This window comes from Neofelis nebulosa, chromosome 5 (genome assembly GCF_028018385.1).
Source record: "Neofelis nebulosa isolate mNeoNeb1 chromosome 5, mNeoNeb1.pri, whole genome shotgun sequence".
Lineage (NCBI taxonomy): Eukaryota > Metazoa > Chordata > Mammalia > Carnivora > Felidae > Neofelis > Neofelis nebulosa.
Window position 1 is genome coordinate 62,924,865 of NC_080786.1, and position 142,494 is coordinate 63,067,358.

The following is a 142,494-nucleotide window of genomic DNA, read 5'->3' on the forward strand; positions in this document are numbered from 1 at the left end:
ACATATTTCCTTCTTTTCCGTTTGTCGCCACTTAATGCTTTGCAACCACCGGCAGAGGCAAAGAAAATTAACAAGCTGGCACCATTAAAGGAACAATATTCACTGTTTTGAGAACACACTAGTTCTGGTTAACAAATACTTACGAAATGTTTAACAATCCCATCGAGGGGACTGGCTGCGTGATCTACTTTCCAGATCTACTTTCGTAAAGGCAAAACCTCAACAAAACCCCCAGATCAGCTAATACATGAGGTACAAATGGGCAACAAAACCAGAGGCAGGGGATTAGGACAAAAACCCTACAAAAGAATGGCTCGCTGACTGCTTGGCTCACTGCCCACTCATCTGGGCCAATTTCATAAATGTTCTCCACGCATCCTTCTGCCAATCTGCACGCACCCTAGTCCAATCCGCGGGTATCGCGACCCCACAGGCCCACCACTGATGGCGAAGGGAGACCGACGCGCACAAAAGGAGTTCCCCCCCCCGCCCCCACCCCTTCCCTTGGGAAAGCCGACTGCGCGCCTCCAACAGCACCTCAGCAGGCGGCATGTGTCTGAGCCCAGTCCCGGGTGCGAGTCCCACAGCTCAGGGAAGCGCACCGCGCGCGGGGACCTGCTCCCGTTTCTCTCCCTGCGGTCAGAGCCTCGCCCTTGGCCCCCTAAGGGACCCGCGGCTGACAGAGCCCAACTCTTCGCGACGGCAATGGGTGCCTCCGGAGAAGCCCCGGGCCGACCGCGGCCTCTAGGCGGGACGCGGGGGCTAAGGAGGCGAGCCACCGCAGGGTCCTGGGAGGGGCGAGCAAGTCAGCAGCTGACATTTTTTGTTTGTTCCAAACTGTACGGTGGACGGCGGTAGGCCGAGGCTTTTCCGCCCGCTGAAAGTCAGCGAAAAAAACAGCGTGCGGGAAACAAAAGCGCGGCGCCTACGCCCTTCTCAGTTAGGGTTAGACAAAAACTGACCGCTTCCCCTCCCAGGCCCACCCTCCACAACCCGAGGTGCACAACGCCGCGGCTCCCTATAAAGACAGCGGCCGCCGAACGCGCCGATTGGCTAAAGCCCTCCCATCGCGGTTCTCGCGAGATCCGTCCTCACCCACCCACCCCCACCCTTTTTTTTTGGAATGCTCTATTTCCGGCCGTGAGGACAGTTGCGCCCCTCCCCCCACATTTCCTGGGAAAAGCGTTAGGTATTTTCCGACGTACTTGGAAAGTAAAAACGAGCTTGTCCTACTGCACGGCTCCGTTTTCCATGCCTTAAGGACCGGGTGCACCTGCCTTAAGGACAGGCCTCGGGGCGCTTGACCACCTTAAGAAAATGAAGTTCACAGAAAAATTTTAGGGCCTGGGAAATATGACAGTGATTCTCAACTCTAGTCACATTTGTTAGAGATCTTTAAGAAAATAGATTCCCGGATAGCCTTGGCTAAACCAGAAGGTTGGCTGGACTCGTTGGATTGCCTTGGAGTTCCTGCCCTGCTCCCTTCTCCTTAGAAGGCCTCTTTGCAACGTCTTCTTGAACATAGGATGGGTTTTATTAAGTATAACTACTTCATTCTTAATCTTAACATTCAAGATTTGAATTTACCTTTTATTAGGAAATGAAAGCTTTTCAGTCATTGACTTTGCTTTAATGTTGTGTCATGATTAGGTTAAAAATCCACCGTAAATTGTACCAAGTTTCTGTAATGGTATAATTGAAAGGGCGGGCCTACTCCCTCCGACTCCATCTTGTTCTGTGTCCTTCACCTTGACCACACCTCCTCCCCCTCTCACCTGCCTAACAGGACTGGGACCCTTCCCCAGGACCCTTCCCCAGCCAATCGGCTGAGGCCATAGCCATTACCTCACCAACTGCCCCTAGGCCCCAATAAAACCTTTGTCCTTTTGAAACTCGCTCTCTCTCTCTGGTATCTCACCGCTGCGTCGGTGCAGGTAGGGGATTGAGCTCGAGCTAGCTCGAATAAAGGCTCTTTTGCTTTTACATCGGACTCGGCTCCCTGGCGGTATTTGGGGATCACGAATTCTGGGCATAACAATAATATTGTTTTACATATAACTGGCTGATCCTAATTGTAGAATTCATGTTCAGTTGGGTGAATTCTGTGGAGTTGTCGCTATTGACACCTCAGTCTGAAAGAAAGATAAAATATTAGAGGGGTTGGTTTCCAATGATTTTAAGGGCAGGGAAAATATAAACGTGATTTTCCATTTTATTCCCTATCCCTAGATTACTTGAAAAGGATCATCTATGAGCCCATGTTAGAGGCTGGAGTCAGTACAGAATATTCCAGGTAGGTTGTTGAGTTAACTACCTGAGACCATGGTTCAGAATTGTTTGCCTGACTAATGTAGCAAGCAATTTACTTTGGGATCGCTTTAAACTTAAATCTCTTAACCTGTTTAAATATCAATTTTTTTAATTTGTAAAATGGGAATAATGCTTGTCTTGCTCATCTCTCTGGGATGTTGAAGTTTTGCTTTGTGTTTTAAGTTTACTTCTGAGAGAGAGGCAGAGAGAGCAAGAGGAGGAGGGGCAGAGAGGGAGAGACAGAATCCGAAGCAGACTCTACACTGTCAGCATGGAGCCCAATCCTGGGCTTGAACCTATCAACCACGAGCTGATGACCTGAGCTGAAGGCAAGAATCTGATGCTTAACCCACTGAGCCACCCAGGCCCCCCTGAGATGTTGGAAGTTTAAATTAGATAAATGTGTAGATAGCCCTATTTTCTTTTAGAAAACAGTTTCAGAATTCTGAAGAATAAGTTCATGCTCTCTACAGTGCTTGTGAATCTGGTGAGTGCAGCATCAACTGTTCACAGTGCTCTCAGATAATCATTTTTTACACGGTATCCAATCTAGTTTTCCTTATAATCACTGACGTGGGAGAGAAGTACCTAGGAATGAAATGCACCTCTTCACAAATGCTTGACTCAGGCCCACTTCTCCTTGTACAATGTGCCCATCATTATTACACCTTGGAATCTTTGCCCTAATGTTACCTCTGCCCAGAATTTTCTTTTGGTCAATTCTCCATATCTACATACCTACTGGGAGTGCACCAGAGAGAGCATCAGGGAAGGGGATAGAGATGAAAAGGGAAATCCCACAATCCCTTCCTTCTAAGAATATATCTATTGCGGGAGAAAGACAAGCAAACTAAAAGATCAGGCTGCATAAATTAAGTGGTCAATAGGAGAACAAATAATGCGTTGGAGGACACAATGAATTTTGACTGCATGGAGGAAGTAGCATCTAATTCTACAACAGAAGATAACAGATTTCATTGTATTCTAAAAGTATCTAGGGGCGCCTGGATGGCTCAGTCAGTTGGGTTGGGCGTCCGACTTTGGCTCAGGTCATGATCTCCCAGTTCGTGTGTTCGAGCTGCATCAGTCTCTGTGCTGACAGCTTGGAGCCTGATTCTAATTCTGTGTCTCCCTCTGCCCCTCTCCCACTCGCACTCTGTCTCTCTCTCTCTCTCTCTTTTCTTTATATTTTAGTACATAGTTTTATGTACTAAACAAAAAAGAATAAGATTAAAAGGTACCTTTACAGAGTTTATCCTATTTGAAATTTACAACGACCCTGTGAGAAAGACAGGGATTAGCAGCCCCACTTTATGGATAAGAAAAATTTATCTTCAAAATGTTCGTGCAGCTGGTAGGTGGTAGAGCCTAGACCTAAATCCACATGTGCTGCCCCTGAATTCTGAGGAAAGGGCATTACATTAGGTTTAAATTTCAGCTGTCTTTCAAATCTAGCCCCAGAGCCAAATCTACCACCAGAAAGTCTTCCACGAGACCTCAAGGTATTTTCCTCCTTATGAACCCCCAGACCGTTTTATGCTTCTCTTAGGACACCAAATCACTTTCTACCTAGTATTATTATAGTTAAGGCATAAATCTCACCTCTTATACTAGACTGCTGGCTTCTTAAGGACAGGATCTCACTCCTGCTTTAGCAGTCATTGTGCTTAACATAGTGCTTTGCACAGAGCAGATATGAAATACTTTGAGTTACATGAATACTGCCATCATTGTCAAGAACCCAGGTCATTTCAGACTCTTCCCCCATCATATCTAACTAGATACCAAGACTTGTCAGGTTTTTTTGTAGTTACTTCTTCTGAATTCCTATTGTCTATAATCTTGAGTCTTATGACTTGACTACTTTATATCTAGAATAACAACTGGCTAACCGATCACCAGATCTCCAGGGCCTTCCCAGCCCAATTTATTCTCCAAACCACTGCCACATTCATCTTAATTGCCTAGGTTTCCTGCTTTTCATTCTTTAATTGTTCTCCTTTGCCTATAGGACGAGTAACACCAAGCCTCCCTTTCCAGTCCTTGGCCTTCATTTACTTTCCTAGTCATTGCTCTTAGTCTGCTCAATGTGAGCTCTTTATTTCAATAAAACCAGTCTATTAAGCATGCCTTGAATATGCTTTGTTCATTATGTAAACCTCAACAAACTTAAATCTGTCTCACCCAGTTGGCACACATGTTGCACTACAAATTTTCCCAAGGGAAAGATGAGAACTTCAAGGTCAAGAATAATGTTTCCTCTAGCATTTAATTTGGTTCTACTCCAGAAACAGGTTGTTTGCTTCACCCATCACAGAAATGGAAGAGACATGGACATTCCAACAACTGAAATACTTTCTGTTCTCTCAGACACATATAATATCCAAAGTTTTCTGTCACATATACTCAAAGCATTTTTTTCTAACCATTTTATCTGTATTCAGAAGCATCTTTGATGTACTATGTTGGGTCCAACTTCTTTAAATTCTGCCTTAGTGATCCACATGTCCTGGAAAGCAGACAGGGATGCAAGAATAGAGCCTCCCATCCACACTGATAGTTTCCTTTCTGGGGGAACTGTAACTTGCACAGGTGTATTGGCAGGTACCATATTTGCTACACCTTTAACTAGCCGCTTGTCTAAACCGGGGAAAGAGGTTGATCCCCCAGCAAGGATAATATTGGAGAAAAACGAATTCCTCAGATCTGTATCACATTTCATTATGCTGTTGAAACACAACTTATCGATGCCAGGGGTCTGAAGGTTCCTAAGACGTGGAGAGAAGAGGGCCTCTGGACAATGAAAGAGTTGGTCATAGAGCTTGATCATCGTCCCATCAGGTAGCTGGTAAACTTTCTCTATAGAATCACGTTTCTTGGCCATTTCCTCTTCGTAGTCCATTACCACATAACAAGAAGTTTCCTTAATGTCTGCGACAATCTTTCTGTCTGCAGCACTAAGCAGCATGATGCCCTGCTCCTTCAACAGTGTCATGAGGTAGTTGGTGAGGTCAAGGCCTCCCAGATTTAGCTGCTGGACACCATGAGGCAGACAGTAACCCTCAAAGATGGGCACACACTGGGTAACCCCAGCACCTGAGTTCAGCACAAAACCAGTTGTGAAGCCAGCAGCAAAGAGAGCCAGCACCCCCTGAATGGACATATAAAAGGCAGGCACCTCCAGATGCTCAAAAAACACTTCAGTGATTTGTTGCCGGTTGGCCAGTGGGTTCAGTGCTGGCTCCGTAATCAAGACTGGGCCATCACAGGCCTTTAGTTTCAGGTTATGATCATAGATATGCTTCCACATGACCTCCATGTCCCCCCAGGAAGTAATGAGACCACGTTCCACTGGGTAGCTGTAGGAAAAGCGGTAAGATAAGTGACAGCTTTTTTTTTTTTTTTTTAGTGGCAGCTTTTAATTTTTTCAGCATCTACTCTCTTCAAACCTGGGTTAATCCCCATACTTATTACCAGTACCCTTTGTTGGCAGTGACTGTCACAGCCAGTTAGAGAAGGTAACTGCCAGCAAAAGTCTGCATAGCTGACTTCCTCTGCAATTTTTGTTGCTTTCCATTTGTCCCCGCGTTGGAAGACAATCTTTTAAAAAAAAAAAAAAAAAAATTGGGAAGTCTTTGGAGCACCCGGCTGGCTTAAGTCAGTTAAGCATCTGACTCTTGATCTTTGCTCAGGTCAGGAATTCCCAGTCGGTGGGATCAAGTCCCAAACTCTAGGCAGAGCCTGCTTGGGATTCCCTTTCTCCCTCTCTTTCTGCCCCTCCCCAGCTCCCTCTCTCTCAAAATAAATAAACGAAGTTTAAAAATTGGGAAATCTTTACATAATAGTACAGTTTTAATATCAATTAATTGAAAAAAATAACCCACAGGGAGAAAGTGACATCCTTAAATAAACTTGTACATTATGAACGGTGACTTTATTTATACATTTGAACAGATCTGTTTACATACAAAGAGCAAGTAATGCTAACCCTTTAGATGTCTGGTACCCTCAGATTTGTGGCCTGCACCAGCGGGTTGAAACTTCCTGTTCCTGTCTTCCTTGTCCTCTCACCCTTATGCCCCTCATCTAGACCCTCCCTCTTTCCCCTCCACTAGGGTCCTGCCCGCTGTGAGAAGACGGTACCTGATGGACAACGAGTTTCTCCGCTCCTGCGCTTGGTCACCTACACGCGTTTCCAGCGCGCCCTCCGCTACCCAGCCCTGTCCTTTGGCCCGGCCGATAATGTTGGGGTAGACGAACTGGGGCTCCCGCGACCCAGCCAGGCCCGCCTTAATCACTCCTGAGCCGTTGTCGATCACCACTGGTAGCTGGTAGTAGTAGCTCATGCCGCCTCCGCCTCCTAGCCTCCTATCGCCTAGCTGCTCCGGCTGCCCTGGCTGCGGGCTGCGCTAGGGAGCGAAAGTGCCCTTGGGCAGCGCCAGAAGGCCTACGGCCTGGAACGTCGCGTCACAGAAGCGCTGGCCTGACCACGGGGCCTGGGCCTGGCAAGCGTGCCCTGGAGAGCCCAGGCCCATTGACCCTCCAAACTACTGCCGCCCCCCCCCCGCATCTCACAGGGGCTGGGTAACTTGCCACCCCCTGGAATCCCGGGATACCAATATCAGGAAAACCCAACTTTCTTCCCTAATGATATAAATCTAACCCTTCACAAGGGGCCTTCCCCAATACCTCGATGAGTCATAAAAAGTTTTCTTTTCCAAAGCCTTTGAATTCTGGTTAATAAGTGTCTGTCCATGGGCATGTTGAAAGTTCTAGAATGTGGCCTTGAACCTAGGAAAAGGTGGGGAGATTTGACTAGAGAAAGTTGTCACAGAAGACGCCTGGTTTGTGCTTCTGGAAACCCTTGTCAACTTTTGAAAACACAAAGGAAACAATGCTAGGATTTAAAGTTGGCTTTATATACTTTTATTATTGTTTCTATACACCAGGCAAATACTTTGTTGAGCTTCTTTCCTGCAGTTTCTAAGCAAAATGTAGTCAAAACCAAAATGGTAGAAGCTCACTTTTTTGGATTGATTGATTTTTAGCAATCTCATCTGGTTATCCCCCATGTAATATGAAGGTCATTCCTATTTCCTAAAAAATACAGGTAATTGTCTCACGGTTTCCTGAGTTGGAGCCCCGCATCTGGCTCTGCACTGACTGTGCAGTCTACTTGGGATTCTCTCTCTCTCTCTCTCTCTCTCTCCTCTCTCTGCCTCTTGCCTCTCCGCCACTCTGCTGTCTCTCTCTCAAAATACATAAAAACTTAAAAAAAAAAAAAGATTTGATTTTTAGGCATAAGGACGTGTCTGCCTCTTTGCAAGAAAAGTGATATTCCTTAGGTCCTATGAAGTTTAGGTTTAGAAAAATTTAAGTACATTGTGTGCCAAAAAGTGCATCTTTGGTGTCTGATTTTTTACCCCCTCAATTTTACACACTATGTAGAGGATTTAAAAACACCTCAGCAAGTTCGAACCTCTGTTTGGTCTCTGAAAGCAGGGGAGGAAATTCAAAAGCTATTTACTTGTCTCTCCACCAGAGGTTGAAAGGGTCACCTAAGTAACAGCGGTGGCACTTGGTGCTGCAAGCCTCTGCAAGAGGAGGGAGGCCACTGAAGCCCCGCACTACACCCTGCCTTCTGAGCAATGTCTCTCCAGGAAAGGATACGAAATAAAACATTTCTTTCCCACAGAAGTGTTACCCAAAGGAAGGGCAAGGAGTGAGTGCCTGGTTTCTGCAGCGGTACCTAAGAGTCTGAAAAAAAGTGCATGCAAATTCCAACTTTCAGAATAGTTTCAGCACTATACAATTAAACATTTTGTTATTTTCCTTTTCTGATTGTTTTGTTTTATTTTTCCTGTTAAAAGCTATCTCAATATTATGTGCCTGTGAACGCCAAATTACTACTTCCATATGAAGGACTTTCTGAACCACAACACCTAGCTGAGTTTCCGTAGTGTAGTGGTTATCACGTTCGCCTAACACGCGAAAGGTCCCCGGTTCGAAACCGGGCGGAAACAGCTTTTTTTTTTTTTTTTTTTTTTTTCTTTACAGCGTTCCCCCGAAACGGAGCCATGTGGTTCTCGCCAATTATTCCAGACTTTTAAAACGCATTCTTAATAGCAACTTACTGAACAGTGAGAATTTAAACTTTCACCCTGGTTATGTTATTCAGCAAATGTTTTTATTGACGGCTTGCCATGTGGAAGTGCTTCAAAAAAAAAAAAATTCAAATCACAACCTACTAAAAAATAATGTAACATACAGCCTAGAGAGGAGCTCAAACACAGCGGTAAAACTGTTAGCCTTGTTGCTTCCTAAGCACCTTTTGTGTTACAAGTCATGTGGTTTTCCATTAGTTTTCCCCTTCAGACTGCAAATTCCTCATTGCCGGGAGACCATGTTTTAGTCTTATTTTATACATACTTAGTGTCGTGCTTAACACCTGGTAGAGACTCCTATTTCTGAATGAACTACCGAAAAGGGTTTCAACAAAATATAAAAGTGGAATCAGAAAGGTGTAATCTAGAGCCAGCCTCAACTTTTCCCCTTATAAACTTTATGGTAGTGGCTTTATTCACAAATATGTTTCTTACCGCCTAGAGAAAAGAAGTTAAAGAGCAAACGGTGTCCTTGAAAAAAATCTCAGAAGAAATGGGTAAATTCCAGTTGAGACTGTCTTTTAAAATGAAGTCATGAGTAAATAGTCTATGGTCCTGACACATCTTTAACAAGAATAAATGTTCTGGCTTTCTTAGAACTATGATATCCGTAAGTACTAGGGGAAAATTCACCCTAAAATATCAACACGACTTATCCTACTGTTTCTATGCCTCTTGTATGTTACACAGATAACTGGCATCCTTTTCCTTCACTGTACAAAATCTGAATTCGATGTAAATTATTGCGTTAAAATATTCCTGGCCCAGACGCAGAACCTTTTGCGGTATAAAGCCCACCTTCCTGCAATGTTGCGTGTGCCCAGGTACCCTACTGCTTTGCCCCGTTTTCTTGCATCTCAGACTTTTAACACCAGGTAAGGATATCCTGAAGCCTAAGCTACAGTTGGCTGATGCAAACACAATTCAGGGTTCTCAAGAGCTTTCGGGTACATAAACTGAAAATGAGTGACCAGTCTCAGTTCAAAAATCCTCTATGGCCAGGAGCCTAAGTACACAAAGCAGCTGTTCCCACTCTCGGGGGTCCCGAGGAAGGAGAGGATGATGGGAGAAACCAAGAAACTACAAGCCCCAGCATGCAGTGTGCAATCTGGCTCCCGGAAAGAGGACTTTCGGGCGGTGCTGCCCGACCTCGGCCCTGAACGCGAGATGCTGACTATCGGCAGACCAGAATGTTTAGAATGAGGAAGACAAGCGGGTCGCTGTGAATGAACCCTTAAGTCCCGTATCCATGACGTTCGCAGTTTCGCTGGAGACCCTGGTATGCAGGAGAGCGAAATCTCTGCGGGCTAGCCCGGTCCGTCCTCGCCGGTACCAGACCTCCACGTTCCCAGAGCCTCCAGCGTTTCCTCTGGACGCCCGGGCCGGATATGATGTCTCCGTAGAGGAAGAAGGAAGAGGCGGAGCGGGGAGCGGTGACGTCCTTCCAAGATGGCGGAGAGAGCGTGAAGAAACTGTTGCCCCTTGATTTGCTCTAGGTGAGTCTTTCTTCACGTCCCAGCTTGTCAATCCTGCTTTCTCCGGACGCGGCGTCAGGAGTGAGCAGGCTTCATGGAGTTTGAATTCAGGCCGAGGCGAAGATATTAACATGGAAAGCTTGGGCGAGGCAGCCCCGGTGTTGGCTTTGGCCACAACCTCTGCTGTGGGAACCCGAGGTAGTCGTGGGAGCTGGCCGAAGGGCAGTGCGGCAGAAGCCGGGAGAGACTGGCTATGGTTGTCACTCTCCGTTGCCGTCGGGAGGGGGATGAGAGGGGGTGTGGCCTCCTCCGGGCGAGTGACGGAACCTTGACAACTCTGGCTCTCTGCTCCTTCTCCGCCTCCTGGGCACCCGCCCCGCGTTTTGAAGCAACTGTGTGCACCACGGAAAACTAACAGGTTGTGGGGATTTGAGAGCGGTTTTAAAGAACTCATACTGTGTTTTTTCCCTCATCTGTCCAAAGGAGTCATTTCTTAGTGGTTTGTTAATTTTTTCCCCAACACATGCATGCGTACTGAGCTTGGAAGTCTGGAGGTTCAACTGCTGCAAAGCGTGAAATCTTGCGGTGCTTTTTTTTCAGCTCGTGGAAGTGTTTTCACGCATCGCCGTATATGGATGTGTCCAAACGATTGTGTTAGTTGGCCAAAGATAGGCACTTAACCTTCAGCATTTTTAACTAATCTGTTTGATAAGAATTTTCTGTGGGGGCAAATGAGGACTGACTTTATTCTTGTTCATGTTCTGTGTCCCTTCTCCCCTTACCAATTGCTTGGGTGAAACGTTTGATGAAAACTTAGGGTTACTGACTTACTGTCTCTTTTTGTCTTTTAGAACAAGGGTAAAATTCCATTCTGATCTCAAAATGCAGTATTCGCACCACTGTGAGCACCTTTTAGAGAGACTGAACAAACAGCGGGAAGCAGGTTTTCTTTGTGACTGCACCGTAGTGATTGGGGAATTCCAGTTTAAAGCTCATAGAAATGTCCTTGCCTCATTTAGTGAGTATTTTGGTGCGATCTACAGAAGCACTTCTGAGAACAATGTCTTCCTTGATCAGAGTCAAGTGAAGGCTGATGGATTTCAGAAACTGTTGGAGTTTATATACACAGGAACTTTAAATCTTGACAGGTAAAGTACACATTTCGTTTTCATTTCTAAAAGCTAGTCAACGGTCTTTAGAGCTAAAGTATATTTGTAGCTTTTCCATTCAGTCCCTTAACTTCATATATTGCTGTGCACAATGCTATTGTTGTTTTTAATAAAGATGTCAGTATTACTGATTTGGGATGAACAGACTACATTTCTTAAGCGCAAAAAGCACAGATGCTAATTAGATTAAAGCCTTTTTTCTGACACATTTGATTTACGTGCTGAAGCAAAACCTGCAATTTCAGTTATGGAAACTTGAAGATCATACATAATGAATTCTAAGTGAATTCCAGTTTCCTTGGTCTTTATATTCCTCTGATCTTCTCTCTTCCTCACTCTGTCCCCTACCTCTTAACGTGCTTGAGGTAGTAGCGGGGTGTGGATGAAGAAGGATGATCCTCTGTGTTCATTTCATGTATTCCCATTTCTAACCATAGATAGCAATGTGCAGGACCTCTTCCTGATCTTGATTCAAGAAAATAATTTCCTTGGAGTGTAAATGGCAGTGACTCCTGTTACCTCTGTAAAGCTATTAGTACTAATGCTTACACCAGATCCAAGGTGCTAGAATGCTTCTCTGAAATGCTTAATGCATTTCACTCCACTAACGGGAAGTAGGTTCTGAGGAACTTAATAATGCAGTCACTTGTGTCTCCCATGCATAGTGGACTGTATAATTAATTTAATCCTGATGAATTTACTAGTGGAGGGAAACGTAGAGAGGATAAAAGGAAAGAGAAACCAATCAAATTACTCCTGTCTTCTTTCCTCCATCTCTTATGGAAGTCATAATCTGACATAAACAGGTATGCTCTTTAGAATTAGATCTAGCCTGTCAGTCACTGTATGTCTTTGAGCAAGATGCAACCTCTGAGGGCCTCAGTTTCCCCATCTGTAAAAATGAGATTGCAGTAACTCCCTTGGTATTAGTGTGAAGATCAAGGATTTACTTGAAGGCCCGCTTCCCATTGAACATTAGTTTCATTTATTTTCTCTCTCCTACTCTCCTCTCTCCCTTTAACTCCACAATTTTTGGAGAAAAATCGGAAAGAAACAAAAAGGAAACACCTGAAATTTTGCCATCCACTGATAATCACTATTAACACTTTGATAAAAATCTTTCATTTTCCAGATGATCTCTATATATACACATAGATATTAAGCAGAATCCTTCTCTCTGTTTCACATTGCAACTTATTGTGGAAATATACTTCTTTAAAAAGCTAGAATCAAAATGTTCCTTAATTCTTTTGAAAAGGAGACACACTATTTTTGAATTATTTTTAAATTTTAACCTAATGAGATCTTCAAGTCAGTTCTCTGTGGGTTGATTAAAGGAACACACGAGTGTCAGATTAATCTACATGACAAATTATTTAAATTTACTGACTGGTTGACTCTACAGGTGCCTCATCTAAATATTTAGAGCACATTATGTAAAATAACCACAAAACCAGTGAATTTTGCTTGATCTTCAATTTAATAGTTTCCCTTTCTCAATTAACTTTTCCAAATAATCTTGAATTGATTTGAACACACTGAAGAGCAGCTTACTTTGAGCCTTCATGCAAAGCACCAGTGTGAAAAAGAGCCAGATTTTTGTTCAGTCTTTTTTGATACATACCTTTCCTGGGAACTAGTTGTTTGAGCCCCACCACAAACGTGAGAAGACTTACATCAAAAGTAGAAAGTGTATAATTTAGTGATTACACTTAGTGAAGAAAGCAAAATAATAGAGAATTAAGTGGACTCAGGAGCCAGATTACCTTGGTCAAATCTTACTCTAACCTCTGTGATCTTGGATGAATTACTTAATGTCTTTGTACATCTGAGCCTTCATTTGTACGTAAAATGGGATTATTACAGATTGCAGAGACCGGTCTTGAGGATTAAATAAACTATTCATGTAAAGCATTTAGCCACATACCTTGTAGCATGTAATTAAATGACTTTCAGTGACTGTTCAAAAGATGAAAGCAGATTTGCAAGCACTGTAACTTCATGCTTGTAAACAAAAGCAGATTAGTCATTGGTGTAAGCAACTGCTGATTGGTTCTCTTAACTGTAACTGAGATTATAGTTTGTTTATGAAATAGATGAATAATTGGTATGAAATACTGTGTCAGTACCGAACAATTAGTGTGCATCTCAGTGCTAGTTTATATTGGTCTTAAAGGCTACCAGACCTTGTTATATGTTTGGTAGTTCACTGTATGGATCACTAAGCACAATTATAATTTGAGACCTAAGTATAATGAGTGATAAATTTGGTTTCATTCTAGTGCTGTCTCTCATTTATTGTAATAATAATAGACTATGTAACAAAATTAATAAAAATGCTTAAGGACAAAGGTAACGTTTTTAGAAAGTGACAGTGTTACCGTATGCATGCTAAAAATATTTTGTATAAAAGATGAACAAGATTGTGTTTATATTTGGGCTATTTGTGTTATATCTTTGCAAATATAGAATTAACTTCATTACAAAGATCATCCGTTATGTATTCCAAAATTATAGCTAAGGGACATAAGAAATCTTTAATATTTTCTTATCTAGGGGAAAGACTCCATTTGCAAATAGATTATATTCTTAGAGTTTATTTATACTATATTTAGGAACTTTAGGTATATTTTCCTAGAGAATAAAATGTTCCCTAAACTTGTGATTAGGTTTCCAAACGGGCCTATAAGTCTGTTTATAATGAGCTGAGAAAATAACTCTGTGTATAATAAAAGGCAATTTTTTAAAAGCCAATGGAAAACTAAATTTAAAAAGAGGAAACATACAGGTGCCACTTGAGGTAAAGAAGTTTTCATCAGTTGATGAGAAAATGGATAGAGATCTGTAAATACTGTAGTATACCTTCAAAGACCTGAGTGGTTCATGAGCTAGTTAATGTTTAATTTCATTTCAAATTTTACTCTTCTTAAAAAAAAGTAAAGATATATTAATAACACTATAATTGTATTATCAGCTATGACTAAAACTTTTTTCTGGCTCATATAATCATGTGGGAAAAAGGAAAAGATTTTTTAAAATTTTTTCTGAAGAGTTAAATAATATTTGGGGAAAAGAGCAGGAAGATTACTTGAAGGGTGTGTGTGTGTGTGTGTGTGTGTGTGTGTGCATCCATCCATCCTCCCTCAGATAATTATAAAAGGGTCCTATTTTCATGTTAATACCAACTCAACTCTCAGATTTTATAGCTAAGAAAAGCAGAGTGCCAACAGGTGCTGACTTACCCTAATTAGCTCACCTAGTAATGCCAGAGCCAGTGCTAGAGTAATCAAACAATTTTTCACCACATTGTAAACTTTTGGAGTGCAGGGACTATTTCTTATTTCTTAATACCCCTCTTAGTGTACCACACATGGTATATGCTCAGTAAATACTGACTAGAATGTTGAACAGGGTAAACTTAAGTCTTTCTATATAGTTCTAATAATGACAGACTCTCCAACTAACATGGGTTGAGTATCACACACAGGTGGGAGGGTTGTTAGAGCTTTCTGAAACCTTGTTCCATTGAAGTGTAATCAGTAAACCAGCAGCACTGGCATCACCAGCAACTGTGTTAGAAATGCAGACACTTGGGTCCCGTCACAGATCTACTGAACCTGAATCCTCATTTAACAAGATACCTGGGTGACTCACATGCACGGGAAAGTTTGAGAAGCACCGTTAAAGTCCCTCACAGGGGAGCAGAGGAAGGTAGGAAACAATTTTTTAGACTCTTGCTGTTGCCAATCCCAGAAAAGGTAGTTGCTATCTTAATAGGCCTCAGAATGAATGGGAGGAGGCAATAAGTTGCCAACAGCTACTTTTGTGTTCCAAGTGTTTTTTAAAACACACAGAAATTTTAACATTTTCTTATAGTGGTACATTTGTAGTTATGAGTAACCATTATTTTTCATCTTTTGAAGTTCTGTAAAACTGGAGATTTTTGCCTAAAGATTATTCTGAATGAGTGAATGAATTTTTGTAAATTTACTCTTTTAGTTATGCCTTTTTCATCATTCTGCTTCGTTAGGTCTTTAAAAGACATTGAAATATATGTGCAGCTCTGTTTCACAAATAGTTTTTATTTGTTCAGAATATTGTCATTTAGCCTTGTTTCCTTACAGTTGGAATGTTAAAGAAATTCATCAGGCTGCTGACTATCTCAAAGTGGAAGAGGTGGTCACTAAATGTAAAATAAAGATGGAAGATTTTGCTTTTATTGCTAATCCCTCTTCTACAGAGATATCTAGTATTACTGGAAACATTGAATTGAATCAACAGACTTGTCTCCTTACTCTACGGGATTATAACAGTCGGGAAAAATCAGAAGTGTCTACAGATTTAGTTCAGGCAAATCCTAAACAAGGGGCTTTAGCAAAGAAGTCATCTCAAACGAAAAAGAAGAAGAAGGCCTTCAACTCCCAGAAAACAGGACAGAATAAAACAGTGCAATATCCCAGTGACATTTTAGAGAATGCATCTGTTGAATTATTCTTAGATGCAAATAAATTGTCCAGTCCTGTAATAGAACAAGTTGCACAAAGAAATGATAATTCAGAACTCGAGTTGACATCAGTTGTGGAAAATACTTTTCCAGCACAAGATATTGTGCAAACTGTTACAGTGAAACGGAAACGTGGAAAATCACAGCCAAACTGTGCTCTGAAAGAACATTCTATGTCTAATATAGCCAGTGTCAAGAATTCTTATGAGCTGGAGAGCTCTGGGGAAGAGCTGGATCAGAGGTATTCCAAGGCCAAGCCAATGTGTAACACATGTGGGAAAGTGTTTTCAGAAGCCAGCAGCTTGAGAAGGCACATGAGAATACATAAAGGAGTTAAACCTTATGTCTGCCACTTGTGTGGAAAGGCATTTACGCAATGTAACCAGCTGAAAACGCATGTAAGAACTCATACAGGTAAGACTGGTTTGTGGGAGATATAATTGCTTTTATACTGTGACTGAAGTAATATTTTTGTACAGTACATATTAATATACAGTGTTGACTGTGACCAACATTTGGTATATACTTGTATTCACAAAAATATTTGTTTAGCATGTTAAGACTGTTGAAAATTTCTTTGTAATTGTGACCAAGTATTTAATGGCTATTTTGTTTTATTGCAGCTGATACTCTGAAGTCCTAATGTATGACCTGTGTATACCATTTTCCGTCATAGTTAAAATGAACATATACTTGATTCTAGCTTGCTAAGTATTTAACAGAGACAGAGATTAAGAGAACTGATAAAGGGGAAAAGTAATTACAACTCAGTACAGTTCTCAGATTTTGCCAATACATCTCACCTCCTGCTTCCTAATCTTTGTCAACTTCTGAACACATTTCTTAGCATTACATACACATTTCATTCTTCAGCCTCTGCATTTACTTTCGTTTGGTACACTTAGATATGTACCTTTTAAGATGCAGTATGTATTTCTTTCATTGACCACCTTTTCACTATTATGAATTGAGAAACATTGATTTCTTTTAATTCTATCAAGGTTTTGATAGCTGATCTGGAAGAAAGGTTCTGTTTGCTTTATTACTTCTAGCAGTTAACAATTTCCAAATACTGAAAATAGTACTGTTGATGAACTCTTTTGAAAGCCTATGTGGCTTAAGCAACTAAAACAATATCTCCTTTTAAATATAAATTTTATTTGCTTGTTCTTTTAGGTGAGAAGCCATACAAATGTGAATTGTGTGATAAAGGATTTGCTCAGAAATGCCAGCTAGTCTTCCATAGTCGTATGCATCATGGTGAGGAAAAACCCTATAAATGTGATGTATGCAATTTACAATTTGCAACTTCTAGCAATCTCAAGATTCATGCAAGGTAAAAAAAAAAAAAAGTTGTTTGATCTTTGAGTCTGGCATTCACCTTAGTCTTATGAATAGACTACTGTGTTAGTATTCAAGACAGTAGAGTTCTAATTGTGGTTCTACCATTAAATTTTCTTAGCATAGTGAAGGAACTAGAGGAAGCCATGGTGGCTGGAGGGGAGTAAGTGAAGGAGAGAAATAAGATCAGAATGAGAAATAGGTGATATGATCTTGCTTGCATTTTTTTTTTTTTAATCTTGCTTACATTTTAAGGGGTGGCTCTGGCTGCTATATTGGAAAACAATTGTAACATTGCAAGAATGGAAGCAGAATTAACAGGAAGCTATAGATAAAATCCAAGTGAGAGTGATGATGATTTAGGCCACAGTGATGGCAATGGAAGAGATAAGTAGTGGTCAGATTCTGGACATATTTTTAAAGACTTTGCCGCAGATTGGATGTGGGGTATGATAGAAAAGAGGGTAGAATCAAAGATTCTGAGATTTATAGGCTGAGCACATGAAAAGATGGAATTACCATGAACTGAAATGGAAGAGAGTTGTGGATAGAGCAGTTTAAGAGGGCGTGTAGGCATTTTGAGCAGAGATCTGAATATGTTAAATTTGAGCAATTAGATTTCTGAATGGAGATGTACCAATAGACAGTTGGTTATGTAAGTCTGTAATTCAGGGGGCTGGTTTGAGCTGAAGATACAAATTTGGGAGTCTTCAGCATATAGATAATATTTAAAGCTATAATACTGAATGAGGTCACCAAGAAAATGAATGTGGATAGAGAAGCAATCAAAAGGACTGAATCATGAGGCACTCTAATCTTAAAAAATTCTGGGAGATAGTCAAGAACCAGCAGAGGTGACTAGCCAATATATAGGAGGAAAACCAACAGTAGACTGCCCTGGAATCCAAGTGAAGGAAATTATTCCAGAAGAGAACAATCAGTTTTGTCAAATTTGGTGATAGAGAGGTGAAGATTGAGACTTAACTGTTGGATTTACCAAAGTGAGAGGTCAGCAGTGCTCTCAACAAAAGCAATGTTAGTTGTGACTAGTAGAGAAAAATTAAAGTAGAACAATTGGAGACTCAAATTTTTGATAAAGAGGAGCCAAGAAATGGAGGAGCAAGAGAGGTCAAGGTTTTTTTGTTTTGTTTTGTTTTTATGTTTATTTTTGAGAGAGAGAGAGAGAGCGCCAGAGAGAGAGCCAGAGTGTGAGCAGGGGAGGGGCAGGGAGAGAGGGAGACACAGAATCAAAAGCTGGCCCCAGGCTCTGAGCTGTCAGCACAGAGCCCGACGCAGGGCTTGAACCCGCTAACCACTAGATCATGACCTGAGCCAAAGTCCGATGCTTGACTGACTGAGCCACTTAGGTGCCCCAAAGGGTCTTTTTTTAAAGATCAGAGACAGCAGTATATTTGTGTGGGAAAAAGGATCTGTGGAGGAAATTATAGGAGTGTTACCAATGAGTAGGAAAGAGATAATATCTTAAGTATGCAAATGGGAGTGTTTGGATTCAGATGAATTGTCACCCTCATGTTAGAGTTAATGAGAAGAATAACAGATACATAGGTACAGATGCCTATAGGTGGAAGGTTGGGATGGTAGAAATTTTCTTCTGATTGCTTAAATTTTTCTCAGTAAAACAGGAAGCAAGGACATCAGCTAAAGATAAGGATGGATGAGGAGTTGCTGGAGGTTTAAGGAAAGAGTTTTAAAGAGTGAGTGAATGGACAAGTGAAAATAATTGCCTGCGGTATTAGGGACACACTTGACAACCATATAAAGATGATGGCAAAATTTTTTTAACTTACCTTAGAACTAATGTTTTGATAACATTATGCCAAAACATTTATTTTTGATTTGTATACATTGAAACTGTTGATTTTAAATATATATTCTTGGTCTGTTAATATGAAATAAAATACTACATGAAAAATTGTGTAAAAAATGCTTATTATATAGATTGGATCCAAATTGTTTTACTTACCACTATATAACTCTATTTATTTACTAATAGGAAGCATAGTGGAGAGAAGCCATATGTCTGTGATAGGTGTGGACAGAGATTTGCTCAAGCCAGCACATTGACCTATCATGTTCGTAGGCATACTGGAGAAAAGCCGTATGTGTGTGATACTTGTGGGAAGGCATTTGCTGTCTCTAGTTCTCTTATCACTCATTCTCGAAAACATACAGGTAAGAATTTGACAGAGATGTTTAAAATAAGGAAAGTTGTAAAAAGAAAGGGAAATTGAGCCCTTACAGAAAGTAGATTATAGATTTTGTTGTATATCTGTTGTGTGTGTGCTTCTTGAAGCCTTTTGTGTTTGTGGTTTTCACATAAATATTAGCTATAAAAGCAGACTTATTTTCTAAGATAGTACACAGTGGATGGAATTTTTTAATTATGTAACTATATACATTAAAAATCAGGTAATTTTGATGGTATATAAACTTGAGTTGAAATGTATTTTATGACCTTAGAAAAACCCCCTTAGCCTCTTGTTTCACTTCCCTTGGATAAAACAGTAGAGTGAAATTAAGGGGTGAAGGTGGGTTTAGGTAGAACATTGATTTTTATGACTTTTTAGGACTTTTCCTATGCAGACATTCTGAGATTCACAAATTAAACAGCTACTTCAAGTGCAAAATACCAGTTTTGAAGCACGTTGTACTCAAAGATTTTCAGTTTTGATAGAGTACCTCTTAAAATAGATCTTTCCTAAATAATTTCATTCCTCTTAATAATATAGTAGATAGCAAGAACTAAAGTCCTGGATTGATGAATTTTTAATCACGTTTGTAATCATAAAAATTGAACTTCTTGCCCAACTCTAGTCTACTAGAAGGATGTTTGCAGAAAGTTTTATTATATGAAAAGCATCAGGTTACATGAACAGTGTAATTACTAATCTTCTAAGTTGGATCACACTGAAGATACCTCTAAAATACAATATAAAGAGGTTTTAATTCAGTATTTTAGAACAGGTTACTTTAGATTATTGTAATTGATAAAATATTATATTGGTATAGTACACCACTTCGCTATCTTTTATTTTCCATCTAGGTGAAAAACCATACATATGTGGTATTTGTGGGAAAAGTTTTATTTCCTCAGGAGAGCTCAACAAACACTTTCGATCCCATACAGGTCTGTGTTTAGGGAGAACGTATTATTTTTTGTTCTCTCTAATTTCTTTTTATGTAAACCTTGACTTTTAAACCATTATGGACTATATGGTTTCTAGTCGTACTCTACCTATAGCAATATTTTAATGTATAACTATCAACTTTCTATTTGCTTTGTTTCTTTAGTTATTTGGAGTAGTGTTAATTAAGTTGGGTCTAGAATTGTATAGATTTTCTAAAAAATATGCCAGATAATAATAGTTTTTAGATGACTTAGATTAAATTGCAAAGATGTACCAAGAAATGAAAAGGAATATATAATACCAAGATAATACTAGATTTTCTTATCAAGTAGTGTTCAGTAAGCAAGTTTTTAGAATGAATGTTAGAATTGACATGTTTCTTGTAAGAGTATTGTATAATATGAAGAAAATATGGAACAAAAAAAATTAAAACAAGGGAAAATGCCACTTTGAAGATGGACTCTTTTCATTTTCTTTGTCATTTTAAAAATTATTTCTCGCTATTCCTATCTAGAATACTATGAGCCCCTAGTAGACATTTAATAAATTTACTGGCGGCTTCTCTACTCTTAGGCTTCATAGTTTGTAAAGCATTGAACACTTCTTATTCAAAGGAATTATAATTTTGTAGCATTTTATTCTGTCACTGTTTGTACAGGATTTTCTAATTTGTAGGCTGCCAGAAAGCAGAAATACTTAACATTTTCCCCCAGCTGTTCCTCTTAGTATCTGGCATATAACTGGCACTCACTAAATGTCTAGTAATAAGAGTAAGTTAAATTTCTCTTAACAAAAGGGCTCAATTTTTCCTGAAATGGGGATGCTTAGTATAACAGAACGCCTAATGTGTATGGAAGTTTTTGTTTGACTATATTATAACCACGTGACTAAATGGTAATTTGAAACTAAACTTAAACAGTACAGTAATGTTTACACTGCATTCGTAAACATTGATATTTTTGTCTTAGCTTCAAAAATATTGAGTTTAAACTTTTTAACTTGCTTTTCAGGAGAAAGGCCATTTATCTGCGAATTATGTGGAAATTCTTACACAGATATTAAAAATTTAAAGAAGCACAAAACAAAAGTCCATTCCGGTAAATGTTTGTGTTTTTTTAAAAATTTAGGGCTCTCATAGTGGTGCTACTCCTAAAATGTTGAGATGCACATTATAACAGTTTAAATTAGATACATATTTTTAAAAACTAGATAAATACGTATTAGGAAGGTAGCTTTATAATTTGGAGATAAGTTCACTAGAAATTTCTTTCCATATTGACCGTCTAATAAACAGTACTTGAAATATTTCCTCTTTTAAAAACCTGATTTATGAAGTTACAAGAAAGAAAGAATATATAAACAAAACGTGTATCACTATTCTCCAGACTAGAGTCTGGGTTACCTGGGGATTAGTTATGCGACAAAAAGGGCATCATGAACACATGAATCCAGAAACATGTAAGAGGAAGTAGGGAAATGGGTAGCTCCAAACTGTTACATAAAAATGAAAAGCCAGACTATAAAATTTAAGTCTGTTGCTTAAAATGAATCCTTGAAAACGTTTCACTATGTTTGTCATAATTAAAAACAAAATACTAGGCTTCTTCAGTGTATAGAGATGTTAACAAGTCTTTGATAGTAAACAGCGACATCATAAGGATTAAGAAGTAACATATGAAAACTGCAATGTGAGTAATTCAACAAACGTTAAATGCCTCTGCCTCCAAAGTACACATAACTGCAGAATAATACGAAGTTGAAAAACGCACAGTCTTAGTCCTCAAAGAGTTTACAATCTGGTGTAGGAGACCAGAAATCTAAATATATAACTGTGATTACAAGACAAAATGTAGGGTATAGTAGAGACAGAAGTGCTAAAGAAGAGATTAAGTCCTTCTGAGGTGAGTATTGGAAAAACTTAATTCTAGGGAACTTGAAGGAGAGAGAGGGGTTCAGAGAATGGAGATGGGAAAAGGAGGGTTCCTCCGAGGCAGAGAGAATATTGTAAAGGGAGTCACCGGGATAAGGAAGTTCAGGTTGTATTGGCTGGTTGAACTGAAGAGTAGTTAGGCAAGAACAGAATTCTAGTTTTATGAAAGCAAATATGCAGTTTTATCTAATGAAACAGATTGAAATCATGTAAAAACTTTGGGGTGGCAGAAGCATGGTAAAGCTCATGGAAAATTTGAAGGCAAAAGTGTATCATAATCAGTGTGATAATTTATGCCCTTGAGCAGAATTTCTCACTTCTGAAAAATACACAAAAGTGCTGTATCTCTGAACTTGAACTCAGAGAATAGTATGAACTACTCATTAATACGTTCAGGGAACAAATCTGTTATGTGTATAGCACTATTATTAAGTACTTTGAAGGAATCAGAGAAGTATAATTTGACATTTACCCTTGAGGAGTTTACAGTCTGAGAGGCCATACCAGTATGAAGCAGAATGTTCAGTAGCAATAAGAGACAGATGTCACAAGGTAGTATACAAAAAATTGACAAGTGAGTGATAAAATAGGTAACAGCTCACCCTTGTCTAGAACAGTTAAATCCCTTGTAAGTTCAACTTGGTGCTTAAACCTAAGCTTGAGGCCCATATTGGACTTGTGTAAATAATGAGGGTAAATCAGTATAAGAGAAACAGCATGAGTAAAGTGGGGAGGTTGGAATGTAAGTTCTGGGAATGGTAAGCAGATTTAGTCTATCTAAGAGTTTTTGTTTTGTTTCCAAAGATAGCATAAATTTCTTTCTCTTCTATTTCAGGTGCAGATAAACTTCTAGATTCTAGTATAGAGGATCATCCGTTGAATGAACAAGATTCTATACAAAAAAGTCCTTTATCAGAAACACTGGATGTGAAGCCTTCTGATATGACTTTACCACTATCTCTTCCGCTTGGAACTGAGGACCACCACATCCTTCTGCCTGTCACAGATAACCAGTCTCCTACATCAGATACGTTGTTGAGATCAACTGTGAATGGGTATTCAGAGCCACAGTTGATTTTTTTACAGCAATTATACTGACTTTGTGAGGAATATGGAATTGCTAAGACGTCTTTGGTAGTAAACATAAACATCTCTGGTAAGGTGCATATATTCATATTAAATTAGCATTCATTTGAGTTGTGACCATTATTTTCCATTCAGCTGAAGTAAACACCTGATGCTGCATCATAACTGCAATGCTTGTTTTGATTTTTGGCTTCTATGCCTAGATTATAAACATGACATGTTAAGGAGTGAATTATACTGTAGTAGCACTATTTTGAATGGATGAGTTTTTTTCTCTTAGAGCTGCCTTAATTCATTTTTATTTTGCATTTTAAATTGCTTTTCATTTATTTAAGTGGAATCTTTCCATTTATATGAGTCAGTTTTGACCTGCGGGATTTTTTAGTTTTTTCCCCTCAAAATTTAAGCAAAATCTATGGTAGTATCAGGCCAATAGTGTTGCTGTTACCAACCCCCATAGACCAGTACATAAACTATGGGGGGAAAGTGAATTTTCATTCTTCTACTTAAGAGAATTTAGGTACTGAATAAGAATTGTGCTGTTTCTCTATTAATATATTCCCTTGGAGGTAACTTTTCTAATGACACAAAAAGAAGTGTTTTTCTTAAAAGCTAGAAAACTGTATATACATTTTTGTTCATTTAGGCCTCAGAATTCTGGAGAAAAGCAGTGATCAGTACTTTTGAGTTATCCAAGACTACATTTATTTGCAAAATGAGTTTTAAATAGATCATTTGGTATTTTTATCGTAATAAAGACAGCTTCAAAATTTGATTCAGGTTATGTTTTAATAGGTTTCTAGATTACTGGAGATGAGGAAAATATGAATTTTGAAGATTTTTGATAAGCCTTGCTACACCTGTTACGCACTTTTTAAAATACTAAGTTCCAAAAAGAATTTTTTAAACATAAACCTAATGTGTACGCTAAATCACTTGGCTTCTCAATTGACACATTGTAATTACATAAAGAACTAAGAAATTAGCTTCATTTATCAGTGAACATTTGACTTACCAGAAAGCCAGTTTGCTAAATATTTTACATTTTTCTGTAAGTTTTGAGTTTAAAATTTTATGAATCAAACCACAACATTTGGTTGTTGTCAGACTGCCTACAGTAGTCTGTCTTCTTCTTACTGAATGTAAAAAATTCAGTATCATTCTGATATTTACTTCCCCATCCCACTTTTCCCGCATAATTCATTTATATTACTGCCTGATCTTTGGACATTAGATTACCAGTTCCACAGAGTCAGTTCCTATGCTGCTGATCAAACACCATGGTGACATTATTTCTTATTTCTGCCATGCATTAGTTGTGGCTTATTTGTTTTCTGTAATAAAGTTAACGTGGGGTTTGGGGTTTTTTTGATATTGATTTCCTTAATTGAATTTTCTCTGGCATCCTAGTCAGAAGAACCAACTAGAAGAGGATGTAATGAGACTACTTAATTCTTGTACACTGTAGAGAGGCCACCGTTTCGCAGCACACTCACCATTTTTGCAGTAGTTTGCCACCAGTGGGACTGACTTCACAGTTTGAAATATTCCCTTTGTGTAATATACATCAAACTTAGGATTTAATTATTTATCTAAGAAATCTAATTATGCTTGTGTATTAATATGCTGGGTTTAAATACAATTTATAAAGTTAGAAAATGTTCAACTAATCTATTCTGGCTTAAATTCAATAGGAATTTATTGGAATGTGAAGAAATTAAAGAAAATTAAAAGACAGCCTCTTTAAGAAGTCTGCTGAAATGGAGAGGTTATATTTAATTCACATCTTCATTAATCCAAGCATCTAAAGAATAAAATTTCAAAATGGCTACAGTGATGTCAAAATTTTATGAGAGCTGTAGTTACCAAATTTCTTCTAATAATGGTAATTAGCATTTTTTATAGATTAGTCCTCAGATTTATTATTTTTAATATTATTGGATTGGAATGGGTAAGGTTGATTTACTGTGTTTTTTCTCCATCACATTATCTGCTTCATAACTAAAATACTTTCTTTTAAAATTGACATGTCTCGATGTTCTTCCAGAGTGACATGTGAGAAATCTTGAAGGCTGAGGTCCCTGTCTTGTCATTCTTCTCATAATGCTATACAATTTTTTATGATAATATGCTTATATTTTAGTTGTATCTGGTGTCATTTTAACACTCAATTACCGTTTAAATAAGTCTGGTTTTAAATATATTTGTTACAATGCAGTTTTGGGAAAGGTCTATTCTTAATATTATTACGTTTTTGAAAGTGTTTAGGATGTTGAAGCTCTCACTGAGAAATTATTTTCTAAAATAATTTTGTATGTATTAGATTATTCCTACTGTATTGTTAGATTTTAGACTTTTTAAAAAGAAACCATAGATTATATATAAATGATTTTTTGCTGTTTTTAAATGGTACTTGTTTTATGTTTAATTTCATAGGATAATTTTGATAGACAAATTTTAGAAAAAAAATTTTTTTAATGGTTCTGATGTTCTGTTGCAAAAGTAGTTTAGCACTTCTGTATGTTTCAGTTCTACAGAAATTGTACGAGTGAGAGTAGTTGAAATGTACATGTATAAAAACAATGTACATATAGTTGTTTTTAAAAATATCCTAGAATAATAGTTCTAACATTTAATGCATATCAGAAACATTTTAAAATAACACTGTCCCAGTCCCACCCCACCTTAGTCTTACTAAATCATACAATCTGTGGGATATATATGATGGAAAAGCCCCATAGCAGATTTTAATGTAACCAGACATTGAGAACCAATATCCTAAATGTTTCTTGGTGTTCTTTTGGAAAGCATTTAAAAATGAAGCTCTTGATATAATTTTCCATCTTGTACTTAGATTTTGAGTTTTTAGAACTTTACTAGAAATACCACCAAGTAAAAAGAAATTGTATTTTAATGCAATTTCTGTATATTCTACATTTTTACTCTTTATTTATAAACAACTTGGAGATTTAGTTATTGGAGCATTAATTTTTATTTTTATTTTTTTTTGGTGGAGCATTAATTTCTTGAGACAATGATATGGTTACTCTTTTGTCCTCTGCAACCCCTGCCCCCCATTCATTCAAGAGAAATTTGGGGGGCATATGGGTGGCTCAGGCTGTTAGGTGTCTGACTCTTGATTTTGGCTCAAATCATGAACTCATGGTGATGAGATTGAGCACTGTGTAGGGCTCCGCGCTGGGCATGGAGCCTGCTTAATATTCTCCCTCTCCCTCTTCCTCTGCCCCTTCACTGCATGTGCGCATGCTCCCATGCGTGCACTTTCTCAAAAAAGAGAGATTTGGTTTATTTGTTTAAGGAATTAGATCATTATCATGTAAACATAATAACCACCCAGAAGTAGGGTATTTAATATCGAGAAGAATGCACTAAAATAAATACCATAGGTGTGAATAGATACCTGGATTAAAATGTCTGGCCAGTATTTCAAATGCTAGAAAATTATTGAAATCAATACATAAACCTACAAAGATAAATAAACTAAATACCACCCTAAGTCAAATGGGAAAGAAAAGCCTGAATATAACTGGCAGTAAACAAGACAATGTCAAGTGTTACAGGGGAAGGCAAGAAAGAAAATATTGAGCAGTCAGCCAGAGTTGAATGGGCAGAAAAAGGGCCATTACTCCCATGGATAGGCGAACAAGAAGAAATGGATGATAGGAAGGAATGTGCACACAGCTAACTGAAATAGGCAGAATGAAAAAAGTATGAAACAGGGAGGAGTGAAAGACATGTCCAGTGCTGTGCCTACGTCATCTTACATGAAATAGTCCTCAGTCCTCTGCCTGTGCTGAGGAGTAGGATTGGATAGCCAGGTTTATAACCCATGATCTCACACACCCAAGCACAGTTGACTGCTGAAGGGCAGGGGTTAGATAGCCACATTTATAACACATGATTCCATACTATGTCCACAGCTAACCGAACAGTTTACCAGGGAGAAACAACTCTTAGGCCCGACTGAGCGGTTAGATTCTCAAGAATTTGAGTTTTGAAATTCAGAGACTGTTAGGTTTTGGTATACATGTGAGTGGAAAGATCGTTTAGAACTGGCCCAGAGTCAGTGAAGCAAGCCGCAGTCTACAGGAAATTATGAATAAGCAGAGAAAGCTGATCTATAGAGTGAAGCAAGGCAGTGAAATCAGTTCACAGAACCAGCCACTGATTCCCTGTGAGAGAGGTGTGGCCTTGGTTTCTGGCTTTGCAGTCCCATTCTTTAAGTGGCACAGTGCTGTGCTTCATTTCCTTGTCCCTGGGTGCCAGTGATTTTTTTTTCCCCTGTTAGATCCTTAAGGTAAATCCTTTTCTTAAACAGGCATGAATGAATCAGTGTCTTTTCCTTGCAGTTAGATAGCTCCGACTTAGACACCTAAGTTTTGATCCTTAATGATTGAGAAGATGGTGATCCCATTAACTGTGATAGGGAAGATAAGGAAGAGGCTTACAAAAGAGAAGACTTTAGTGGCGCCTGGGTGGCTCAGTCGGTTAAGCATCTGACTTCAGCTCAGGTCATGATTTCACAGTCCGTGATTTCAATCCCTGTGTCGGGCTCTGTGCTGACTGCTTGGAGCCTGGAGCCTGCTTCAGATTCTGTGTCTCCCTCTCTCTGACCCTCCCCCGTTTATGCTCTGTCTTTCTCTGTCTCAAAAATAAATAAATACTGGGGCGCCTGGGTGGCGCAGTCGGTTAAGCGTCCGACTTCAGCCAGGTCACGATCTCGCGGTCCGTGAGTTCGAGCCCCGCGTCGGGCTCTGGGCTGATGGCTCGGAGCCTGGAGCCTGTTTCCGATTCTGTGTCTCCCTCTCTCTCTGCCCCTCCCCCGTTCATGCTCTGTCTCTCTCTGTCCCAAAAATAAATAAAAAAAAAAATGTTGAAAAAAAAAAAATAAATAAAATAAAATAAAATAAATAAATACTGAAAAAAAGTTAAAAAAAGAAGACTTTATTTTAGATGCACTGAGTTTGGTGATAAAACAGCCATGTGACAATGTCTAGCTGTAGTTGGAAATGGAGCCTTAAGCCCAGGAGAGGTTAGAGCTAAAGATACAGATCTTGTAGCATAAGATTGATAATTATTGTGATAGAAATGATTCAGGCAGCCCTAGGAGATGGTACAGAACAAAAGATGAGGAAACAATCTTCAGGGAAATACATTTAAAGAATGAGCCAAAGATGGGGTGCCTGGATGGCTCAGTTGGTTAAGTGTCCAGTTTCGGCTCAGGTCATGATCTCACAGCTTGAGAGTTTGAGCCCCATCGATTGAGAGCCTGCTTGGGATTCTCTCTCAAAGAGAGAAAGTGAGGGAGAGAGGGAGGCAGGGAGGGTGGAAGGAAGGAAGGAAAGGAGATACAAAGTGATAACAGGAAGAAAATCGGGGTGCGGCAAGTTTCACAAGGACAAAAGTGGCTTTACACCAGTCATATGGCACAGAGAAATTAAATAGGTGCAAATCAGAGACAACTTTAGGTTGGGTAATTGAAGCATGATGATCCTTTGAGAAGGCAGTTATAGTAAGCTTAGGTGGATATGGTTTGAGTGGTAGTTAAGACATTGAATACTACTATTTAGCTTGAAAAGCTGAGTGTAGATCAAGATCAGTTTTTGTCAAACATGTAAAAAAATATCAAGCACTTTTTTGTTTTCAAACCTGAAACATCGCAAAATGAAGAGCACAATATTTGTAACACCATAATCAAGAGGCTGTATTTGAGCCTGAAATTAAAGGATGATAAGAGAAAAATGGAAACATACACATGGTCACAGATTTATTCGTGGTTCAAATGTGCAGAGGAAATAGAGTATTCTGACAGAATGTGCATGTGTTTACTCTTGAGCTCCCACCCAGTGGGAAGTCTGGAAAAAATTAACCTTTAGTCCCAGCCAATTTAAAACTTAGTCTAATATAAAGGAGATACAATTTATAATATTTTAAAAAGTAATGCTTAAACTTTTGGAAAAATGCTGTCTTATTTCTGCCTTTGTCTTCTCTTTAAACTGGTGTCCAGCTATACGGAGGGTGCTTACATGACATAATGGCATCAGGGAAGACCATGTGTTCAGGTCTTCATTCTCTGGGCATCCTACTGGCCTCTGATGCAGTAGGCAACAGCTTGTAAAATAGGTGATCAGATTTTTCCTAGCTTGGTCAGAGCCTGGTGGTTGTTGACTGAATTGGCCTCACCTTAGTTTTAACAAACGTGGAGAACTCAGACTTCTGCTGCTCTGTCTCAAGCAGGCCATTGTAGATCAGGTTGCAGGTTTAACCTGTGCCACCCCACCACAGACTTGAAGTAAGCCTGTTTGCCTGCCATTCATGAACTTGCTTCCCACTCAGCTAGCTACCTTCCCTTGGGAGAATGTAGAAACTTGCGGCGGGGTGGGGGGTCCCTTCTATTCCACACAGGAACAGAGATTAGCCTGGACAGGCAGATCTCGTTACCAAGGTTTATTTTTTTGTGACTATTTCCTAGACTGACGAGAGGCCACCTCGTTCCAGAATCTGGTAGACTCCTCTGCTACCCAGCATATTACAGAATACTTCAAAGCAATAAGAGACTATTGCTACATTAAACATAAGTAAATCACACAGACACAAAGGGTATAAGATTCCGTTTCTATAAAATTCAGAAATAGGCAAAACTGTTACTGTGGTGTTAGAAATCAGGAAAGTGGTTGCCTGTTGGAAGAAGATTGGAGGCACTTCTGGGAAGCGTGTGGTATTTACTATCTTTATGTAAGTTGTGGCTGACACAGGTGGGTTAGCATTGTGGTAACTCCTTTATCTCTTCACTTAAGATTTGTGTACTTTTGCATTTAAAAAAGTACATATTTTAAAAAACTGAAGAATGAGAAAACCAGAGCATTGGTTCTTAAACTTTAATAGATTAAAGATGACCTGGATTGTAAAAATGCAGATTCCCCAGACTGTCCTCAGAAAATTTGATTCAGTAGGTCTCACTCTAAGAATCTGTAGTTTTAACATTTGCCCCAGTGTGTTCTGATGCTCCACATTTTAAAAATGCTGATTTAGGGGCGCCTGGGTGGCGCAGTCGGTTAAGCGTCCGACTTCAGCCAGGTCACGATCTCGCGGTCCGTGAGTTCGAGCCCCGCGTCAGGCTCTGGGCTGATGGCTCAGAGCCTGGAGCCTGTTTCCGCTTCTGTGCCTCCCTCTCTCTCTGCCCCTCCCCCGTTCATGCTCTGTCTCTCTCTGTCCCAAAAATAAATTAAAAACGTTGAAAAAATAAAAAATAAAAAAAAAATAAAAATGCTGATTTAGCATCTCTAGTTTAATGAACGTAACTCTCTGGATAGACATTCAGGTATATGAGGTTTGTCATATTAATTGTTGCTCAAGTCTGAATTTATTGGATCTCTAATTGCTGGGAGCAATTTCCTCACTAGCTTAATGTTTTACAGATGTAATGACAGTTGTTTAAAATGTTCCTAAGTTTTCCCATAGCTTAGTTTTATTGCATCCACTGAATTCTGCAGTTTTTCAAATTTGATTAAAAAACAAAAAATTTTATTCACTTTCTATTGCATTTTTAACAATACAAAAACATTTGATTTTTCTGAGATATACAGCTTTTTATTTTTATTTTTATTTATTTTTAATTTTTTTTAACATTTATTTATTATTGAGAGATAAGATAGAGCATGAGCAGGGGAGGGGTAGAGAGAGGGGAGACACAGAATCCGAAGCAGGCTCCAGGCTCTGAGCTGTCAGCACATAGCCCAACTTGGGTCTCAAACTCACTAACTGTGAGATCATGACCTGAGCTGAAGTCAGTGGCCTAACCAACTGAGCCACCCAGGCACCCCGAGATATATAGCCTTTTAGATACAGATATTTAGTTCTAGATTATTCAGCATGTAATAATGTTAAAAGAACTCTATAAAAGAACAACCAGTCTTTATATCCGCATAGCAGAGATCTTAAAATGGAAATAAAATAAGATTGGAACACGAAGAGAAGAGAATGTTGCCAAGTAAGGTTTGATAAAACCTATTAAGTAAAGTCAATAACTAGTAAAATCAGTTTAAGCGTCAGGATACATAATGTCATTTATAGAATTCTGTAATCTATACAGTATAGTTTTGTTCCGTTGTAAACATTTGCAGATCTTTAAGTGATTTTTGCATCAATGGAAGGTCATGTTATTTCTAAAATTCCATTACCAGATTGTGGTAGTTTTCTATGATACAACATATAAATAATATTTATCTAAAAAAAAAAAACCTTGAAATCCATTTCACACGTTGTTATTAACATGAACTGTTATGTATTTTTCAACCAATTCCAGATGTTTTAAGATTTTATTTTTCAGCGCAGACTCAGCCTGATAGCAACCATCTGTCCTGTCCTGGATGATTCAAATTCATCTCTGAAAGCATGAGAATGGATTTGGTAAGGCATTTAGGTCTTTTCTGGCTCAATGACTCCGTAACATTAAGTGAAAATAATGCCTCATACAGTTTATTCAGATGTTCTTCCCTTTACATAACCACCATCATCCTCTGTACGCACCCTCCTGCCTCCCCCCAGGGAGTATAGGAACGCGGTATTAGGTGTTAAATAGAAGGAAAGACCTATAAAACTTCAAAAATCATTAAATACTGAGTAGGGGGTATTCATCTTATTTGTTTAAAGGAATGGACTTCGGTGGGAGTTTTTTATTGCTAATTTTTAAAAATAAATACAGCTATGATTTGAGGAATTAACAATACTTTAAGTGAAGGCCAATACTCTTGACGTCTGTAAAGCTGACCACCACCTTGATTTCACATCCTTGCTGTCAACATTTAGAGATAGGTGGTATTTTCTTTTAGACTGCAGAACCTCAGCTCAATTTAAAGTAACCTTTGAAAACTGTCCATGTCTTTTCACACTTTGCTTGACAAGTAAATCATTCAGATGAAGCAGCCTCTTCTTGGTATGTGTGAATAAATTTGTGTATGTAGGTCAAAGCATCATAGCGTCAGTTGCCTCATCATAGGAATCTTTTTTTTAACGTTTATTTATTTTGAAAGAGAGCGTGTACAAGTGTGCATGACCCAGGGAGGGGCAGAGAGAGGGAGAATCCCTTTTTCTTTCTTTTTTTTTTTTTTTATTTATTTGTTTAATTTACATCCAAGTTAGCATATAGTACAACAATGATTTCAGGAGTAGATTCCTTAATGCCCCTTGCCCATTTAGCCCATCCCACCTCCCACAACCCCTCCAGTAACCCTCTCTTTATATTTAAGAGCCTCTTATGTTTTTCTATAAAACAGCACCTGTTTTTATATTCTTTTTGCTTCCCTTCCCTTATGTTCATCTGTTTAGTATCTAAAATTCCTCATATGAGTGAAGTCATATGATATTTGTCTTTCTCTAATTTCACTTAGCTCACCAGCTCCATCCACGTAGTTGCAAATGGCAAGATTTCATTCTTTTTGATTGCCTAGTAATACTCCGTGTGTGTGTGTGTGTGTGTGTGTGTGTGTGTGTGTGTGTGTGTGTGTATACACATACATATACATACATACATACACATATATACACCACATCTTCTTTATCCAGTCATCCGGTGACAGACATTTGGGCTCTTTCCATACTTTGACTATTGTTGATAGAGCTGCTATAAACATGGGGGCACATGTGTCCCTTTGAAACAGCACACCTATATCCCTTGGATAAATGCCTAGTAGTGCAATTGCTAGGTCATAGGGTAGTTCTATTTTTAGTTTTTTGAGGAACCTCCATACTGTTTTCCAGAGTGGCTGCAACCAGCTTGCATTGCCACCAACAATGCAAAAGAGATCCTCTTTCTCCGCATCCTCACCAACATCTGTTGTTGCTTAAGTTCTTAATGTTAGCCATTCTGACAGGTGTGAGGTGATATCTCATTGTGGTTTTGATATTTCCCTGATGATGAGTGATGTTGAGCATTCTTTCATGTGTCGGCCATCTGGTTTTCTTCTTTGGAGTGTCTATTCATGTATTTTGCCCATTTCTTCACTGGATTCTTTGTTTTTTGGGTGTTAAGTTTGATAAGTTCTTTATAGATTTTGGATACTAACCCTTTATCTGATGTGTCATTTGCAAATATCTTCTCCCATTCCGTTGGTTGCCTTTTAGTTTTGCTAATTGTTTCCTTTGCTGTGCACAGCTTTTTATTTTAATGAGGTCCCAATAGTTCATTTTTGCTTTTGTTTCTCTTGCCTCTGGAGACATGTCAGGTCTCCAGAAGTTGCTGCGGCTGAGGTCAAAGAGGTTTTTGCCCGCTTTCCCCTCTAAGATTTTGATGGCTTCCTGTCTTACATGGCCTTTCGTCCATTTTGAGTTTATTTTTGTGTATGGTGTAAGAAAGTGGTCCAGGTTCATTTTTCTGCACGTCGCTGTCAAGTTTTCCCAGCACCATTTTCTGAAGAGACTTCCTTTATTTCATTGGATATTCTTTCCTGCTTTGTCAAAGATTATTTGGCCATCCATTTGTGGGTCCATTTCTGGGTTCTTTATTCTGTTTCATTGACCTGAGTGTCTGTTTTTGTGCCAGTACCATATTGTCTTGATGATTACAGCTTTGTAATACGTCTTGAAGTCCGGGAACATGATGCCTCCAGCTTTGGTTTTCTTTTTCTTTAAATTTTTTTTTTTTTTAACGTTTATTTATTTTTGAGACAGAGAGAGACAGAGCATGAACAGGGGAGGGGCAGAGACAGAGGGAGACACAGAATCTGAAACAGGCTCCAGGCTCTGAGCTGTCAGCACAGAGCCCGACGCGGGGCTCGAACTCACGGACCGTGAGATCATGACCTGAGCTGAAGTCGGACGCTTAACCGACCAAGCCACCTAGGCGCCCCTGGTTTTCTTTTTCAAGATTGGTTTGGCTATTTGGGGTCTTTTCTGGTTCCATAAAAATTTTAGGATTGTTTGTTCTGGCTCTGTGAAGAATGCTGGTGTTATTTTGATAGGGATTGTATTGGATATGTAGATCGGGTAGTATTGACATTTTAACAGTGTTCTTCCTATCCAGGAGCATGGAATATTTTTCCATTTTATTGTGTCTTCTTTAATTTCATACATAAGCTTTCTACAGTTTTCAGTGTATAGATTTTTTACCTCTTTGGTTAGGTTTATTCCTAGGTATTTTATGGGTTTTGGTGCAGTTGTAAAGGGATTGATTCCTTGATTTCTTTCTGTTCTTTTTTATTGGTGTATAGAAATGCAACCGATTTCTATGCATTGATTTTATATCCCGCGACTTTGCTGAATTCATGTATCAGTTCTAGCAGTTTTTTGAAATCTTTTGGGTTCCCCATATAGAATATCGTGTCATCTGTGAAGAGTGAAAGTTTGACTTTCTCCTGGCTGATTTGGATCTCTTTTATTCTTTTGTGTTGTCTGATTGCTGAGGCTAAGATTTCCAATACTATGTTGAATAGCAGTGGCGAGTGTGGACATCCCTGTCTTCTTCCTGACCTTAGGAGGAAGGTGCTCAGTATTTCCCCATTGACGATGATATTAGCAGTGGGTCTTTCATATATGGCTTTTATGATCTTCAGGTGTGATCCTTCTACCCCTACTTTCTTGAGGGTTTTTATCAAAAAGGATGCTGTATTTTGTCAGATGCTTTCTCTGCATCTATTGAGAGGATCATGTGGTTCTTGTCCTTTGTTTCATTGACGTGATGAATCACATGGATTGTTTTGCTGATATTGAACCACCCTGCATCCCAAGTATAAATCCCACTTGGTCGTGGTGAATAATTCTTTTAATTATTGTTGGATCCGGTTGGCCACTATCTTGCTGAGGATTTTTGCATCCATGTTCATCAGGGAGAGAGGAAGAATCCTAAGCAGTCTCCGCACCTGAGCCACTCAGGCACCCCATCCTTATAGGAATCTTAATTTGAAAACAAGATTGGCCATAGACAACAGTAATTATTTGCAATCAAATCATTAAAATGTTACTGGCATCTTCTGGTGCCTGGGTGGCTCAGTAGGTTAAACATCTGACTCTTGATTTCAGCTCTTGTCATGATCTCATGGTCCTGAGATTGAGCCCCCGTGGGTCTCTGAGCTGGGCATGGAGCCTGCTTAAGATTCTCTCTCTCCCTCTGCCCTTCCCAACTCGTGCATGTTCTGTCTCTCAAAAAATACTTTAAAAATTCTTAAATAAAATGTTGGAGCACCTGGGTGGCTCCGTTAAGCATCCTACTCTTGATTTCAGCTCAGGTCATGATCTCCCAGTCGTGAGATCAAGCCCCATGTCAGACATGCACTGAGTGTGGAGTCTGGGATTCTCTCTCTGTCTCTTTCTGTCTCTTGCTCTCTCTCTCTCTGTCTCTCTCTCTCTCTGCCTCTCCCCCGCTTGTGCTCTCTCTCTCCCTCTCTCCAATACATAAACATTTTTAATTTTTTTTAACATTTAGTTATTATTGAGAGACAGAGCATGAGCATGGGAAGGGTAGATAGAGGGGGAGATACAGATTCTGAAGCAGACTGCAGGCTCTGAGCTGTTAGCACAGACCCCAGTGCAGGTCTTGAACTCACAAACTGCGATCATGACCTGAGCCAAAGTTGGACGCTTAACCGACTGAGCCACCCAGGCGCCCCATCAAATACATAAACATTTTTTAAAAATAAAAATAACAGTTCTTTAAAAAATGTTACTGGCATCTTCTAAAAAAGAACGATCTTAAAAATTTCACTGGCATCACTGACTTGTTTGGAAAGCATCCACTTATATGTATTTGTAACGTGTATGTTCATAATATATTTGCTTATATTTGTGAGATTCTGTCAATACCCATAATACCTAAATAAGATACATAAAATACTTTTTCAACTTCTGAACCTCCTGAAATTCCCTGACAGCCTGCCACCTGAACCCGTTTTACAACCTCATGACAACTTTCAGTTAGGATACCTAATAATGACATCTTCTTTTTTATGCTATTTTTACTACTTAATGATATTTTCTTTTTAAAAACAAATTTAATTCCTTAATTTTTTTTTTTTCCACATGGTTAAAATTTTAGTCTCTATTCCTTTTTTCCCCCGGTCCTTTTTTTTTCTTTTCTTTTTTTTTTTTAATGTATAGGTGACATTAGTTTCAGGGGTACAACATAGTGATTCAACAATTATATACAAAATGTTCACTATGGTAAGCTTAGTTACCATCTGTTACTATACAGTGTTATTATAATATTACTATGTTCTCTATGCTGTACTTTTCATTCTCATGACTTAAATATTTATTTTGAGAGAGATCAGGGGAAGGGCAGAAGGAGAGAGAGAATCCCAAGTAGGCTCCACGCTGTCAGCACGGAGCCCAGTGCGGGGTTCAAACCCACAAAATGTGAGATTTTGACCTGAGCTGAAACCAAGAGTCAGTCGTTTAATCAACGGAGCCACTCAGGTTCCCCTGACTTATTTATTAAGTTTGGAAGTTTGTACCTCGTTAATCCCTTTATTTTGTCCTTTCATCTCCCTCCCCTCCAACAACCACTGGTTTGTTGTCTGTGAGTCTGTTTTTGTTCTTGTTTCTTTGTTCATTTGTTTTTGACTGCACATATAAGTGAAAGCATAGGTTATTTGTCTTTCTCTGTCTGACTTACCTCACTTAGCATACATAACCTTTAGGTCCACTGATGTTGCCAGTGGCAAGATTTCATTCTTTTGGTTGAGTAATATTCCATTGTATATATGTACACTGCATCCTTATCCATTCGCCGATCAGTGGACACCTAAGTTGCTTCCATATCTTGGGTACTATAAGTAAAGCTGCTATAAACATAGGGGTGCATATCTTTTCAAATTCGTGGTTTTGGGGTTTTTTTGGTAAATACCTAGAAATGGAAATACTAGATCATATGGTAGTTGTATTTTTAGTTTTTTTTTGAGGAATCTCCATACTCCTTTTCATAGTGGCAGTACCAGTTTACATTCCCACCAGTTCATAAAGGTTCCCTTTTCTCCAAACTTATCTCGGCTTTTTTTTGGTACTAGCCATTCTGACATATGTGAGGTGATGTAATTGTGGTTTTGATTTTCATTTCCCTGATAACTAATGATGTTGAGCATTTTTTCATGTGTCTGTTGGCCATCTTATGTGTCTTCTTTGAAAAAAATGTCCATTCAGGTCCTCTGCACCTGAATAATAATTGGATTATTTGGGGGTTTTGGTGTTGAATTGTAGTTCTTCATGTATTTTGGATATTAACTTTTTATCATATATGCAACTAGCAAGTATCTTCTCCCATTTGGCAGGTTGCTTTTTTGTTTTGTTGATGCTTTCCCTCACTGTGCATAAGCTTTTTAAGTTTGATGTAGTCCTAGCTGTTTATTTTTGCTTTTGTTTCCCTTGCTTGGGAGATATATCCAGGAAAACGCTAAGGTTCATGTCCAAGAAATTCCAGCCTATGTTTTCTTTTAGGAGTTTTGTGGTTTCAGGTCTCTTATGTTTAGGTTTTTAATCCATTTTGAGTTTAATTTTGTCTATGATAAGGAAGTGGTCCTGTTCTCCCAGCATCATTTATTGAAGAGACTGTCTTTTCTCCATTATGTACTCTGGTCTCTTTTGTCATGGAATAATTAACCATATAAGCATGGGTCTTTTTCTGAGTTCTCAATTCTGTTCTGTTGATCTATGTATCAGTTTTTGTGCCTGTACCGTACTGTTTGGTTATTACAGCTTTGTAGTATAGTTTGAAATCTTAGATTGTGATATCTCCAGCTTTGTTCTTTCTCAAGATTGCTTTGGCTATTCAGGGTCTTATGAGGTTCCATACAAATTTTAAGATTTTTTGTTCTAGTTCTGTGAAACATGTTATTGGTATTATTTTAGGGATTGCATTGTATGGACATTTTAACAATATCAAGTCTTCCAATCCATGAGCATGGAATATCTTTCCATTTGTTTATATCATCCTCAGTTTCTTTCATCAATGTCTTTTTTTTAACCTTTTTAAAAAAATATATTTATTTTGAGAGAGAGAGAGCAAGTGAGCAGGGGAAGGGCAGAGACAGAGGGAAGGAGAGGATCCCAAGCAGGTTCCACTCTGTCAGTGCAGAGCCTGACATGGGGCTCCAACTCTTGAACTGTGAGATCATGACCTGAGCCAAAATCAAGAGTCAGACACTTACCTGACTGAGCCACCTAGGCACTCCACCTTTATTATTTTTTAAAAATAAGCTCTATACCCAATGTGGGACTTGAAATCATGACCCTAAGATCAAGAGTCACATGCTCTTGATCTTGAGCCAGCCAGGTGTCCCTCATCAATACCTTACAGTTTTCAGAGTACAAGCTCTTCACCTTCTTGGTTAAATTTATTCGTAAGTATTTTATTCTTTTCTTTCTTTGAAGTTTATTTTTATTTATTGTGAGAGAAAGATAGCAATCGGGGGAAGGGCAGAGAGGGAGAGGGAGACACATCATAGAGCCTGATGGAGGGTTCAAATTCACAAACCAAGAAATCATGACCTGAGCCAAAATCAAGAGTTGAACACTTAACTGAGCCACCCAGGTGCCCCTTAAGTATCTACACTGAATGTGGGGCTTAAATTCACAACCCTGAGATCAAGAGTCATATGCTCTTCCAACTGAGCCAGCCACCCTGGTATTTTATTCTTCTGATGCAATTTTTATTACCACTTCCATGTTTTATGTATATATCATATTCTGCCTCTTTTTGTGTATCCCTTGACTAATTTTTATAGCTATAAGTGATTGATCTACTAACTTAACTATATATTTGCTTGTACTGTGAAATTTTCTCCTCTCAGTTTTCTTCTGGTTGTGGCCTTCTCTTTCTGTTTATAGAATTTCCATTAACATTTCTTGTAAAGCTAGTTTAGTAGTGATGAACTCTAACTTTTGTCTGGGATACTGTCTCTACTTCAATTCTGAGTGATAATTTTGCTGAATAGAGTAGTCTTGGTTACAGGGGGTTTTGTTGTTTTGTTTTGTTTTTTTCTTTCAGCACTTTATGCCACTCCCTTTTGGCCTGTAGAGTTTCTGCTGAAAATGAGCTGATAGCCTTATGGGGTTTCCCATGTATGTAAGTTTGCTTTTCTATTGCTTTTAGGATTCGCTTTTTAATTTTTGTCATTCTAATTATATGTCTTGATGTGTATTATATACATATAATTATACATAATTATGTGTTGCCATTTTAATTATATGTCCTTGGGTTCCCTGTAAGGCTCTCTTTGCTTTTTGCACCTGGATGTCCATTTCCTTCCCCAGGTTAAGGTAGTTTTCAGTTGTTATTTCTTCAAATATGTTTTCTGTCCCCCTTCTCTCGTCTCCTTCTGGAACCCCCTATAATGCAAATGTTCATACACTTGATCACAGAGAGGTCCCTTAACTTATTCTCATGTATTACTTTTTCTTTTTGCTGTTCAGCTTGGGTGTTTTCCATTATCCTATCTTCCAGATCACTGATCAGATCTGTATCCTCTAATCCACTGATTTCCTGTAGCCCATTTTTTTATTTTAGTTATTCTCTATCTCTGACTAGTTTTTAAATTTTATATCTCTGTGTTGAAGTTCTCCCTGAGTTCATCCATTCTTCTCTCAAGTCTGGTATCTTTATGGCCATTACCTTGAACTCCTTATCAGGCGTATTGCTTACCTGTTTCATTAGCTCTTTTGTGGTTTTGCCTTCTTTCATTTGAGACCTATTCCTGTCTCCTCATCTTGTCTGTTTCTGTGAATTAATTAGGTCAGCTCCTTCTCTTAGGTCTAGAAAGTAGTGTCCTTGTGTAGAAAGGGTCCTATGGTTCCCTGTAGCACAGTCCTCCCTGGTCACCAGAACCTGTTGTGGTTGATATGTGACTAATGCCGGCATGCCGGTTGGTGATGCTAGCCCTCTACCCAGCTGACTACAGTGATTATCCTCTAGTGTTGAGGATACACTGGTGGGCAGCGCTTATCCCCTGCATGGCTAATAAGCCCTGCTTCAGCCTCTACAGCGTGTGGACAGCCTGTCTGCAGTGATCTGCTTTGCTTGCTGTGGGCTTACTGGTGGGTCGGGCTTGCTTCCTGTGTGGCTGGCTCTGAGACCTGGTTGTAGCAGCTGTGGGTTTGCTGGTAGGCAGGGCTAGCCTGTAGCCCAGCTGTCTATAGTGAGCCTCTGTGACTGCTGCAGACACATCGACGGGTAGGGCTTTCTCAAACCTCTATAGCTAGCTGAGAAGGGCAGCTACAGCAACTGCAGGCGCACTGGTGTGTGGGGTTAGCTCCCTCCTCTCCAGAGCAAGAGTTGCTTTGGAGGGGTGCCTGCTGGCATGGGCAGTTTGGAGAGGGCAGGGCGCACACCATGCTAGGAAGGTAGGTTGAGAATGTCAGAACTGGCTTCCATAAGTGTTCGGCTGGGAGGGCGCAGGAAAACTGGCAGCCACCAGCACTTTCCTTCCTGGAGAAAGCCACTAGATTTCCTGTAGATTCCTGCCCCTCCTGTATACATCCTCAAATGAGGCAACAAATCTCCCTCACATATACCCCAGGCACTTTTCAAACTGCTTTTTAGTTATTTAGTGTATTGGTTTTTAGAGGGTGGAGCCTTGGTTTCCTATAGCCCTCCAGCTCTCCTGGAGTTAAGCCCCACTGATGTTCAAAACCAGACAGTATGGAGACTGGTCTTCCCAGTGCAAGTCCCCAGGGCCACTGGTGTCCAGTGTGGGGTCGCTTCTCCTTGCCTGTGATGTCCTTCCCCTTGGTGGCTAGTCACTCCAGGGGTTTAGCTGTGGAAGATCTGTTCTGCCAGGCTTCAGGTTGTTTGCAGAGTGGAGCAGTTGCCTTGATATGTCCGTGGGATGAGGTGAATTCGGGGTTCTCCTGCTCCACCATCTTTGCTTTCCTGTAAAATTTCTTCTAAAAAATTATATTACTCAGTTTTTCCACAATGGACAGTTAAACAAAGTTTAATATATCTTTTACACATTTCAACGTTGTGTTTTTTTTTTTTTTTTTTTTTTTTTTTTTATTTTTTTTGGGACAGAGAGAGACAGAGCATGAACGGGGGAGGGGCAGAGAGAGAGGGAGACACAGAATCAGAAACAGGCTCCAGGCTCCGAGCCATCAGCCCAGAGCCTGACGCGGGGCTCGAACTCACGGACCGCGAGATCGTGACCTGGCTGAAGTCGGACGCTTAACCGACTGCGCCACCCAGGCGCCCCTCTTTTACACATTTCAAGAAGTAGCTTGTTCTAATTTATGAATGAAAACTGTAGTAGGCCATAAAATATTAACATAAGGCAAATATGTGAAAATTATTTCAGAGCTTGTTTTTCATAGATCTGGACCTACTGGTACAAGAATAGAACCTGCATTAGATGACTGACTGCAAACTTCTCCGTAAGTTGGCCTCCAGTAATAATGCTTTTTAAGGCCATTGGAGACTTCTGCGAGATACACATGTCCATCCACCACAAATGGCTCCACATCTGTATTGTCTGGTTTTAGACGGCCTGTTTGAATTAAGTCTGAATATGCCTGTGATTTTTAAGAAAAGAACAAACTATCATTAATAAAATAGGTTGTTCATTTATTGTAATTAAATTTCTATATTCAAATTAGCTGTACTGATTTTCAGTTTAAAATATTTTGAGTAAATTACTGAATTTTATTACTTTCCACATATAGATTTTTGTTCACTTAATTTCACAATGAAATTAGAATCTTGCAAAATTTATTTCTAAGCTTTAAGGTATTTTTTTGTCATTTTATGACTTCCAGAGTTAACAATTCTCACTGTTACTGATTTTATGGGCCAAAAGGTCCCATGGTTAAAATTCCTACAGGGGATCTTAAATGAGGGACATAAGGAGTTGTATATGCCCTTGAAAATTTGATGGCCAGGGACCCATTTCTCAGAAAAATAATCAGATTTTGGCATCCAACTCTCTGGAGTTCATAAACTCCCTGAAGCTCATTTATAGTCTGAGGCTAAGAGACCATTTCCATATTATTAGATGGTGGCCTGACTGGTAGCCCCATTCTTTTTTCATTGTAGAATTTTCTTTGTTTACCTCATGGATCATTGGTATGTATGTAAGATCACACAAACATGTTAAGCTGGCTTGTGAGTAAGATTGTGTACAGAGATAGGCAGAAATGTAGACAGTAAAAGAAAACTTCAGTTGCTTTCTGCTTTATTCCAAGCTCACCTTAGTTTCTAGTGTGTAGAATATGTTTTTCTAAAATCAAGATTTAAATAGTATGTTTTATTACTCGTTTTGGTGGTAGTTTTGGATAGCCTTTTTGCAAATTGAGATTTTTAGCATCTTCTTTCCAAATCAAAATTATTTGTTACTATGGTTTTTGTTTTGAAAGTAGTATCAAGGGCTGTATTTGCATAAGCAGCAGTTAAAAGTACTGTAGGTCTCCAAAACCATGTCTTGGTTTAATTATTGGGCAGCAGATTAGAGATTGTGCTGCATCAAATTTAGAATAAATCAACAATTGTGATTTTTAAAATGTTTTAACTTTGGAGGAGTTGGGACTGTGTCATTCATTGATCTTTATACTAATATGTAGTATTTGAGATATTTTGCTATTTCAACCACAGAACTTTCCAGTCATTTTTAGGGTTTATTTTTAAATGTATCAGAACTGCAGTGTCTTACTATATTTTGTAGTCATTCTTTTAATATTTATTTTTGAGAGAGAGAGAGAGAGAGAGAGACCAAGCAAGTGAGCAGGGGAAGGAGAGAGAGAGAGGGAGAGAGAAAATCCCAAGCAGGCTCAACTCTGGCAGTGCAGAGCCTGACCCAGGGCTCCAACTCAGCAAACATGAGATCATGACCTGAGCTGAAATCAAGAGTCAGACGCTTAACCCACTGAGCCACCCAGGTGCCCCAATATGTTATAATCATTTCTAAGGCCACCTGTAAATGTCTGATGTTATAGAGAAGACCCCAGAAAAAGCCTTCAGTGAAGAAGAAAGAAAAAAAAAAAACCCAAAACATACCACACATGTAGCTTCATCAAATTTGTTTCCCCAAATGTAGACATTAGAGAGTATGGGGTTTGTTTTCATGGACTGTGAAAGTGCAACAAGTCCTTCTCCCTTTATGTTGTTGTTGACTACTGACAACCTAGGGAGAAACAAGAGGTAATAACCCTGGAAACCAGTAAATACTTTCACAAAGAAGATGCATAAGTTAGCCAACAACATTTATTACATTTCTTTCTAAGTTTGTTATTTTAAGAGAGGGGGAGATAGAGGATCCAAAGTAGGCTCTGCACTTACAGCAGAGAGCTCGATGCAGGGCTCGAACTCACGAAGCCTGACATCATGACCTGAGCCGAAGTTGGTCACTTAACCCACTGAGCCACCCAGGCACCCTTGTTGAATTTTATGCTGTAAAATCTTGGCATTATTCTTCAGCGTCTGATGTAATCCTAAAATCCAAGAAACTTAGTTCTCTAATTGGGTGCTTCATGTACCTAGTAGAGCTACCTACATTTTAGAAATCAGTAGGCTGTTTTATATCATTCAGTAAATGTTTGGGGTGGATTACAAATACGCCCTTCAGGATTAAGTCATCCAAGTAGTATTTTCTTTGATTATTTTTTAAGTCTTGGTCATATTGAATGATTGTGATTTTTCTATAGAAGTCAGGGTAAATACTATAGGCAGTAAGAATTCTCTCAGTCTTAAATCAATCATAAGTAGAATCAATATAATTTTTAATATTACTTTTGGAGGTGCCTGGGTGGCTCAGTCGGTTAAGTGGCTGACTTCGGCTCAGATCATGATCTCATGGTTCGTGAGTTTGAGCCCCACGTCAGACTCTGTGCTAACAGCTCAGAGCCTGGAGCCTGCTTCAGATTTGTGTCTCCCTCTCCCTCTGCCCCCTCCCCTGCTCACACTCTGTGTGTGTGTCTCTCTCTCTCAAAAATAAACATTAAAAAAAAAATAGACACTACTTTTGAAAAAGAAATTGAAATGTTTAATATGTCAGTTTAGAAACTATTTTTATATTTCATCATGCATCTTGAGTTAAAGGGCTTGAGGTTAGTGTTTTAAAGGTTTAAATTTTTGTTATTTTGATTAAATATAAAGCGATACTAACGCTTTAAGACTCCTATTGTGTGAAGCAAGAGTTTCACTGAGATACTTTGCTCCTACATCTTCTATTCTGTTAAAAGAAAGATCTATTACTTCCAGAGTAGTATTGCTTTTCAGTACGTCAGCCAAACACACCATTCCATCACGAGTTATTTTATTGCTGGGAAAGGAAAAATACGTGTTACATTTGAAAATATGAAGTATTCTTCTTTTATTCATAGAGATTAACAGGCCTCAGAATTGTTATATAGAACAGTACTTTCTCATTCACTAAAAGATTTTAATCACTCAATTTCCCAAAAAGTTAATGAAAATTTGCTATAAAATGTTACTTTCATTCTGGATTACTCATGATTAAATTGCTCATTCACATTGTAGGAGATACAATATCAGTACAAGCTAAATACTAAGACTTAGGATAAAAAGTTGACAACAATGGTTGCATTTTCTGATCTTTGGAATTAGTATCTAACAGCGTATCCTGTGTACTGTAAATGTTTACATAGATTATTTCCAGGACTTCTGGATTAATGTATTATCACTTACCAGCTCACATCAAGGTAGCGTAGGCTTCTATTCAGATACAGTGCATCGCATAATTGTTTTATTCCACAGTTTTTCATATTATGCTTACACATGTGTAGTGCAACAAGGCAGTGATTTTCTTTCAACATGTGGCCTAGATGAACTGTGGACTCTTCCTAAAAATAGGTAAAATCTTTTTCTAAAATACAATTTTGAAATTGTACCTGTTTATTCCAAACATATGCTAAGTTACTTAAAGTAGCTTTAAAAAAAATATCAAGACTATTAGTCTGTAATTTTCATTTGTTTTGGCTTGGCTTTTAAGAAAAATCATTTTTGCCACAAATGATACCTTATTTTAAAAATAGTAGGGGGGCGCCTGGGTGGCGCAGTCGGTTAAGCGTCCGACTTCAGCCAGGTCACGATCTCGCGGTCCGTGAGTTCGAGCCCCGCGTCAGGCTCTGGGCTGATGGCTCGGAGCCTGGAGCCTGTTTCCGATTCTGTGTCTCCCTCTCTCTCTGCCCCTCCCCCGTTCATGCTATGTCTCTCTCTGTCCCAAAAATAAATAAAAAAAAAAAAAAAAAAAAAAAAAAAAAAAACGTTGAAAAAAAAAATAGTAGGCACTTGCAAGGTACAGTGACTAAGTGATGTAAAGTAAAAGAGGCTGGTTTTAAAAAGGCATAATCCTAAACAATCATTCCAGGTGGAAAAAAAAAAAATTGGTCCCATGACGTATTGAGCATATTAAGCCCCCTTATTGTTGTCCTCTCAGTCTCTAAATTTTTTCTTACACCCTCCATATGTTCTTGAACTTTTCTCTTGATTCCTATTCTTCATAGTCTTTAGATAAAATACACATTTCCCAATGTTGATTCTATTTAAAAACACTCATTAATCCTGTGATATCTAGTTCTTCCCTTTTATAATCATCCCAAATTTCTAAATATGTTTTACTCTAGTCACTGGAAGACTTATTTTTAATTCCAAAATCTAGCTGCTTCCAGGCAAAAGGTAAATAGCCTCAATGAGGATTTGAATACCAAGCACTTTAAATTTTTAAGAGTCAGAGTCTTGAAATGAATGGGTCAGAGTATTTTATGGTAAGAAGTTCTCTTGCTTGATTGCTGTATTTATAAGAAGTTTTACAGTCACTGGAAATGCTGAATACAAACATGGATAACTATGCTCAAATTACGTACTTCTACATAATACTCTGAGAAAAACCTACTTTGAGAAAAACTTTAAAAGTTAAGACCACGTGGCAATAGCAGATAGTACATGAGTTTTATAATAAAAGTATATGAGCTTTATAATAAAACTGTCCAGGGGTGCCTGGGTGGCTCAGTCGATAAAGCGTCTGACTCTTGATTTCAGCTCAGGTCACGATCTTATGGTTCATGAGTTCAAGCCCCACAACGGGCTCTCTGCATACAGTGCAGAGCCCGCTTGGGATCTCTCTCTCCCTCTCTCTCTACCCCTTCCCTGTTTGCGTGCGCTCTCTTGCTCTCAAAATACCCTTAAAACTGTCCAGATACTTGCATTATACTAACTGTATGACTTTGAGCAAATTATTTCATCTAGCTGAGTCTCCGTTTCCTTTCCTGTAAAACAGATAAAATTCTACTTCCTTCACAGAATTAAATTAACAAAAAAGTACGTGGCCCCAAATAAGTGTTCTATAGAACACTGCAAAGCATTTATTATTATTCAGTGTTCTGTAATCCTGTATCTTATTTAAATTATTGCTGACACTGAAATAGATACACCCAAAGGAAGCTATAGGTTAGGATCTTAACAAATGCAAACTGATCACTTATGGGGCCAAATACTGCTCTGCATGGTGCCTGAAACAGAGGACATGATACATATTTGTGTTTTATGCTTTGCATTTTTTTTAGGTCAAGAAATTCGGTCGAGTGACCACCCTTATTAAGGGACGGAACTAGAACCAGAAATAGTAAAGAGTTTTTAGGTCAATTCGCTGAGTTTGACAATTTGCCTAAGATGATGCCTGGCATCAGTATCTTTCCAAGCTCCCCAGATAAATGGAATTCATTAAATGGAACAGGTTTGCAGGCTTATGTTTGGGAACAGCACAGTATGAGGAAGCACATGAGGATTCTACTCCACAGCCACTGAAGAAACTAGTGCTCACAGGGAGAGAGAGGGTAGTGGCTGCCTTAGGAATAGAAAGCAGGCTAGAGTTTACCTGACTGGCTAAACTCTCAGCACCAGGCTGAGAGCAAGGGCTTGGACCTGAGAAAGGCCTTTGGGCTTTTCATAATTCTCAGATTTGGGAATGACGACAACACTCAACACACAAGAGAAATCGTGCTTCTGATGTGATTTCATATAGTTTAACACACTTATTTCTTTGAGGCTTTAATCCAGAAAATTTTGATTTAGCCTTCAAATGTCTCAATCTGAGAACCTTCTCTGCCACTTCTAAAAGAATGTTAAAGGAATAAGGAGAAGCCTTGACAGCAGGTACCATGTTTTCCCTCATCTTGTCTCCAGTAGGTAGCTTACCTATAGGATCAAGTCCAGACTTCCCAGGCTGCTATTCACTCACATTCTGCCATTATTACTCATAATTTCAAAAGTGGTTTAGTCATACCAATATAACAAACAACAAAACAATTTACACTGAGCTTTTATAATCCAGCCTTTAAAACTTGAATCATTTGGGGGCACCTGGGTGGCTCAGTAGGTTAAGCATCTGACTTCAGCTTAGGTCATGATCTCACGGTTTGTGGGTGAGATCACACATGGGGCTCTGCACTGACAGCTCAGAGCCTGGAACCTGCTTTGGATTGTGTGTCTGCCTCTCTCCCCGCCTCTCTCCCTGCCCCTCCCCCACTTGTTCTCTCTCTCTCAAAAATAAACATTAAAAAATTTAAAAAAAAATAAAACTTTAATCATTTGTTTTTGTCTACTTTGCCTCTCTACAGGTTTACTCACTGTTAATCTGAGTTTACAAGAAAAAAAAAAAAAAACATGTTTACTGCCTAAATAAGCAACATCTAAAATCATGACTCAATTTTTCTTCAAGTAAGCTTTTGTTTGTAAATGCAGTTAATTCTAAAAATATGCATTCATGAACCTTGACATAACCTTCAATAAATAGTACCTTCATTTTATTCACATATAATATTAGCTGTCATCACTTTGAATACATACCTGTTCACCATACAGTATAGGTCGGTTTAGGTTTATTCCCTTAATTGTTTGGTTTTGAGTTAGGACTGTAGCAAATGCTATCACACTTTGCATTCCCTAAAAACAATAAATTCATTAAGGAAACTGACAACATATTTAACATCCCTATTTCAAAATCAGTAACCTGGATTCAGTTAAATAAATTGTATTTTGAATTGTAAACCTTGCGTGGTCAAATTCAGAAATGAACGATCACTGTGTTCTTTTCTCCCTGGCCTAAAATCTGTAACATGATGGGGAGTTCTGAAAGTTTCACAGTCCATTTCCTAGGATGTTTACCTCCAGGTTTGCTCTTAAGTCCTCAAGGTACTGTGTGTTGCAGACAGACCTCAGATACATAGATACACACGTGGGTCCCAGCTAGCACTCTGCACTACTGAGAACATAGTGTAGAATACTGTGCAAGTGTTATGCATACTTGAACCCTCAGTGTGTGTGAGTGGTGGCAAAGATTTACTAATCCATTTTTCACAGCTTCCACAGGCCTCCCTCTTTAGCTTATTGGAAGGGCTAATTCTTCCCCATTTCTGTGATGGATACCACCAACCACACCCAGGTGTTACACCAGAAAACCTGGGCTTCCTTGCACTCCGCCACTCCACTCACCCTCCCATCCAATTAATAAGTAAGTCTTAAGAGATTCTGTCTCCAAAAGATGTCTCAAATTAGCCCATCTGGGTGCCACCACCCCAACCCCAGTCCTTATCGTCACCTGGATTACTGTAGTAACTTCCTAAATGGTCTGTGAGCTTCCTCTGTCGCTCTCTAATTCCCCAACAGAGAAACCAGAGATCTTTTTAAAGGACCAATCAGATAACGTCACTTCTCAAAGCCTTTCCATGACACATATTTATAACAATCCCCTCTTCCCCTGATGTATGACCCGCAACCCATACAACATTGCTGGATCTGGCCTCTGCAAACCTCCGCCTTCATTTTGAGATGCTCTTAACTCCCTCATCCACTCTGGCTTTTGAGTTCTTAAAACCTGCGGAGTCAGTATTTCATTACTAATGTACCTCTCATTTTTGCTATATTTGGGTGTCAGTTTTATTATTTACTTAATAGATTTCCATTAAATAATTCACTTTTTCCATCTTATTTTAAAACTGTCACTACTATAAATGGAAAACCTTAAAATAAGTAAATTCCTCAAAATAAGCATCTGTAAACATGAGTATTAAAATCGCCTCAGTCTGTATTAGTAATGCCACCCATACAACACTTGGGGCAGCACTATCTTAGAGTCTGTATGTGTTGGACCCCTGCCTTGAATGTTCTGCCATGGATGCTTTCCAAGGCAGTTTTCCTCATCCTTCATGACCAAGTGTTACCTCCTCAGATATTAGAAACTACCCTATCCTGAAGATTACCTCCTACTTGGCAATCTTTGTAGCACTTTTCTCTTTATTGATGTTTTCCCAACTGGAATATAAGCTTTCTAATGAAGTAGCATTTTTTAAATAAGAAACAACAATAACAGAAAACACCACAATCTTTTTCTCAAAAGATCCCATATAGGTTAAGAAGGGTTATAGATGGAAGCTTAGGAAGAATTTTATTCTAAGTATTCCTCTATAATAAATACAATCTGATTTTATTAATAGCACTATTATGCCTAATAGTATTAAAAAAAAAAACAAAAAACCTTTTTCTCTGATATTAGGGGAAAGCTTAATCATTCCTAAGATGGTCATTTAGCTGGTCTCTTTGACAATTACCTATCCTGGTTTCCAGGGAGAATGACGCAGTACCTAGGCGATATTTCTTATAACCATTTTACTCACCAGATCACAGTCACCCAGATCTAATTTTTCTAAGGATGAATTAATTTGCAGCATTGCAGCAAAAAACATTCCACCTTTATTTTCAATCTTGTTTCCAGTCATTCTTAGGTATTTCAGAGTTGTATTCTTCTGAAAAGGAAAAGAACCAAAACTTCGTTAAATTTTAGTCCACAGAATTCTTGTTTGATTACATGAGTTAGGAGACTATATTACTATTTGTAGACTCATCAGTTTTTCATGAAGACAGAAGAGGATACACTCCTTAAAGGTACCATTCAGCTACTCATAAAAATCTAGCTTAAGTTTTTAGTGGAGAGAATGCCCAGGAAACAGATGCCCAAAAATGCCCAGTAAATGAAGCAGATTTTAATAAATTTTCCTTTCACTGGGAAATCTATAAGTTTGTTTTCTAACAAAATTATGCCACTTTTTTTTTTTGAGGTGAAATTCACATAACCCAAAGTTAACCATTTTAAAGTGTACAATTCACTGGCTTTTAATAAATTCACAGTGTTATACGACCATCACATAGCTAGTTCCAAAGTATTTTTATTACCTCCTCAAAAGGAGACACTACTCATTCCATATTCTCCCTGTATCACTTCTAAAGGAATATAATTTCTCAAACATTTGCAAAGTTTAACTCCTCTCATTCCACTCTTTGGATAATTCTTTCACAAATAAAACTACAGACATTTCAATATGCTGATGAGTAAATATCAGAAGACATGTAAGTGCAAATAGTTATCTTTAAAGTTAATCCAAACCCCTTAAGAGCAGGAAGAAGGCAAGGAGGTCTGCTGTTAACACTTCTATTTAATATTGTACTGGAGATTCTAGACCAAGCAATTAGGCAAGGAAAAGAAACAAAAAAGGCATCCAGATTGGAAAAGAAGTAAAACCATCTCTGCATATAATGTGATCTTATTTATGGAAAATCCAAAGGAATCCACCAAAAAAGCTGTTAGAACTAGTGAGTTCAGTGAGACTGCAGGGCAAAAGACCAATTGTGTGTGTGTGTGTGTGTGTGTGTGTGTGTGTGTGTGTGTGTATTTTTTTAATCGTATTTCTACACACTAGCAATGAACAACCCAAAACTGAAATTAAGGTTATCCCATTTACAATAGCATCAAAAAGAATAAAACGTTAGGAATAAATTTAGCAAAAGCAAGACTTGTACATTAAAAACAAAGCACTGTTGAAGGAAATGAAAAACCTAAATAAATGGAAACCCTTCCCATGTTCATGGATCAGAAGACTTAATACTGTTAAGATGGCAATACTCCCCAAACTGATCTAAAGACTGAAAGCAATTCCTCTCAAAAATCATTGTTTTTCTTGCAGAACTTGATAAACTGATCTTAAATTTCGTACGGAAATGCAAGGGACCAGCACATCTTGAAATAGAAAGGACCCATGCTTCTTGACTTCAGAACTGGCTACAAACTACAGTAATCAAGATAGTGTGGGACTGGCATAAGGATCAAAATACAGGTTAATAGAATGAAGAATAGAGAAATAAGCCATTTATAATCGATCGAGAAAATTAATGGGGAAGAACAGTCTTAAATAGTATTGGGACAACTGGATATCCACATGCAGAAGAATGAGGTTAGACTCCCACCTCACATCATATACAAAAATTGACTCAAGATAGATCAAATAACTAAATGAAAGAGCTAAAACAAAACTGTTAGAAGAATACGCAAGTGTAAATCTTCATGACTTCGAGTTAAGCAAAGCCTTCTTAGATATAACAACAAAAGCACAAACAACAAAAGAAAAAATAAATCGAACTTTATCAAAATTAAATAATTTTGTGCTTCAAAGGACAGACACCATTAAGGAAGTGAAAAGGCAACCTAAACTACAGAATGAGAGAAAACATTTGCAATTCATGTATCTGATAAGGGACTTACATCCAGAACATGTAAAGAACTCTCACAGTTTAAAAAGACAACTAAAACCATTTAAAAATGGGCACCGAATAGACGTTTCTCCAAAGAATGGCACATGCAAAGATGCTCAACATCATTATTTATGAGGGAAATGCGAATCAAAACCACAAAACCTCTTCATATCCACCAGGATGGCTAAAATCAAGACCGTAACAAGTGCTGGTGAGGATGTAGAGAAATTAAAACACTCCACATTGCTGGTGGAATCGTAAAAAGGGACAGCCACTTTGGAAAACAGTTTGGCAGTTTCTCAAGATGTTGAACACCATTACCAAATGATCTAGCAGTTTCACTCCTAGGTATATACCCAAGAAAATGGAAAACCTATGCACACCAAAATGTGCAAATATTCACATTATTATATATAATTCACATTATTATAGCATTATTATAGACAAAAAGTGGAAACCCAAATGTCCTTTAACTGATAGATGAACAAAATAGGATATATCCAAACCATGGAATATTATTGGGCAATAAGAAGGAATGAAGTGTGTTACAATATGGATGAACACTCACTGGGGAGTGAAAGAAGCATGGAGAAGGGTTGCTAATGGCTTTGCAGCATCTTTGGGGGATGAGTTCTAAAAATAGGCAGTGATGGTTGCACAATTCTGAATATACAAAGACCCACAGAGCTGAACACCTTAAAGGTAAATTTTTATGGAAAAAATAAATTTTTATGTATGTGAATTATACCTCAGTAGAGCTGTTTATTTTTAGGGGTACCTGGGTGGCTCAGTCAGTTAAGTGTCTGATTCTTGGTTTTGGCTCAGGTCATGATCTCACGGTTCATGGGTTTGATCCCCACACCGGGCTCTATGCTGGCAATGTGGAGCCTGCTTGGGATTCTCTCTCTTTCCCTTTCTCTTTGTCCCTCCCCTGCTCGCTCACTCTCTCAAAATAAATAGTCATTTTTTTTAAACTGAGTTCAAAAGTGCTTGTAATATTACATTTTAATACATCGAAGTGCAATAAAAGTACACATTTGCATAATAATGTAAGTTCACAGTGATATTTTATTATGTTGATTACAAGCTATCAGAAGTTAAAATTCCCAAAGAAAATGTTGGTTTAAGGTATTTAAATGCTTACATGTAGTGCTTTAGCAATCAATTCTCCACCTTCGGGCCCAATATCATTAAACATAAGATTTAAATAAATGAGTTTATGTTGTTTCTATAATAAGGAGAGAAAAGAAACTATTATTAGGAATGCAATTATTAGGAAACAAATCAATCTAGGAGCTGCTTTATTTAAATAAAAGTATTCACCTCCAAAGAAAATCTTTGCAACATAGAAAATCTGTAAGTCCAGCACAAGAAACTACCATTAAGGGCCGGGGGAGGGGGTGGAGATTACCATTCTCATTTAAACATAACTGCAATATAAATGAAAGAAAAAGACCACATTCCTTTTTGATCAATGACTCAAAGTACGAATGTGCTTACAAAGTGTGAGTGTACAAGTTTGCAAAAGAGGACTCAGGAGCTCTAGGTATCAGTAGTCTACTGATAAATATACAGGTGGGTTTTCAGTGTATTTCAAGTGTTATAAATATAGTACAAGGTCAGGACCTGGACATTTTGCAAAACTATCACTTTGTGGGTGTGCCACGAGACTAGGTGGTTTCACTGTAAACAGAACATTTTGATGACTTTTGCAGCATTTTTGTAATTGTTGAGAATAAATTATTTAGTTTATATTCTTTTTTAATCTTCACTCTGTCCTTACGTTGTGTGCTATCTCATGGATAGGAGAATTTTAAAATCACTTTTAAGCTCATTGGAAACATGTTTAGCAGTTGAGATTGGGACAAGAACTTAAAAAGTGAATTCAAGAGAGGTAGTGAGTAAGTGATATATGCTGCCTTAAACATTTTAACTGAAAAAACAGACACACATATTTGCCAATCGTCTGAGGTTGGAACAAGGGCCTTTTCTTAAAGTACACCTATCTGATTGGTGGACCACACGTTTTTTGTTTTGTTTTGTTTTGTTTGTTTTTTTGATCATGCTGTATTTCTTAAATAAAATACAACCATAATGCAGCACTTCAGCCTGGGCAGTTCCAAAGTGAAGTCTGTAATAAAGGGTTAACTTAGTAGGCTTAGGGTATTCAAACTCTGCACATTCCAAAGAAAGGACTGGTTCTTAACTGACTCCTGGGAAAAAACAAAAAGAACTAAGAACATGTTGCAGTAAAATACCTGAAGCAGTCTTGCAGCATAGTATGCACCAACATCACTCATAAGGTTATATCTAACATCCAAACCTGGAGAACACGGATGAATAGAGGCAGATATTCCTTATAATGAATAATTAAAATCAGGAAAATGAAAGCAAGAGGCAATGATTCTTAAGGAAGCATATACCATTAATATATGGATTCTTCTTTAAAATTCTGGAAAGAATCCAAAAATCTTCACCTGTTATTCTTTCTACTGGCATTAAGCGACTGTTACCAGGAATGTTTAATGTGATTCCTTCCAATCTGTTAAAATACAAAAAAGAAACCCAGTAAAGAAATAAAAGCACTTTTTTCCTCATGTGTAAATAGTAACGTCATGAATAGCATTTACTGAAACCAAGTATGTGTCACAATATAGATTTACACCAAGTAACTTAAGAGGGCTGAATATTCTACAGATTTTACAGACACTTTTATATTATAGAATTTTTCTCACACTCAAAACAATGTATCTCCACCTGACAGATAATGACATCAAAGACTTCAACGATTTTCATAAATAAATCCAGCCCACAGGAGTTCAGCACAAATCTGGAGCCGAGAGCCACTGGTCTCGTGTTCGTCCCCATATACTCCACTACCTCCGGGACTAACACTGTCCATCATCTACCTCTCTGAATCAAAAAGTACGTCCATTTTATGGGGCGCCTGGGTGACTCAGTTGGTTAAGCGTCCGACTTCAGCTCAGGTCACGATCTCACGGTCCGTGAGTTCGAACCCCGCGTCAGGCTCTGGGCTGATGGCTCAGAGCCTGGAGCCTGCTTCCGATTCTGTGTCTCCCTCTCTCTCTGCCCCTCCCCCGTTCATGCTCTGTCTCTCTCTGTCTCAAAAATAAATAAATGTTAAAAAAAAAAAAATTGGGGCGCCTGGGTGGCGCAGTTGGTTAAGCGTCCGACTTCAGCCAGGTCACGATCTCGCGGTCCGTGAGTTCGAGCCCCGCGTCAGGCTCTGGGCTGATGGCTCGGAGCCTGGAGCCTGTTTCCGATTCTGTGTCTCCCTCTCTCTGCCCCTCCCCCGTTCATGCTCTGTCTCTCTCTGTCCCAAAAATAAATTAAAAAAAAAAAAAAAATTTTTTTTTTAAAAAGTACGTCCATTTTAAAAAGGATTTGCAAGTGGCTTTAAACAAATCACTCAGTATTCCAGGATTTTCACACAGATGATTATCAGTGAATATTACTTATGTAATCAAGTATTTGTCTTCCTTACCCCTTTTCAATTTCTTCATCCACTTCCTGGAGTAGATGCCATACAAAGGAATTAATTTTCCTGGACTTTTCCATACATAGATTATAATAATCTTCCTGGAGACTGCCAATAATTTCTGGAACTTTTGAAAAAGTAGGGCATTACTCTTCACAATGTGAATTATACCGGGACCTTTCCCTTTCCCTCTACACCCTCCCCACTGCCCCCTGCAAAAAAAAAAAAAAAAAAATTACACTTCTTCCAAAGATACGAATGTGTATGTGGATAGAGTCAGGGGTAAGGAAGAAAAGGAGATGGGATTAAGAGCAAGAGGGGGAAAATAGAAGGAATCGAGGCGAATGAAAATGCCATTCGAACAAGAGCCATAGAAGCCCCCACTGAGGGTAGGCAGACACTAACTGGGAAGCGACACAAAGGGAGAACTACAGGCCTGGTAGCTGAGGAAAAGGATATTCATAAAAAAATTAAGTATTTTGTCCAAAACCATACAGCTAATGAGGGCAGAGTAGAAAAACTGACTCCAAAGCCTCTTTCCACTCTGCCACCTTAGGTTAGGATGACTCACACTTTCTTATCATGACTTCAGATAAAGACAATTCTATCAGAGAATCTAAACTTTAAAAAGATCTGAAAAATCACCACATCCCATAGGCTTCTTGGATACCCTCTATACCATGCAGGTTGATGCATCTTTGAATATAGCTGTCAGTTCCTCCTTACACTAAGTGGAGGCCTGGCTCATAGCAGCTCTTCACCTACCCTAGCCTTCCATTTCCTCTATTTTTTTTTTTTTTAAGTTTATTTATTTTGAGAGAGAAGGAACCAGTGGGGAGGGGCAGAAGCGTGGGGACAGAGGATCCAAAGCAGGCTCTGTGCTGACAGCAGCGAGCCTGATGTGGGACTCGAACCCATAAACTGTGGGATCATGACCTGAGCCCAATTTCGACACTTGAGCCACCCAGACACCCCCTTTTCCTCTTTCTAAAGATTGATTTTGCTCTGTTCAGCCTTTAACAAAGAAGACTGAAACAAAGCAGGAGTTGAACTCTCTCCTTTGTTACACCTGCTGCTTTCCTTAAAGGTCTTAGTTTTTCATATTAATTTAAAAGGATCTTTTGCCAGACCCACGCCTTCCAGGGCGGAAGCTATGCTGTCACTCTCCTTAGAAGCACATGCCACTATCTTGGTTTTTGTCCTATCTTTTGTGTAAGTCTCTTGGAAAAAAAAAAAATCTGTGCTCAGAGATCTCACGACTCAACCAACCTAGTGTCTTCAGAGCCAGCCTCTGAGTCTCTGCATCTCAACAGATGTTCTTTGCTGAGATTTTTGCTGAGTAGATTTCTACATTATATGAACCCAAGAGTTTACTAAACAAATTTGCAAAACAAGATTTAAGATGAGGAACGTTGTATTAAAAAGGAAAGCAGTAAACTTTTCTTAACAGTTTTTAAGAATAAGCTTCAAAGGGTCACTTGGGTGGCCCAGTCGGTTGAGCGTCCGACTTCGGCTCAGGTCACGATCTCATGGTCTGTGAGTTCGAGCCCCCGCGTCAGGCTGTGTGCTGACAGCTCAGAGCCTGGAGCCTGCTTCGGATTCTGTGCCCTCTCTCTCTGCTCCTCCCCCGTTCATGCTCTGTCTCTGTCTCAAAAATAAATAAAAACATTAAAAAAAAAAAAAAAGAATAAGCTTTAAAGGGGCACTTGGGTGGCTCAGTTGGTTGAGCGTCCGACTTCGGCTCAGGTCACGATCTCATGGTTTGTGAGTTCGAGTCCCGCGTTGGGCTCTGTGCTGACAGCTCGGTATTGTCTCCCTCTCTCTCTGCCCCTAACCCACTCACATTCTGTCTCTGTCTCTCCCAAAAATAAATAAACATTAAAAAAAAATTAAATAATAAGCTTTAACAAAAATTAACCCACTTATTCCAGACAACTTGGAAATTTCAGTATAAAAAAAAAATAAACATTTATCAGCAATCCCACTGCCAAAGAACCATTATAACTGAGGCCTGTGGGTATTTCCTCCCAAATGTTTTTCTCACATATGTACTTATTAGCATTTTTAAACAAAATTGGAATATTTCAGTACAGTTCCAGATTTTTTTTTTTTTTCAACGTTTTTTATTTATTTTTGGGACAGAGAGAGACAGAGCATGAACGGGGGAGGGGCAGAGAGAGAGGGAGACACAGAATCGGAAACAGGCTCCAGGCTCCGAGCCATCGGCCCAGAGCCTGACGCGGGGCTCGAACTCACGGACCGCGAGATCGTGACCTGGCTGAAGTCGGACGCTTAACCGACTGCGCCACCCAGGCGCCCCCAGTTCCAGATCTTTTAACATTATGTTGTGAGTTTTCCCATGTCATTCTCTGAAAATTTTTTATGTCAACAGAATTTCCTCTCTTGTGTGTGGAGGTACCTAAGAAACCCTTCACTTATTTTAGGAAGTTTTCATGTATTTAAACAACATTTTAGCACAATATCTCCCAAATTGTGCTCTTTAGAATACTAATCTATGAAATGATCAAAGATACTCTGGGGCACCTGGGTGGTACAGTCAGTTGGGCATCTGACTTTGGCTTAGGTCATGATCTCACGGTTCTTGAGTTCAAGCCCCACATCAGGCTCACTGCTGTCGGTGCAGAGCCCGCTTGGATCCTCTATCCCCCTCTCCCTGTACCCCTACCCCGCACGCTCTCTTTCAAAAATAAATATTTTTTAAAAAAGATGTTCTAAGTAGAATAGATCTTATTGTCAGATAAGCTTGGGAAGCGCTGCAGTAAACAAAGATAAACAGACCCCTATCTGTATAACACTTCTCTGGACATTAAAAACACTCAAGAGCGTAAAGAGTCTTTAAATTATTGAGCCTGGAGAGAAGGGAGAATAAAAATACTCCATCTCCCAGACTTATGTGACCAGGGTTCACATGGAATTCAATCTACAAAATGCTACTTTAGCATTCTCGACAGGAAACAAAGCAAACAGATCTCAAATACATTTACTTGTTGGAGCTGGACTCCCACTGGGCTTGTTTCCTCCCTTCTACTACCTTTCTTGTTTTGTTTTTTAAATTTTAACAATTATTTTTGAGAGAGACAGACGGACAGACAACGCGAATGGAACGGGGGGAGGGACAGACAGAGAGGGAGACACAGAATCTGAAGCAGGCTCCAGGCTCCGAGCTGTCTGCCCAGAGCCTGACACGGGGCTCGAACTCACAAACCATGAGATCATGACCTGAGCTGAAGTCGGACCCTCGACCAACTGAGCCACCCAGGAGCCCCATCCTTGGTGTTAAAAACAGAAGACTACCGTGAGAATCTCTGAGGCTCAGTGCCTGCCTTCAGCTGGCCACAGCACACCCGGGACATGCAGGAGAAATGCGTCAGACTTAGAAATCCTGTTTCTTTGAAAGAAGGAGGGAATCTTAAACTATACACTAAATATAGCTAAAAAAAGTTAATACGAAAAACTCTTATTACCCGACTGTGGATTTAAAATGTTTAAAAGTTTCTGGTATATTTTTCCTGTTATGCTCTCTTTCATTTAAAATTCACCTAAGTACTGTATGTTGGGATTTTATGGCATCAGTAATTTATTTCCTGTATTCATATTCACGGAAAATAATGTCAGTGTTCCAATTGTAAAGCTAAGACTAGGAATACCAGTTACACAAGAAAATGTCAAAGTCTAACCCAAATGTCATTTTTAATCCATGCCAAAGTCTTCTATTCCAAATATTTTCCACCTAGGACCACTTTTTAAAAATTCTATATTAAAAAAAAAAAAGTGGGCAGGGGCTCAATTTGGAGGTGGTCCCCTATGCCCTCCTACACTGGCACCACGCAAGTACTGGGGAAATCCAAGGGTTGGGAGTGAGTCAGAGTAAGTGCCTATCCAGGATCAGCTGTGTGACTTTGAACAAGTACAAGTTATTTAAATTCTCCCATCTTAAACTTCCTCTTATGCTAGAGGCAGAGCTAGACGCCCATCTCACAGATGCAGTAAGGAATAGGTAAAGCTTCTAGCACAGTTCCATATCTACAAGCACACAATCCTTTAAAACAAGCATCCAGGGGCCCCTGGGTGGTCTGACTTAGCTCAGGTTATGACCTCACTACTCATGAGTTCAAGCCCCACATGACCTCTGTGCTGACAGGTCAGAGCCTGGAGCCTGCTTTAGGATTCTGTCTCCCTCTCTCTCTGCCCCTCGCCTGCTCGTTCTCATTCACTCTCTCAAAAACAAACATTTAAAAATATATTTAAAAAGACAAAGAAACAAAAACAGGCATCCAAAATGGAAACAGTGAGGAATACCTGGGTGGCTGAGTCAGTTAAGCAACCCATTCTTGATTTCTGCTCAGATCATGAGCTCATGGTTCTTGGGTTTGAGCCCTGCAAAAGGGGTCCTACTGAGCCTGTTTGGGATTCTCTCTCTCTCCCCCTTTCTCCTTCTCTGCCCCTCCCCTGCTACGTACTCTCTCTCAAAAATAAATAAACTTAAAAAAAAAAATGGACGGCAGGAGGATGGGGCAGGAGGAAGGAGGCTGGAGGAGGCAGGAGGAGGGGTGTGCAGACCATACTCGAGACCCTCTTGCCCACCCAGGCCCCGCTTTCTGGAGCTTGCACACAAAAAAGGGCCCAAGAGGAGCACCTACACACCCTTCCCTGAGACAGGAGAGCAAATCAATAGACACACCTCCCCCAGGACAACCTATCAAGTGAAGGGCAGACCCTCGGGGAGGAAGGGGGCGGATCGTGGGGCTCCCCTCCCACCCACATGTGGGGGGCCCCGAAGTTCTGGCCACAGCTGGGGTTCCCAGGGGCACCCTCCTGCCAAGCCGCCTCAGGCCGGCAGCCGGCTCGCGAGCAAGCCCGCGGCTGGGGTAGCGCCCCTCGCCCGCTCCACCTGGCCAGGCAGGCGCCGAAGGACACCCTATTTCTTACCGCTCCTGTCGGCCGGGGCCCAGGACGTAGTAGGGATTGTAGTGGGAGCGGGAGGAGGAGACGGGGACTTAGCCCGGGCCGCCACCTTCCCACCGCCCCGCATGTCCCTTTACGCCCCCAGAGACGCGGTGGAGTTGTCATGACGACCGCGCGCATGCGCCTGCCCAGTCCCAGGCCTCCTGCCAGCTGCACCAGGGCTCGAGTGACCGCCAGACGCTGAACGCCACCTCCAGCCCACTGCGCATCCATTACCCACTTGGGCCCTTGAGGCCTGTCTGGGCAGGCGGTGACCGCCAATGCTATGGAGGCTCCTCGGTCACCCCCGCCTGGCTTCGGGTCACCTTGACCTGGGTTAAAAACACAGACGGAGGGTGCCCCGGTTCCTTTGCAGGGAGAAGTTCTTGAGGTTTAGCGGGCACGGCTGATAGGCTGGGGGCCAGGGCTACAATGACGATTGTGACACAGTCCCCTCCCCAAAGCGTACACATATCTGCGGGGGGGCCAAGTACAGAAGAACGTGGTAGCACCAGGACAGATAAGGTCCGGAGCTAAGGAAGTGGAAAGGGATATGTAGATCAGTCTTGTGTTGGGGGGGGGGGGGGGGTAATCAGGGAGGGCTTTTTGTCGGAGGTGACTCTCTGACCGGCCCCAGCGAATCCGTCCCAGGTGCTGGAGACACACAGGTACTTGGGGCTGCCTAGATGAGGGGGGGAGGCGGGCAGGGCCAGATCCACACGGAGCCCTGCGCATCCTCTGAGAAGCACAGCTGATAGGGGGCAAGGTGCTGGGAGCCCTCAGATAGGAAACAGCTGGTGGAGGGTGGATTTGATAGGATCTAGGGGAGACTCTGAAGCAGCCTCAGTAGCCCAACAGAGATAGGGCCTCAGCCGAGGCTGGACTCAGTGAAAGGAGGAGATGGGGACAAAACCCAGCAAGAGGTACAGGGTAGCAGGCTCAGGGTTTGGTACTTGGATGTGGGAGAGAGAAAAAGAGGAAGGAGGAAAGGAAAGGTCTTCTGTTTGGGGTTAACCATAGACTGCAGAGGAAGCAGCCGAAGGGCCCTGGAGAGAGCTCTGGCACCAACCAGAGACTCCGTGCCTGCAGGATAGAAGGAACACCCTCAAGGTGAAACCAGGACATTTATGAACACTGTTCAAAGGTGAAAAATAAAGTGTCCAAGACCTCTCTCCCGGAAGCTACCCCACTAGGCAATTCCAGAAGAGCACTCCACTGTTAGCAAATTGTGCTAGGAGGCAGGGGTCTCTGTGTAGCCCACAGACCGTGCCCATCACTTGAATTACTTCAGGTTAAACATGATAGAAAATACTGTTTTCATTTACCACCCCCCACGCCCCGTTCTACCAATAGAGGTAGCTTGAAATACTAAAGCATGAGTGTGGGCACAATTCAGCATCTGCAGTCCCTACCCCTCTCAAAGTATTTGAAGTCAAGTGGAGGAAAGTAAGGAGTTGTTAAGGATTAATTGCTGCTCTAGGGGAAGGGAGGGATACACTTTTAAAGGAGCAAGAAGTGCCAATCAGACTTTTGTTCTAGAGAGTGACTACTAAACAAGGTCAGAACAAACAGAAAAGAGCTGCTTTTCACCAAACAGCACTTAAAGCACTGTTCTCCGTGTGAACCTTAGCAAAACAAAGTATTTGCACAGAACTACAGGCTGTGTGTCAAAATGCATATCAAATAGGATGGCCAAAAAAATACCGACCACATGTACAACTCATTTCCGTCAGTACATTTTTCATTAACCCAATGATTTCCAGATGGAGGAGGGATGTAATTTTTAAGACCTGCCCCTTGAGAATTAGTGACTGAGGGGCAGGGAGGTAGGGGAAACAGATGTTGCTGAGCTGGCTTCAAGGAAACTTAAGTGGATTCACTGGGTGCTTATGTGTCAGGAGGTCTAACTTGAATCTCGGCTTTCTAGAAGTCAGAACCAAAGAAAATATGTGGAAGTATGTAGTCCCCATTTTTCTTTCTTTTTTTTTTTTTTTTTAAATTTTTCTTAATGATTGTTTTTTGAGAGAGACAGAGTACAAGTAAGGGAGAGGCAGAGGAGAGGGAGACACAGAATCCGAAGCAGGATCCAGGCTCTGAGCTGTCAGCACAGAGTCCGACGCAGGGCTTGAACCCATGAACTGCGAGATCATGCCCTGAACCAAACTTGGACACTTAACCGACTAAGCCACCCAGGTGCCCCTGTAAATGGCAGCATTTACTTTCCTCTGGCACCTTATAGTAGGAAGATTCAGTAGGTGTATCTTTATATAAGTAACTTAACAGACACGTCTTTGACTATAGTTTTATAGAAATATTTTTCAAATGATTGTTTAACTGTTTAAAAAGCCAACAGCATGGTGTTTAATTATGATCTAAGGAAGTCCTATCTTGAGGAAACAGATAATAGGGTCTAGGGAAGTTGTTTCCTGCTAACACGGAGATAGAACTCAAAGGATCTGGGAGAATTAATGTTTAACACACCCACTAGCTCTTTCCCCCCCAACTACCAGAAGATTGAACTGAGCTGCTAGCAGGTGTCAGAACAGAGCCAATTCCTGGTTGAATTTTCTGACGAGTATCTGAAGTGCCGACTTCTGGTATTGATCATGCATACATGTTGTTTAGGTACTGAATATGCAGGTGGAAATATGAGTGTTATTAAAAAATTGAGTTGGCCCATGGATAAAAGAAGAGTAGAGGGAGTTGGTGGAAAAGTTTACATTCCTAATATCTGATGAGATGAGAAAGTATATCAGTGATTAGTAGTAAATAGTGCCTCAAACCTTCTTGCTCATTGTGCAAGACAATAGGGGGAAAAAACCACAGTCTACAAATAAAAAAATGCATTGTCTATGAATTACTAGATCTATAGTTTGGTGATATGTGTGGAAGAAGGAAAAGTAGAAACATTTTTGAAAATGGATAAAATGACATTTTGAGTCTATTTAAAGACAACAAGTCCTAAGAAGCCATTTCAGATCGATCATTTGGTGACGATGGCGATACGGGCACACTGGTGTGGCACAAGCTAACAATTCTGGCAAACAGATGTTTCTCTAAGGCCTCTTTTACCTTTAAGTCACTGATCTGAGGTTTTCAAAAGGAAAGGGTTACTGGCCCTGGGCTTGATAGAGCTCTTCACCTACAAGCCTTTCGGAGCTCATTACCAGATAATAGACTTCTATTTCTCTTAAGAAAACATATCGTACGTCTCAGTATCCCAGGACTAATTATGAAATTTCTACTTAGAGAACACTTCTAACACCAACTGTGTGGGTTTTCCCAAGAAGCAAGTCTCCAGTTCTCTGCGGACGCCAAGTAGGTGTCCAAAAATTTAATTCTGACACTGTACCCAGAGTTAGCACAGACCCTACAGGGTGAAGGTTCAGTCCCACAAGACTGCTTCCCACTGCAGATGCCAGCCACAAATCCTAGGTTGTCCCCAGTTCCAGCGGACTACCAGTCGGGGTTCCCTCAAGTTCAATAATTTGCTTTAGTGGTTTACAGAACTCAAGGAGACACTTTACTTACTATTACCGTTGTATTCTAAAAACTACCATTCAGGCACCGCCAAATGGAAGAGATGCACGTGGGGAAGAGAGGGTATCAAGACAGGGCGCAGAGTTTCCATGCCTCCTCTGGGAACATTAGCCTTCCAGCACCAACCCGAAAGCTCTCCCATAACCTCTCGGTTTAGGGTTTTTATAGAGGCTCCAGTACATAGGAAGGATTGATTACATCGCCGGCAATTGGTGATTAAACCAACATCCGCCCCCTCTCCCCTCCCCTGAGGTCAAGGGCTGGGGTTGAAAGCTCCGCCCCTCTAATCACGTGAATGGTTCCTCTGGCAACCAGCTGCTATTAGCAAGCTATCAGGGTGCAAATAAGAGTGAGGGCAGTAAGTAGTAGGGACTCAGGTGTGGTTGAATGGGGCTTATTATGAATAACAAAAGATGCTCCTTCCCAACCACTCAGAAAACACCAAAGTTTTAGAAGCTCTTTTTTTTTTTTTTAATTTTTTTTTCAACGTTTTTTATTTATTTTTGGGACAGAGAGAGACAGAGCATGAACGGGGGAGGGGCACAGAGAGAGGGAGACACAGAATCGGAAACAGGCTCCAGGCTCCGAGCCATCGGCCCAGAGCCCGACGCGGGACTCGAACTCACGGACCGCGAGATCGTGACCTGGCTGAAGTCGGACGCTTAACCGACTGCGCCACCCAGGCGCCCCTAGAAGCTCTTGTATCAGGAACTAGGGAACAAAGACCAAATATATATTCTATCACAATATCACACCCAGAATCTTCCTTTATTATTGTCTGAGCAAATTAGATTCTCCCTTGCCTTTGCTGAAAATCTAAAGTTGCTTGCTTATAATAGTTTTCCACTCAAGTCTGAATTTTATATGAGTCTTCATCTCAGTGTTACTTGAGACTTAAAAATTTTTCATGGAGTTTTATGGTTTCCCAGAAATTGTTATCAAAGCAAAGGATTAGCATTACCATTACATGATTCTCCAGTCCTAGCTGTATTGAGGCTTTTTGCTTGTCTGTATTAAAGGGAGAAGATCTCCCAGGTGTTTTAAGTAAAATCTTGAAACTAATTTAACTGGAAATGGTTATTTATGCTATCAGATTCACATTACACATCCAGTTGGTGAGTAATCAGACTTGAAAACCAAAGTGTCAACACTTGATGTAAATTTCAGAGGGCTGATCATTTTTTCCTAAATGTTTTTCTCAAGCATTAAAGTTAAGCAAAAAAGAGCTAACTATTAAACTATCCAAAACCTGGCTCCCTGAAATTACACAACGGTTATGACGCTTAGAAATTCCACAGTAATATGGGTTTGTAACAAGTTAATTTGACCACGTTGAGGTAGCAATCCCAATGAAAGAAAAATAGCCAGATAAGGAATCAATCTTCTCCATTCTTATTTACTGTGGCTGAATTACTGGCCAAGCTGTTGCAAATCCTGACTTTACAACCTCCTTTTATTAAGTCTGCTAATGGATATACAATATATATAGCTTTCAGAGGCCATCAAATTGGTTCCAGACACATGTGGGCTATAAGATTCTGGTAAGATAACGTACGTACACACACATTCAGACATTCTAGGCAGGTCTCATCATGGAGGAAGATGAATATTAGAAAAAATAAGTTCTTTTATGCGCCTGGATACCCAGACACACTTGTGTTAACCCTAATCAGATTGCTAGTCCACAAGAATCTTCCCCAGATGACTCTGCCTGAAGGGCTGCAAAAGAAAATCAAGCTTGAATGCTTATACCCAAGACCGATTTTAATAAAAACCAGGCTTCTTGTAAACAAATGATGTAAATATCCTTAGTGAGGATATCCAGCCCCCACTTCCTACTATGTTCTGAGATAAGCCCTTTTAGTTACTTAGTATCTGTATCTGTAAAACAGAGATCATAATGGTGCCTGCTTCTCAGGGTTCTAGTGAGGATTAAATGCATTGAGTAAAGCTTAGCCCAGGTAGTGTCCTGGGTGCTCTCTATTTTCATTTCTAGTATCACCTTAGTCTGTATACTATGGATTGTCTAGAGGCCTTCAGAATTGCCAGTAGTTTAGGACACTGGAAATTTTATCCTGCAGGACTGAACAGTATTAATCTACCTAATGATCAAATGACAAATGCTAGCATTTGTCATTCCAGGCATAATTCTCATTCTAGGCATAATTCATTCTAGGCATAATTGTAGGCATTCTAGCCATAATTCAACCAGTGATAAGTCTTTTCTTTTCTTTAACAGAGAGCAACACTGTCCCAGAGCTCTTTTGGAGGCTAGGCATATAGTAATGGGGATCTAAACCACACACTGTTGTGTTGCAAGGTGCAGTAATATTAAGTGTGGGGCTCGAAGCACATCCCCTCCATCTAGGGACTGGACCTCTGCGTGGATGAGAGGCTCCATACTCCAGCAGGAAAGTCCCCATCCTAGAATGCAAGTCAGAGATGCTACAATCAACCTAGCTACCATCACATCATTGTCTTCTCTGCCCTTTATCTTAGGCTTTGTGCGTGTGTGTGTATGTGTGTGTACTAAGGACCAACAACTTAGTCTTTGGTAACACAATATTAACATCTTAGATTTACAAAATTTATAAATCCAGTAGTGCAAGTCTGCCAATTTTGTGATTATTCAAGATTGTTTTTTGCAATTCTAGGTTCTTTGCATTTTCATATAAATTTTAGAATCAGCTTGCTAACTTCTACCAAAAAAGAAAAAAAAAAGCCTACTGAGATTTTGATTGAGGTTGCACTGAAACTATAGATCAATTTGCGTAATACTGACATCTTAACATTGAGTGTTCTAATCCACAGACGTGATTTATTTCTCCATTTCTCCATTCTTTCTGGGTTGCAGCTGCAGTTCATTTCAATTCCCAGCAATTTCAAATGTCCCGCTTAGGGATTTAAGCCCCTTCCTCCAGCTTAGGGATCTAAAAGCCAGGCTTAGGGATCTAAAAGCATGAGAGGACAGGACCTCTCTCTGCTTTTCCAGATCGCCTGCGACTTTTCCTAGGCCACTGAGTCGGCCCCAGTCTACTGGGGAGAGGTGGCTCTGCATTTGAGGCTCCTCCGTGCTAATCCACCATGCTGCTCATACAGGGCTTTTAAAAGTTTGACTGGTTTCTCCTGGTTTTGGAAGTTGCTTTGCCTGTGCATATGGAAGGCTGGCTTCTCTGCCTGCCTGGTCCCCAAAGTTGAAAATGCCACCGGGCATGAAAGTGCCCACTGGTCTCTGCTAACTTAGGGAAGGGATAGTCCTTCTCTAGAATTAATTCGTTGGGCCTCCTTTGCATCCACAACTCTCTGGTGGCTTCAAGAAAAAAACATAATATTTTAAAATATTATTTTTTCCAAGTGTTTTCTCAGTGTTCGTGGTAAGACCAATCTTTTGCAACCTTCCACATCTACCTGCAAAGAGAATCAAGATAGGGATTTTTAAAAACTGAATTTAGACAATCTTTTTTTTTTTTTTCTTCATGTAAGTCAACCTGTTAGGAGGAGTCTATACTTGAACTCTTCTCCCAACATGAAACACGAAAACCTACATTTCATGCTATGTTAGAACATCAGGTCCTAGATTCAAACAACTCAAATTTTCTCTCTCTCAGGGACAGAAAGAATCCTGGTGAGTAAATGGATTTTTTTTTCTTTTCACACTATTTCAGATTTTGGATATTTGCATTTTCCATCAACATGTCAAGTGACATGATAAAACCAGGACATTCCGTTAAAATTCATCAGAAAGTTGATCCACAACGGGCCACTGCTAGAACCTTTTTCATTGATGCTTCTAATCAGAGCTTGACTACCATTCCACCAGAGATCTTCGACTTCGAAGAATTAGAAGAAGTGCATCTGGAAAACAACCAGATTGAAGAAATCCCCCGGGGTATTCAGCATTTAAAGAACGTCCGGACCCTCTACCTGAACAAGAACAAGCTGAGAAAGCTGTGCCCAGAGCTGGGCACGCTGAGCAGCCTGGAGGGCCTGGACCTGAGCGACAACCCGCTCCTGTCCTCGTCCCTTCCTGTCCTCAGAGGCCTGCGGGGGCTGCGGGAGCTCCGCCTGTACCACACTGACCTGGCCGAGATCCCCGTGGACCTCTGCAAACTCCTCCACCACCTCGAGCTGCTTGGGCTGGACGGAAACCACCTGAAATCTCTGCCCAAGGAAGTAGTGAACCATACCAAACTGAGGGAGATCTACCTGAAGCAAAACCAGTTTGAAGTCTTTCCTCCCGAGCTCTGTGCTCTCTCCAACCTGGAGATCGTTGACCTGGATGACAACAAACTAACTGCCATCCCACCGGAGATTGGGAACCTGACCAGGCTGCAGAAGTTCTACGTGGCTCGCAACAACCTGCTCCTCCTACCCGAGTCGCTGTGCCAGTGCAGCAAACTGTCCGTGCTGGATCTGTCCCACAACCGCCTCCACTCGCTCCCGCACTCCCTGGCCGAGCTGTCGGGGATGACGGAGATTGGGCTGAGCGGGAACCACCTGGAGAAGGTGCCACGCCTCATCTGCAAGTGGACCTCGCTGCACCTGCTCTACCTCCGCGACACTGGTCTGCGGGCGCTGCGGCGCTCCTTCCGGCGGCTGGTCAACCTGCGCTTCCTGGATCTCAGCCAGAACCATCTGGAACGCTTTCCGCTGCAGATCTGTGCGCTCAGGAACCTAGAGATCCTGGCCCTGGATGATAATAAAATATGCCAGGTACCAATTCCCTTCCCGGCTGTCACTGTGCCCTCACAGGGGCTTTTCCCGCCCTGAGTTGGTGTTGATGTCCTCATTTGGACGTGAGCGATCTTCTCCTCGGCGATACGTGGGGGAAATGAGACACTGGGAGCTTAACTAACCCGTCAAGGCCACACACCTGTACGTGGCAGAACCGAGCTCTAACCCAGAGCTGCGGGGCCCCAGAGTCTACGTTCTTAACCAAGACCCCCTCTGAACAGGGTTTCCTCACACAGATTTCTTTCTGACACCTACAGCCTTAGGCCTCCAGTCATGGTGAACTGCAAAATCAGATTTGTCCCAAAAGAAACTCCCATGTGTGCAGGGTGACGTGTTCAAAAATGTTCATAGCACAGTGTTGACAGCCCACGACAGTCATGGGAGGCCGTGTCAATAGAGCAATGAACAAACAGATTGTGCTAGATTTATAAAATTAAAAAACTAAAGGTTTAAGTGAACTGGAGGAGTATGTGCCAATGTGGACAGATCTTAAAATTGTGATGTTTATTAAAAAGGAAAGCACCAAGTTGCAGAACCTTACACCATTTATAAATTTTTAAAAATCTTTTTTAATGTTTTTATTTATTTTTTGAGAGACAGAGCACCAGTGGGGGAGGGGCGGAGAGAGAGGGAGACACAGAACCGGAAGCAGGCTCCAGGCTCTGAGCTGTCAGCACAGAGCCTGATGCAGGGCTCGTTGAATCCATGAACTGAGAGATCATGACCTGAGCTGAAGTTGGGCACTTAACTGACTGAGAGCCATCCAGGTGCCCCTCACCATTTATAAATTTTTAATCACACAAAACTACATACATATACACACCTAATACATACTTTGTGGATATTTACAAATGTAACAAAAGTATAAAAATATGAACTAGAGGGGCCCCTGGGTGGCTCAGTTGGACTTTGGACTCAGATCACGATCTCCCAGTTGAATGAGTTCGAGCTCCCCATGGGGCTCTCTGCTGTTAGTGCAGAGCCCAGTTCAGGGCCCCTGTCCCTCCCCATCTTAAAAATGAATAAACATTTATTTTAAAAAAATCATGAACTAGAAAAAAACTCGCTAAATTTTTGGTAGTGGCTGCCTCTGGGAAGAGAAAGGAAGTCAAGGAAATGAGGGGAGGATCCCAGCGGAGCTCAATTTTAATTGCCGTATTTGATTTTATTAAAAAAATCTTTTTATTTGACTATAGTTGACACACATTCATTTTGTTTATTAACAAAAGATTTGGGTGGTGAGTACACATGCATTTGTTTTAATATTTGAAAATTTAAAAGAACGGTTCTGTTAAAAGCAAAAGACAACCATAGAGGGAGAAATCAGGCCATCTGGAAATCAACAACTGTGATCAAATAATAGGTCTGTTTTTCCCGGCCATGGACACCAAGCTGCTGTGTTCACCATACCTTATACAAGTCCTAGGCCTTAAAGGTTTGTTGGGGGTGTTTTTGTTTTTGTTTAATCTCTTATTTGATTTTTAATTTAGAACTTTGGAGGGTCGGGGGAGATTGGTTGTTCTTTTTCTAATTCCTATAGAGTTTTAAAACTGCCTTTTAGGAAGTAACCATTTTGATGGTAATTTAGGATTTAGGAAGAGAATCTTGGACTTAATCTCTACTTAGGCAGCAACCCATTTTGGAGGATTTTAGAAGTTTATCATAGGCCCTCTGCCCATCCCCATTCCACCACTGAGGTAAGAAATTCCTTTTACAGTAGACAAAGTCTGCCATTCCACACTGGGAGTGAGAGGCTCAAAATATAAAGCGCCTTTGGGAAAAATAACACATCGACTTAATTCCTTATTGAGTCATGAATGACTAATACCTAATCCTTTCCTGTGAAACACTTTAAGATATCAGAATAGAGGAAGGAATCACACACAGATGGCTCCTTAAAGATAAGCCTCATCCAGTACCAAGTTTTACCACAAATCAGGCTGCACTGAAATGTGGTCATGTTCAATATTATTATACTGAATGTGAAAATCTCTGTGTACCGTTGCCTGCTATTCTCTAGTTCTTATGATGGTATTTCTGGGTTTTGTTTGTTTTTCTCATTTCCTGTTATGCTAATCCCTCCAGTAACCTCCCAGTCTGTATAATGACACGTGACCTTTACGCCAGCTCCTTACCTCTCCCACCCCAAAGACTTTCCTGATGGGTTTCTGGCTCCTGGAGCCTGGCCAGTAGCCTTCTCTTGCCTAGGTGAATGCAAAAGTAGCTTTCAGTGTGTGTCTAGATGGGTCTTATTTGTGTGGTACATTTCTGTTAAAGGAGAACTCAACCTTACCGTGAGTATAGTTCAGCGAGAGCATCAGTAATAACTGTCCTCATTTGACACTCTGTAGGTTTTCTATGCATCCAGATTTACTTCCACTGTGCTTTAATGTGACTGTTATGGGATTAATTATTGGATCTTGAATATCCTGAAAAAAAAAAAGTCTTTAAACATTCAATGTGCTTTGAAAAAGAAAAGCTAAACCTATGAGCTAGCTAAACCGCGATGTGAAATTACTAGGTTCTAATGAAGGGGTTAGATTGAAAAACATTTTCCCATTAGTTTGGATGCTTTGTGTCAAAGGGATCTAAGTGCCTGGTAAAGAATTTTGAAATAGTCAAGAAGGAAAGCTTAAACAGCAGCTTCTCTGGAGATTGACTTTAAAAAATAAGTAAAGGAATAAATAAAACTATAAACACCTTATAGCATGTTTAGGAAAATGGGTGCTCCCCCTACCCAATAAAGAAAAAATATGAAAGATGGCAGGTGTGTGAGACTTACTGCTATGTTATCCCTCTAGGGGGCTTTCTTTTGGCCTATTCCCCAATTTATCTATCCCACCCATCCATCGAGGGGTCAGACTGAGCTGGACTGTAACCATTCTCATGAAGAAGAGGTGCTGGATTGAGGAACGGGTGGAGGAGAGGCCAGGGCTAAGACTGGGAACTGTGGGGAACGATTTCCCCATTAGGAGTAAAGCCAGATGACGGAAGGTGATTCAAAGTGAGTTAAGAAGCTCTTGAGCTATATAGCTGGGCTCTTTTTTCTCCAAGAAAGCAGGTGTCTCTGTAACATAATCAATAGGGAGACCATCCCATGTTTTAAGAATGAGATTTTTCCATGTGGTTCCAGAGTGCCAGAAAGAGACCAGAAGGTGAACATACAAGACTTTGACTTGACACGAGAAGGAAATCTGGTGATTAGAGGTCTCCATCCAAGTAATGAGCTTTTCGTTCCAGGAAGTGGTGTTTAAATGTGTGCTGCATGGCTAGCTGTGGAATATATTCAACCATCCTATTAAGGGATTAGAATAGATGACCCTTCCAAGGCCTTCCCGCCCAGACAGTTGGGAGTCTCTGAAATGCCTACCTAATACCTGTAAAGGGCCTGTAAAACCTTGGGATTCACTGGAAGGCAGAATATGACCAGAAAAAATCATAATAGTCTTCTTCCTTGTTTACTTCCAACTGAGATTTCAACTGAAGTTTCTAAATTGCTGAGCTAAAGCCTTTCAGGGTGAGAGGTCATGTTTCTAAATTGATCAGTTCCGATAACTGAAATTGTTGATATTATAGTTGCAATATTACACCAATAACTTTAGTACTTTTTCAGTAATATCAAGCATTTGCTACCCTACCATTCAAAAACCTGCAATAAAGTAGGTTTAAAATTGCTTCAGTTTAAAGCAGTGCATAAAATTGAAGAGCAGAGAGGCTCGTCAGAAAAAGGAGGACTCCAGACTTTAGATCTACAAGTATAAATACTCTATATGCAAAGGTGTGTGCAAACTTTTCATCAGTAGGAATTGCTAAATCGCTGTACTTGATGTTTATCAGTTTGCCTCAAAACTAAAAGCCCAATTTATTTTCTTACTGTTAAAAATAATTTTGACCTGAAACTTACCTTTTTGGAATACTTCTAGCTACCTCCAGACTTTGTATCCCTTTCAAAACTGAAGATGCTTGGATTAACAGGAAATCAGTTGGCTTCATTTCCAGAAGAAATCCTTTCTTTAGAGTCTTTAGAGAAATTATACATTGGGCAAGACCAGGGAGCCAAGCTCACCTATATGCCAGAAGACATCAGTAAACTACAGGTAAGCCTCCCCAAATGATTAGGCAAAGAAGTACATGCCCACTGATTCCTTAAGTTGGCTGATACTGAGAACACCCAATAGTGTCCCCATAGGCTGCATGTGGAATCATCCATACTAGATTTCCAACCCCCTAACAAGCAGCCATTATTCCACTCTGAGGCTTCCACTATTTTTCTGAGCCCCTGGATCCATATTCAAAGAACACTTTGTTGTGATTGCCGTTGATTGTGCTGTGCCATACTCCTCTTAACTGTACGGTTTGGCATGTTTCATTTGCCGAAATCGAGCCCCACTGCTTCCCATTTAATTTCTAGCTTTTGTAGGAGGCCCCTGAAAATTGTACTATTTTGAAGTTCACATGGCTGGGAGCCCGCATTTTGGATGCATCAGCGTGACCTCCCTTCCTGCATGATGGCAAACAAACCAGAGTAATTTAACGTTGCCCCAGTTTCCTGCGGAAATGGGTCCGCAGCCCTGTGCTAAATCCTAACAAAGCAACAAGATCACTTCATTCAAAGGAGCCCTACCACTGTGTCTTAATCCATGCATACTTTAAAGAATTGATTTTTTTTTTTTTCCATGTCGGTGGTACTGCGCTCTTACTAATGATAAAGTAGGTGCGGGCCACGACAGACCCCCGCCCCTGGTTGTGGAACTGAACAACAGCATGTATATATAGCACAGGTGCTTCTCAACCTGTGGCACAGAGGTCCTCTTCCTGATTCTCCATTGCTTTGCCCTGTGTTCAGAACTCTCCTCATCATCTTGCTCCTTGACATGCTATGCCATGCTCTCTGGAATCTTAGGGTGACATGCAAACATTATATTTTTGCCCAGTGAATTTGCAAATAGTTAACTCATTATCTACACATTTTGGCTTCTCCTGCTTGGGCAGTGTTGGATTGATACCTGAGGCAATTTCAGTTCTGTAACACTACTATAGGCAATTAGCTTTTGAAAGCGAGCAAATGATATATATACTTATATTATCAAATTATTTTTCCATAAAGTTCTTGTGAAACAAACGCTAGATTCCCATGTTTTCTTTTCTTTTCCCTGCGTAGATGGGAACCATGTCCAATGGTTTTACCCAAAAATACTTTTATGTTTGGATGTTGGCTCTTTAAGTATGTTTCCCCCTTTATCCTAATGAATAGTATCCCCACTGAAAGAGCATGGGAATTCACCAATGATTCTGGTTATTAGAATGTAAGGATCATTGTAAGGATCAATGTAAGGATCATTATGGTCTACTGACATGTTTTTCAGAATGTAAGGATCATTATGGTCTACTGGCATGTTTTTCAGAATCTTTTTTTTTTAATTTTTTAATGTTTATTTCTGAGAGAGACAAGTGTGAGCAAGAGAGGGGCAGAAAGAGGGAGACACAGAATCAGAAACAGGCTCCAGGCTCTGAGCTTTCAGCACAGAGCCTGACACAGAGCTCAAATCCATGAACTGTGAGATCATGACCTGAGCCGAAGTCAGATGTTTAACTGAATGAGCCACCCAGGCACCTCTGTTTTTCAGAATCTTAAAGAGCTGTATATAGAGAACAATCATCTGGAGTACCTGCCCACATCCTTGGGATCCATGCCTAACCTGGAAATTCTTAACTGCTGCCACAACCTGCTTAAGCAACTTCCAGATTCCATTTGCCAAGCACAAGGTGAGGAATCTTCGTAGATCCTCAGCCTAGTGGAGTGTGAGGCCAGCATGTCCCATTTCCTTGATTTACCAAAGGCCAATCTCAATGTTCAGAGAGCTGAGCCCTACCCTATTACCTCCTCGCAGGCCTCGCTAGTGAGACAAGGAAGGCCAGATGCCTGATGAGCACAGCTAAGAACTTCACAAAGACAGTTAGACTGTTTCTTGTAAATTGAATAGAGGAGTAAGTACCAGCTGCTAAGAAAATTAGCATTCACCCAGATGGTCATCATACAACCAACACTAATTTACTGAATACCTACTACATGCCAGAATTTGGAGTTGGGGTCCTGTAGCAGATTTGCACTAGGTCACTAAGTCACTTGAATGAAAGGGAAAGTGTTGACCCTGAGTGATGAAACCAGCAAGGCAGGACTTTTGGGGCTATGATTGGCATGAAAAGTCCTATATGATTCATATTTAAACACCCAAACATTTTACGCTAGGCTAAACCAGTCTTTATTTGTACATGCATCAGTTCATCCATCCATTTAACAACCTTTTGCTGAGCTTCTAGGGGGACCAAATAAAAAAAAAATGTTTTTGGCCATAGTGTGCTGAATCTTCAGGTTTAGAGATAGTTTTCAAACTATGATTCTTTTTCTTTAATGAAAAGAGGATGAAGAAATATGAGTGGACCCCAAGACATTCAAAGGTTAGAGGTGAGGGTGGGCTTGTTCCTTAGTAATGCTTCTGACCATACATCTTTATCCTGTCCTTGGCCCCTGGAGGAATGAACCATTATCAATTTTTTTTAGTGTGTACTACTTTTCTGTCTCTCATGCACTGGCTCTCACAACCCTGAACTGTTATAAGGAAGACAACTTGGTCTGCCTTATGAAATCTGTGTCTTTTGTGACACGACAGCACAGGAAACAAATATTTCAGAGCAAGTAGACTAAAGAGCATACATTTTAATTTTGCTTGTTCTTAAGATAAACCTATCATTTAAAAAAAAAAACTGTTTCAGCTTTGAAAGAATTACTGCTTGAGGACAACTTGATCACCTGTCTTCCAGAGAATTTGGATAGCCTGATGAATCTAAAGGTTTTGACACTGATGAACAATCCTATGGAGGACCCCCCAGGAGAAGTGTGCGCCGAAGGCAATCAGGCTATACGGACGTACTTTAAGACAAAAAGAAACATGAAAATAATGGCAACAAAGGTAACGTCAGCAAAAATTCTGGATAGCACATTCACAGTTGCTTTGGAGAGGGGTTAATGTTAAATATATTACAAACTATTCTGGGGCTGCTCTTTACACATCTATACCTTGTCCTCACCGAGAGTAGGGCCTCTTACTTCCTTTATATCCTCAGAATTAAGCAAGAGAACCTTGGAATACCATCTTAGCATTTTTTTTTTTGCATTTTTGTCCTTCACGTCTTTGTCAGATAAGGAGGCGACAAACAGCTGAAAGAAATCAAAACTTCAAATCCCCAAAACAGTCTAAAATTCTTGGACTATTCAAAGGACTGAAGACCTGGGGCGCCTGGGTGGCGCCGTCGGTTAAGCGTCCGACTTCAGCCAGGTCACGATCTCGCGGTCCGTGAGTTCGAGCCCCGCGTCGGGCTCTGGGCTGATGGCTCGGAGCCTGGAGCCTGTTTCCGATTCTGTGTCTCCCTCTCTCTCTGCGCCTCCCCCGTTCATGCTCTGTCTCTCTCTGTCCCGAAAAAATAAAAAAAAAATAAAAAAATTAAAAAAAAAAAAAAACAAACAAAGGACTGAAGAGCTTATATTAACAAATTTACTAAGCTAAGGCTGAAAAATCAGAAGTGAAAGTACTGATGGAGCAGGGGTGTAGAGACCAGAGTTCTTCTGTGCCATTAACTAGGATCGAAGGGCAAAGAGCCTTTAAAACAGGGAGAGCAAAGAATCTTGTCCTCTCCTTGCCCACCTCGCCCATGGAGACATAGGATACCCCCAGACAGACTAGGACAGGCCAGGGTCCACTTCAGTCAGTATTCAGTATTCTTTATTCAGCTGGTCAAGCCCCCATTGCCCCACAACCTGATGACCACATTAGTCCTCCCATCAGTGCCCCCGCTTGTATAGCTGCACCCCCTACAGTATACCTTCCACTTGGCAGTCAGACCAATGCTGTTAAAACGTAGGTCAGATCTTTTTTTTTTTTTTTTTTTTTAATTTTTTTTTTTTCAACGTTTTTTATTTATTTTTGGGACAGAGAGAGACAGAGCATGAACGGGGGAGGTGCAGAGAGAGGGAGACACAGAATCGGAAACAGGCTCCAGGCTCCGAGCCATCGGCCCAGAGCCTGACGCGGGGCTCAAACTCACGGACCGCGAGATCGTGACCTGGCTGAAGTCGGACGCTTAACCGACTGCGCCACCCAGGCGCCCCAAGTCAGATCTTATCACTGCTCTGCTGAAATCCATGATTTTCCTTTTTACCCAGAACAAGAGTCAGTCTTTGATCTCCTCTGTCAATGGCCCTTATCTGTATCAAACCTGACACCCTCTCTTCTGTGATAAATATTACGTGATACCTTCTTTCTTCTTCTGAAGTTAAACTCAGATAATATAACCTACCAAAACCACATAATTTTTTTTAAATGTTTATTTATTTGCTTTGAGAGACACAGAGAGGGGGACATGGAGAATCCCAAGCAGCCTCTGCGCTGTCAGCACAGAGCCTGATGCAGGGCTCGAACTCACCAACTGTGAGACTGTGACCTGAGCCGAAACCAAGAGTCAGGTGCTTAGCCGACTGAGCCACCCAGGTGCCCCAACACAATTTTAATAAATGAAAATTAATGCCCAAGCTGCGACATAAAGGAAAAAGGAAAGTTAATTTGTATTATTTATTTTAATATGTATATTCTCAGGAATAGCTACACTGGAAGAATGAAAATAATATTTTTTGGATACTTCCTAAAAGTATTGTGAAAAACCATGCATCCTCTTGCCCATTTTAAAATTGATATTTAGGGGTGCCTGGATGGCTCAGTAGGTTATGCGTCCAACTTCGGCTCAGGTCATGATCTCATGGCCAGTGGGTTCAAGCCCTGCATCAGGCTCCGTGCTGTTTCAGAAGTCTATTTCAGATTCTGTGTCTCCCTCTCTCTCTCTGCCCCTCCCCTGCTTGCACTCTGTCTCTCTCCCTCTCTCAAAAATAAATAAACATTTAAAAAATATTAAAAAATAATAAAGTTGATATTTAATTTTTTTGCCACTAAGTTTAAATTATTGCAAAGGATTTACTTGCCAGTGAGTTTTGAATATTGACATCTTGAAATAGAGCTCTTAGATCAGTATCTTAAATGTATCCAGTGGATTCTAAATACCACTATGATTTTGTCAGTCACATCCGTTTACAAAATACTTGAGCAAACTTATTTTCTAGGCAAAGATTTTATATCCATTTTCTTCTTGAACATGTATGTCTATTTCACTTTCCCCTAAGAATTGATCTTAATGTTTTATATATGTAATTCTAAGTCATTTATAGATCACCTTTCATACTTTCAGGCAACAAAAATATTTATACAAATTAAGTTTTAAAATTAAATTTTTTTCTGTGGCCATAGTGTTTCTACATCCTGGATTGAGTCATATTACAATTCTTAGTAGTGTAAAACTGAACAAAACAGCATAAAACCCATTGCAAATTTTGGTGGTTAATTATTTGACCTATAGGATTTGGGGGAAGAAATACATACACAGATGAGAGACTTTTCCACATAGTTTATATATTCCCATATAAACATTACTTATTGCTAGAATGTGATAGGATTGATGTCAGTTCTATTCCCATTTTTCATTTTATAAATGAACCTTGTTTACATAGCTAAATTGAAAAGAATGGAAGAAGCTTTGTGTGTGTGTGTGTGTGTGTGTGCCCATATTGTTTTGTTTCAAATGGTAATGCTTCACACATCTCTGAACTTCTTCCAGATTTATATCCCAAAAACTCATAGCAGGCTCTTAGCTGGCAAATCAACTGGCCTTCTTCCAATTTTCTTGAGGGCAAAGAGCTGGGAAACACTTGCTTTACAAAAGGATTGGTTACCTAGTCCCTAGAGCCAACATCAATACTGCTAGTCTTTTATTATTGAAATGTAATCGACATACAATTCTATATTAGTTTTGGGTCACATCACATATTGATTTGACGATTCTGTGTATCATGTAGTGTTCACCACAGTTAGTCACCACCAGTCCCCTAGTCCACTCATGCCCCCACTGTTCTCTGTATTTCAGAGTCTGTTTTATGGTGTTGTTTGTTCATTTGTTTTATTTATTTCAATACTGCTGCTCTAAATTGTCTCTTTTTTTGTGGTGTCCCAGAGGTTTCTGGAGTCCAGCTCAACACACCCTAGTCAGATTCAGGTGGCAGTTGTAAAGGCAGAAGTGGGAATGGAGAAAACCAGCAGTTGTTTTCCTAGGCAGAGACATTGTAGGAAGGGGTGCACGTGCAAGCTGAAGCTCTGGAGATGGATCGCCTCCAGATCATCCAAGCCTGCACACCCTGGAAAAGTCTCTGTGCACCGGGTACATGTTACACAACTGGAAGACTGCTAAGCCTGGAGATAACAGAAAACCCCGTGAATGTCTAGAATGCCTCTAGAGGGCGATACTGTTCCCTGGGAAAATCCCCACCTGAACGGATGTGCTGCTGCTGTCACTTCCCATCTCATCTGTCCTGTTTTCACATCACAAACGATCCTTGGTGTTTTTCCCCTGCTCCTCCCTCTGTTCAGATATGGACAAGGCTCTCACTTAGTTCAGTGCCTGCTCACATCTCCTCATACCTGCCTGTGATCCACCTTACATAAAACAGCATAGCCCACCCACTTCATTCATTCAGTTGTTCACTCATTCAGCAAATACTTATTTTTTGCTTTTTGCTATGTGCCAGGCGCTGTTCTAGGCACTGGAATTGCATCAGTGAGCAAAACAGATTTTTTTTCTGTCCTCTTATTGCCTAAAGTCTAGTGTGATGAAAATGAAAAGATGAAATATAAAACATAAAATTATATAGTCTGTTAGAAAGTGATAACTGGCATGGGAAAAAAGTTCAAGCTAAGGGGAACTGAGATGGCCAGAAGTTGTGTGTGTGTGTGTGTGTGTGTGTGTGCGTGCAGGGGAGGGGGGTTGGTTGTGTTGAGGGAGGTTCAATTTAAATAGGAAGGTCAGGGTAGGCCCAATGGAAAAATGACTGGCTTAGTCAGCTCAAGCTCCCATAACAATATACCATAGACTGGGTGTCTTAAACAACAGAAATTTTCTCACAGTCTCAGAGGCTGGAAGTCCAGGATTATGGTGCCGGCATGGTCCGCTTCTGTTGAGAGCTCTCATTCTGCCTTGCACATGGCTGTCTTCTTGCTGTGTCCTCGCGTGACAGAGAGACAGAACGAGCTTTCTGGTGTCTCTTATAAGGGCACTAATCTTATCGTGAAGACCCCACCCTCATGACCTCATCTAAGCTTAATTACCTCCCAAGGGCCCATCTCCAAATACATTCACATCGGAGGTTAGAACATTTAACATAAGAGCAGGGAGTGAGGGGGCACGGTTCAGTCTACAGCCATGACAAGTGAGCAATTACTGGAAGAACTGGAGGGCAAGCCATCTGAATATTGGAAAGAGTGTTCCAGGCAGAGGAAGCAGTACACACAAAGGCTGTGAGCTGAGGTTGTGCCAGGAGGGTCTGACAGTGGGGAGCCCCGCACAGCTGGAGCACAGTGAGCGAGGTGGGGGAGTAGGTAAGAGTCAGTGAGGTCGAGAGGGAGGGGGCAGATTGGATAGGGCCTTGTAAGCCACTGTAAGGACTTGAGCTTTTTTTCTGAGAGAAGTGGGGAGGCACTGGAAGGTTCAGAGGTGGGATCTTTCTGAGTAGGTGGGAGGGCACAGGATCTCAGAATGAGTGAGGGCTGGCTGTAGGTAGAAGCACAGCAATCCAGTAACGGAGGGAAGACAGGTATAAGCCCTCCTGATTTCCCCTTACTGTGCTCTGTTGTCTCCATGGCACTTATTACCATCTATCCTGTATCCTCTCCTTCCTGCAATGTGAGATCAGTGACATTAGCTTTTTCTTTAAGTTTTTATTTATTTATTGAGAGAGAGAAAGCCAGAGAGAGAGAGAGAGAGAATGAGCAGGGGAGAGGCAGAGAGAGAGGGAGAGAAAGAATTCCTGGCAGGCTCCACCCAGTGAGAAGCTTGATGCGGGGCTCCAACCCATGAACTGTGAGATCATGACCTGAGCTGAAGTCAGACGCTTAACCAACTGAGCCACTCAGGTGCCCCAGTGACATTCGCTTTTAACTGCTGTTTCCTAAATGTCTAAAACAGTGCCCGGGACATAAAAGCACTGAATTTTTCTTTTCTTTCTTTTCTTTCCTCTCTTATTTTTTTACATTTGCCAAGATGACTGGCCAATTGAGAGAGAGAAAATAAGGTGGAGTTCTAATGACATTCCATTCTCCACATCTTTAGAACTACATATCCAGAACAAAGAGATCACCATCCGCAGTCCAGAGTGATACCAGCTGATGCTGTTTGGGTTTATCTTGTTTTCAGATTCAGGCATGGTGGCGCGGAATAATGGTCTGGAAAGGATTGGGGAGATTTGAAGAACTAAAATTGCAAAAGAAAGGAAAGACTTCTCCAAAAGATAAGAAAGGGGGGAAAAATGCAAAAGGAAAAGCTGTGAAGAAAAATAAGAAATAATTCTATAACGAATTGAGGTAATGAACCCCGATGGATTACGAAGGCAAAACATCTAGGAATCAGATACCTAGCACACTAAAATTATTCATAGAATTATGGTTATGTGTAAAAATAAAGATTCTCACTTTATTGAAATATTTATGGATGAAATGATATGATGCCTGGGAACTGTGGCATAATATCAGGGAGAGGTAAGTGTGGGGGATCCAAACGAAACAAGATAGGCCATAAGTCAGTAAGTATAGACACATGAGATAGGCAAATGGAGGTTCATTGTACTACCTTCTCTACAACTTTTTTTTAAGTTTATTTGTTTAAGTAATATCTACACTCAACATGGGGCTTGAACTCATGACCCCAAGATCAAGAGTTCTATGCCCTTCCTCCTGAGCCAGCCAGGCACCCCTATAACTTTTAATTCTGAAATAGAGACTCATAGGAAGTTCTGAAGAAATGGACAGGGAGGTCCATGCCCCTTCGCCCTCCCTCAGTGTTGACATCTCACATAACTCTAATAACAAAACCAGAAAATTTATATTGGTGCCATCAACTGAGCTTATTCAGATTCCTTCTGTAGTATGTGTGCTTCTGTGTGAGTGTGTAGTTCAACACGGTTTTGTCATGTGGACTTGTGTGGCACAAGTCTCCTTTGTGCTGTTCCTTTGTCACACCTATGACCTACCCCTCTTCTGATCCCTAGCCTTTTCTCCATCTCTGTAATTTTGTTATTTCAAGAATGTCCTATAATTGGAATCACAGACTATATAACCTTTGGGGACTGGCTTTTTCATTCAGCGGAACTGGAAGTCCATCTGCATTGTTGATGTATCAATTTATTGCTGAGTAGTATCACCTAGTACAATAGTTTGTTTAAGTATTCACCCACTGAAGGATATTGGTGTTTCCAGTTTTTGCCTAATTCATAGGTTTTACATGTGTTCACATAAACACAGGAGCACAAGTGCCCATGGAAGCCATGGGGATGCCCAGAGAATGAATACCACAATTACCTAAAACATCCCCATTTACATCACCCAAAAGCTTCTTATCCTGATGGCTTTCTTTTGGAGTAATATTGATTTCAAATTCCACATGTCTTTCAAGCAATAATTGCAACACAAATTATTAGTGTAGCAACAAGAAAGCAAAACATGATTAGAGTGTATGAGAATAGAAATGTGTGAGCAAACACACACTTCTGCCATGCAGTGAGTTCCATGCTCCTGCAAAAGATACCCCAGTATTTTAAAAATCACTTAGAGCAAGACAAAAACTTTAATTAAATAGGTTTTATGTAGCAAAAACCATGCCAAAAAAATGCCCAGAGCTAGTATGTTAGTTTCTTTCAACAATAAAAATTTTAACAAGATGTGTTTTTGATACTGGGTTTTGATTTTTTGACCACCTTTTTACTAAGATTTATGTCAGTGACCATTATTAGCATTCACGGTTTATATCTGAGATAAAAAAGCACCAGGACATAAAATAATAAGCCATGGAAGGGCACACTTCCTGATAAAAATGCAAGTAGTTTACATTAAGATACATATAATAATAATGATAACATAAAACTATTACATAGCTAGTGCTTTTCACATTAGATTTCACACTCACACTCATACACACATTCACACATGTACTTACACACCCTTATATTTAGAACATTTATCATGTAGGAAAACAAGAGGGAGAAAATTCCAGGGCAAGAAAAAAGGAAATGTGTTACCAGAATCTAAACATCTTTGGCAGGCCTTCTAAATAGTAAGTGAATTAGATTTCCAAAATAAATGAAACTCCAGGGGAAAATGTCATCCTTGTCATTTGAGAATAAAGACATGCTCATATTAGATTACCATATACATATTTACAAAGCTTTTGTAACATGAATCCCACTAAACAGCCCAGAAATTGATGCTCCTTTGATTACACTGGGATTCATTCATGTTCTTTTCCTCCTCCAGATAATGGTTTATAGCTTAGTTAAGCCGTGGGAAATCAGCTTCCTGAAATTCACCAAGGTCAAAGTGAATGCTGCATCCGTGATCTTGGTGAAAACGTTCGAGTTCTTCCTCCTGTGTAGCAGGGAGGATCCACCTTTTCATCCCTATCTCCGTGATCTTGGGAAGTGTGGTGACAGCACATAACAAATGTCTAAACCATTGTCCGCAGTCCCGGGAAGTTGATGGCCGAAGGCTGATATCCAGCTCCATTAACTCTTTGAGGAACCACATGTTTTGGCAGAAGATAGCCCATCCTGTGTCACAGATGCTGTCGTTATAGCTCAGGATAAGCTTCCGCAGCTTGGCAAGATGACCCGTCTGTATTAGTGATGCTGAAAAATGAGATCACACTAAGTGCTAAAATACAAGAATACTTTCTACTGTGGCTGTTTGCCACTTCCAGTAACACAGTAGCTCCAAGGTTGGTAATGACAAGATTGGCGATTCTTAATGATTTGTTATTAGCTACCAGCTTTAATCAGGGCATCTGAACTTACCAAAGCTATTCTCTGTGTATCCCAATACAGCTTGAAAATTGTTCCTTTTTTCTTTCCAAATCCCAACCCAAAGAATATCTTTTTTGTCAAGTTCCTGCTCTTGGCTCAACTAGAGTCCCAGCTCTTCCTGCAGATTCTAATTAAATATGGGAGTGATGGCTCATTGGCTTTAATGAGGACCATTTATTTGTAAATAGTCTTCTTGCTGTTTAATACTGTTTAATTGTTCACTGCTCATTCAGTCATTCTTCATTCAGCAAATATTTAACTGAGCACTTTCCAAGCTCAAAAGACACCTGGGTAGTTTCTAATTCACCTTAGGGACCTCTAATACACAGAACAATTTTCCCTTTGAAGAGCACATATCACAGTACTACCTAAAATGGCACTTAATAAATAATAGTGATGAAGCAATGAAAAGGTGATAACACCTGTAAGGGGAGACAGGTGAGCTACCCAAAGCAAACAGTGTGTGCTTCCCTTGCCAGCTGAAAGCAGGGATGGATTACAGAGATCAGATGAGTAGCACAGAATCTCGAGTGGGCAGGGGCTTTGGAGGTCTCCTCATCCAACCTCCAGATCAATGATCAGAGAGGACTCTCTCTTTCATGGCTCCTCTACTGGACACCAGCCTGCTCCTGCCTGAAGCATCCCCTCAGGTTGCCCCAACAGAGAGAGTTCCAAGCAGGAGAAAGCCCTTCCTCCGGGTCCCTTTCTGCCTTCCAGTGACTTTCACTGATTGCCCCCACAGCCTGCTGGACACCTCAGCTCCTCCCTCACACCAGCCCTGCTGTGTTGGACCAGAGTCTGGTCCCATCAACTTCTCCCCCTTTAGGACTAAACGTGCCCAGGTCTTTCAGTCATTCTTCGCATGTCCTGGCTTCCAGAACAAACAGGATGCTTCATCCCCATCACTTTATTTATTTATTTTTTTTTTAATTTTTTTTTTTTCAACGTTTTTTATTTATTTTTGGGACAGAGAGAGACAGAGCATGAACGGGGGAGGGGCAGAGAGAGAGGGAGACACAGAATCGGAAACAGGCTCCAGGCTCCGAGCCATCAGCCCAGAGCCTGACGCGGGGCTCGAACTCACGGACCGCGAGATCGTGACCTGGCTGAAGTCGGACGCTTAACCGACTGCGCCACCCAGGCGCCCCCCCCATCACTTTAATCTTTCCCACAGTTTGGTTCCACTGTGCATTTATTTGGAGCTTAGCATTCCAGGCACTCAACAGCTGCCCTCCATTCCTAGGTGTCCATGTTCATGTGTATCTCTTCCTTGCTCTACAACATGACTCACCATATTCTCAAGACCTAAGTGTTAAAGACAATGTGCATGCTTTTCCTATTGAAGTATTTTTCTATTGTGGAAATTTTCAAAGGTACAAAACATAGCATGAACTCCTGTGTCCCCATCATTCGGCTTCATTACATCAGTCTTGTTTCACCCACTTCCCATCTTCTTTTTTCTTTCTTTCTTTCTTTCTTTCTTTCTTTCTTTCTTTCTTTCTTTCTTTCTTTCTTTCTTTCTTTCTTTCTTTCCTTCCTTCCTTCCTTCCTTCCTTCCTTCCTTCCTTCCTTCCTTTCTTTCTTTCTTTCTTTCTTTCTTTCTTTCTTTCTTTCAGTAGAGGCATATGTCGTTTTATTCCACTTCACTTTACTGTGCTTTGCAGACAGTGCTTTTTTTATTTTAAATAACAAATTGGCAGTTTGTGGCAACTCTGCACCAAGCACCATTTTTTCCAACAGCATTTACTCACTTTGTGTCTCTATGTCACATTTTGGTAATTCTCAGAATATGTCAAACTTTTTCCTTATTTGTTATGTGATCAGTGATTATGACTTGCTGAAAGCTCAGATGATGGTTAGCACTTTTCAGCAATGTTTTCAAACTAAGGCAAATATGTTCTTTTTTTTGGACATAACATATTGCACACTTAATAGACTATAGTATAGTGTACTGGGAAACCAGAAAATTGAATGGACTCGCTTTTTTGCAGTCTTTTCTTTATTGTGGTAATCTGAAACTGAACCCACAATATCTCCAAGATATGACTATATTCTATTTTTATTTATCCTAGAATATTATTGACTGTATTCCCTGTGCTGTACTTTTCATCTCCAGGACTTACTTATTTTGTACCTCTGAATTCCCTTTTTCACCCATCCCCCACCTACCTCCTCTCTGGTAACTACAAGTTTGTCCTCTGTATTTAAGAGTCCATTTTTTTGTGGGGCGCCTGGGTGGCTCAGTTGGTTGAAAGTCCAACTTCAGCTCAGTTCATGGTCTCACGGTGTGTGAGTTCGAGCCCCGCATCAGGCTCTGTGCTGACAGCTCAGAGCCTGGAGCCTACTTCGGATTCTGTGTCTCCCTCTCTCTGCCCCTCCCCCACTCATGCTCTGTTTCTCTGTTAAAAATAAACATTTTTTTAAAAAAGAGTTTTTTGGGGCGCCTGGGTGGCTCAGTCAGTTAAGCGGCCGACTTCGGCTCAGGTCATGATCTCGCGGTCCGTGAGTTCGAGCCCCGCATCGGGCTCTGTGCTGACAGCTCAGAGCCTGGAGCCTGTTTCAGATTCTGTGTCTCCCTCTCTCTGACCCTCCCCTGTTCATGCTCTGTCTCTCCCTGTCTCAAAAATAAATAAAACGTAAAAAAAATAAAATAAAATAAAATAAATAACTAAATAAAAGAGGTTTTTTTTGTTTTGCATTTTAGATTCCACACATAAGTGCAATCCTATAGTATTTGTCTTTCTTTACTTATTTCACTTAGCATTACACCCTCTAGGTCCAACTATGTTGTCACAAATAGCAAGATCTCATTCTTGGGGCACCTGGCTGGCTTAGTCTTAGAGTACCGCATGTGACTCAACCTTTGGGTCATGGGTTCAAGCCCCATGTTAGGTGTAGAGCTTACTTAATTAAGAAAAAAAGAGGGAAGTGTAGGTTTGTGTGTATCTTTTAAAACAAGATCTCGTTCTTTTTTTATGGCTCAGAAATATTATATGTCTACATACATATCACTCTTCTTTAGCCATTCATCTATCTGTGGACACTTAGGTTGCTTCCATATCTTGGCTATTGTAAATAATGCTGCAATAAACACAGGGGTGCATATATCTTTTCAAATTAGTGTTTGTGTTTTCTTTGGGTAAGTACCCAGTAGTAGGATTACTGGATCATGATATTTCTATTTTTAATTTTTTGAGGAACCTCCATACACTTTTCCACAGTAGCTGCACCAATTTACATTGCCATGAACAGTGCATGAGGGTTCCTTTTTCTCCATATCCTCTCCAGCGCTTGTTGACTTTTTGATTTTAACCATTCTGACAGGTGTTAGGTGACTCTTCCTTGTGTTGTGTTTTAAGATTTTTTTAAAGTAACGTCTACACCCAATGTGGGGCTCAAACATACAACCCTGAGATCAAGTGTCACCATGCTCCGCTGACTGAGCCAGCCAGGCGCTCCCTCGTTGTGGTTTTGATTTGCATCCCCCCATTGACCAATGATAGTGAGCATCTTTTCATGTGTCTGTTGGCCATCTGTATGTCTTCTTTGGGAAAACCTCTCTTCAGTTCTTCTGCCCATTTTCTAATTGGATTATTTCGGATTTTTGGTGTTGAATTGTACAAATTCTTTATACATTGTGGATATTCATGCCTTATTGAATATATCATTTGCAAATATCTTCTCCCATTCAGTAAGTTGCCTTTTCATGCTTTTGGTGGTTTCCTTCATTGTGCAAAAGCTTTTTTTTTTTTTTTTTTTTTTTTTGTGTAGTCCCAATAGTTTAATTTTGCTTTTGTTTTTCTTGCCTGAGGAGTTATATCTAGGCCAATGTCGCTAAGGCCAATGTCCAGATCACTGCCTGTGTTTTCTTCCAAGAGTTTTATGGTTTTAGGTCTCACATTTAGGTCTCTAATCCATTTTGAGTTTTTGTGTATGGTGTAAGAAAGTGGCTCAGTTTCATTCTTTTGCATGTAGGTGTCCAGTTATCCCAATACCATGTATTGAAGAAACTGTCTCTGCCCAATATTGTATATTCTTGCCTCCTTTGCCATAGATTACTTGATCACATAAGCATAGATTTATTTCTTGGGTCTTGTTCTGTTCTATTGATCTATGTGTCTATGTTTGTGCCAGTACCATACTGTTGACATTACTACAACTTTGTAGTATATCTTGAAATCTAGGATTGAGATATCTCCAATTTTGTTCTTTTTCTAGATTGCTTTGACTATTCAAGGTCTTTTGGGTTTCCATACACATTTTAGGATTATTTGTTCTAGTTCTGTAAAAAATGCTGTTGGTATTTTGATAGGGATTGTATTAAATCTGTAGATCGCTTTGGGTAGCTATGGACATTTTAATAATATTTGTTCTCCCAGCCCATGACTGTGGAATATCTTTCCATTTGTTTGTGTCATCTCCAATTTCTTCTATCAGTGTTCCATAGTTCTCAGAATATAGGTCTTTTACCTCCTTCGTTTTTTCCTAGGTATTTTATTATTTTATTATTTTTGGTGCAATTGTAAATGCGATTATTTTCTTAAATTTCTCTTTCTGCTGCTTCATTATTAGTGTATAGAAATGCAACAGAATTCTGTATATTGACTTTGAATCCTGCAACTTTACCAAATTCATTTATCAGTTCTAATAGTTTTTGGTGGAACTTTAGGGTTTTCTAGATATATCATTATGTCATCTGCAAATAGTGAAAGTTTTACTTCTTCCTTACCAATTTGGATGCCTCTTGGTTCTTTTTTTGTCTGACTGCTGTGGCTAGGGCTTCCAGTACTATGTGGAATAAGAGTGGCAAGAGTGAACATCCTTGCCTTGTGCCTGACCTTAGGGGAAAGCTCTCAGTTTTTCCCCATTGAGGGGAAAATATGATGTTAGCTGTAGGTTTGGCATATATGGCTTTTATTATGTTGAGGTGTGTTCCCTCCAGTCCCACTTTGTTGAGGGTTTTTATCATGCATAGATGTTGAGTCTTGTCAAGTGCTTTTTCTCTATATACTGAGATGAATCTATGGTTTTTGAGATGATCGTATTATTATAGTTTAAAGCAAATCCCAGACATTGTTTTAACATTCCTGTACTGTTTGAATTTGCCAATCATGTGAGTATCCTAATTATGATTATTTCACAATTTTATATTTATTATATATTTTTAAAATCTGGGTAATCGGATCATAGGTTGTGGAAATACTTACGTAGTTTACTCTGGGAAAGTGCTGTTATTTATAAAGGAAAAAATTAAGCTACAAGTGATTAAGAAATTCTTAAAGGATGTTTGTTAAAATAATCAAAGCAATAGAAAAGTGGCAATGGCTAACCACACACATTAATACTTGTTATTAACTAAAATGTGTTTGGAGGGGTGCTCATTGCTTCACAGATCTGGCAGCTGGTGGTTACACAGCGATAGAGGTGTGGGGACAAGAGTAGATGAGAGACACAGGTGTAGTCTCCAATTCATTGTTTTCCAATGGGAAGTGGACGTATAGAGGCGATTTTAGGGGATATGTGAGAATGGTATTATAGACTCTGAATCCCACAGTGTACAAGCTATTCCTTATTCAATTCTCATTCCATCTTTCTAAATTGACATGGAGAAAGCGTCAGATTGATGCTAATATGCCTCTAAAGCTCTCTCTTCCCCTTTTTCTAACCAAGAATGAACCTCTATTCAAAGCTTTCATATGGCAACAGTCTAACAATGTCTATATATGAGAAGTGATGCCTGTATTTCAGCTATAGTGATGATCAGTTTCCTGTTTTTGTTTTGTTTTTGAGGCACGGAGGGGCAGAGAGAGGGAGAGAGAATCGAAAGCAGGCTCCACGCTGTAAGTGCAGAACTCAACAAGGGGAACAATCCCGCAAACCATGATATAATGACCTGAACTGAGATCAAGAGTCTGATCTTAACCTACTGAACCACCCAGGCACCCCTGTTTCTTGTTTAAATAAAAGCATTTAAGTTAAAGAGTTAATATGAAGAAAAAATTAAGTAACAGTGCAGGTACGACGTGGACAGGGCAAACTTTGTGAAGGCAGACCATAGGTAACTGAAATTTGCGTAACACCAAGCTGGCGAGAGAACGCCACAACTCTCCTGCTATGGGGAAAGCAAGGAGCAGAAGCTGGAATGACCCATTACCACATCTATGCCCATCTCCTTTGTGAAAAGCCCGCCACTCTCTTCTTGGCCTTTGAATTGCCCTTATTCATTTTCACCAGATCTCTTCTAAGCAGGTGTCAGAGAGAAGGGAAGCTTTGCAGGGGACTCAGCCACAGGTCTGGCTGCCCTCCCTCCTTTCCTTCCTCTTGCAGGACAGGCACACTGGGCTCCCTGTGCCAGCACTGCTTTGGGACCAGTAGATACGAACCCAGGACAGCCACGTCCTCTGTCACCAGGGAACAGCTGCTCAGTCTCAGCACTTGAAGGGACTCTGAGAACTTCAGTGTTTCCAGAAGCAGCTTCAGGTTGCCACCAATACATTTATTCCAAGAAAGGTCAAAAACTTCCAGAGCAGGGAGGTGAGCAGAGGCTTCAGCTAAAATTGAGAATAGTAAGAAGAGCAAGCATTTAGGCTTCCCTCTTTGAAACTGAGCAACCTGGGGCAACATATTAATAGAACTAAAGTTAAGACAGTTGTGGAGACTGTTGTCTTTTTCCCAAAATTCATGTCCACAGCTTCGGTTGTCTATTTTTATTTGAGAGAAATGCTGGAAACTTTGGAAAAGTAAAACTCAGCAAAATGGAATTCACTATTGACTGGGATTTTTCTCCTTCAGTTGACATCCAGGAGGGAGAAAGAGGCAAAGGATTTGGACAGCTGGTCAGGATTTCCAGTACATGTCCTGGTTTTACGTATTCCCTTGTACAGTTACTGCTAAGGTTCAGACAGGGGGCCAAGTCTCCGAAACACCAGAATATGTTGTGTCTACCTACCTGCAGTGACAGAGACAAGGAAGGGAACTAGTGTATTTTGGAGAGATTTTTAAAGAAGATTAAAAGAAGTTCTGCTCAATTCTCAGTTGCCCCTAATATTGCAATTAACCCAAACAACTTATTGCCAAGATATAGTTAATTATGCTTTAATTCCATTCTTCTTTCTAAAGAATAACAGGTGTCCAAGAGGCAAATATATATCCTTTTATAATATCTAAAAAGAAAATCCCTATCACCTACATGGTACAGGGACCTATCAATGAGAAATGGAGCTTTTTCTTCTAAAATTAAGGTGGAGAAATATGTGTTTACTTCTTAATGCAAACTGATATGATTCAGTGTAATATCTGCTTGATTATGATTCATTATGCAGCAATAATTGAAAGGAGTTATTATCCTCTGATGGCAGAAGACACAAAATTAAAAACAAAATTTTCTTTAAAAAATATCCAACTTTTTCCAAATAGAAAGTATATTTATAAAACATCATGGGGGCACCTGGGTGGCACAGTTGGTTAAGCATCTGAGGTCGGGCTCAGGTCACGATCTCAAGGTTTGTGGGTTTGAATAGCCCACGCCAGGCTCTCTGGTGTCAGCTCAGAAACTGCTTTGGATCCTCTATCTCCCTCCCTCTCTGCCCCATTCCTGCACACATGTGCTCTCTCTCAAAAAATAAACATTAAAAAATTTTTTTAAAAAATCACGTTGGGGACATCACGTTGTCCCTAAATTTATTTTTTGTGGCACTTTCCTAACTGAACATTAGTCTGAGCAATGGCATGCATCATGTATGTGCGTGCGTGTGTTTACCTAACCATTTGGGGGATTACAGACCCCTTTGAGAAGTTACTTTGTTTTACTTGCTTAGCTCATGTCAGAAATACCTAAAGTGTGGTTAGGGTATATACAGTGAAGAAGAAGTGTCATCTCTGCCTTCAAGGAGGTTATAAACTGGGGGAAATATGCACATTGAGAAAAACAAATAAATACGTAACTGCAAATTCTGATAAAAGCTATAAAAAAGATACGGGGCTCCTAATTTAGATCAGAGATGCTGTATTAACAGGGAGCATTCATGCTGAGACCTGAAGTCAGGGCTCCCCAAGAAAGAATAGGGTGTGGGGGCGTTCCATCCAGAAAACAGAAAGGCCTGAAGACAAAGGTGAGCCCAGTGACAGGAAGGAACCAAAAGAAGCTGGTTCAGGGAGCAAGGAGGAGAGTGGCCGAGATCACCTGCGCCTTTTAGACCCCATGAAGGAATGTGGATTTTACCAGAGGTGATGCAGGCAGCCATTGAGTCTGTTTAAACTGGGTAGTAGTAAGATCCAATTTACTTTTTTTTTCAAGTTTATTTTTATTTATTTTTGAGAGCATGCATGAAAGAGTGTGAGCCAGGGAGGGGCAGAGAGAGAGGGAGAGAGAATTCCAAGCAGGCTCTGCTCTGTCAGCACAGAGCAATGTGTGTGCAATGTGTTTTGTTGGGTGGCAAATTCAGTAAAATGACACAAAGTGCCTCTGCCTCAGAATATCTCCCTCTGCTTGAAGGTGATAGTCTTGCCCCTCAAAAAGGCAGAAATTCCAGATTCTCTAGACCCCTGATCTAGGCTGGGCTGTATCCATGACCTTCCAGCAGGCCTGGATTCCTAGAGAAGACAACAAATCATGCTGGGAAGTAGATGTTGGGCAGTCAGCTAGGCTCACACACTGGTAACTGCCTCGCTTTTCCCATAAGACTCCCAGCAATCCAGTTTATATTGTCACCTCAGTGAAATGACAAGTTACCATGGATATGGACCTCCAGAGTTGGCTACGTACAGTCTAGATTTTAATTTTTTTTTTTTTAACATTTATTTGGGGTTTTTTTGTTTGTTTTTTTTTTGAGAGACAGAGCATGAATGGGGTGGGAGGACAGAGAGCGGCAGACAGAATCCAAAGCAGACTCCAGGCTCTGAACTGACAGCACAGAGCCCAATGTGGGGCTTGAACTCACGGACCATGAGATCATGACCTGAGCCGAAGTCGGATGCTTAACCACTGAGCCACCCAGGTGCCCCACGTACAGTCTACATTTTAAATGTTAGATTTGCAAATGCCAGAATCATTCATGCGGCCTTCAGAAGGCCACTTTTAGGGAAGCATATTTCCTGAAGAGAAGACAAATTAGTACTTCACAAGTTTGCCTATGGCCGAGCCTTGGCATGAAATTCCGATGTATGGAATATGTGTTCTCATGTGTTACTGTACATACTTGTAGGGATCTGGGGAATTCTCTTACCGAGGGCAGTAAACGTCTCACTTTGCAAAGCACAGTTGTTGATGAGTAAGGACTTCAGGGCTGGTAAAAATCGGAGCCGGCTGAGTAGGTTTTCAGAAGAGCCGCCCATCTTTTTGTTGGCAGATAAATCCAACTCTTGAAGACTTGAGAGTAAAGGGATTACCTGGGCTGTTAAAATGTCAGCAGTGACGTGTTTTAGGCACCATCTCACAAAGAGTGTTCTGGGTGTTTGGGTCCCGCAATCTCCCTCCTTGACACACCCCTGCACACACGCACACCAGCCACACTTCCCAATGTACAGCTTGGGCTTTTCTGCTTCCAAGCCTCTCTTCAGGCTAGAAGTTAAGACCAAAGATTATGGAGACAAAACTGGTTCTAATGCTGCTTCTGCTGCTAAAGAATTGTATGACTTCAGAGAAGTCACTTAACTTCCCTGAATCTCAGTTATCTCAATAATGAGAAGAGTAACAGTACTTCACAGGGTCATTGGAAAGATAAAACAACTGAGTATATTTAAAGTACTTGGTACATGGCCTGGCACACATTAACAGCTCAATTAATGTTCAGTGTCATCATTCTTTTCTCAGAATAAAGTAATAAGTACGAGGAAGGCAATGAAAGCAAGCAGTCAGGATGGAGGTCTGTTGGTGACAGCACTGGCTTGGGGTCCTGAGGGCCCTGCTGTGCCAGGAGTTACTCCTGCTTCACTATCTTTCTGCTACTTTTCGTGCTTGCAAGCCTTTGGCCTCGCTCTTTCCAGTGTGGGAGATACAGCATCCTGGCATCTCTGTGGGGCTGGCTCACCCCTGAGAGCCTTCCAGGGACACCTTGGTCACATAACTCCTTGGTCACTATCACGCCACCCTATTTATTTTTGCTTCTGTGAGGTCTGTATGTAGGGCCTGCTTCATCCCCAGAGTGTGCATCAAAGTCTAGAACACTGGAGGCACACACACATTTGTGGGAGGAGGGACGGAGGACAGGAGAAAGGCAGAAGAGAGAAGGCAGGCACGTGCAATCCCAACAGATGTAACTGTTTCTTCCTCTTCCAACCCCCACAGCACTCTGCTCTTCACCATGTAGTTGGTTTATTCCTGTCCCTGCCAGACTGAAGCTCCCTGACTGTGAATTTGCCTTTGCCCTTGGCACAGTGCTCCATACAGCTAGATGATTGGCTAAATGATCTGTAATTCCATTTCTTCGGAGCTGTCTAGAACAATCAGAAAGAAGAATGGGGAATTACTTAATACCATAAGGTATACACGGGATGTATGTTCATTTCCATCTTTTCAAAATTAGACAGTTTGCTACAGTCATTAAATAATCATTAGCTTTCCAAGGCCATCCACCCGTGTTGGTGGCTGCAAATGTAGTAAGAGAGGCTAATCCATCCCTTGTGCTATGCTAGTGATAACAATGGAGGTGCTCTAGCACCGTACCCTTCCTCTGAGTAACAAGATGAGTAACAACGTTACTCAGTTGTACCGAGGGAACTTCATTCTTTGGGATCTGGTGCATTCATAACCCAGGAGTGTCTCCTCCAACCATGACACTCAGAAGTAAAGGGGATGGTGATATTCCATAAGGCTCCACTTGGAGCCCAGAAACAGATTGTTACTTTAAAATCTTTAATGAAAGGCTTGGACGCTTCTGTTTTTCAAATTGAGGCATAAGAGTCTAAAATGTAATTTAGCAGGTCTCAGGATGCCTGGGAGTTTCAGTTGCTTAAGCGTCCAACTTTGGCTCAGGTCATGATCCTGCAGTTCATGAGTCTGAGCCCTGTGTCAGGCTCTGTGCTGATAGCTCGGAGCCTGGAGCTTGCTTTGGATTCTGTGTCTCCCTCTCTGTTCCTCCCCTGCTCACACTCTGTTTCTCTCTCTCTCTCAAAAATAAATAAACATTAAAAAAATAAAAATAAAAAAAATGTAATTCAACAGGTCTAAAATATAGACATCAGACCTAAGAACCTATTTTAACTCGTTTCCTTCCCCAATCGTACTAAAAACAACTAAAAAATTGTTTCTAGTCTTGTTTTTCATGGATTCATTCTTTTAATCAGTCATAGTCAACAAGCATTTGTGGGATACCAACTGTGGGCCCGAGCAAAGGGGAGGTTCTGAAGGTGTTCCCAACACAGGAGGGGCCCCTGACCTGGAGAGGGAGCGAGGACAAAGGCCCCAGGGACAGAGGTCAGCACGCACAAATGACCGGGGTAGAGTCAAGGAGGGGAAGGGTAGAGAATGAGGTCACAATGATAGAGGAGGAACTGGGAGACCATTTGGGCTCTCAGTAACCTAGGCCCGAGAGGACGGTGGCCTGAACCAGGGTAGTAGAAGTCTAGGTGGTGAGCTGTGGTCTGATTCTGGAGGTATTTTCAAGGCTTACTGTGGTCACAGATGGACTAAAAACCTTAATGGCAAGGCTGCACTTGCGCTGTTTGTTATAAGAAACTGCATTTATACATTATGTGGGGTAATTACAGGATTGTGTCTATGGTGGAAAGTGGGTGTGTGCCCTAAAGTTGTAACATACACCCATTATGCACCACCCCGCTGACTTGTGTAACTTTGTCTGTATCTAAGGGCTTGGCTTCACTTGTTAGTCAGAAAGCCTCAAGGCCCTTTGTTCAGCTTTCTCTCCACATCCCTGTTTGAAATAAACTTTGTGACTCACAGACTCATTTCTAAACAGAAACACATATTCAAAATTTTCTCCTTCAAGTGCCACATCCATCATTTACAAACGTGTTTAGGGGGAATTTAGATGTGCTAATACTTACTGGGCACTTAATACATGCCAAATACTAGATTGGGGGCATCCACAGAACTTTTTAGGATGTGACGCTTTCAGTAACTCCATAAACTGTAAGTTTAAGGGGACGCCTCGAATTTACCAAGTTTCCAAACATACACTGAGGTTCCAAAAGTCCTTCCTTGGCTCTACAGTTCACACTTACTCAGCGACATCACGTCATCTACCGTCAGCGAGCACTGGTGAAGATCCAGGACTTCTAGATGCTCCAACATGGCCAGCTGAGCTGACGAGTCTTCAAAACCTCCACCCAGCTCCTTGTTGCAGGAAAGGTCTAATTTCCTCAGTTCACACAAGTACCTAAAAGCAGCATCTACAAAGAAAGTCAAAAGTCCCATTTTGACAAATTACAAGGTGGAAGGCGGGTGCGTAGAGGGAGACGGAGAAAATACACTGGGCTGGGAAAAGCCAAGGCGAAGGAATAACTTTAGACTTCCTACCACCTGGCCGTCTTTGGACCTGACCGTGGCTTCTAACACACACCATCCGTGATCTGCAACGCGTGCCAATGGCTCTGGTCAAACCCTGCAACTAATGGCTCTCCTCCTCCTACACTGGAGCATTGGCATTTCAGAGAATTCTAGACTTAGGCAAACTGCCAGTGAGAAGGATATTACAGGCTCTGTAAGTTGAAGGGAAAACACAATTTCATTTCATGGTCTCCCTTACTGTGGATACTCTATATAGGGGAATAAATTTTAACTACAGATGCCACTTGATGCTGTTCTTTTTATCAGTACCAACTCCTTCCTACTACTAAGCATAAAATAATGTTGACATTTTTCAAAAGTAAGAGAAAAATGGAGAGCTTTAGTAGCACATAACTTTTATTTTGCCCCATGTCTATCTCAAACCCAAAATACCCTGGCCTTTTCAGAGGCAGTCATTTTAAAAGGTTGTTTTTGTAATCGTGCAAGTATATGCTTGTCGTAAAAGACTTAGAAAGTAATAAAACAAGGAAGATTTAAATTACCTATCATCTTATTCCCCAGCCTAACCACTGTGCATATTTTGTTGAATGTCCTAACAGCAATTATAAAGTAAAATTGCACATGTATATAAAAACCTCACCCAATATTCTGACACTCTTTTGCGATAGTCCACATGAATGTAACTTCAGTACTTTCAGATTTGAGGTACTTTTTAATCCTTGAGCAATACTGTGTAGACTGCCACCGATGTTTCTGTTAATGGAAAGATCAAGTACTTCAAGATTTTGCATCATGGGTAGCAACTGACCTAGAGGGAAGAGAAACAAACAAGAGCAGCTCAGTAAAAATGCGGGGTGTGACTGTTGGGGAAAAAGGGGAGGGCAGCTTCATGTGACCTGGGGGTATGGTGCGCCACTGTTCCAATTCAGGGTAAGAGAAAGCACAGCCAACTTTGACCCCCAGGCTGTCTGATTGTGGGCATCTTCACACTTATTTTCTGGGAAGGACTCATCCAAATCCCACCTACCCACAAACGCCCCATCTTCTGATGTGAGGTCGCAATCTACAAGCTCAAGCGTTTGTATCTTGCTCCCTTCTTGGAACTTCTGGAGGATCAGAGGCAAGTTTCCTCCCACTTTACTGTTCCAGGACAAGTTCAGCTCTTCCAGCTCAGGTATTGCCTCCAGTGCTTCTCCTGTTACCAAAGAACCCAAAGACTGGATTGATTGCTAGTCCACAAAGCAGGGGATCCATGTCAAAATCAGTACAACCATTGTTTATGGACTAGTATTAGCCAGGCGAGGGACTGGTTAGGTGCCAGGTGCCGAGGAACAGAGTGAAGAAAATGACCCACCTCCAGCCCACTCCCAGCAGTGGGTGCTTCTGTATGTACAGGCACAGCAATTCTAGTCCCTCCAAAGTTCAGAACCATGCCTATGTATAAAAATTGTAAGCAAAACAAAACAAAGCAAAACACCCCAAGGGTACCTGGGTGACTCAGTCAATTAAGCATCTGACTTCAGCTCAGGTCATGATCTCACAGTTTGTGAGTTCAAGCCCTGCGTCGGGCTCTGTGCTGACAGCTCAGAGCCTACAGCCTACTTTAGATTCTGTGTCTCCCTCTCTCTCTGCCCCTCCCCAGCTTGTGCACACTCTCTCTCAAAAATAAATAAATATTAAAAAATTAAAAAAAACCCCACCTATCATTGAGTTGTTTTTGTGGTGATAAATATTTATACTATTCCAACTACTTTCATCCACCCTGTCTGGGGTCATCATTGCTGGGAAGCTGGCCCAGAGGAAGAGGTGAGGCAAAACAGGGCACTGGCCACCACAGGGGTGAAGCTAACCCTGACATCACGAGTAGCACACACAACTGAAACCGAGCACTGCAGAGAACTAGTGACAAAGCATAAGGCATCAGCCGCTCATAACAGCCATGCAGCCCTGGCGGGTGGAGGAGGATGCAGTGAGAATGGGGTGGAACTTGACATTTCTGAAACCCTTTCACATAGGAAAGCATCCGAGGGCCAGAATGGAGGCTGGGAGAGAGAATAGGGAAGAGCAAGGAAATCCTCTTTAGGAATGACTTCCACGGCCTTGGGTAGAACAGAGGCACATACATGAAAATGCACTTTCTCAGCATACAGAGTCAGTCTCGACACCAAACAATTAAGAGTGCTGGAAAGTCCTTTGTGTCCGGAAGCCTCTCCTCCACTGTCCACTACTGGGCTTGGACTTCTACCATTGGTTATTCACTGTATGGAGTGCAGGAGCCTCATGTTAAAATGCATGTTCTCCCAGCACAGGAATCATTTTGTGTGTCATTGCCAGTCAGCTGGGGTGGCTTTTCTGGGGTGGCATCGCCCTGAAGCATTCCCCAGGATCAGGGAGAGAGAGAGAGAGAGAGAGAGAGAGAGAGAGAGAGAGAGAGCATGACCATGTCTGCAGTTGCATGTGGTACTGGAGAGCCACGCATCTATCATCCTGCACTAAGCAACTGTAACCAGTGTAGCAATGATGGAACGCCTCCTGATTTACGGTCTCTCATCAGTCAACCATCTATTCTCCAGGTACCCCATCTGCCATCAAGGCTAAGGAAGACCCCTTCTGATGGGAGAAGATGCAAAAGCCCTTCCAGAGAGGAGTCTGGGAAAGGGAGCAAGGCATAAAACATCACAGCAACAAAGATGCAGACTCTCTCTTGAACCTGGCAAGTTCGGAGTGAGTCCCAGGGCAGAAATTCCATTCCCTGGCTTCTTAAGGCTGGAAGATCATAACAAAGATTAGACTCATCATAGAAAATAAAGAAACAACATTTTCTTTTTGTGCCTGAGTGGCAGTGAGTTGAATTTGCAACTCTGCTACACAATAACCAGCTGCTAAATTAATTACTTAAAATCACTGAAAGTTAGTTTTGGATGAGGGAAGAGCAAAAGGAGGGACTATCCATTATTGAGCACATGCTGGGCATGTAGTAAATGCTTTAAAGAAATTAGTTAATCCTCACAATAGTTTTCTGAGGTGGATATGAACCCCATTTCAGAGATAAGAAAGCTGAGGCTCAGGAAGTTTAAATCATTTGTCCATGGTCTCAAAGCTAGTTAGAAGTGGGGGGTAGGATTTGCACTAGGGCCTGGCCTGCTCTCAGATGGATGGTGTTTCTCCTCGACTACAGGAAGGGTAGGCCAGGGGCATCAACTGACCTCGATCTTCCACAGAGGGCAGAGAGAAGACATTTGACATGAACTGTGTTGTCTCTACAGAAATCTTTGCAGAGATGTAAATGATCAAAATATGTCATTGAAATAAGAAACTCCAGACCAAGAGAATTTTTAAAAATGTTAATGGCAGCTGAAACCAGCAAGCATTTTAGTAAAGGGTTGGGTAACATGAGAAATTGTATCCTACATTCTATTTTATTCTATGTTCACTAATTAACTAACTTGAGGTTCTAGTTCTATTTAAACCATTGCTTTTAGTTTTAAAATCTTGTTTTGGTCAATTTTTTTAAATGGGGGTGGAAAAATAGAAGAGGTTGTTTTCGAATTGGAAGATAACTTATTATCTACCTCAATTTTACAGGTGAGTAACAGTGAGTAAGCAAATTTGACAATTATCTCCATTTAAATTCCATGAGAGCAGATACCTGACCAACCTTTCTCCTTTCTCTATCCTGGGGCTTAGCACAATGCTAGGTGCAGGCTACTTAGCTTTTCAGAAGTTATACAAGTGCCCAGCATGGCATTTCATCGTCCTTGTGCTCTCATCTATGAGCCCCGGAGGGGCTGTGACCCAGATGGTTTGCCCTTGATGCTTCAGAGCTGCTAGCAGTGAGGCATTCATCATACCCAGTGCTCGAACATCATCAGTGGTAAGTCTGCAACTTCCCAGCCTCAGGATTTTTAACTTGCTGACGAGATGCATTTGCTGGGTGACTGAATGGAGGGTTCCACCTATAAGATCATTCCAGGAAATATCCAGTTTTTCCAAGTCTGGGAGAAGAGGCAGCAAAGCAACTGGAAGGGAACAAGAGAAAAGACAGATTTGCACATGCAATGTGTAACTGGTAGTACATGGGACCCAGTGCCTATTGCACTGTAAGAGAAGAGGGAGGGGTGGACATGTTGACTTTCAGCAAAGCACGGCTCCCTCAGCCATGCAATCGGGACAGACTGCATTTCCTAGGGCATTTTCTATTTCTGCCAAAAATGCAGTGGTATCTTAAGATTTCATAGAACTCCTTTATTGTAGTAGAAACGGTAGCTCTACTGTTACTAGCATTGTCACTGTAATATGTACACTAGTCCTTTCCATTTTTGCAGAGCACCCTGAGGTCCCTCACCCCCTCATCCTAGTGGATCCTCAGGCTGAAAGCAGAGGACTGCACTGTTGGCCAGGGTTGCTGAGATTGAGGGTACTAGTTACCCTTTCTTTGTGATCATCATTGCCTGGGTATCACAACCTTCTGAAACTCCCATTATATTTAAATGGACCGACTTGTGGAGATTTTAGATAAGCACAAAGCCTGACCAGAATCTTCTCTGAGTATCTGCCATCACTCATTAAAAGTGAAGTTACTGCCTGTGAAAAACATTCTCAAAGGCCATCTTTATCTCCCAGAGCGGCAAGACCCGAGAGTGGAGACTGGAGACTGGAGACGCCAGCCGCCAGCTGAGAGGAAGTAAAGCATCTTTGCTTGTTTTTAAATATGTCTTGAAGGTTAAGGGGCAGCCATCAGAAGCAGCAAGCTGAGGTTTTATAGCTACAGGCACAGCAACTCCAGACCTTCCAAAACTCTGAGGCCATGCTTAGGAGTGAAATTTGTTTTTGCCTTTTGTTTGTTACTAGCTTTCAAAGCAGTTGAGCCCTTTCAACTTGTTCACCAGAATTCTTATGCTTTATAAAGCGTAAGTCTATTGAACACATTAAGAAGGAAAAACAATTAAAAGCAGGATTGCTGGGGCCCGCGCTCAGAGATTTCAAGTCAGCGGGTTTGTGCTGAACTCAATTGCCTGTGTTTGCACCAGCTCTGCTAGTGACTCTGACACACAGCTATCTGGAAACACAGGTGCAGTCAGGTTTCTCTCTTAAGAGAGCTGTCCAAAGGAGAACCTGGGTAGCTCAGTTGGTTGAGCGGCCGAATTCAGCTCAGGTCATGATCTTGCAATTCGTGGGCTCAAGCCCTGTGTCAAACTCTGTACTGACAGCTTGAGCCTGCTTTGGATTTTGTGTCTCCCTCTCTCTCTACCCCTCCCCCACTCAGTCTCTCTCTCTCTTTCTCTCTCTCTCTCTCTCAAAAATAAACTTAAAAAAAAAACAACCAAACATTTAAAGAGAGTTGTCCAAAATATAATGGCATGCGTTTTAATTAAAATAGTCAAGGACCCCTCACTCAAAATTCAGTTGATTTGACACCTCTGTGTTGGTGGACACATCTAATTTGATGAAAGACTTGACTCAAGGCATCTGGGAGAAAGAGAAAAGATAAGGTGGCAGTGGTTGTGTGAGGGGGGGTCTTCACGACCAGACTCCTGCTTACGCGTGACACGTGATGGTTACACTCTCATTCCACAGATGACAGAACACAACACCCTTTTACATGCCCAGCGGGGCTTGGCTCTACGGATGAGCCACACGAGCTTAGATCGTACGCAAAACAAATGTTTTTCAGGGAAGAAGAAGCAATTGGTAGGGAAGTAAAATTACTCAGGAAAAACAGACAAATGAACCTTCCTCCTAAACTTGGCTCAAATCTTTGTAGCTTGAGGAAGGATTAATTAACTTGTCTTTTGTTGTTGCTTTATTTATTATTTTTTTTAATGTTTATTTATTTTTGAGACAGAGAGAGACAGAGCATGAACGGGGGAGGGGCAGAGAGAGAGGGAGACACAGAATCGGAAGCAGGCTTCAGGCTCTGAGCCGTCAGCCCAGAGCCCGACGCGGGGCTTGAACTCACGGACTCACAGACCGTGAGATCGTGACCTGAGCTGAAGTCGGACGCTCAACCGACTGAGCCACCCAGGCGCCCCTTGTTGTTGTTGTTTTAAATAGTGGTGCCGCTGCTCTTCCTGATTGGGTGGGGCCACCCAGCAGACCTCGGGTGGTCAGGTGAGTGATGGGTGTGTTTTGCCTGCTCATCTCCCCTCAAAGGCCCTGGGTCCCTCTGTGCCAAGTCAGCTGCATACAGACCCACTTCCCTCACGTCTGCGGTCGTTAATCCGCAGTTATTCAGATCCAGACACTTGTTGACAGCCTTTCTGCCCAGCTTCTGCAGGAACTGCTCGTTTTTCTCCATCCTGGATCCCAACTCCATTTCTGAAGTGAGAGGCTTAGCTACATTATCAGGAGAAAGAAGAACTTGCTGTTAATGCAGATAGTGTTAAAGATGCACGGCGATCGCAAGAAGACAAGTAAACAGACTAACAACAACCCTGAGCTGGTCCTTGGAGAAACCTCAACCCAGAAGAGGAAGCATTTACCAGGGGACAGAACTTAACTGCTGTCCTGCCTCCGGGTGCTGGACAGTGATCACTCCCATGACCCTTTTCTTACAAAGGAGCCTGAGGAACTCGGTGGCTGTTCTTTCCTGGCCTGACCTAGGTTTCTCCTGTTGTAGACAGTGTTGTTCTCCCTGGACCGAGTAGTAAACTTGTTAGCACAGGGTTGAAGCCGAGCACGGCTGAGAGACGCACAGATGTCTCCGGTGAATGCTCATGGTGGGGAACACAGGTAATTTGACCAAACAAATTGCCAAATTTGCCAAAGGCAAAGTGTTGCAATCACTGCCAATGGGCTTCAGCTGGCTACAGGGAGCGAATCAAACACTTGTTGCTCATTTCGTAGACCATTCCATTGACAGATGCAGAGACAGTGGTGCCTGGGAGACCTTTTCTCAACTCCTGCCACAGGACACTTTCAGGAAGACTCATTTGTCCTTCTTGTCACTGAAGACTACTTACATGGCACCCTCACCAAGTTCCTCTGTACTAACACAGTACTAACCTGATAACACTAAAATAATAAAAGCCTTACTTTTTCATTTTTTTTAATGTTTATTTCTGAGAGAGAGCGTGAACGGGGGAGGGGCAGAGACAGAGGGAGACAGAGTCCGAGGCAGGCTCCAGGCTCTGAGCTGTCAGCACAGAGCCCGACACGGGGCTCAGGCCTACGAACCATGAGATCATGACCTGAGCCGAAGTCAGACGCTCAACCGACTGAGTCACCCGGACGCCCCTAAAAGCTTTCCATTTATTGAACACCTATTATGTACGAGTGCTGCACCTACCCCACGTGCCAGCGTTTGAGACACGTATAAAATACATCATCCTTTTGGAAGAAAAAATGAATATGCAAAAAAGGGTCACTGACAGTGACTTTTTAGAGGTTTTATAAATGAAAATGTACAATTTAAAACATATTAAAAAAGTTTACTGGAATCCAATACAAAAGTGTAAGTTCTAAATGTGCAGTAATATTCTACTAACCCTGACAAAGTATAAAAACCACATAGCTAAAAAGAAATACTATATTGGTACCAGTGAAAATTAATGGTAGGACTTCAGTAGTAATCAATTTAGATTTAAATATTAGGAGAGTAATAAGAACGCTACCTCTCCACAGTGTGTCTGGCAGCTTGCTATTTTTTCTATTATAATTTATTGTCAAATTGACTAACATACAGTGTGTAAAGTGTGCTCTTGGTTTTTGGGGTAGATTCCTGTGATTCATTGCTTACATACAACACCCAGTGCTCATCCCAACAGGTGCCCTCCTCAATGCCAATCACCCCTCTTCCCTTCTCCTCCTCCCACCCCCCCATCAACCCTCAGTTTGTTCTCTGTGTTTATGAGTCTCTTATGGTTTGCCTCCCTCCCTCTCTGTTTGTAACTATTTTTTCCTCTTCCCTTCCCCCATGGCCTTCTGTTAAGTTTCTCAAGATCCACATGAGTAAAAATATATGATATCTGTCCTTCTCTGACTGACTTACTTCACTCAGCATAATATCATCCAGTTCCATCCACCTTGCTGCAAATGGCAGGATTTCATTCTTTCTCATTGCCAAGTAATATTCTATTGTATATATAAACCACATCTTCTTTATCCATTCATCAGTTGATGGACATTTGAGCTCTTTCCATAATTTGGCTATTGTTGAAAGTGCTGCTATAAACATTGGGGTACATGTTCTCCTATGAATCAGCACTCCTGTATCCCTTGGGTAAATTCCTAGTAGTGTTATTGCTGGGTCATAGGATACTTCCATTTTTAATATTTTGAGGAACCTCCACACTGTTTTTCCAGAGCGGCTGCACCAGTTTGCATTCCCACCAACAGTGCAAGAGGGTTCCTGTTTCTCCACATCCTCGCCAACATCTGTTGTTGCCTAAGTTGTTAATTTTAGCCACTCTGACCGGTGTGAGGTGATATCTCAGTGTGGCTTTGATTTGTATTTACCTGATGATGAGTGATGTTGAGAATCTTTTCATGTGTCTGTTAGCCATCTGGATGTCTTTTTTGGAAAAGTGTCTATTCTTGTCTTCTGCCCATTTCTTCACTGGATTATTTTTCAGGTGTTGAGTTTGGTAAGTTCTTTATAGATTTTGGATACTAGTCCTTTATCTCATATGTCATTTGCAAATATCTTTTCCCATTCCATCGGGTGCCTTTTAGTTTTGTTGTTTCCTTTGCAGTACAGAAGCTTTTTATCTTGATGAGGTCCCAAAAGTTTATTTTTGCTTTTAATTCCCTTGCCTTTGGAGATGTGTTGAGTAAGAAATTGCTGTGGCTGAGGTCAAAGAAGTTGTTGCCTGCTTTCTCCTCTAGGGTTTTGATGGTTTCCTGTCTCACATTTAGGTCTTTTATCCATTTTGAGGGTTTTTTGTGTGTGTGTATGGTGAAATAAAGTGGCCTTCTTCATTCTTCTGCATGTTGTTGTCCAGTTCTCCCAGTTTGCTAAAGAGACTGTATTTTTTCCATTGGATACTCTTTCCTGCTTTGTCAAAATTAGTTGGCCATACATTTGTAGGTCCAATTCTGGGCTCTCTATTCTCTTCCATTCTGGGTCTATATGTCTGTTTTTGTGCCAATACCATACTGTCTTGATGATTACAGCTTTGTAATAGAGGCTAAAGTCTGGGATTGTGATGTCTCCTGCTTTGGTTTTCTTCTTCAATATTACTTTGGCTATTTGGGGTCTTTTGTGGTTTCATACAAATTTTAGGATTGTTTGTTCTAGCTTTGAGAAGAATGTCAGGGCAATTTTGATTGGGATTGCATTGAATGTGTAGATTGCTATTTTTAAGCAAACACCTATAGGGTGTGGTCTGTGTAGGGATGGTTGATGTTGCCGCATTCTCCCAGTAGGAGGCAGCACTATCCAAATTTTATCTCTTTACACAGGCCTTCCATTTCTATCAGGGTGCGCTGCATACAATGTATTTTATTTTGGGTATGGTTGCCAGATTTAGGAAAACAAAAACAGCCTGTCCAATTAAATTTAGACTTCAAGTAAACAAGGAATCATGGCTTAGTAAAAGTATGCCCCAAATATTGCATGTATTTTATGTGGCAACCCGAATTTTGAGTAGAGCAGAAGCAAGTTAGGGATGGGGGGATGGGGAGGGACTAACTCTTGCATGCAGTGAGTCCAGGACATTTTGTTAAGCTTAATTCAAAGAGTCTCAATCACACTGTTTCATAGATTTAGAACCTGAGACACAGAGAGACTGTAAGCAGCAGAGTCAGAATGTGAACCTAGAACAGACTGCTCCAGAACCCATTATGTGTGTGTATGTGTTTAAATTTTTGGGTTAGGGGGTATCTATCTGGGTGGCTCAGACAGTTAAGCGTCTGACTTCTGCTCAGGTCATGATCTCATAGTTCATGGGTTAGAGCCCCGTGTCTGGCTCTGTGCTGACAGTTCAGAGCCTGGAGCCTGCTTTGGATTCTGTGTCTCCCTCTCTCTCTACTCCTCCCTGGCTCATGTTCTCTCTCACCCTCACTCTCAAAAATAAATGAACATTAAAAATTTTTAATACGTAAATAAATTTTTGTGTTAAAATATTTGTCTGCATGATATCTTATGCTTTCTCTTTTGTTTTTAAGCCTTTATCCCCATAGGATCGACCTACGATCATGCTCAAGTTCCAGCCTTCCCAAACCTTTTTCTTCTCAAGCCACTGTTCTGTCAATCATTTCCTTTACTGTCAAATGTTTGGAAAAGGTGGTTTGTACTTGCTGGTCTCACTTCACCACATTTACCAATCATCCTCTATGTTCTGGTGACCACATTCACCTATTCAAACAAATTGTTTCTCAAAGGTCACCCGCAGACAGATTCAGGACTCTCTTCTCAGACCACATCCTGCTTGGGCATTCTGTAACGGTTGGTCTGATGGGCAAGTCTAAGACCGCAGAAGTGGAAGACTTGGTTCAAATTGTGGGTCCTGCAGGTGAGCAAGTAATTTGGCTTCTCTGAGCTTTGGGTGATTCATCTGTAAAACAGAAACTCTAATTTCTGCCTTGTTCATTTCTCAGGAGCATGGTGACTTACATTTCCTAGGGCTTCCCAGGGAGATGGGACTCTGCAGGGCCTTTTACATGAGAGGTATGTTATAAATATTTGTTGAATGAACAAATAATTGAATGAATGAATGAATGAATGAATGAATATTAGCTTTAAAACTCCTTAATTACCAAAACAAATCAACATGATAGATTTTAATCAAATGCCTCAGTATAAATATGAGTACTAATTTATGAGATCCATGGATATGAACTTACAAACCATATATTTCATTTTTTTTAATACATAAAACCCTTTCTTCAAAGGATAGCTTATGTCACAGCTCAAGATATAAGGCAGTTGAGTCAGAGCTGCTACCAGTTGGCTGAGTTGTGGTGACTGGTGCCCTATGGAGAGCACAAAGTTGTGACACGTGAACAGTTCTATGGAGTGATTCAGGACCTTTTCCTGACTGCTTTACCACTGAGACAAGCCCCTGCTTCTCCATGTGATTCTGTGAGCTAAGCAGTATCTTCACATTAAGTTCTTTTCCAACTTATATCTGCCAGGGTTGGTTTCTTGGTCATAAACAACCACGAATCCCAGTGGTTTCATAAAACATAATAATGTTTGTATGTTTGTAACGTGGGTGTTGCTGTGCAGGGAACCAAGATAACAAGTTCCTGTTTTCCATGAGCTACGTGTCCAATGGAAAAGGCAGGGGCACCTGGATGACTCACTTGGTTAAGCGTCTGACTTTTGGTTTCAGCTCAGGTCATGATTGCACAGTTTGTGGGTTTAAGTCCCACATTGGGCTTGGTGCTGACAGCGTGGAACCTGCTTGGGATTCTCTCTCTCTCTGCATCTCCCCTGCTTGCTTGCTCTCTCTCTCTAAATAAATAAACATTAAAAAAAAAAAAAAAAACAGGCCGACAGGAGAGTGCTCACAATACAGAGGAGAAGTGCAATGGTGGGGGCAGGCAGAGGGTACATGAGCACACGATAGTGACAGTAAGCACCTCAGTTCCCATGGGCAGGTCATGGCAATCTTTCAAGAGAAAGGGGTGTGTGAATGCACCTTAAGAGTGAGTGAGAGTCAGTCAGGTGGGTGGACATGAGGGAAGGATAAATGGGGGGAGGGGTGCAGGAGGATGGTGACAGAAGGGAAGGTCTTTGTAGGCACAGGGAACCCCTTTGCAAGAATGTGGCCAGCTCAGGAAACTGCAAGTAAATCTGAATGTCAGGAGTAGAGGATGAACATGAGGTTGGGGGGAAGGCAGGGGTCATGAAGAGAGATCCATCTGATCACAAACACCTTGAAGACCATGTTTGGGATTGTGGACATTCTCTTCAAGGCAAGAAAGACTCAGTGAAGGATTTTAAGCAGCTGAAAGATATCATATCTGTGATTTAGGAAGAGGACCCAGTGGTACTATGGAGTACGGGTTGGCAAGAGAACAAGAATAGAAGCAGAGAAACCAGTTAGGAAGCTGTTTCAGTGGTCTAGGTAAAAAAACAAAAAACAATGAAAGCCAGAACAGCAATGGAGAGGAGGAACCAGATCCAAGAGTCATTTTGGGGGCAGAATTAACATGACTCCAGGTACCACTGAATTTGGGGAGACGTGGAAATGGACAAGCCATGCATGGCTTGAGTGGCCAGTGTTGTTCAGTGGGGAAAACCAGCTGCCTGGCCTTGCACTATTAATTTAATCATGGTTATAGGTATTCATTAACTATGTTCCTAAAACTTCAACTCATACTTTAGAACAAATATCAACAATTTTCTGATAGAGGTTGTCTTTCTTTTTAAGTAGACTTTAACTTCCTATTTCTAAAAAATATTTAAAATATACTTAATCCACTTTCAAATAAAATTATATGTATATTTTTTTTTTTTTGAGAGAGAGAGAAGCATGAGCAGGTTAGAGGGGCAGAGAGAGAGAGAAAGAGAATCTTAAGCAGGCTCCATGGTCAGTGGGGAGCCCAACACGGGACTTGATACCACAACCCTGGGATCATGACCTGGGCCAAAATCTAAAGTTGGATGCTCAACCAACCAAGTTAGCCAAAATGATATTATTTTTGGTATTTGTTGCAAATAATCTGACAGAAATGAGGGTAGGTATAAATGAAACAAGATTGGCCATGGGTTGATAACTGTTAGAGGGAAGTGATCATGGGGGGTCCTTATACTATTCTCTCTACTTTTGGGTATGTTTGCATTAAAAGATTAAAATGTTTAAAAATACATTTAATCTAATAGATTATACATATATATATTATACATATATTAATTTTTTTAATGTTTGTTTATTTCTGAGACAGAGCATGAGTGGGGGAGGGGCAGAGAGAGGGGGAGACACAGAATCAGAAGCAGGCTCCAGGTTCTGAGCTGTCAGCACAGAGCCCAACAAGGGGCTCGAACTCACAAACCGTGAGATCATGACCTGAGCCAAAGTCAGTCGCTCAACTGACTGAGCCACCCAGGCGCCCCTCTGATAGACAATATATTAATGGCATTGTACATGACACATAGCTTTAAGGAAAGATTGGGCAATATTTATTTTCATAACCCTTGAATTTGTAATCTCTGTTCTAAGAATTTCTACTAAAAAACAAGGCTGAAATACAATGACGTATGGAAGAGGCAAGAGGGAAAGACAAAAATATTCACTGACAGGCACAGGATGGAATATCATGCAGCTGTTAAAATTAGGCATATAAACATCATGTAGCAATGTGGGGATTGAGCAGTATAAAAATATGTTTCAGAAGTAGGACCACAGCTCCGTGTAAGCTCAAGAGGGATTTGCAAGCTATTATTATAACTGCAAAAGATGCCCATTCTGGCCCCCAGCTACCTCCTCCGTGACTGTCCTATTACTTTTGTCCTCTCTCCTCTCATCCTGCTTCAGCACCCCTGACCTTGGGCTCGCTCTCAAGTACTCCAGGCTCAGTCCCACCCTGGACCTTCACATTTATAGCTGCCTTTGCCTGGGAAGCTATTCCCACAGGCATCTACGTGACTGGCTTTATTCATTCACTCTACTTGGCTTACTTTATTCAGATCTCTGCTCAGGTGCCACCAAATCAGAGACTCCTTCCCTGCAACCCCATCTAAAGTAGTACCCCATCCATCATTCTTAGTCTCCTTAGCCTGCTTTTGTTTCTTTGTATCATTTATCACGCTGAAATTATGTCTGCATCTGGTTCCTTGTGTACATAAGGTCCTGTGTTATGTGGCTGCATTTCTAACACAATAATGGCTGACATACAGTAGGTACTCGATCAATGTTTATTGACTGGCTGGTTGACCATAAATGCATGTATATGAACAAAATACTGTATCAAAATGAAAGGAAACAAGGTATTTTCTCTATACCTTCCTGTAGTGTTACATGTAATTTAAATGCTAATAATTTAAAAGTAAAATTCTTGAAGTATTTAAAGCATTTAAGTAACATAGTAAATGCTTAGAATAGAGACTCATATTAGGTTTAGTTTAACCCATATGATGTCTTTAGGGGAAAACATTATTCTAAAAAATAGAGAAACAACAGCAGTCAGTTTACCAGTATCTAAGATGTTTTCTGTTTTCTGTGCGTCATCGCTGGGTTGGAAGTCAGCAGCTTCAAGGTCATTGCTCTTTTTTCTGCTTTCAGCTTTGGTGGGCCTGAGTTTTGAGCTCCTGAAGAATTTGTTGACAAACGAAGTCCGGGGTTTGGTTTCTCCATCTGAGGAATTTTTCTTCCTTCTTTGACTCATGGTCAAGTTGAAAGTGGTCTTTCTCAATAAGACATCTTCCTGTTGTTTTCAGTTTCTGGAATTACTGAGAAGCAAAAGACTCTGTCGAGACCATGTGAAATCAGAATTTCCTTACATGAGCTTTTATTTCCCCCCTTTCTTTGTTTTTATTACTGGTAATGTTTAATGTAAAAATAAGAATGATGTAACCCAGGATCCGGGAACCAACAGATGGTGGCAGATACAAATCTAAAGCAAACTTGGGTTTTTAACTTTGCCCTACTTTATTGTGTGAAATACAGGTCGTTAAACACCACTTTGGCAAATGCATCAAATGTGTTAATACATTTGAAATTTCAGCAATTATAGTTACCTTCTGAGGGACAGTAGTAAAAGAGGATTTAGCATGTCTCTAAACTGGTCTTTTGCAAAACTATCACCCAGGGGGGGTTGCCTTCGGTAAGCCCAGCCTCCTCTCAGCAGCCTCCTCTGATGCTGCTTCTCCTGGCTTCTTCCCTTTTTCCCCCCCAGCCCTGCACCGCCACCCCCATTAGAGACACACTGGCAGTAAAAACTTCACTCACTCCATAAACAGAACCTACTCTGGGTCAGATACTGTTCTAGATGCGAGATTCAATGATGAACAAGGTACAGCTCACATCTTTGATGGAGGCTTAACCTAGTGGGAAGATAAGCCTGTAAGCCAAAGAGTCCACTGGGGTAAGAGCCATCAGGGAAGACAGACCTAAGTAAGTAGGCAGGGAAGGCTCAGTTGGGCTATGCTTGCCTTGCAGAACAGACTTTGAACAGGGAGTGACATTGCCTGGATTTTGAAGAATGGGAAGTTAAACAAGAGAGAGAAAAGGGTCCCAAGTAGAAAAATCAGGCTCAAAAGTTTCAGGCATGAAGGCCTGCAAAAGCCTCTGGTTGGCTCCACCAGTGAATTCTGGTTCATCTGGAACAAAGGATGTGGGGAATGGAGGTGAGGAGTGTGAGTTAAGGCTAAAGATTCATAAGGGGTGATCTATTGCCCCCTTCTGAGATTTGCTTTCATTCTAAGGGAGGGTTAAATACTTAAATTGGGGATAAAACTGTCAATGGATGGGGCGCCTGGGTGGCTCAGTCAGTTAAACATCCAACTTCAGCTCAGGTTATGATCTTGCAGTTTGCGAGTTCAAGCCCTGCGTAGGGTTCTGTGCTGACAGCTCAGAGCCTGGAGGCTGCCAGATTCTGTGTCTCCTCCTCTCTCTGCCCCTCCCATGCTCATGCTCTGTCGCTGTCTCTCAATAATAAACACACACACACACACACACACACACACACACACACACACACAACCTGTCAATGGAATGTTAGATTTTGTTAATAAAATTTAGATCCCATTCTTGGGCCAGGGCCTAATGACTATTCTTGAAATTACAATGTTCATGGCTTCTCCCCCATAAGATAGGTCTTTTCTGTAATAGTACGTTCAAGAATGACTCAAGGAACATTTTGCAGAGGGGCTTCTAAAATGACCTTGGAGAGTCCACCTCTCCAAGCCAGGAAGAAGTAATAATATTCTATACACCTGGAGCATTATTTTAGAAGTCAAAATTGAGCATCTTTTTCTTTCTAAATTTTCTTTTCAAACTAGAACAGGGTGGAGCCCAGGTTTACCCACGAACAGACAGCAATGGAACCAGACAGTTGGCCCCAGTGCAGCCCTACCACTGACCAAGCTTCAGTGGGTTAGGTGGGGGGGAAAGACCACTGGCTAATGAACCCAGCCACAACCAGCATCCCTGGCTGTCCCATCCTGATTCCATCATCACCTTATGGGCCCTTGTCCTTTTGCTGGTCCTCTGGTCCCCACTTAAGACTCCCCTCATGGTCATTTTCATGCAATGTCACCGTTTGTTGATTTATACAGAGCCGTTCTCTGGAGTGCCATCCCACTAAATGGTTTCACTTCTCCCCCGACTAAATGCGCTGACTTCAATTCCCAAGTCTTAAGAAAACACTGCTGGATGATGCTCCAGGATGTGGTAATTTACCCAAGTGAAACCCCACCCAGCCTGTGAGGCCCCTCTGGGTTGTCTGCAGACAAGTACACAGTGGGCAGAATGGGAAGGAGGCCAGGGGAGGCAAGGCACAACACAGGACGCAGGACTCAAGGGGATGGAAGAGGAAACAAAAGTTCAGTAGGGGAACCGGCAAGGCAGAAAGGAGAGAAAGGGAAGGGAAGGAAACAACAGAGAGGAAGCCAGGGAATTAGAAAAGGACCAAGTATAAGGAAGGCAGATGTGTGAGTGCCAAGTAGAAAGTATCTGCACATTTCTCAATAGGCAGCAGGGAAGTAGTGGGTTACCATGCTCATTCTGAAAAAAATAATTTTTTGCCCCAAAATGGGTTCAGGAAATTCCTCTCTATATACAAACTTGAACAAGTACTCTGGCTTCCCATGCCAATTCAGGCTTACGCAGACCTTCCATTTTCCCTTTGCCCCTATACTGGGCTTCACGGTGTGGAGGCAAACCCTGGAAACGGAATTGGGAAATTTGCAGATCACAACATAATAACCAGACTGCAGCAGCTAAACACTGGGCTTTGTCTCTTCTCCCAGGATCAGACACGCTTATTTAAGAGCCCTTTGGGGAAACTAAGGGCTGGCGTTTCAATTCAACTTAACATTAATTGAGTATTCTTTTGATATTTACTGTATTATCAGTAGGTAAGGTTTTTTGCCATGAAACCCCAAGGATAATACATATTTGACATGTTATTTCTCTTGCAACCAAGCTGTTATTTATTCGGGGGAAGTGAGAAATGCCTTTTCTTTCTTTTCCATCCTCAGGTTTGGCCTTACCACTTATTTAAAATTTTTGAGCCAGCGTTTCAGAGTGAGTCATATTTTCAACGCTGCTTGTTAAAGGGAGATGCATTTTTCTTTTCCACAAAACTTACTTCACTAAAAAGGAAGTCCTGACACATGCCACAACATGAATGAAACTTGAAGACGTTATACTAAGTGAAATAAGCTGGTCACAAAACGACAAATATGGAATGGTTCCACTTATGTGAGGTATCTAAGTAGTCAAATTCATAGAAACAGAAAATAGAATGGTGGCTGTCAGGGGCGGAGACAAGAGGAAAATGGGGAGTTGTTTAATGGTTACAGAGTTTCAGTTTTACAGAAGGAAAAGTTCATACACAACAGTGTGAATATATTTAAAACTACTGAATTGTACACTTAAAAACGGATATGATGGGGGCACCTGACTGGCTCAGTTGGCGAAATATGCAACTCTTGATCTCGGGGCTGTGGGTTCCAGACCCATGTTGGGTGTAGAGATTACTTAAAAATAAAATCTTCCAAAAAATGCTTAAGATGGTAAATTTTATGTTATGTGGGGTTTTTTTTAACACAATTAAGAATCATATATATATATATATATATATATATATATATACACACATATATAATTCAGAGGACTAGGACATTAAATGTAAGGAAGTTTTAGAAAAACCTTAATTTCTGCTTTCATTTTCCTTGTGTATATACAAGGGTGATATGATTTTCTAAAATAAATGCCTAAATATGCCTAAATAGGTTTTAATGAATATAAAGTAAAAATCCTAGGTAATTTTTAAAAAGAACTATTATGTGGCATGCATGGGCTTAGTTCAGCCCAATTCAGAACACTTCTCTAGAAAACACATTATCATAGATTTATTTCTAGCATTATCATTAATACAACTATTCTCAGTAAGCAGACAAGGAATTATTAAAAGGATGGCAGAGGTAAACATGTATTTGTTTCTGCTTTTGAACTCCATTTAAATAACAAGGGATTTTTGGGGCGCCTGGGTGGCGCAGTCGGTTAAGCGTCCGACTTCAGCCAGGTCACGATCTCGCGGTCCGTGAGTTCGAGCCCCGCGTCAGGCTCTGGGCTGATGGCTCGGAGCCTGGAGCCTGTTTCCGATTCTGTGTCTCCCTCTCTCTCTGCCCCTCCCCCGTTCATGCTCTGTCTCTCTCTGTCCCAAAAATAAATAAAAAACGTTGAAAAAAAAAAAAATTAAATAACAAGGGATTTTTAAAACAACACTTCATAGATCTCTAAGGATAAGGAGACCTGGGTAGATGCCAACAAAATTTTGGAATCTAGAGAGCATAAGAAAGAATTTAACTGACTTTAAATTTAAGTGCCTGTAAGAGTTGGGGAACAAATGTTAAAAATTTCAGAATCCCAAAAGACTTCATAAGTGAACCAATAATTGTCCTAGACAACTCTGAAGGAAGAGGTAAGTACGGGTGGAGCTCCTGTAAGAAGTTTTGTTGTTTCTTTTTTTAAGATTTTATTTTTAAGTAATCTCTATATTCAACATTGGGCTCAAATTCACAACCCTGAAATGAAGAGTCACATCCTCTACTGACTGAGCTAGCCAGGCACCTCAATTTGTAAGAAGTTAAATAATTAAATTTTATTTCTCACCCCAGGGCAGACAAGAGATGGCCCCATTCCCACCCTGGCAAAAGATGTAAAGTTTATTTTTAGGACAAGTTGAAACATAGAGGATCTGGACACGGAGACACTGGTCATGTTTTCAGTGCCTTATTAGATAGGGAAGTTAAGGAAGGTCTCTATGTCTCTATATTGAACCATGAGACCCCTCCTTGCTCCTCCTTTAGTTTCTCTAAGAACACACTGGCAATTAAGCTCGATCACCCTCTATCCCCACCCCATGGAGGTGTATGGGAGTACACCAAGCTGGGGAAAGTGATACTGACTGTTGAGGGTCCCTCAACTACATGAATCTCTGCCAAGCAATAATGAAGAAGCTCACTCATTGAGAAGTCCTACATATATACACAGAGCTCCTGATAGAATGCTTAATTCTATATATGTTTGGAGGGCCAAAGATCTCAAGATAGTGGAGGGAAGACTGACAGGAAAATGAGATTCAGAAACAATAACAAAAAGGGAACTTAAAGAAAATCAGAACAATGCAGGGAGAATAAAAGGTTATTTTATTTATTTAATGTTTATTTATTTTTGAGACAGAGAGAGACAGAGCATGAGCAGGGGAGGGGCAGAGAGAGAAGGAGGCACAGAAGCTGAAGCAGGCTCCAGGCTCTGAGCTGTCAGCACAGAGCCCGACATGGGGCTCGAACTCACGAACTGTGAGATCATGACCTGAGCCAAAGTCGGACGCTTAAACCGACTGAGCCACCCAGGCGCCCCTAAAAGGTTATTTTAAAAATCACTATTATACTTACAGAATTAAGAGTTGATGTAGGGTTCATAAATAAGAACCAGAAGATGTAGGAAAGAGAAAATCCAGACTTCTAAAAATTAAAACTGTGATACTTTCTGTGCAAGAGTAAAATGGTGTATTTTTTTTAAATTTAATGTTTATTTTTGAGAGAGAGAGGGAGAGAATGAACAGGGGAGGGGCAAAGAGAGGGAGAGAGAGAACCCCAAGCAGGCTCCACGCTGTTAGTGCACAGCCCGATGTGGGGCTCAAACTCATGAACTGAGAGATCATGACCTGAGCCAAAGTCGGACACATAACCAACGGAGTCACCCAGGTACCCTTTCATCTGTGTTTTCCTAATTGTTTTCAATGAGTGCATATTATTTCTACTATCCGAAAAAGCCCCTATGTTTTTAAATTTTTTTAAATGTTTACTTATTTTTGAGAGGGAGAGAGAGAGAGAGAGACAGCATGAGTGGGGGGGGAGGGGGGGGAGAGGCAGAGAGAGAAGGAGACACAGAATCTGAAGCAGGCTCCAGGCTCTGAGCTGTTACCACAGAGCCGGATGCAGGGCTCAAACCCATGAACCATGAGATCTTGACCTGAGCCAAAGTCATACACTTAACAGACTGAGCCACCCAGGCACCTCGGTATATTTTTTAATCTACCTAATTCTCCAGCAATAGCTACCGCCACCACAAATGCACAATGACCTACTATAAAAGTAATAAGGTATCCTGCAAATTCCCAAGTACAAGGAGAGCACCAGTAAGACCCACATGGTATCAGCAAGTGGCAGGAGGCAGTAGAAAACAGGCAAAGGGTCTTCTGGTGGCACTGAGCACCAGTAAACTCATTAAAAAAAACAAAACAAAACAAAACAAAAAACTGCCAAAGGTACTTACTCCAAAATCTAAATGTCCTCAGTCAGCATAGAAAGCTAATTTAGCTTATTTTTAGAGCAGTGACAGAACCTGAAAGGGGTGCTAAGAGTGAAGGCAAAGGAAAGGTTAGGTTGTATGGGACAGTCTAGGCCCTATTAAGTCTCAGCAGTAACCAACGGAATCTCCTTTGCAGGACAAGGTCCCTCTCAGAGGAGAATCGATGGGGGTAGATGCTAAATGGAGCAGCACAGAGACACTGTGGAGAAAGGCAAGAGAAGATCCAGATAAAGTGGGGGAGGAGGCAGGTACTTTCAAAAAGCACAAGGCAATATATTTTTTTAATATTTTTTATTTTTTTTATTTTAGAGAGAGAGAGCATACACACAAGTTGTAGAGAGGGGCAGAGCGAGCAAGAGAGAGAATCTTTTTTTTTTTAATTAAAAAAATTTTTATTTTTTTAATGTTTATTTATTTTCGAGAGAGAGAGAGACAGAGCATGAGTGGATGAGGGGCAGAGAGAGAGGGAGATACAGAATCCAAAGCAGGATCCAGGCTCTGAGCTGACAGCACAGAGCCCAAAACGGGGCTTGAACCCATGAAATGTGAGATCATGACCTGAGCCAGTCAGTAGCTCAACTGACTGAACCACTCAGGCACCCAAGCAAAAGAGAGAATCTTAAGCAGGCTTCATGTTCAGTGTGGAGCCTGATGCAGGGGTCTCTGTGGGGCTAGATTCCACGACCCTGGGATCATGACTGGAGCAAAAATCAAGAGTCGCTCAAAGGACTGAGCCACCCAGGTGCCCCAAGCACAAAGCAATATTAACTCTTTATAACAGTAGAAAGGCCTTTGAGTTAGGAAAGCAATCCTGGCCCACTCTGCTCTCCTAAGGTATACCCTGTGGTGTACATGATTCATGAGTGACACAGAAAGCTGTGATGCCAATGAGGACCTAGTTACTCACCACCGATTCCATCATATTCTTTGCATTGGAAGTGAGTCACTAAGTCCAGCCCACACTCAAGGTAAGGGAAATTAGTTTCTACCCTTTGAAAGAGGGAGCATAAAAGAATTTTCAGACATTTAAAAATTGTCCTACAATATAAAAAAATTAAGAAGGTGAGAGATATAAATAGATGATAGGCAAAGACAAACCAACATCTGTATAAGGGCATTCCCTGAAGAAGAAATCCAAAGAAAATACTAAAACCTTTAATTCATAAAACTATTTCTGAACTAAAGACTTGATCTAGCATATTTAAATGGCATACAGCTGGGGCGCCTGGGTGGCTCAGTCGGTTAAGCGGCCGACTTTGGCTCAGGTCATGATCTCACGGTCCATGAGTTCGAGCCCCGCGTTGGGCTCTGTGCTGACAGCTCAGAGCCTGGAGCCTGTTTCAGATTCTGTGTCTCCCTCTCTCTGACCCTCCCCTGTTCATGCTCTGTCTCTCTCTGTCTCAAAAATAAATAAAACGTTAAAAAAATTTAAAAAATAAATAAATAAATGGCATACAGCATACCTAGGAAAATCTGCCTGGAATAGATAACACCAAGAGATACTCAAGTAAAACAAATGAGAGAAAGAGAGAAAGAGAGAAAGAGAGAAAGAGAGAAAGAGAGAAAGAAAGAAAGAAAGAAAGAAAGAAAGAAAGAAAGAAAGAAAGAAAGAAAGAAAGAAAGAAAGGAAGGAGGAAAGAAAGAAGGAAAGAAAGAAGGAAGGAAGGAAGGAAGGAAGGAAGGAAGGAAGGAAGGAAGGAAGGAAGGAAGGAAAGAAAGAAAGAAAGAAAGAAAGAAAGAAAGAAAGAAAGAAAGAAAGAAAGGGCAAAAAGACCAAGTCTTACAAATGTAAGAAAAAGCAATCAGACTGTCAGCAGACTTTTCAACAATAGTTTATTATTTTTCCTAGATAGTGGAATACATATTTAAAATATTCAAGGAAGAAAATGAGCCAAGGATTCTATAATTAGCCAAGCTGAACTTCAGGCATACTGTTATGAACACTTAAGAACTAAGGAAATACTGTTGCCATGAACTCTTCCTGGGGAATCTTAATCTAGAGAATGATCTTTAGACAACAAAAGTACTTGAAGTAACATCAGCATAAGGACTAACTGATGTTGATCACTGAATATATATTTACCTGTGGTTCTAAGAATAACTGATATGTTCAAGGGAGACCAAGTATTTAATGGTTGTGTGCTCTGACATTCTGAATATTAAATTATTAAGCATATTAAAAAGAAATAGCAACTATAGGGGCTCCTGGGTGGCTCAGTTGGTTAAGGGTCCGACTTCAGCTCAGTTCATGATCTCACAGTTCGTGGGTCAAGCCCCATGTCGGGCTCTGTGCTGACAGCTCAGAGCCCGGAGCCTGTTTTGGATTCTGCGTCTCCCTCTCTCTGCCTGTCCCCTGCTCATGCTCTGCTTCTCTCTCAAAAAAAAAAAAAAAAAAGTGCTAAAAAAATTTGAAAAGAAAAAAAGAAATAGCAACTGTAGTATAACAGAGTATGGTTCCTATATTATAGAAACAACTAAAAATAAATAGCTACAATTAAAACTATCAGTAATAGCTTATTCTCTCCAGAAAGACAGAAAAAAAAGGGGGGGGGGAGGAATTATATAGGAAGATTTCCCAGAACTGGAAAGTAGGAGTTTCTACATTGAAATGGGCTCCCAAATAGTCATCAAAAGAATGAGGAAGAGGGGCGCCTGGGTGGCTCAGTCGGTTAAACGGCTGACTTTGGCTCAGGTCATGATCTCGCGGTCTGTGAGTTCGAGCCCCGCGTCGGGCTCTGTGCTGACAGCTCAGAGCCTGGAGCCTGTTTCAGATTCTGTGTCTCCCTCTCTCTGACCCTCCCCCGTTCATGCTCTGTCTCTCTCTGTCTCAAAAATAAATAAACATTAAAAAAAAAATTAAAAAAAAAAAAGAATGAGGAAGAAAACACCAGTATCAAAGCACTTATTCATGAAATTTCTAAACAATGACAAATAGAAGATCCTAAAAGCTGGTATAGAGGAAAAACTTAGGTCCATAAAGAAGATCAGGACTGAAATTGGCACTGGACTTTCTAGCATTAACTTTAAAAGCTAGAAGACTGGGGCGCCTGGGTGGCGCAGTCGGTTAAGCGTCCGACTTCAGCCAGGTCACGGTCTCACGGTCCGTGAGTTCGAGCCCCGCGTCGGGCTCTGGGCTGATGGCTCAGAGCCTGGAGCCTGTTTCCAATTCTGTGTCTCCCTCTCTCTCTGCCCCTCCCCCGTTCATGCTCTGTCTCTCTCTGTCCCAAATAATAAAATAAACGTTGAAAACCTTTAAAAAAAAATAAAAAAAAAAAATAAAATAAAAAAAAAAGTAAAAGCTAGAAGACTATAGAATAGTGTCTTCAAAACTCTGGGAAGTTATTTTCAATGTAGAATTCTACATTCCCAAGTAAACTGTCTTGTGGAAGGTAAGGAATAGAGCTTTTCGAACAAGTTAAGTCTCAAAAAAATTTCCCTTTCATATATACTTTCTCAGGAAGCCAATAGATTTTGTGCTCCATGAAAATGAGGCAGTTAGCGAAGATAAAGAAAAACATGGGATTCAGAAAGGAAAAAGATCCCAAGATATTTATAAAGGGAAATCCCAGAATGACAGGCACCAGGTTTAGGCTCAACTAGTCCATTAGTGGTCAAAAACAAAGGATTTTAAGAGGAATATGCTGACAGCTCAGAGCCTGGATCCTGCTTTGGATTCTGTGCCTCCCTCTCTCTGTTCCTCCCCCACTTGCACTCTGTCTTGCTGTCTCTTTGTCAAAAATAAAGAATAAAAAATTAATTAAAATTAAAATTAAAATTAAAAAATTAAAAAATCTAAATAAATGGAAAGGTGTTACATTTCCATGGACCAAAGGACCTACTGTGTTAAGATGGTAGTACTCCCCAAATTGACCCACAGATGAAATGCAATCACCGTCAGAATCCCAGCTGACTTTGTAGAAATTTATAGGCTGATCCCAAAATTCATATGGAAACTCAAAGGACCCCAAATAGCCAAAACAGTCTTGAAAAAGAAGAACAAAGTCGGAGGACTCATACTTCCCCTATTCAGAACTTACTAGAAAGTAACAATAATGAAGACATTGTGGTACTGGCATAAGAACAGACATATAAGTGAATGGAATAGAGTTGAGAGTCCAGAAATAGGCCCATCTAATTATGGTCAGTTAATTTTCAACAAGGTGCTGAGACCATTGAATGGAGAAAGAGAAGTTCTTTAAACAGATAGTGCTGGGACAACCATATCCACATGAAAAGAATGAGGTTGGATCCTTATCTCACACTATTACAAAAATTAACTTCAATAAACCAAAGACCTAAAATGTAAAATGTACTGGCTGGCTCAGTCAGTACAGCATGCAATTCTTTTTTTTTTTTAATCTTTTTTTTTTTAACATTTATTTATGAGACAGAGAGAGACAGAGCATAAATGGGGGAGGGTCAGAGAGAGAGAGGGAGACACAGAATCTGAAACAGGCTCCAGGCTCTGCACTGTCAGCACAGAGCCCGACGCAGGGCTCAAACTCATGGACGTGAGATCATGACCTGAGCCGAAGTCAGACGCTTAACCGACTGAGCCACCCAGGCGCCCCACAGCATGCAATTCTTGATCTTAGGGTTATGAGTTTGAGCCCCACACCAAGTGTAGAGATTACTTAAAAAAATATTTAAAAAAAAAATGTAAGGAAAAACTATAAAACTCTTAGAAGGAAACATAGGAGTAAATCTTTGTGCCAAGTCTTAGATAAAATACCAAACACAAGTAACAAAAGCAACAAAGGGGAAAAAGTAGATCAATTGGACTTTATCAAAATTTAAAAGTTTTGAGCCTTGAGGGACATTATCTGGAAAGTGAAAAAAAAAAAAAAAACCCACAATGGCAGAAATATTTGTAAATCATTTATCTGATAAGAAACTTGTATCTAGAACATACAAAGAACTGTTACAACTCAATAATAAAAACAGTAAGCTAATGAGTCATTTAAAAAGGGAAAATAATCTGAATATACACTTTTCCAAGGCAAACAGCCAAATGACCAGTAAGTACATGAAAAGACACTCAACATCATCAGTCACCAGGGAAACACAAATTTAAACTACGATCAGATACCACTTCATGTCCAGTAAGATGGTTAGAATCAAAAAGCCAGATAAGAGCAATGATGTGCAGAATTCAGAACCCTCATATGCTGCTGGTGGGAATATAAAATGGCACAATCACTTTGGACAATAGTCTGGCAGTTCCCGTGTGCCCAGCACCAGAAAAACATCAAAGCTCACACAAAAGCCTGAGAATCCAAGGGCTCTCTAAACATCTGATCAAGAAAGCAGCCTAAGGTAAAGAAAGTGCAAAGAGAATTAGAAAGCTCTAAAAGTACTGTCCAAATAGTCACAGAAAATAATGGAGGCCAACAGAGGTTTGAAACATCTACCCTCCTTTGGCCCTTAAGCTAGATGCTCACTGTAGCTCATCCCAACTGCATTCCTTATGCTCCCTTTACAACTTTCTCAAAACAGTCTGCAGCAATTGCCTTATAGAAGAATTTAATGGGACAAACATTCGTATCATGAGCATCTGTATGCACATTACACAGAGCTGAGTTCTGACAAGCTCACTTGTGATGAACTTATCCTCCTACAGCTTCTAATGTTCTTAACATAAGGAACAGATAAACAGAAGGGCACATGCTTTAACAAAATGCAGAAGTGGAGAAATACAGTGGTTTTATTCTTGGTGGAGAAAAAACAAGAGCAAGACCAGGAATGCGGCACTAGATAAGTATAGGGTTTTCAATTGCTAAAGTGAGAGCTGAAAGGTTTTCAAGAGCAGGGCTCTCACTTGGCGTCAGTTCCTCTGAGCTGTGGTGTGACGAGCGCCATGAGTTACACGCTCAAAATCTTCGACCCTCTTCCAGCAGCTTTTCCACACTGCAGAAACCACAACTTACAGTGTCACTTCCCAGCCTCCTCTAAAGCTAGGTTCTGGTTGTGATCTAGGTCCTGCTGATCCCTCGCATTTGTGCAAGTCTTGAATTTGCAAGTGAGGTGCTTGGGGAGAGGGGCAGGTCATGCGACACCCAATTTCCTGATGCGTATGGTTTCAAGCCAGCAGCTGCGGCAGCGGTTTCCAGTTTCAACAGGTGCAGTGCATCCACACTGTGACAGGGCAGCAGCATTCTTGGTGGCCCAGTTATGTGGGGTGGCTTTAGGTTCTTCCTAGAAACACAGTAGAGAACCCCTTTCTCCATGATTCCATAAGCAACTTAATACCTGTAACAAATGCCTTTCTACCAATATAGCCAGAGCTGATCCTGGTCTCTGCAGAGCAGCCCTGCCGGGTACCTGGGATGGCAGAAGGTGATGGTAACTTCTGAAGGAGTGGGAGACACCACTCGTGACCTCATGACAGGGGTACATGTTCAATCTCTCAACTTGCTTCAGGCTCTCCCAGCAAGGAAGAACTCCGTGCCACTCTAAAGGGCTGCTGGGGTAGAGAAAAGGATTTTATAAGAGTGATGTATGACCAGTGTTTGTTTTAAGGATACCCAAGTAAATTTAGAATAAGTTATTGAAATCATTAACAAAGGTCACAAGGACCCATCTCGTGTGGTTTCTCTGTGTTTACAAGCATGGTGGACCATTCCCCCACTTTCTCTTGTCCAGCCATGCTGGCCTTTTCTTTTTCAGGTTCACTATGCCCTTCTCCGCTCAGGACCCCAGCCTGGATCATTCTTTAACTGGTAACTCCTACTTGTTCTTAAATCAGTCCCCCCCATCAAATCTCAGACCTAGGATGTTCATGTTATGTGCTCTCTTGACATGCTCCACCTCCCTTCGTAATGAGTCACAGCCAGAATTAAATACTCATTTATGGAAGTTAAAAATAGATGTCTGTCCTGCAGACAGGAACGTCTGTGAGAACAGGGGCTTTGCCTTGTATGCTAGTATATTCCCAGTGTCTAACGGTGCCTTCTTTGCACATGGTTGGTACTCAATATGTTTAGCTTGAGTGAATGGACTCCATCTTCCTGGTTCAATTTCGTTGAATGTCTATCCAAACCCCTGCTCCCAGAGTGTTTGCAGCAAGGGAAGATAGCTTGCAGAATTGGCCACGGGTTCCTAATGCTTCTGCCTGTGTGTGACATGCATCCCTTCCATGAACGTTTCATTGGCCAAAGCAAGTCACAAGGCCATGTGTATTCAAAAGGGTGATCAGGAATGGGTGGAGAACTGCAAACATTCGCCTGTTGCATCTCCCTGTCCAAAAGGCTAACCTGAACGTTGAGGTTGGGATAGAGAGAAAAACTGATCGGTCTATATGTAGTGGCTTGAGTTTTACTTCCTAAGGCAAGCACACTGCATTCTTTGTTCTGAGGCACATCTTTCCCATTTCACTTTTATTGTTATGTTCTCTACTGGCTGATGTGCATTCATATCTTGGCAGTCCTAAGCTCAGGGCTTTACCAGAAATGCCCCTGTGAAAATGAACTTTAGGTCACTAGCAGAATTTGCTTACCCAAGCTGGTTCATCATCTATTCATTGCCTTAATGAGGACAAGCAGATATAGTCCCTTTGTTACACATGAACCATGGCTGTATTGGTGCTTTCATTCATTTGCTTCAAAATTAGCTGTTCTTGGGGCTTTGCAGAAGGGGGCCTGCAGCAACAATCAACCACACATTTATTGAACATCTGTTATCCATAATTCCTTTACCGGGTATTGAGAGGTACAAAAAAATATAATGTATGGCTCTTGTCTTCAAGGAACTAACTCCAGCTGAGGAAACAAGATGTAACACCCCCGCCCCCAAATATTACCCAAATAAACAGCATGCATGTTTAAACACAGACTCACTGGTGGGGCAATACAAAGAATTTCAGAGGCAAGAATGTTCCACATAAATGGTTGTGTAGTCAGTGTCTCTGGGGGATGTGGAAGGTGAGCTGGGCTGCAGTGGGGGTGGGTGTAGGTCTCAGCAAGTGGAGTATGGGTCTCCTTGCTAGGCCTGGGCTTCCCTAGGGAGAGCCTGAGAGAGGAGAGAAAGGAGAACCATCAGCAACAGCAATGGGGGGAGAGCATTTACCATCACTGGATGCAGAGAGGACACTGCCAAAGCAGTGAGGAGAAAGGCTGAAAGCAAAGACTTAGCCCAGTGGTGGCCTCCAACCAGTCCAGTCATCTCAGTCTTGACATCAGGTCTTCCTCAGGTCATAACTGCACTCCAGAATCCAGAAATGCTATGTCTTCTAGGAAGTCCAGCACTGGGATGAATATCCGAATGCCAAGCCACATCAAACATCTTTGTGTTGTGTCTGACCTCCTCATAGCCCACAGCTGCCCTGGTCATTGCTGCGACAAACAGGCATGTGCAGGCCTAACCTGACATCACTGCCTTGGCTGGACCCAAGGGCTGTTCTCTGCTCTGGAGCCCCTCTGCTGCCATCTTTAAAGATGCTAGAGGGGGCGCCTGGGTGGCTCAGTCGGCTAAGCGTCCAGCTTCGGCTCAGGTCATGATCTCACGGTTTGTGGGTTCGAGCCTTGTGTCGGGCTCTGTGCTGACAGCTCAGAGCCTGGAGCCTGCTTCGGATTCTGTGTCTCCCTCTCTCTCTGCCTCTTTCTCACTCACGCTCTGTCTCTCTCTCTCTCTCTCTCTCTCTCAAGAATAAATAAACATTAAAAAAAAAACTAAAAAAAAAAAAAAAGATGCTGGAGGAAGCTGCCCAGACATTCTTCTATGGGTGCAAGCCTGGAAATGCCAGAGAGTTAGCACCCCTGGAGTTTCCAACTTCAGCCAAGAGGGAACTTGGAGTGGGCATGCAGCCCATGTATGCTTCCCTCTTCTGTCTCTGGGACTGACAACTCTGAAATGTTTTACACATTTCCTCAGGGGGTCCCCAGAGGAAGTCAACCACCATTGCCCTCTTTATCTGGACTGGCTCTTCCTCCCTCTCTTTCATCTTCCAGGTCCCAAAATAAGTAAATCCTCATGTCCAAGTAAGGACACGTCACCCCCAAAGCAAACTCTTTAAACTTGTTTACATACTTCTTCATTAAAGTATTTGCCCCTTTGCTTCAGGGTTAATTATTGAGATTTAAAAAAAAAGAAAAAAAAATTGATTGCACCTTGCTCTTATAATTTAATAAGCTATTTTGGAAATCTTTTCACATTAGTACATATATATCTAATTTTTAAAATAGTATCCATTTAAGGAATATCATAATTTATACAATCAGTTCTCTATTCACTCTTACGATATACTTCAACGAATATCTTTCTTGTTGCTGTTATTGTCATATGATCCTTTACTGAAATATTTCCCTTTGTAGTTCTTAACTAGTGGGGCATTCCCCTCCACCACTGTTGATATTATCTGTGATGTTGAGGGTGGTGGCCACCAAAATTGCAGGCAATGGATTGGGACGTCCCCAGGATCTCTTCCATGGTTCCAGAGAGATCTCTGGTTAAAGATCAGTGCCACATATGTTGGGCAATGTTGACAGTCTCATCAAAAGTGATATTTCCACTGTGCTTAATGTTTTTCTACTTCTTTCTGTCTCTTGGTGGTTCCTTGAGGGCTTTGATAATCAGGGCAGAGGCAGAAGATAACACTTCAATCTGGGCCTGTGTGTCCTGAATGGCCAGAAGGGTCTGTAATCCTCAGGCCCTTCCAATCACTGGTTGCCTTGATGATGTCATCACCAAACTTTTTAGGAGACAGACCCAGGGGGCCGGTCTTGGGGGCCAGGGCAGACAAGGCACCAGCTTCCCCACAGATGCACCTCAGATACATGACTTTGATCTCACTGAGGTTGACCTTAGGTGGCACAGAGGGGATGGCTGCTGTTGGAGGAACCCAGAATCAGGACAGCTGGAGACAGCTGAACCTTCACCTCCTCCTCTGAGCTGAAAGCCAAAAGCCCAATGGACAGCTCTATGTGTGTATGTGTCCTCTTTTCCCAAACCGCCCTTAATCTTCATTTTAATGTGGTTTCTCCTGAGCAAAATATTGGGAGAAATATCCTAGCCTGTACTTTATGAGGATAGGCCAGGATGGATAGGCTTCAGGCAGTCTATCTAAAGCTGAAGTAGTAGGGAGTTTTGCAGGACATACTAATGTGCTTTTATACTTGTAAGAGTTTAGCCAAATGAGATGCTAGAACCATCTGCACAAGAGACTACCCTCACTCCCAACACTAGTTACAAGTTCAGGGTTACCTAAAACTACCCCTAGGTTTGATAATTTGCTAGAAGAACTCACAGAATTCATTGAAAGCTCTTATGCTATGGTTATGCTGTAACACAGTGAAAGGATACAGACTGAAATTAGGCAAGGGACGAAGTACCCAGGGTAGAAATCAAGAAAGTAGAAAATGCTGAGCTTTTGTCCTCTCCCCCTGGACTCATGACACTGTCACTTCCTTGGCATTGATGTGAAACAATACACAGTGAGTATTGCCAACCAAGGAAGTTTACCCAAGCATTGGTGTCCAGAGTCTTTATTAGGGCCCCATCCAGTGGGTGATCTCAAGTTTGAGCCCCTCGGGAGTTCAACTTATATCACACGGCTCAAATTCCCCAACCTGTATCACACTGTGACTCTCTTGCTCAGGCCCCCAAGCAAACAAAGACACTCCTATCAGGAGGCTGAGGACAAAGGCTGGACCTCTTTTTGGAGTAAAGGCTAGATTCTTCACTATGCAATACCAAAAACAGAATTGATTCCATTACACTTTTCTGGGAAACATCTAATTAATAATGTCCAGTTTCTTTCCTGAGAACGTTTTTTAATCAAACAAATAGGAACAACCATCAATTGACCCAATAACAAAAAATGTCCTTGGCTCAACATATGGCAAAGAGAAAATCATGCCAAGACCCTGGTCAAATGATCCCCCTAAATTCACTCTCTGCCCAAACATGCCTCCAATGGCAAACAGCAAGCTGCATTGGGGCCACATATCTTCCCCTTGGTCTGGGATCTTTGTTTATTTTAAGGGAAATAAAATCCTTATGTTTTGGGGCATTTACACTTAATTCACTGAAACACTTCACAAAGGAGGGGTGTCTGGTTGGTTCAGTCGGTTAAGCAGCTCAGGTCATGATCTCTTGGTTCGTGAATTTGAGCCCCACCTTGGGCTCTGTGCTGACAGCTCAGAGCCTGGAGCCAGCTTTGATTCTCCGTCTTCCTCACTCTCTCTGCTCTTTCCCTGCTCATGCTCTGTCTTTTTCTGTATCAAAAATAAACATTAATAAAATGTTTTTAAAAGAAAATTTTCACAATGGAAATTTTCTGATTTTCTCTTTCTTTAAATCTTGGTGGGAAAAGTGTAAAGAAGATTATACCAGGTACTTCAAGCATTTGATATAACCATAAACCTAGTGTCAGGCCAGGAAGTCGTGAATAACAACACTGGTGTTAATGATATCCTATGGACCATATTCTTCCAGACCTTAAGTACTCACATCACACCATATCCACAAAGCTTTCTGGGGCAATTCCAGACAAAAGTTGTCTCAGTATGTTTGGGCCACTCTAACATAATACCATAGACTGGGTGGCTTATAAACAGAAATTTATTTCTCATGGCTCTGGAGGCTGGGAAGTCCAAGATCAAGGTGCTGGCAGGCAGATTCTGTGTCTGATGAGAATGTGCTTCCTGGTTCCCAGAAAGCCATTTTTTCACTGTGCCCTCACATAGCAGATAGGTCTAGGGAGCTTTATGGGGTCATTTTTCAAAGGACACTAAGCCCATTCATGAGGGCTCCACCCTCATGACCTAATCACCTGCCAAAGGCCCCACTTCCAAATACCATCACATTGGAGATTAGGTTTCAACATATGAGTTTTGGGTGAATGCAAACATTCAGTCTGTATCAGAAGGGATCTCTCAGCCTTTCGAATGCTCTGCCACACGTCTGATCTGATCTAATATTACCTGTGTGCTTATCTCTTCAACTAGAGTGTTAAACTCCAGAGTTGGAGGGCACCTCATACCTTGAAATCCATGCTGCACATTGTCCAGCTCAGCACACTTCCATAACAGCTTAGGAGAGCATATAGTGGGGCTTCAATAAACATTTGTTGATGAAACAATTTATATTTTTGTAGCTTTTGCACATGTTTATTGATTTGATGCCGGGCAATGCATATTGTTACTTTGTCCTAGATTTGAAAAGTAAGGTCCTTTACCCTCTGTGCCCTCCCCCCCGCCCCCACCCAATTCTCTGGCTGCAAAGTAGTGTACCACCAGTTCCAGTAAGGCCCCCCAGAACGAGCATTCTCTACTGTCAATCACATATCTTCTGCACTACATCGACAGGGTAAAGATTACACACGATTGAATGGAGACAGAAGCAATCTGAGAGAACTCCTGGAGAGTGGGAAAGGAGGGATTTTGCCAGGAGGATTTTGCTCTGGTTTTTTAATATATTTTATCCTTTTCCCCTTACTAAGACAGTATGCAATTAACCTCAAGAACCAATGCACAACCAAAACCTATTGATTTTCTTTTTTTCTTTTTTTTTGCTGTTTTTCCTCAAACAGGCTTTATGTAGTATATACATTAGATGAAGTTAGACCTTTCCGGGAGGTGCCCTCACAACCAATTCCTACATTCTTTGGCCAGGAGCAGTATCATTTAAACACAATACTGGGTTTCTGCTACATAATTACTTTAAATTAATCCACCGGTTTGGGCATGACCAGGAGACCATGTTTTGCCCTAAAAGAACCCTTAATGACTAACTGTTGTTGTCTAGGAAAACAGTGGAAACTCTGTTGCCATTCAAGAAATATGTGGTCAGGGACTGTTCCCTTGCTTACTAAACTCCCAGGTGTTTTATTTAGTGGGTCAATTTTCAGAGTAGTCTCACCATAATAAAGATTTTTTAAATACAGTATTAGATACATTTTTTAAGGCTCGGGGGCAAATATTAACTGTGTATGTATGTATGTGTGTGTATACACACACACACACACACACACGTTCCTTATAATCTCTGGCCCCATATCCATTTTTTTCCAGCCTAACATTTCTGAGGCTCCAGCTGCTTTCTCTGGTAAATATTTTGTAAAGCTGGGACAGTTGTTGACTCTTTTTCAAAGGTACTCTCCTAAGGCAGGATAGATTTTAATCTGTGTGCTATGACTTACATGTGGTCCTGTAAGACATGGGCTCAAAGTTTCTCGCAGGGAAGAGATTTGGGGCCAAGAAAACCTCTTCCACCGAGGTCCTTGAAGTGAAAGCAATTTTCATAACAAGGCTGAGAGATTATTTGCCTGCTTCCCTCTCAGACTCACATGACTGTGCAGTGGAGTTTGCCAGAGACTACATGACATGTGGTGTCACGACAGATGGAACAAGAAGCCAATAGGAGAATCCAGCTGGCTTCTTTTAAACCAGACACTACAGAGGTTGGCAAAAATTGAAAACAGTGTCATTCTTCACACTGATTTTTTTTTTGAAAAAATATGGTTCATAAAAATATCTTACACTGACATGTAAAGGGTTCATTATTTTTTAAATGAATTGATAAATATTTTTTAAAACTCTTTACTGAATTGCTAATACAGTAAATATTGATATACATACCCATTAAGCAAAAGTTTTTTGAGGCACTCAATACATTTAAAAAAAAAGTTCTTTAACACTTATTTTTGAAAGACAGAGAGAGACAGAGCACAAGCAGGGGAGGGGCAGAGAGAGAATGAGACACAGAATCTGAAGCATACTCCAGGCTCTAAGCTGTTAGCGCAGAGCCTAATGTGGGGCTGAAACTCACTAAACAGTGAGATCATGGCCTGAGCTTAAGTTGGACGCTTAACTGACTGAGCCACCCAGGTGCCCCTCAATAAGTAAATATTAAACAGCTCATCAAAGCAATTGAAGAAAAACATCCCTCAGCTTAGTAATGAAGATGGAGGAAACCAGAATATGTCAGCCTAGAATATGCCTCTGTGAGCTCTTACGCTGGGGCAATTAAGCAGCAGCAAACACAGGAAAACACTCTACCTTCCTCCTTTTCTGCCTAAGGGCAGGATATCAAGTCTCCTTTACTGGAGATGACTAGCCTCTCATCAGCCCAGAGCCAGCACCAGAGGAGTCTGCCAACAAACCCAATTCCACCAGCTTCCTTCCCTCAGTTTGTCGCCCTTGGAAGGCTAACACAGCTTTCCTTTGTCCTGTCATTTCTTCACACATTTATTGTTCTCCATTGAAGATGCTGCACAAGCAGGAGTTCTAAGCCACCTTTTTTAGTTTCTCTTTTTCTGAGTTTCTTCCATGCATATATGAGATACACATGCTAGCAGACTTGGGTTTTTTTTTTTTTTATTATTATTAATCTGTCTTTGTTACAGGGGCCCCAGCTAAGAACATAGAAGGTAGAAGGAATGATTTGTCCTCCCCTACAAACATACCTAGTTAGGCTATGGGAGTGAGGAAGGAAAAGCACAAAATAAGAACTAAATGCAAATGATTTAATTAATCAATTTTAATTTAGAGGAGACTGCACGAGCCACGACAGGGACCCTCTGTCCTAAGAGAAAGAGGAGAGAGAGAAAGAATCCCAAGAAGGCTCCATGCTCAGCAAATGCAAATGATTTTTAATAGTTTTGAATGTTTGTTTATTTTTGAGAGAGAGAGAGAGAGAGACAGCATGAACAGGGTAAGGGCAGAGAGGGAGGCACAGAATCCAAAGCAGGCTCCAGGCTGAGCTGTCAGCACAGAGCCCCATGAGGGGCTGAAACTCACGAACTGTGAGATCATGACCTGAGTCAGAGTTGTATGCTTAACTGACTGAGCTACCCAGGCACCTCCAAATGATTTTTATATTATTTTGGTATTTGCATGCATACTCAACTATAATTCCATCAAAAATTTTTAGTTTTTTTTATTAGCTTCTTAGGGGTGTTTTAATCCTTTTGTTTTGAATATATATATTTTCCTTCCCCAATTCTGTTGAGGTATATTTTATCATAATAAACTGCACATATTTAAAGTGCATAATTTGATGAGTTTTGACATATGTATATACCTGTGAAATTATCACAAGTTAACAAGCATATGCATCATTCCCCCCAAATTTTCTTTGTGCACTTTTCTAATTCACTCCCCATTCTCCTAGTTCTATCCTCAAACACTAATCTGCTTTCTATTTAGTTTGCACTAGTTTGCATTTTCTGGAGTATAAATGAAATCATATAGTATTTACTCTCACAACATTACTCTGAGATTTATCCATGTTGCATTTATCATTAGTTTGCTCATTTTTATTGCTGAGTACTATTCCATTGTGTAGATTTACCTAAACTTGTTCATTCATTCACTTGCTGATGGACACTGGGCTGTTTACAGGTTTTGTCTATTACAAGTAAAGCTGCTAGGTACATTTGGGTATGAGTCGTTGTGTGAATATGTTTTATTCCTCTTGGGAGAATACTTAGCAGTGCAATGGCTGAATCATATGGTAGATGTGTGTTTAGCTTTATAAGAAGTTGTCAATCTGCCAAACTGTTTTCCAACATGATCACACTATTTTATTTTCCCATCAGCAGTATGTGACAGTTCTGATTGTCCACATCCTTACCAGCACTCAGTATGGTTAGTCTTTTAAACTTTAGCCAAATAAAGATGTGTAGTTATAGCCTGCTGCTTTTGCTTTACCTCCTAAAAACCTATAACACTGGTTTCCTAATTTCCTAAATATCATTCATCACACGAGGCCAAGCACAATATAGCATGTCCTTCAATGAAATATTAAGCATTTATAAATAAATAGATAGACAAATTCCTCTATTTGTGCTGATATGGAACAAATTCTAAGATATACTAAGTGGGTGGCTCAGTTAAGCAGCTGACTCTTGGTTTCGGCCCAGGTCACGATCTCACAGTTTGTGGGTTTGAGCCCTGCATTGGGCTCTATGCTGACAGCACAGAGACTGCTTGGGATTCTCCCTCTCACTCTCTCTCGTCCCTCTCTCAGTCACTCAGTCTCTCTCTCAAAATAAGCCAATAAACTTTGTTTTAAAAAAAAAAAAGATACGTTAAGTGAAAGTAGTAATATCTAACATATATTACAGTGCTTTCTACATTCTAGGCACTGTTCTAAGCATTTAATATCCATTGGCTCATTTAATTCTCACAACAAACGTGAAAGGCAGGTACTCATATTTTCCTCCCTTTTAGAGATCAGGAAACAGCCTCAGTGACTTCTGCCCATGGTCACACAGTAAAAACTGACAGGGCCAAGATTGGAACACAGGCTTCAGAGTCTCAGCTTTTAATAACTCTACCATATTACAAGGGGCGCCTGGGTGGCTCATTCGGTTAAGCAGCTGACTTCGGCTCAGGTCATGATCTCGCTGTTTCTGGGTACGGGCCTGCATCAGGCTCTGTGCTGACAGCTCAGAGCCTGGAGTCTGCTTAGGATTCTGTGTCTCCCTCTCTCTCTGCCCCTCCCCCACTCACACTTGGTCTCTGTCTTCCTCAAAATAAACATTAAAAAATAATAACTCTACCAAACTACCACTCTGTTTCAAAGGCACAGAGTAGCTATTATTTGTAACTCTAAAGGGAGAGGAAGTCATATTTATTTATCATATATACATATGAATAAAATATCTGAAAAAAAATGCAAAAGTCACCAACATCGCTTGCCTTGAGGAGGGAGGTTGCAGTTGAAGGGCAGGGGAGAAAGAAGATTTTTAGAATTTTGAATGTTGGGAATATATTATTTATTCAAAATATAAAATAAAATATAATAAAAACCCCCCACAAATCCAACTTCTTTCCAAAATGCCTCTCAGACCCTCAATTCCAGATCCACATTCCCCAACAACTAAACTTTGGTAGCTGCCTCATTTTGTATGTGTCCTCTTTCCAATAGATTATAAAGTCTTTGAATGTAGTACTATCTTCCTACTTGTAAATCTTGGAGTTCCCAGTAGGACTTACCACAGTACTGGATGTTAGCAAATCCTCAACAAAAACTTGCTTATTAACTGGTAAGCCTGTTCCCGAGGAACTGAAATCCTGGCACTGAGCCAACTTCTTGTAGCAAATTGTCTTTTGTGATGAAAATATGCGGGACTGGGTCAGCAAAGGGGAAGGGCTGGCATTTGCTGATCAGCAAAAGAGAATCTCCCAAAAACCTCTTTTCTGAAGTTTCATATATGATATTTGAAAAAAAAAAAAAAAAAAAGAAAGAAGTGGTCACCATGAGAAATAGAAATCGTTTGCTTGACTCCCTACAAGTATTTTATAGTTTGGAAAAGTTTTTTACTTGTTTACATAACAGAAGGAGCACTGTTGTCTTTTCAACACCTGCTCTCCCTCCTAAGAACTTAATCTAGTTGGGAAATCAAAAAGAATGGAAGATTTCTCCATGATGATGTAATCTATTTGTCTCCTTTTTTGGAGAAATTGGTGATGCTGAGCATTTGTAGCAAAGTCATTAAGAATCCCAAGGCACTTTATGAAGGAAGCAGTGAGATACCAACACCACATGATTGAAGAGTTAACCAGCCCTGCCCTAGGTGAAGGTGGCTGTGATAAAGTAAAGGTTTCAGGTTGGGCCTTTTTTTTTTTTTTTTCCCTAATTTTGTGAACTGAACTTTTAGGATAAATCTCTTGTATAGATCTTAAAATTGGACATATTTTATTTTTCAAGATGAGTTATTGGGATTACAAAAACAGGGCTTAAGTGCTCATACAGAAAATAAGGCAGTAGGTTAAAGAATTTCCCATTATTGGAAAAGACTGTCATTCACAAGTTGCAGTATCTCTGGCTGGGTCCCGCCAATCGGTAGAAAACACATGACTCATACACACAAAATGTTAGCAACAAGATGTACCGCTTCCAGGCATATTTATATTCTTCTAGGATCAGCAATCTTTAACTCACAGGAATGACTTCAGAAACATTTAGAAGTTTCTACTTCCTCCTAAAGATCATCTCATTCTCTGAGGTCCTCCTCCTCTTAACCTTCTTCGCTACAATTGCAAATTATGAGTAAAATTCTACGTTTAAGTTTAGAAATTGGCAGAAGAGAAAATTTTATTTTAAATTTGCTTCAAAACTTCTTACAAAAGAAAGTCAGTGAACAGTAGTCATCACTTCAAAAGCCAAATGCTGTTTTTTTGTTTTGTTTTGTTTTATGGTTTTGGAGAACAAAACATGGCCTTTTTCTTGTTGTTGGAAACTTTGGAATTGATTTTATGTTCATATACTTCAAGGAGATAGGGACAGTTTTCTTGCATAAACCACCATTACTTCCAACACCTGCCTTACTTTCTGATGTTCCATAATGTTCTAACCATATTTCAGAGTTATTGACAAACACAAAGGTTTGCCATTTAGGTGGATATCAAAGCAATTTGGGAGTAACAGGGCCTCACAATTCAAACTGAGTATCATGAAAACACAGCTGAGGGAATCTGCTACTTATGATGGAGCAAAATCTTTCCTTGAGAGTTTATCTCAACCAGGTTACTTAAACAAGTCACTTCTGTGGAGCCTAAGTCCTAAATATTTATCCTTTGGTTTCATCAGCATAGAAAGCCAAGGGAAAGGTACTTTAACGTAATTTGCTTTACCAATTCTTTTTACTTAAAGGTGGTTCCATTTTTTTAAATTATTTTTTTTTAATGTTTATTTATTTTTGGGAGACAGAGCCGGGGAGGGGCAGAGAGAGAGGGAGATGCAGAATCCGAAGCAGGCTCCAAGCTCTGCGCTGTCAGCACAGAGCCCTACACAGGGCTTGAGCCCATGAACCATGAAATCATGACCTGAGCTGAAGTGTGATGCCTAACCGACTGAGCCACCCAGGCGCCCCAAAGCTGGTTCCATTTTTAATTTTTTTAAAAGTCTATTTATTTATTTTGAGAGAGAGAGGCAGGGAGGGGCAGAGAGAGAATCCCAGTCTCTGAGCTGTCAGCACAGAGCCCGACACGGAGCTCGAACTCATGAACCATGAGATCATGACCTGAGCCAAATCCAAGAGTCAGACACTTAACTGAGCCATCCAGGTGCCCCAGAGCAGCTTCCATTTTTAAAGGAAGTCAAACTTTTGTAACTTCAGATTTTTCCTTCCTAGAGAGAATACAGACATGATTCTGCTTCCATAACTGTGAAACCAGCCTGTATGCCTCTCTCCTGAGCATTTACCCAGCCAGGCCTGCTCACCAGATTGCTGGACCATGAAAGAGCCTGGTGGGGTTCCAGGACACTTTCGGCATCTCATCCCTGCTCATGGCCAAGCTGTTGGCAGGAAACTGGGCTGAGCTCTCCAGGCCCAGTGCTGGAGGCCAGCAGCCTGGTCTCTTCTAGGATTCCTGACTTCTTGGCAGGCAGAGATGGAGCTGTCTGCCATTGCCAAGTTTCTTCCACCCCCAACTCCCCTGCTGTGTTGGCTAGGAGACCTAGGTCTAGTGACCTTCTAGGTTACTGTTATTTTTAAAACGTTGTCCATTTCAGCTTTTTCTTATCATCCAAAATTTCTATTTGGAGGTATTTTGTTATGTACATAACATATTAAATCATAGTACATGTGTATAGTTTATAAAAAAGCACATAGAGGGGACTCATGCTCAAAGATTTTGTAATGGGAATTCACAATCAAAAAAGTCCAGACACCACTAATCTAGGAGTGAAAGTTCTGTAAGGGTCTCTCTACTCTTTTCTCAAAAGCAGATAAAAAGGTTATGTCCAAGATTCAAGAACCAATTTGAAACAGTTCCAAATAGCCAATGATGGCACAATTTGAGTATTAATGCCACAATGGATTAAAACATATTAAACAAATTAAACAGCCATGATATCATAATAATATTTTTTTTCTTTTAAGTAGGTTCCACACCCAGTGCAGAGCCCAAAGTGGGGCTTGAACTCACAACCCTGAGCTGAGATCAAGAGTTGGAGGCTTCACTGACTGAGCCACCCAGGTGCCCACATAGTGGTATTTTTAAAGCAAACTCTATCAGGTAAAGGGTTAGTATCCAAAATCTATAAATAACTTATCTAACTCTACACCCAAAAAACAAATAATCCAGTGAAGAAATGGGCAAAAGACATGAATAGACAGTTTTCCAAAGAAGACACCCAGATGGCTAACAGACACATGAAAAAATGCTCTACATCACTCATCATCTGGGAAATACAAATCAAAACCACAATGAGATACCACCTCACACTGGTCAGAATGGCTAAAATTAACAACTGAAGAAACAACAGATGTCGGTGAGAATGAGGAGAAAGAGGAACCCTTTTGCACTCCTGGTGGGAATGCAAACTGGTGCAGCGACTCTGGAAAACAGTATGCAGATTCCTCAAAGAATTAACAATAGAACTACCCTATAATGCAGCAATTGTAATACTAGGTATTTATCCAAAGGATACCAAAATGCTGATTCAAAGGGAGCACATGCACTCCAATGTTTATAGCAGCACTACGACAATAGCCGAAGTATGGAAAGAGCCCAAATGTCCACAACTGATGAACGGATAAAGAAGATGTGATATATACATACATATATATATATATATATATATATATATATATATATATACACACACACACACACACACACACACATATATATATATAATGTAATATTACTCGGCAATCAAAAAGAATGAAATCTTGCCATTTACAATGTGGATGGAGCTAGAGTGTATTATGCTAAGTGAAATAAGTCAGAAAAAAACAAATATTGTATGATTTCACTCATATGTGGAATTTAAGAAATAAAACAAATGAACATAAGGGAAGAGATGCAAAAATAATATAAAAACAGAGAGGGATGGGGAACCTGGGTGGCTCAGTCGGTTAAGTGTCCGACTTCAGGTCATGATCTCACAGCTCATGAGTTCAAGCCCTGCATCAAACCTGTGCTGAGAGCTCAGAGCCTGGAGCCTACTTCGGATTCTGTATTTCCCTCTCTCTCCCTGCCCCTCCTCTACTCTCTGCCTGTCTCTCTCTCAAAAATAAAAACATTAAAAAAAAAAACAAAACGAAACAGAGAGGGAGACAAACCATAATAGACTCTTAAATACAGAAAACAAACTGAGGGTTGTTGGAGGGGTTGTGGATGGGGATATGGGCTAAAGGGGCAAGGGACATTAAAGAAGACACTTGTTGGGGCGCCTGGGTGGCTCAGTCGGTTAAGCGGCCGACTTCAGCTTAGGTCACGATCTCGCGGTCTGTGAGTTCAAGCCCCACATCGGGCTCTGGGCTGACGGCTCAGAGCCTGGAGCCTGCTTCAGATTCTGTGTCTCCCTCTCTCTCTGCTCCTCCCCCATTCATGCTCTGTCTCTCTCTGTCTCAAAAATAAATAAAACGTTAAAAAAAATTTTTTTTAAGAAGACACTTATTGGGATGAGCACTGGGCATTATATGGAAGTGATGAATCACTAAATTCTTTTTTTTTTTTTTAAATATTTATTTTTGAGTGACAGAAAGAGAGAGTGAGCACTAGCAGGGGAGGGGCAGAAAGAGAGGGAGACACAGAATCTGAAGCAGGCTACAGGCTGTGAACTGCCAGCACAGAGCCCAATGCAGGGCTCAAACCCACAAACTGTGAAATCATGACCTGGGGTGAAGTCAGACGCTCATCTGCCTGAGCCACTCAGGCACCCCATGAATCTCTAAATTCTATTCCTGAAATCATTATTACACTATATGTTAACTAACTTGGATTTAAATTTAAAATAATAATGAGGAGGATGAAAAAGAGGGAGAGGGAGGTGGAGGAGGAGGAGAAAATAATAAACTCATTGGTCACCACTGAAGGATATTAGTAAACCAATTATTCTAAAATGAATCAAGCATTGAACTTGTCTTTCCTGTGTGAGCTGTACCCTCACATTCAAGGAATAATAGAATTAGAATACCATCATTTGGCAAATCTCAAATGAAATAAAATCTAGGTTATGGCTCTCAATAGCCACTAACATCAGAGGAGAGAACTGAACAGGTTGTACCTCCTGATGGAAAATCCAGCACCACCTTTAAACAAAATTGTCTTGCCAAAATAGCAAACCTAAATCAGATCAAGCATCTAAATCTAATATTTAGGAAACATGAAGGACTGGGGAACATGTTAACAACACAAGGAGAATACAATAATCAAAACAGAAAAGACAACCTGTTTTCTTAAATATATTTCAGGGAAAAAGAAGGGAGAAGAGAACCAAATGCAACACAGGAATGTTTTTTGGATTCTGAAACAAACCAACTTTTTAAAATATTATGAGACAATCAAGGAAACTTTTACCTTAACTGGACAATATATGATGTTTAGAATTGCTGATGTTCTAGGTAGGGTCATGGTCTCATGATAATTTTTTAAGGGTCTGTCTTTCTTAGAGATATATACTGAAATATTTGTGGATAAAATGAAATTATAGCTGGCAATACAATCCAGTATGGGGAAAGAGAGGCGGAAGGCCAAATGAAACAAGAACAGGCAGGAGTTTGTAATTGTAGCTACATAATTGGCACGTTCAGGTTTACTGTTCTTGTCTATCTCCTTTAGTGTATGTTTGAAATTATCCATAATGAGTTTTTTTTTTTTTAAGGTTATATCCAACCAACATCCTCCTCTGTATTCCTAGACTACACAACAGAGAAAATGTTCCTCAGAAACAAGAATTTCAAATGCCCTAGTGGAATCCAACAAAAGTAATTTAAATGAAACTAAGAATCTCTGTTCTGATCTCCCGTCTAAGGAAAAGCCAAGCAAAGGAGGCCATGATTATCTCAATGATTGTTCCATACAGCGTTTCTACTCTACAAAGGGAAATCCTGTAGCATTTAGTGTGTCCAAGTAAACATTCTGATAGGGAAAAATCTGTTATAAGATGGCCAACAGGACTGATAGGGGAATTCCAGTCCCTGCCCGAAGACTCCCCTTCCTGGTTTTTCTTCCCACCCCGCTTGCTGTGCGAACAGACTATAAATTGTCTCCTCTGCTTATGCTCGGGACTCAGACCTCTGGAGAATGATATCCTCTGAGCACTCCAGTGTAAAATAAACCTCCTGCCTTCCAAGATCTCCAAGTGCCACTTGGTTCTTCCGCTGGGTGATCCAGACCAGTTTCTGTACCTATTCCATACAGGGACCATAAAGTGTTGTTGAAATAAATGACACCTTGTTGCATGCTCAGATGTGCTAAGTCAGTTCTCCTTTCCATCCCACCTTACTTCTGGAGAAGTGGCCAGGGTAGCAGTGTTGGAGATGGGTTTCAATAAATCTGTTCATTTAAATGTTTTTTAAAGGAGGGGCACCTGGATGACTCAATCAGGTAAAGGCCTCATGATTCATTGTTGGATTCTGTCTCCCTCTCTCTCTGCCCCTCCCCTGCACGCTCTTTCTCTTTCTCTCAAAAATAAATAAACATAAGAGATATCTATTAAAAAATACTTTTAAGAGGAGATGAGTGTTTAACCTAATTTCATTTGTCATGTTTTAAAATCTGCAAGGGTTGCTGGACATATAGTGGTTGCCTATAAGTGTTCTTCAAACGAATATTCGTGCATACGGTGTTTTAAAGGATTTACACTTACACCACAAGAGAGGTCATTCTGGTCATTCACCAGAACATGGCCTGGATGGAGAACACAATTTAAAGGGCATAACTTTATTGTGAGATGGGGACCTGCCATCCCTTTGGTTCCCTGATATTGTAACTAAAATGTTCCAATACCTTGCTCTGAGGGCTTCACTGGGAATGTTAGTTGTCTAGGGATGCTCTAACAAAGTTTCACAGCTGGGTGGCTTAAACAACAAAAACTTTTAGTCTCATAGTGCTGGAGGCTGAAGTCCAAGATCAAGGTGTTGGCAGGGCTGTTTCCTTCTGAGGACTATGAGAAAAAGTTAGTTCCATGCCTTTCCTCTAGCTTGAGATGGTTTGCTCCCAATTTCTTTTCTTTCTTTTCTTTTTTTTTTTTTTTTTTGAGAGAGAGAGGGAGAGGGGGAGGTGGGAGAGAGAAAGAGAATCTTAAGCAGGCTTCATGCTCAGCCTGGAGTCCAACATAGGGCTCAATCCCACGACTCTGGTTTCATGACCTGAACTGAAATCAAGAGTTGGACGCTCAACCGACTGAACCACCCAGGCACCCCTGCTCACAGTCCTTATAATATGTTGGCTTGTAGAAGCATCATTCTGGTTTCTGCCTTCAGGTTCACATGCCATTCTCCCTGTGTGTCTGTGTCCAAAATTCCCATCTTATAAAGACACCAGTCATTAGATTAGAGCTCATTCTAATGACCTCACTTTAACTTGATTACTTCTGTAAAGACCCAATCTCCATGTCAGGTCATGTTACGAGGTCCTGAGGGTTAGAACTCAACATATAAACTTTGGAGTGACACAATTCAACCCATAACACTAGGAGGCCCATATCTTCCTAGGCCTCCCTATCCTTGAGGACAACTGCACTATCTTGGACTGTGTTTTCCAAGGAAGTCACCAGGCTACCAGACCTCAGCTCCCCTTTTCCTATTGGCTCCATGGTCTTCTCAGTCTTGCTCCTGAAGCTTTCTCACTATGGCTGTGGTTAATATTGCCTGTTCTGGCTCTTGGTGGCTTGGGTTTGTGATTGTTACTTCCCTATCATTGGAATATGGTTCCCCACTCCCTCTTCTTTGAGTGTAATGATCCTTAAAGCTGAAGAAGAGTTTCTTCCCTACCAGCAAACTACTTTTTTGGCTTAACTTCCTGTCACCTGGCCTTATACTGGCTATTCTATTCTTTGAGCTCTCTTTGAAAGGTAGCCTGCTCCTTTTGGAGGAACTTGGGATACATTTCCCAGGTCTAGAGAAATGTGGGCAAATAGAATATTTCTCTCCTGTTGACCTTGAGGATCTCCTCTAGGATCCAATTTTCATTCCCTCATTCAAGACATGGTACATGCTCTGCTTTTCAGGGTAGCCATGTCCCCCTAAATTGAGGGCAGCCTTCTTCACATCTTTGAGATTCCTCATCTTAATGTTTCATGAGTTTATATCTTCTCAAAATTCACTGCCCCATTTTTCCAAGACCCTGAAGGGTTCTCATGCAACAGGAGTTCCAGTAACCTGCCATGATACACCAGGTTTCCCATGGCCAATGTACAAACCAGTGTCCATCTAGCTCTCACTATATGATTACATCTTCATATAACTATCATTCTTGCTGTTTGTAGTCTCTGCCCAGAGCAAGCAAGTAAAGGAAAGTCTTATCCTTTTAGATATATAGACTTCCAACGAGATTGGCTACATTCTTAACTACAGTGCTTCCAAAATTAGAGCTAGAAAGATGAAGCTGTGGACTCATGTTCTCTTAAAGAGTGCCAAGCATCATTAGCATGGAACTTTAAGAAACATACTTCCCTTGTGTTTTCTGAGAGTGGACAGTTATACTCCAGGGCACAGACAATAGTAATCATTGTATGCTGAGCCCTCAATTGCAAGAAAAAAAAAAAATAATGAATAGCTTGGAGAGACAGGTCCAGGAGCAGAAGAACCAGGAAAAGGCCCAGAGAGTTCCTTGACACAGATCTGGGGATGGGGAATGGAAGGGAAGGCTTTCGGCTCCAGTCCACTCACTTCCAACCTAAGGCCATGTGTGAGGGTGAGAAGCCTGTGGAGCCAGACAAACGTGGGTTCAAATCCCAGTTGTCTCTGGCAGTGGGAACCTACCTGTATCTGTGCCTCAGCATTCTCCTTTACAAAATGAAAGTCACAATAGTACCTTCCTCACAGGTTTGTTGTGATGAAAACATGAGACAATGTGTGAGAAGTACGGGCATAGGACTTGATACAGAGTAAGGACTCAATAAATGTTTGCTTATTCTGCTGAAAGAACAGAGATGACTCCTTACAGCTGATGAGGGAGCATAAGGCAAGCTGACAGTCACAAACACCCCCAGCCACCCCCACCCTCAGGTGGGATATGTGTGATATTCCTCAGGCACTCCTGGCTGCCCCCCCCAAAAAAAAAACAAAGGAAAGGGGGAAAACAAATGGTTACTGATAAGAGTTGTAGTCCCGCAGGACCTAAGTCTCCATCACCCCTTCATAGTGATGTGGGAAACAAAGGCAGAAGGAAATGGCAGATCGAACTAAATTTCCTTAAAACCTGCAGCCCATTGACAAATACTTGAGGCTAGCAGAGTAAAATGTTCCTCCAGGAAGTCCCTACTGTCTTAATGCTAATGCTTTGTAGAGGGAAAAA

General features: G+C 40.9%; 5 protein-coding genes, 3 long non-coding RNA genes, 1 other non-coding gene and 1 pseudogene across 17 annotated transcripts; 6 read left to right on the forward strand and 4 right to left on the reverse strand.

Annotated features, from left to right (window-relative positions):
- Window positions 1–1,150: 1,150 nt before the first annotated feature.
- LOC131512146 (uncharacterized) lies at window positions 1,151–6,537 on the forward strand. The gene is made up of 3 exons (XR_009261993.1): window positions 1,151–1,540; window positions 2,230–2,293; window positions 6,426–6,537. It is a non-coding gene; the product is annotated as an uncharacterized LOC131512146 (long non-coding RNA).
- ACTRT3 (actin related protein T3) lies at window positions 4,561–6,730 on the reverse strand. The gene is made up of 2 exons (XM_058730459.1): window positions 6,454–6,730; window positions 4,561–5,669 (listed from the first exon to the last, which is right to left on the reverse strand). The coding sequence occupies exons 1-2, from the start codon at window positions 6,654–6,656 to the stop codon at window positions 4,751–4,753; spliced, it is 1,122 nt and encodes a 373-aa protein (XP_058586442.1). The 5' UTR covers window positions 6,657–6,730; the 3' UTR covers window positions 4,561–4,750.
- A 1,530-nt stretch (window positions 6,731–8,260) lies between these two features.
- TRNAV-AAC (transfer RNA valine (anticodon AAC)) lies at window positions 8,261–8,333 on the forward strand. The gene has a single exon. It is a non-coding gene; the product is annotated as a tRNA-Val (tRNA).
- Window positions 8,334–9,592: 1,259 nt separating this feature from the next.
- MYNN (myoneurin) lies at window positions 9,593–27,815 on the forward strand. 3 transcript variants are annotated; one of them, XR_009261992.1, is made up of 9 exons: window positions 9,597–9,970; window positions 10,801–11,097; window positions 15,243–16,036; window positions 16,799–16,958; window positions 18,978–19,156; window positions 20,028–20,111; window positions 21,123–21,209; window positions 22,878–23,198; window positions 24,823–27,815. XR_009261992.1 is itself a non-coding variant. In XM_058730447.1 (8 exons), exons 2-8 carry the CDS (start codon window positions 10,832–10,834, stop codon window positions 23,138–23,140), a joined length of 1,833 nt encoding a protein of 610 aa, XP_058586430.1. In that variant the 5' UTR covers window positions 9,598–9,970; window positions 10,801–10,831; the 3' UTR covers window positions 23,141–25,345. The 3 variants fall into 3 exon arrangements, 2 of the variants coding, with proteins under 2 accessions (XP_058586431.1, XP_058586430.1); XM_058730447.1 differs by having other exon boundaries at window positions 9,598–9,970; window positions 22,878–25,345; XM_058730448.1 differs by lacking the exon at window positions 20,028–20,111 and having other exon boundaries at window positions 9,593–9,970; window positions 22,878–25,345.
- Window positions 27,816–30,416: 2,601 nt separating this feature from the next.
- Window positions 30,417–52,091, forward strand: LOC131512149 (uncharacterized). Its single transcript, XR_009261995.1, has 2 exons — window positions 30,417–31,558; window positions 51,095–52,091. It is a non-coding gene; the product is annotated as an uncharacterized LOC131512149 (long non-coding RNA).
- Window positions 38,673–60,252, reverse strand: LRRC34 (leucine rich repeat containing 34). Of its 4 annotated transcripts, XM_058730457.1 has the most exons (13): window positions 60,109–60,219; window positions 59,479–59,556; window positions 55,165–55,285; window positions 54,083–54,201; window positions 53,918–53,982; window positions 52,804–52,887; window positions 49,751–49,879; window positions 47,925–48,020; window positions 44,766–44,920; window positions 44,224–44,379; window positions 43,116–43,242; window positions 41,341–41,638; window positions 38,673–41,093 (listed from the first exon to the last, which is right to left on the reverse strand). In XM_058730457.1, exons 3-12 carry the CDS (start codon window positions 55,236–55,238, stop codon window positions 41,435–41,437), a joined length of 1,209 nt encoding a protein of 402 aa, XP_058586440.1. In that variant the 5' UTR covers window positions 55,239–55,285; window positions 59,479–59,556; window positions 60,109–60,219; the 3' UTR covers window positions 38,673–41,093; window positions 41,341–41,434. The 4 variants fall into 4 exon arrangements, with proteins under 4 accessions (XP_058586440.1, XP_058586439.1, XP_058586438.1 ...); XM_058730456.1 differs by lacking the exon at window positions 59,479–59,556 and having other exon boundaries at window positions 55,165–55,279; window positions 60,109–60,252; XM_058730455.1 differs by lacking the exon at window positions 59,479–59,556 and having other exon boundaries at window positions 60,109–60,252.
- On the forward strand, window positions 40,964–43,312 carry LOC131512148 (uncharacterized). The gene is made up of 2 exons (XR_009261994.1): window positions 40,964–41,093; window positions 41,341–43,312. It is a non-coding gene; the product is annotated as an uncharacterized LOC131512148 (long non-coding RNA).
- A 60-nt stretch (window positions 60,253–60,312) lies between the features above and the next one.
- On the forward strand, window positions 60,313–82,927 carry LRRIQ4 (leucine rich repeats and IQ motif containing 4). 4 transcript variants are annotated; one of them, XM_058730450.1, is made up of 7 exons: window positions 61,168–61,267; window positions 67,329–68,376; window positions 72,321–72,494; window positions 74,025–74,163; window positions 75,172–75,368; window positions 80,743–80,909; window positions 82,854–82,927. In XM_058730450.1, exons 1-6 carry the CDS (start codon window positions 61,251–61,253, stop codon window positions 80,890–80,892), a joined length of 1,725 nt encoding a protein of 574 aa, XP_058586433.1. In that variant the 5' UTR covers window positions 61,168–61,250; the 3' UTR covers window positions 80,893–80,909; window positions 82,854–82,927. The 4 variants fall into 4 exon arrangements, with proteins under 4 accessions (XP_058586434.1, XP_058586433.1, XP_058586432.1 ...); XM_058730451.1 differs by lacking the exons at window positions 61,168–61,267; window positions 82,854–82,927 and adding an exon at window positions 60,313–60,791 and having other exon boundaries at window positions 80,743–81,029; XM_058730449.1 differs by lacking the exon at window positions 82,854–82,927 and having other exon boundaries at window positions 80,743–81,029.
- Window positions 82,149–110,323, reverse strand: LRRC31 (leucine rich repeat containing 31). Its single transcript, XM_058730454.1, has 9 exons — window positions 109,946–110,323; window positions 102,057–102,200; window positions 99,716–99,883; window positions 96,892–97,059; window positions 96,505–96,672; window positions 95,579–95,746; window positions 92,623–92,790; window positions 89,782–89,949; window positions 82,149–83,224 (listed from the first exon to the last, which is right to left on the reverse strand). Exons 1-9 carry the CDS (start codon window positions 110,136–110,138, stop codon window positions 82,869–82,871), a joined length of 1,701 nt encoding a protein of 566 aa, XP_058586437.1. The 5' UTR covers window positions 110,139–110,323; the 3' UTR covers window positions 82,149–82,868.
- Window positions 110,324–125,607: 15,284 nt separating this feature from the next.
- LOC131513130 (large ribosomal subunit protein uL11-like) lies at window positions 125,608–126,131 on the reverse strand (annotated as a pseudogene).
- Between the last annotated feature and the right edge of the window lie 16,363 nt (window positions 126,132–142,494).

Bases quoted from the DNA above. Each gene is read 5' to 3' on its own strand.
- LRRIQ4 (XM_058730450.1), top strand. The intron at 68,377-72,320 runs GTACCAATTCCC...GAATACTTCTAG, and splicing joins ATGATAATAAAATATGCCAG to CTACCTCCAGACTTTGTATC. The intron at 74,164-75,171 runs GTGAGGAATCTT...AAACTGTTTCAG, and splicing joins TTCCATTTGCCAAGCACAAG to CTTTGAAAGAATTACTGCTT.
- MYNN (XM_058730447.1), top strand. From the start codon at position 10,832: ATGCAGTATTCGCACCACTGTGAGCACCTTTTAGAGAGACTGAACAAA. The intron at 16,037-16,798 runs GTAAGACTGGTT...TTGTTCTTTTAG, and splicing joins GCATGTAAGAACTCATACAG to GTGAGAAGCCATACAAATGT. The intron at 19,157-20,027 runs GTAAGAATTTGA...TTTTCCATCTAG, and splicing joins TCATTCTCGAAAACATACAG to GTGAAAAACCATACATATGT.
- LRRC31 (XM_058730454.1), bottom strand. From the start codon at position 110,138: ATGAGTCAAAGAAGGAAGAAAAATTCCTCAGATGGAGAAACCAAACCC. The intron at 99,884-102,056 runs GTCTGTATGCAG...GTTCCCTTCCAG, and splicing joins CGCAGACGTGAGGGAAGTGG to TTGCTTTGCTGCCTCTTCTC. The intron at 92,791-95,578 runs GTAAGTGTGAAC...ACATTTTAACAG, and splicing joins AGATGACGTGATGTCGCTGA to CCCAGGTAATCCCTTTACTC.
- LRRC34 (XM_058730455.1), bottom strand. From the start codon at position 60,211: ATGCGGGGCGGTGGGAAGGTGGCGGCCCGGGCTAAGTCCCCGTCTCCT. The intron at 53,983-54,082 runs GTATATGCTTCC...CGTGTTCTCCAG, and splicing joins GAAGAATCCATATATTAATG to GTTTGGATGTTAGATATAAC. The intron at 44,380-44,765 runs GTAAGTGATAAT...TTCCTTTCCCAG, and splicing joins CGCTACCTTGATGTGAGCTG to CAATAAAATAACTCGTGATG.
- ACTRT3 (XM_058730459.1), bottom strand. From the start codon at position 6,656: ATGAGCTACTACTACCAGCTACCAGTGGTGATCGACAACGGCTCAGGA. The intron at 5,670-6,453 runs GTACCGTCTTCT...CTTTTCCTACAG, and splicing joins AGAAACTCGTTGTCCATCAG to CTACCCAGTGGAACGTGGTC.